At 41.2% G+C, this 117275-nt stretch overlaps 14 protein-coding genes and 2 pseudogenes across 15 annotated transcripts; all 16 read right to left on the reverse strand.

Annotated features, from left to right (window-relative positions):
* Positions 1-300: 300 nt before the first annotated feature.
* On the reverse strand, positions 301-2972 carry LOC115663095 (uncharacterized; annotated as a pseudogene).
* A 1062-nt stretch (positions 2973-4034) lies between these two features.
* LOC115663093 (rust resistance kinase Lr10-like) lies at positions 4035-5397 on the reverse strand (annotated as a pseudogene).
* Positions 5398-9673: 4276 nt separating this feature from the next.
* On the reverse strand, positions 9674-11188 carry LOC115667575 (rust resistance kinase Lr10-like). Its single transcript, XM_056307040.1, has 2 exons — positions 11125-11188; positions 9674-11037 (listed from the first exon to the last, which is right to left on the reverse strand). The coding sequence occupies exons 1-2, from the start codon at positions 11171-11173 to the stop codon at positions 9866-9868; spliced, it is 1221 nt and encodes a 406-aa protein (XP_056163015.1). The 5' UTR covers positions 11174-11188; the 3' UTR covers positions 9674-9865.
* Positions 11189-11609: 421 nt separating this feature from the next.
* On the reverse strand, positions 11610-12701 carry LOC115665632 (uncharacterized). Its single transcript, XM_030587482.2, has one exon. It carries the CDS (start codon positions 12563-12565, stop codon positions 11825-11827), a length of 741 nt encoding a protein of 246 aa, XP_030443342.2. The 5' UTR covers positions 12566-12701; the 3' UTR covers positions 11610-11824.
* Positions 12702-16069: 3368 nt separating this feature from the next.
* LOC115665478 (LEAF RUST 10 DISEASE-RESISTANCE LOCUS RECEPTOR-LIKE PROTEIN KINASE-like 2.5) lies at positions 16070-28667 on the reverse strand. 2 transcript variants are annotated; one of them, XM_056307042.1, is made up of 5 exons: positions 27773-28667; positions 27240-27291; positions 26807-26872; positions 26473-26677; positions 16070-16936 (listed from the first exon to the last, which is right to left on the reverse strand). In XM_056307042.1, the coding sequence occupies exons 1-5, from the start codon at positions 28460-28462 to the stop codon at positions 16807-16809; spliced, it is 1143 nt and encodes a 380-aa protein (XP_056163017.1). In that variant the 5' UTR covers positions 28463-28667; the 3' UTR covers positions 16070-16806. The 2 variants fall into 2 exon arrangements, with proteins under 2 accessions (XP_056163017.1, XP_056163018.1); XM_056307043.1 differs by lacking the exon at positions 16070-16936 and having other exon boundaries at positions 26209-26677; positions 27773-28653.
* Positions 16350-16745, reverse strand: LOC130136739 (rust resistance kinase Lr10-like). Its single transcript, XM_056307001.1, has one exon. It carries the CDS (start codon positions 16743-16745, stop codon positions 16350-16352), a length of 396 nt encoding a protein of 131 aa, XP_056162976.1.
* Positions 16943-18366, reverse strand: LOC130136748 (uncharacterized). The gene is made up of 3 exons (XM_056307047.1): positions 17634-18366; positions 17221-17286; positions 16943-17119 (listed from the first exon to the last, which is right to left on the reverse strand). Exons 1-3 carry the CDS (start codon positions 18011-18013, stop codon positions 17020-17022), a joined length of 546 nt encoding a protein of 181 aa, XP_056163022.1. The 5' UTR covers positions 18014-18366; the 3' UTR covers positions 16943-17019.
* A 9841-nt stretch (positions 28668-38508) lies between the features above and the next one.
* Positions 38509-90212, reverse strand: LOC115665483 (rust resistance kinase Lr10-like). The gene is made up of 3 exons (XM_056307038.1): positions 88840-90212; positions 39960-40028; positions 38509-39829 (listed from the first exon to the last, which is right to left on the reverse strand). The coding sequence occupies exons 1-3, from the start codon at positions 89582-89584 to the stop codon at positions 38640-38642; spliced, it is 2004 nt and encodes a 667-aa protein (XP_056163013.1). The 5' UTR covers positions 89585-90212; the 3' UTR covers positions 38509-38639.
* Positions 45674-48505, reverse strand: LOC115669047 (LEAF RUST 10 DISEASE-RESISTANCE LOCUS RECEPTOR-LIKE PROTEIN KINASE-like 2.7). The gene is made up of 4 exons (XM_056307037.1): positions 47759-48505; positions 47404-47469; positions 47130-47216; positions 45674-47035 (listed from the first exon to the last, which is right to left on the reverse strand). The coding sequence occupies exons 1-4, from the start codon at positions 48492-48494 to the stop codon at positions 45864-45866; spliced, it is 2061 nt and encodes a 686-aa protein (XP_056163012.1). The 5' UTR covers positions 48495-48505; the 3' UTR covers positions 45674-45863.
* On the reverse strand, positions 74341-75267 carry LOC130136749 (uncharacterized). Its single transcript, XM_056307048.1, has 3 exons — positions 75080-75267; positions 74667-74732; positions 74341-74565 (listed from the first exon to the last, which is right to left on the reverse strand). The coding sequence occupies exons 1-3, from the start codon at positions 75252-75254 to the stop codon at positions 74399-74401; spliced, it is 408 nt and encodes a 135-aa protein (XP_056163023.1). The 5' UTR covers positions 75255-75267; the 3' UTR covers positions 74341-74398.
* On the reverse strand, positions 87060-88483 carry LOC115667078 (rust resistance kinase Lr10-like). Its single transcript, XM_030588702.2, has 2 exons — positions 88419-88483; positions 87060-88288 (listed from the first exon to the last, which is right to left on the reverse strand). Exons 1-2 carry the CDS (start codon positions 88444-88446, stop codon positions 87117-87119), a joined length of 1200 nt encoding a protein of 399 aa, XP_030444562.2. The 5' UTR covers positions 88447-88483; the 3' UTR covers positions 87060-87116.
* A 5976-nt stretch (positions 90213-96188) lies between the features above and the next one.
* LOC115663092 (rust resistance kinase Lr10-like) lies at positions 96189-97772 on the reverse strand. Its single transcript, XM_056307041.1, has 2 exons — positions 97613-97772; positions 96189-97512 (listed from the first exon to the last, which is right to left on the reverse strand). The coding sequence occupies exons 1-2, from the start codon at positions 97632-97634 to the stop codon at positions 96320-96322; spliced, it is 1215 nt and encodes a 404-aa protein (XP_056163016.1). The 5' UTR covers positions 97635-97772; the 3' UTR covers positions 96189-96319.
* Positions 97773-97972: 200 nt separating this feature from the next.
* LOC130136747 (uncharacterized) lies at positions 97973-99115 on the reverse strand. Its single transcript, XM_056307046.1, has one exon. It carries the CDS (start codon positions 98869-98871, stop codon positions 98119-98121), a length of 753 nt encoding a protein of 250 aa, XP_056163021.1. The 5' UTR covers positions 98872-99115; the 3' UTR covers positions 97973-98118.
* A 3504-nt stretch (positions 99116-102619) lies between these two features.
* LOC115661482 (rust resistance kinase Lr10-like) lies at positions 102620-103850 on the reverse strand. The gene has a single exon (XM_030583757.2). It carries the CDS (start codon positions 103781-103783, stop codon positions 102620-102622), a length of 1164 nt encoding a protein of 387 aa, XP_030439617.2. The 5' UTR covers positions 103784-103850.
* Positions 103851-104162: 312 nt separating this feature from the next.
* Positions 104163-105383, reverse strand: LOC115661481 (uncharacterized). The gene is made up of 2 exons (XM_030583756.2): positions 104589-105383; positions 104163-104260 (listed from the first exon to the last, which is right to left on the reverse strand). The coding sequence occupies exons 1-2, from the start codon at positions 105340-105342 to the stop codon at positions 104163-104165; spliced, it is 852 nt and encodes a 283-aa protein (XP_030439616.1). The 5' UTR covers positions 105343-105383.
* Positions 105384-114559: 9176 nt separating this feature from the next.
* On the reverse strand, positions 114560-115181 carry LOC115661480 (rust resistance kinase Lr10-like). The gene is made up of 2 exons (XM_056307002.1): positions 114939-115181; positions 114560-114814 (listed from the first exon to the last, which is right to left on the reverse strand). The coding sequence occupies exons 1-2, from the start codon at positions 115179-115181 to the stop codon at positions 114560-114562; spliced, it is 498 nt and encodes a 165-aa protein (XP_056162977.1).
* Positions 115182-117275: the final 2094 nt, after the last annotated feature.

Genomic DNA, 117275 nt, shown 5'->3' on the forward strand with positions numbered 1-117275 from the left:
ATAAAAGTTCTAGATTGAGTCGATTTTGAAGAGTGTTATTTGATGGAACAAAAAAAAGTCCGGACATTTGATTGGAAAATGTGCAAAAGTGTAGGTATGCGGGTATGTGGTGTCATTAACCCAGAAATTAAATCAAATGAAATTATAGGCCTCTCGAACTTAGCAGACACTTTAGACATTGAATATAGAATTGACCTAGCTTAATTTCACATTTTTAGTTACTTCTTCCACGGGCTTCTCGAACATAATGTTCCAACTTTCATCTACATTCTATACTCAAGATATTCAATCCTGCGATGAATTTGTAATGCATCAAAAACTTATCGTGATTCAGACAAAAGATCAGTGCTTACCAATTTGAAAGGGCAGTCCTAGAGTAAATGCAATTACAGGAAGTTTGGAAAAGGTTACCCAGTAATACATCTACTGCTGCTGACCTGAGGGAGAGTATTGGCAAAGAGGGTTATCACTACAGAAGGCCCCAGTCTCTTGTTTGATAAATACGTTGTCCCAGTGACAGGCCCGGTGGAACTGGATAGATGGCAAGCATATGCCTTCAGAAGCTTCTCTCCCGGCCGAATCTCAAACGTAGGTTGAAACACCTTATCCTGTCCACCCGGTGAGCAATTTTGTCCCCTGAGCAAGTCGAGTCGTTGCTGCGTCAGTGATGCTAGGGCTAGTTCTAAGTGTTTCAACACAAGCATAGCACAATTACCAACTAGTCGAGGTCAGGCAAATGTGGAGTTCTTAACATAACAAGAATCAAAGAAGTTACAGGGTTCGTCTCTCCCAAATAAACTAGAGAACGGACAACAAGCCAAAGCCAGGCTTACCCAACTGCTGCAGTGCTTGCTCTTACAGGACAAAGCTACTTTTTCTTCTTTACGGGGAAAAAGATGTTGGGCCAAGAGATGATCATTTATCTAGTCCAAAGTTCCGTCACGCATAGAGCCCAATGGGTCCGGATGGCTTCAGAAAATTATGGTATACAAACCATGTCCTCCGCAGAAGTGCCGTGTTATGCATTTGGCAATTTGTTATAGATGGGAATTGTCATAGGTAGGCAAAAGAATAACTTACTGAAGATAGCACCGCACATTAAAGTTGAAGCTCCTCTAGAAAAAAAAATCATTGAATTTGATCCACTCAACTGCTAATCGGCAGATTAAATGCACAGATTATAAAACAAGCATCTTAGTTCCTAGGTGGCAATTGCAAAAGTCGATGGCTGATCGTTGGAACTGATTTCCAAAACCACAGGACCAGAATGTTATGAGGCCACTATGCTGAACAAACGAAGTCAATTAAGAACAAAGAGCCAAGCTGCTCGGACTGAATGATTACTTCGATAGCATTCACATAGATTGCAGAAACAGAGAAGAAATATATGCAAGCAAGCAATCATCAATCAGATGCGTCTCCACGAATAAATCCAAAATGTTTCTATCTGATTATGCAGACATGTTTAGCGAGACAAAATGCAGAGGAAACTCACGGTGATGCCTAGACATTGTCCGCAAGCACCTCTGCTTTTCACGTAGCATCTTCGAACCTCTTCCCACACCTGTCCATTGCATCGCATATCTTGTTCATCAGACCTGCAAACACCAGCAAAGCGTCGGCCTCATCAATACCATTTTCAAAAGCCTAATCATCGACTACAACACAACTTCAAACTCGAATATATGCCTCGATAGACTCACTCCTGGTGGACAGCGTGGACGTGGACGTACAGGTTCTCACCGCTGCTTTGGCTGAGGTTGATGAAGCCAGAGGCCGAACTGCTCGGGGTGGCATTCAAGTAGCTGGAGTGAAAGCTCGCGGGGCGAGCCTCACCAGCGACCCACGAGAGGGATCTCAATAAGATCACGAGGGAGAACGATAAACGGTTCACTGTGTTTGAGCTCTACAAGCGACCTCACTCAGTACAATGTCAACTGCGTTGCGTGTGTTAAAAGATCACATATTTTCTTCAAGATGTACATAAAGCAAATGTGATTAAGTAAGATGCGAGGATTCTTAATTCAACTTTGAGTGTCATTAAATAAATTATATATATTTTATCGAGAAGAGAGTCACAAAAAAGAAAAAAAAAAGAGAGCTACTAACATTTTCGTATGTCAATCATACATGATGCTACAATTTATTATCTACCAAATCTTTCGTGTGATCATTGACTTTTTTTAACATGAAATGAGCCACACTCATTAGGGAAACATAAAAGGATACCAATTTAGTTTTAAATATTTCAATTTTGCTAATTTAGTTCTAAACCTTTGGGCAAAATTCCAATTTAGTCTTTTCGGACAATTTTCGCTAGAAATAGCTATCGCTGCAGCAAAGTATCACGTAGGATGATCGACGATGACTGAACCGTCACATCAGCAATTTCTGGCGAAAATTGACCGGAATGTCGTTATTGGAATATATCGTGCAAAGGTTTGCATATGGAAACTCTTTGGACTGAATATCTACTTTGATAGCATTCTAATATATTGCAGAAACAGAGAAGAAATATATGCAAGCAAGCATGATCAAACCAGATTCGTCTCCACGAACGAAATCCAAAATGTTTGTATACAGACATGTTTGGCGAGAAAGAAATGCAGAGAAAACTCCCGCCTCTACTTTTCGCGTAGCATCTTCAAATCTCTTCCCACACCAGTTCAGCGCGTTGCATATCTTGTTCATCGGACCTGTAAAAACCAGCAAAGCATCGGCCTCATAAACGCCATTCTTAAAAGCCTAATCATCAACCAGAACATAACTTCAAACGTGAGATACGCCAGGCCAATCTGCAAGAAAGCGGCTCGGCCGGATCGAAGTGTTGGAGAGAGGGGTTGCACCAGCCACCATTGGAGAGGGCAACGTTGGGAGGGCAAAAGTTGGTTGCCGTGACCTTGATGGTCCCCCGAGTCTAGAAGCGACCTCCCTCGTTGCAGCAATAGCGAGGCGATTATTTTTGCATCCATGGACGCGATCTTTCTGTCATTTCGGATTTGGTCCCCTAAACTTTTTGTTATTTCTCTCTCTATCCCAAATTAAGGAACCTGTTATTATGAAGTGTTCTTCGGAATTTGGAGGCCAAAAACAGAGAAATTGTATCTTGCCAAAAAAAAAAAGCAGAGAAATTGTAAATGATGCAACCCACCATTCTACTCTTTTATCTTTGCCCGTTGCTAAAAAAATACAATTGAAATTATATGACTACCGGTCCAATACTCACATGAACTTCGTATAATTATTGGGCTTCGGGTTTAAGCAACACATTCACCACTTAAAAAAAGTCAATCTTAGGATCCGCAAAATTAAATTCACACATTTGTAAAATTTCACATCCATTCTCGAAGTGAGACTTTGTTTGCCCTCGTCCATTTGTATTTCATTCAATTTGATATAAAGAGTGACATACTGGTTAAAAATAATCGCATAAAGCATTTGGAATAGTTAACACGATCCTCAAAACTGAATATGACTCAAAGCTAATTTTAATAAGCATAACATACAACTCGGGCTCGGATAAAATTTCCTCCATATGTAAATAGCTTAGGCAAAGAATCTGAAAAGAAAAACTTTCATGATTCTCAAGTGCACATTTACTACTAATTAATATTAGCAACCTAGTAAAAAGAAATAAAAATTTAATTAACCTCATCAATTACTAAATTTAATTAAGCCACTATCTATTGGGAAGGTAATTGTCTATTACTCCTCCTCCTTTTAACCAAAGTTGTTGTGTACCGTCTCTCCTAAAATTTTTCATCTCTTTCCATATATCAACTTTCAACATTATTCATAGCGGCAATTGGTGTGCCATGAAGTGATGTGTAGATAGTGACCAGTGGAATCACACGAATAGTCACACGAAGCCACGTGTAGAGCAGGATGTGTAGCAGTTGAAATTTGAAGCAAAAACTCCGAGACCAAATCTCACTTCTTGTGACACTATGCTGAACGTGGCCACTAGGTTATTTATTGGATTTGAAAGTCCAAAATTATAATAAATGACATTTTTAATATGATAATACTAAAGATGAATACAATTCTAGTTAAGATTCATAAACATAGCCATAAACATATATAATTTGATAATGGCCAGGAAAGGGAAGCTACACAAAAAGCATTATTGATACCACCCATTTCTAATTGCCCCATATGTCAAGGGATCAAATGGTATCGACACGTGTCTATGCTTGTGTAATGCTAGTACTAATATACTCAAGATGAGAATCTTCATAAGTTATTGTAGTGGTTGATGAAGTGGATATCATTGCCTTTGTCAATCCAAGTTCCATCATCCCTTGTTGACGCTTCAGCTGGATAAAAAAGTGGCCTGGGAGGTATTTGTAGGTCATCTACTTCTCCTTCCAGCAATTCCAAGACTTTGCGCATTGAAGGGCGATTGCTAGGATATAATTCAATGCACCAAAGAGCAACTATTATCATCTTCTTTACAATTCTCCTATACTCCTCGCTAGCTTGTTCCACCAGGGTGTCCAATCCTTCATTAAGTTGGTCATGAATCCATAAAAAAAAGTAAATCTAGTTCAAATGCTCTACGTCTACATCCAGATTCTTCCTTCCATTGGCCATTTCCATCAACAATTTGCCAAAACTATAGACATCGGCTTTGTAAGAGACACCCCTGAGGTCCCTGTAGACTAGCTCAGGAGCCATATATCCTAAAGGTCCTCTTGCGGCAGTCATAAATACGTTGTTGTAGTCCGTGGGATACAATTTAGCAAGGCCAAAGTCAGAAATTTTTGGGTTGAAATCCCCATCGAGAAGAACATTGTGAGGCTTAATATCAAAGTGTAGAATTTGAATGTCGCATCCTCGATGAAGATACTCAATCCCTCTAGCTACTCCGAGAGCAATCTTGTACACTTCCTTGCAATCAAGGGAAGTCCCTTGTCCTCATAAAAAAAGGTGTTTATCCAAGGACCCATTGTGCATGAAATCGTAAACAAGAGCTTGTTTTGAGCCCTCAAAGCAAAAACCAATGAGTCCAACCACATTAACATGGTAAATTCTTTAGATGGTAGCCACTTCGCTGATGAAGTCCTGCCCATTCGCTTTCCCCTTCTTCAAAATCTTCACCGCCACCTCACGGCTGCTCCGAAGTCTTTCTTTGAATACGTAACCATACCCTCTCACGCCTAGTTTGTCCTTGAGGCCACCCGTGATTTTCTTGATATCCGAATAAGAGTACCTTATTGGCAAGAAGTTATTGTTAGATTGCAAAAATTCTTCAACGTTTTGATCCATTGCTAAGTGTCTTCTCCTCCATTTGCGTATTAGCAAAATCATCACGCGTGGGACTCCCAAGTTGAACTTCACAACTATGAATGGCACTGTGAATATGGGGAAAGCGCAAGAAAATTGTGTGTGCGTAAAATTGTTTGCATTTAGAAAAATCAAGTCAATTCATAATGTGAAGGTTGTAGTAATGTTACCGGTGCCATAGTACAAGAGCGTCCCCATATACAAGGTGATAGTGAAGAGGAAAGTGACGAATCCTGCAAAAGAGATTAGATATGCGACAAGTGAAACTTGTAGATTACACCTTTTTCTGCTGGTTTTGCCGGGGTATGACCCGGGCAGAAGAGGAAAGTGACAATAATATTTCCTGCAGAAGAGATTAGACATGTGAAAGCTGTATAGATGATGTGATTGTTTCGAGAAAAATTTCACGATAAATAAAAATACTTTCCGGAAAATTGTTTTTTAGGAAAACAATTTTTCCACTGTATACCTTTTTATGCTGCTTCTACCAGGGTTTGAACCATGGACTTGGGCGTCCCCACCCAACCCTCCTAGCTACTGAGCCGGATGCCTCATTGGCGATCTAAAGGACACTTACTTAGACCAGAATCAAGCAATGAGTATATCGGTTCAATCCACTCAGATTTGTTGGAGGAAATTCAAATTAAATAAATAAACAAATGAATGAAAATGTATTTATTGCTATATGTGAAACATACCACAAGAACATTTAACTAACTAGTTGATCTTAATGGGCATTTTCAAATCACATGGGCTTTGAAAAGATGTACAGATGACTATAGCTCAATTTCACGTGTAGATGAAATTTTGCATGTTTTTAACCAGATATGTCCTCACAATTTTTTTTTATTTGAGAAAACTGAACAAACTCAAAAGTCCTTATCTTTCTTGTCTGTGCACTGAATTTGGTGCTTGTCGCTAATGTAGCACCCAAAATAATCTTTGCAATAAATCTTAGAGGCAATTGGATGCCATGAAAGCTCAAATCCATAAACCATCATATCATGATTTTGCGCATAGGAACGAAGATCGTCGCCATTAGCCCACCATGGTATCATTGCCATAAGCTTTATAGTGCATGCAATTTCCACGTTCGAGACATTCGCATCGATCATGGCATATAATCACCTTTATGTAGTAGAAAAATTCAAAAATTTGACCCCATCAAGGCACGACAAAGCGTCAATGTATAACCGGGAAGCAATGGCCTTCATGCAGTTCATGATCAAAACGGTCTTGGATAACTCTAGACTAAAGGACCAGCATCTGTATGGATGGAAACTGTGGTAGTTGAAGTGCATGATGAAGAGTGAAGAGGAAGAGATGAGCAATTGCCCTTTCGCAGCCCGGCATCAGCAATCGTAATTGTGTAGTTCGTATAGTCGATGTACCATACAGAGTAGTTGCCTGAGAACAAATCGAGAACGGTGCGGTTATCTATGCAGGCTAACTCATAATCAGGGTCGCCATAGTCCTTCGGGTTGCCCTTCAGCCAAAACGGGTAGGTTATGTTTGGGAGCTCCCCGCAGGAGGTGGTGCATTGATTATCGACAGCAATGCTAAACAGCCGATGTAGAAGAAGAAGAAGATATAGAAAAGAGAGTCGATCTTTGAGCATCGGTTATGCAATAGCAGAGAGCACGAATTAAGCAAGTGAGTAGAGTGTTTTAGTGTTGAGATGCAAAAGAAGGAAAGATAAAAGGGAGGAAATAAATTGTACTACTCTGTTTCTTTCTTGAAGCAATGAAGAGAGAAGGAAAAATCTCCGACTTTGGACTCAAATGTGTGGAGGTGAGTGATTTGGGGTGTAGCGACCATCAATAATGGAACGTATGAGAGACAGAAAAGTGCGGGAATGGTCGGCTTGTAAGTGAAAAGCCGATCAACTTACGACATAAGAGCAAGGGGCCAATTTATGCACTGCGCTGCGACGAATCTAAACTTCAATCGACCCCGGCCCGGCCCATTGGATAGGGTTTGGGAAGAAAACAAGCAAAATGCTAAATGCATGAATAATATTTATTGAATCTTGGGTACCGAATGATGTGCACACTCGACATTTCTATAACCTACACCAGATTTTAACACCCGATCCACTTGAACTTTAACTTCTGGTCGGAGACTCGTGTGATGCAACTGGCTTGAATATATATATATTTTTTTCTTTTTTCTTTTTTCTTTTTTCTTTTTTTCATCTTCAAGATGTTACCAAAAATCTCATTAGAATAATATATTTTTTCCATGTTTATTGTTTTTTAATTACTAACCCCAACTTTTCTAATTTTGAATTTTTTTTAGATGTAACGTGATTTGTGCCTTTTCATACGTCCCGGTACAGTTCATGTGCGTTGCATATGTAAAGATCACATGTTGTCTTGAAAATGTAACAAATCAAACGTGACGCCACCCCATTTTCTAATTTAGGGTGCGAGGCAGTTTCTTGGTGATGGAGAGTGCTCCAGCTCACATAGGCCTTCGCAATCGTGGAGTCATCCACACAAGTCTTCTCTAGAAATGTCAAAGTCAAAGTCTTCTTGAAGTGACAGGTCTTGCGGTGTTAATTGGATGTGGAAAATTCTTGGTGCCACAGAATTTCCACGTAAAAGTCTTCTTGAAACTTCCTTATGCGCGAGATGTGTTCCCACACGTACAAAACTCCATGTCAGGGCACTAACAACTCTACTTGACAATTGACGAATTCGACTTTAGAAAGTGAGAGGATGACACCACCGTTACTACTTTAAATGACAGTAACGGTGGCGCCTCCACGATAGGTTTCAGCCCTTAAATTGAAATAGATAAATAAATTAAATGAAGAAAAAAGGAAATAAATATTAAAATATCTTTATATTCAATTGCATATTTGTGTTGGTATTTGTCGCTGCCTCGCGACAAGTATTACCTGATGACAGAACTCCTTTTTATGTATGTAGCAGTGGTTCACATTTGAAAAGGTCCCATCCCATGTCTTCGGGTCGGCCTACTTGCTGTTTCTTTTTTCATTTTGGGATAGAAGCATTGAAAATCCAAAAACTTATTACAAAAGTGCAATTGAGTCTTAAAACTTTCAAAAAATGCAATAAAATTCTAAAATTTATCACAAAAGTATAATTGAGTCCCTAAAATTTTCAAAAAGTGCAATAAAGTCCTAAATTTTTTTCATTTGGCAAAACTAGAGACCGAGCCACTTGTAGGGCATTCATCAAGCTAGCTGGAGTGAAAGCTCGCAGGGTGAGCCTCGCCAGCGAGCCATGTGGCGGCCTGCTGGTTCGTATGATGTCCCTGCGACTTCACCGGCGTCCCCACCATGCACGCGCTGCACCGCGTTGCCTCCGATTCGCCGCCGCCACTCATTGCCTTCTTCTTCGTCTTCATCTTCGTTTGCGTCCCCTTCTCTCACGCAAGTGTCGATTGGGACTACGATTCGAGAAACAATCGCACAAGAAAAAGAGAGTGGAGATGGAATCTAAAAAAGAGGAGAGATCTCGATAAGAAAGAGAGAGAACGATAAACGAGAATCAGAATCAAAATGAGAATGGGATGAACTTTTCTTCTTCTTTCTTTTTTTTTTGCTTATTTTTTAAATTAACGGCTCAATATGTTCGAGTCTAGAAGCGACCTCCCCCGCTAAAGCAAAGAGACAACTAGAAGTGACGCGTACATAGCGAGGCGATTCTTTGCATCCGAGGACGCGGCCTTTCTATTATTTACAAAATGAACTTAAGTGCTCAAATCTAATTTTAATAAGTATAACGTATAATTCAGGCTCGGATAAAATTTCCTCCTGACGTAATTGTTTAGGCAAGGAATCTGAAAAGAAAAAACTTTCATCATTCTCAAGTGCACATGTACTACTAAATAGCCTTAGCAACCTAGTAAAAAGAAATTGAAATATAATTAACCTCATCTATTACTGCTATTAAGGAGAGATTATCTTTTGATGTCTCCCACTACGCTTTAATATACTTTTTAACTAATTTTTTAATGAATGTAGGGGGGGAAAAAAAAAATAAAAATAAAAAAAAAAAAAAAAAAAAAAAAAAAAAAAAAAAAAAAAAAAAAAAAAAAAAAAAAGTCAATAAATGTCGCCACTGTCTATTGGGTGGGTAACAGTCCCGCACTCCCCCTCCTTTAAACCAAAGTTGTCGTTTACCATCTCTCCCAAAAATTTTCACATCTCTCCGTATATTAGTTTTCGACGTCATTCGTAGCGATAATTGGTGTGCCATGAAGTGACGCGTACGTAGCGACCATTGGAGTGACATGAAGCCACGTGTAGCACAAGATGTGTGCCAGTTGGGTTTTGAAGGAAAAACTCCAAGACCAAATCTCACCCCTTGTAACGCTATGCTGGAACTAGGTTTTCTATTGGATTTGAAAGTCCAAATTATAATAAATGACATCTTTAATATGATAATACTAAAGATGAATACAGTTCTAGTTAAGATTCATAAACATAGTCATAAATATATATAATCTGATAATGGCTAGGAAAAGGAAGCTACACATAAAGCATTATCAATACTACCCGTTCCTATTTGCCACACATATCATGGCATCAAATGGTATTGATATGTGTCTATGGTTGTGTAATGATAGTACTAATATGTTCATGAGAATCTACATAAGTTATTGCACTAGTTGATGAAGTGGATCTAGTATCATTGCCTTTGTCAATCCAAGTTCCATCATCCCTTGTTGACACTTCAGCTGGATAAAAGAGTGGCTTGGGAGGTATTTGTAGGTCATCTACTTCTCCTTCCAGCATTTCCAAGACTTTGCGCATTGAAGGGCGTTCACTAGGATTCAATTGAATGCACCAAAGAGCAACTATTATCATCTGCTTTACTATTCTATTATCCTCCTCGCTAACTTGTTCCAGTGGGATGTCTAATCCTTCATTAAGTTGGTCATGAACCCATAAAGGAAAGTAGATTTGGCTCGAATGCTCTGCGTCTGCATCCAGATTCTTCCTTCCACTAGCCATTTCCATCAACAATTTGCCAAAACTGTAGACATCGGCTTTGTAAGAGACGCCTCCGAGGTCCCTGTAGACTAGCTTCGGAGCCATGTATCCCAAGGTTCCTCTAGCGGCAGTCATAGATACGGTGTTGTAGTCCGTGGGATACAATCTTGCGAGCCCAAAGTCAGAAATTTTTGTGTTGAAATCCCTATCGAGAAGAATGTTGTGAGGCTTAATATCAAAGTGTAGAATTTGAATGTCGCATCCTCGATGAAGATACTCAATCCCTCTAGCCACTCCGAGAGCAATCTTGTACACTTCCTTGCAATCAAGAGTAGTCCCTTGTCCTCGTGAAAAAATGTGCTTATCCAAAGACCCATTGTGCATGAAATCGTAAACAAGAGCTTGTTTCGAGCCATCGAAGCAAAAACCAATGAGTCCAACCACATTAACATGGTAAATTCTTCCGATGGTGGCCACTTCGCTGATGAAGTCCTGCCCATTTGCTTTCCCCTTCTTCAAAATTTTCACCGCCACCTCACGGCCGCTCCGAAGTCTTCCTTTGAACACAGAACCGTACCCTCCCTCGCCGAGTTTGTCCTTAAGACCCATGGTGATTTTCTTGATGTCCGAGTAAGAGTACCTTATCGGCAAGAAGTTATTGTTAGATTGCAAAAATTCTTCAACGTTTTGATCCATCGCTAAGTGTATTCTGGTCCATTTGCGTGTCAGCAACATCATCACGCAAGGGGCTCCCAAGATGAATTTCACAACCATGCACGGAAACACTGTATAACCAATTTGTGGGCGTGTTAAATGTTTGCATTTAGAAAAATTAAGTCAATTTCACAATGAGAAGACTGTAGTAATGTTACCGATGCCCAAGAGCAAGAGCATCGCATTGAGGAAACCGTTGGTCCCCATTCCGCAAGAGAGAATATTGAATATGCCACAGGTGGAAACTGAAGAAATTTAAAAGACACTTATTTAGACCGTAATCAAGCAACGAGTATATCGGTTTAATCCACTAACAGATGAATATATAATTTATTTATTGTTATACGAGTAACCAATTTGTGGGTGTGTCAAATGTTTGCGTTTAGAAACACTAACTTGAGTTCACAATGAGAAGATTGTATTAATTTTACCGATGCCATAGTGCGGGATCATTTCAATGAACTGGGCAATATGGAAGAGGAAACGGAAACGGAAACGGAAACTATTATCTGCAAAAAAAGAAAGAATATGTGACAAGTGAAAGCTCAAGAAAATAAAAGACAGTTATTTAGATCATAATCGAGCGATGAGTATATCAAGTCCAATCCACTAGGATTTATTGGCGCAATTCGAATTACTTAAATTAGCAAATGAATAAAAATGTACTCGTTGTTATACTTACAAAATACCACAAGAGCATTTGAGTAACTATTTGATATTAATGGCCATTTTCAAATCACGTGGTGCACTGAAAGGATATACCTATGACCGAGCTCAATTTCACGTTTACATGAAATTTCACAGGTTTTGACCAAATATAATTTCACAATTTTCTTTATGTTGAGAAAACTAAACAAGTCAAAAGTCCTTACCTGTGTTGGCTCCGCAATAAATCTGGTGCTCAGCGTTGATGTCGCACCAAGCACAACCTTTGAAGTACATCTTACAGGCTTTTTCAAGCCATGAAAGCTCAAACCCATAAACCATCTGTTCATGAATTTGCGCATAGGAACGAAGATGGTTGCCATCAACCCACCATGGTATCATTGCCATATGCTCTATAGTGCATCCGGTTTCCACACTTGAGACATTCGCATCCACCATGGCATATAATCGCCTTCTAGTACTTGAAAAATTCGAAAATGCGGCCCCATTGAAGCACGATGAAGCGTTGATATATAATTGAGAATCGACGGCCTTCGTGCAGTTCACGATTAAAATGGTCAGACCATAGTTATGGCATCTAAATGGATGGAAATTGTCTTGGTCGTTGGAGTAGCTGCATGATGAAGAGTGAAGAGGAAGAGACGAGCAATTGCCCTTTCGCAACCTGACATCAGCAACCCTAATCGTGTAGTTGGTATAGTCGATGTACCGTACATAATACTTGCCCGAGTGCAAATCGATAGTAGTGCGGTTGTTTATGCAGGCTAGCTCATAGTTAGGGTCGCCGCAGATTTTCGGGTCGCCCCTCAGTCGAAACGGGGAGCTTATGTTCACAACCTCACCACAAGAGGTGGTGCACCGATTGTTTTCGACGGCGATACTAAAGGACCAAGGTAGAAGAAGAAGAAGAAGAAGGAATTGATCTTTGTGCATAGCTTCTGCAATAGGAGAGAGCACGAATCAACTAAGTAAAATCCGAGTGTTTTTAGTGTTGAGATGTAGAAGAAAGATAGATAAAAATGAGAGGAATGATTTTGGTTGCTGTGTTTCTTTCTTGAAGTAATGACGAGTCTATTTATCCACAGAGAGGGGGAAATATCTCCGACTACTAACAAACTAATCGTGTGGAGGTGAGCGATTTGGGGTGTCGCGACCAACGACTGCGGGACGTATAAGAGACGGAAATGTTTGGGAATGGTCGTCTGAAAAGCCGAAGGCCGGTCAGCTTTCGGGACAATTATGCAATTGCCCTTTGGCCCCGCAGCCGTGCAGCGAGGAGCACAGATTACTGGATCAGAATTCAACAGCGAGAAAAAATATTTCATTAAATCTTGAGTACCATACGATGGGTAAAGTCTACTTTTGGATTATCTTTAGCATATTTTAACACATGATCAACCTGACTTTTATTTCTAGCGGAAGACTCGCGTGATGCAACTAGTTCGGAAATTTTTTTTGTTTTTCCAACTTCAAGATGTTAAAATATCTTATTTAAAATAATAATTTTGCCCTTATTTATTCTTTCTTACTACAAACCTCGACTTTTCTAATTTTAAAATTGTATTTTTGGTTGTGACGTGATTCCTGCATTTCCTTTCGTACCCATACAATGTCATGTGCATTGCACGTGTTAAGGTCATATATTTTCTTGAAGATGTACATATATATCAAATACGATTAAGTTACTAGTATTTAAAAAGTGGGAGAGAGAAATAAAATTGCATTTGGAATTAGAATGGGAAGACTTTACTCTGCGCGCTTTTCTTTTTGTTATCGGGTTTTTCGCAATATGAAACGTCAGCGCAAATGATAATAAAATTTAAGGACATAAAACTAGTGGATAAATTTAATAAATAAATAGTGTCAGAAAATCAATAAAACTTATGGTGGTATATTTATTTCTAATACAGTTAGTACCAATTCCTCTTTCACTATGAAAAACTTTATAGGAAGAATCTTTCACATGCCGTGATCTATTTCAAAGGTTAACAAAATAAGAAAATAAAATTTGTAAAAAGCTATATGACATGATCTAGTACGGAAATAATTATCTTGGCACTTTCCTCAAAACATTAAGACAATATTCTTTTCATGTTGTCAACCTAACTCGATCCGGAATATAGCAATAGGTGGTATTATATTTTGTCGATATATTCATATAAGTATATACATTGAGAAATAATGAGATTTTTGGCAAAATGATTATTATTGATACCGTAAATGATATATTTACAGCTACATATTTGCAAAGAGATATTTGTGATTTTTCTTTATGTCAGAGATTAATTTTTAAAATGAAAAATCAACCCTAAATTTCAGATATACCATCGCCATAAAAATTTCATATTCTCCAAAATAGTTTTACGATATTATTTTATTTGAAAGCGGTATATTTTACAAACCATATAGTTATACAACAAGGTATATTGTAATGATATGTTTTGCAGACCATATTGATGATATTTTCACATAAGAACATCACCAAATTTTTATTTAGAAGATAATATTTATTTAAAAAAGGAATAGTTTATAATAATTAAATTAGAAATAAAGTTACATCATATATAAGACTAACATGTGGGACATCCAAAGGAGTTATTTCAAATTAAGATCCCATCCCCCATAATTATAACTATAGATACTTCTTATCATTGTTGGATTAACGAGGGAAAAAATAAAAAAAAATTACTAACTGAAATAGGAAAATCGATTCAAATTGTACCATAGAAGCATACACTTACTGCCATAAAATGTTTAACCTTGTGTTTTATTTGAGGCATATGAGAATAGGATTTATTGGGAAAGAATTTTGTGCCCATAATGTGTAGATTATTGAAAAAACGGTCCACCTTTTTGCGGGCATAGACATGAATGCGTTGAGACAATAAACTGATTGGTCGGGCATAAGAGAAAAATCCATAGCCAAATACTAATGTAATGATCAAGACATATCGCAATTATTGTTTGAAGGGAGATATGAATATTGAAACCGAAGTAGAGACGATGGCTTTTACATGGTAAATAAACATTAAAAGCGACAAATTCAAACTTGAAGAGTCGTGATGATTCACAAAGTCAAGATCGAAAATTGAGAAATTCCATGGATTCAAAAAAATTTAAATAATAGATATGTAAAACAACTTTGTGTTATCTTCCACGATAATTCTCACTAATTACGTATTCTGAAAGTATTTTGTTAAAAAGCACCTTGAGGCACTTGTTAACACCAAATAAGAATATGTTGTAGAACCCATTGAACTAATTCTTTTTTTATTGGTGATTTTAATATCTCCTATGCTCGTCTGATAATACTGCTATACTCAAGCTATCAAAGTTGAAGCTCTTCCACACAAGTATTCACAGGATTTGACCCACTCAACTGCCATTTGGCGGATTGAATACACAGACTATGAAGTACGTATCTCAGTTCCTAGGTGGTAATTGTAAAAGAAGCCGATGGCTGATCATCTGAACTGATTTCCAAAATCACAGGACCGCAATGTTCTGAGGCCACCATTCTCGTGGGGGCATTTAAGTTGTCACACCCCCAACTCAATAAGAACAGGAGCACAGCCGTCTATCTACTCAAAGGACATAACCTCAAATATAACTATTATCAACCTGCTATCGAAAAATATACATTTATTTATTTGATAAAAGAGTCGTTTGGCCTTCTAATGTGTAGGATGAAGAAAGATGATGTAGAAGCATCTTGGCCGTCTAATATAATTTGCTAACATGGTATCATCTTAACAAGGCACTGTGTCCCAAGTGTACAGGTAATGGCAATTAAACGAAAAAAACGACCCCATCAGCTAATGCCGTTAAGTTTTTTCAATAGAATTACTGGATTGAGTCGATTTTGAAGAGTTAAGTACTTGATTGAATAAATATATTTTGGTATTTTATGGGAAATGTGTAAATATGCGAGGAGAATGGATGGTCTTTGCGCAATTCATAACTACCACGGTCATGGAAAATGTGCAGCTGTTATATCTATTGTAGCTCCCACAACTATATAAGGACCTTCGCTAAAGTTACGATCCGACAAGGGGCAAAGAGGAAGAGACGAGCAATTACACTTTTGCAGTCCGATGTCACGAGTTAGATTGTGGTTTTTATAGTCAATTCATTGCTAGTACTTGCTCGAGAATAAATCTAAAATCGTGTAATTATTTTCACAGGTTAACTCATATTTTTAGTGGCCGCAGCTCCTCGAATCACCTTTTAGACGAAAGGGGTAGCTTATGCATTTACATTAGATAAATTCCCGCATCGATAGTACCCGCGTAAAAGAATAACAAGAACAAGGATGAGATTCTTTAGCATTGCAATGTTTGTTGCATGCACTTGCAAAGGGTTTCAATTAAGAAGAAATTAAATCAAATGAAGTTATTGCACTAATTGATGAAGTGGATAATAGTATCATTGCCTTTGTTAGTTCAAGTTCCACCATCCCTTGTTGACATTTCTGCCGGATAAAAAAGTGGCTTGGGAGTATTTGTAGATCAACTACTTCTCCTTCTAGCATTTCCAGAACTTTGCACATTGAAGGGCAATCACTTGGATTCAATTGAATGCACCAAAAAGCAACTAGTATCATGTCATTACTATTCTCCTATCCTCCTCTCTAACTTGTTTCCACTGGAACATCCAATACTTCATAAAGTTGATCATGAACCCATAAAGAAAAGTAAATCGGGCTTGAATGCTCTGCCTATGCATCTAGATTCTTCCTTCTACTGGCCATTTCCATCGACAATTTCCTAACATTGTGGACATCAGCTTTGTAAGAGATGCCCCTGAGGTTCCTGTAGACTAACTCCGGAGCCATGTATCTCAAGGTTCCTCTCGCAGCAGTTAGAGACACGGTGTTGTAGTCCGTGGGATACAATCTCGCGAGCCCAAAGTCGGAAATTTTTGGGGTGAAATCCCTATCAAGAAGAATGTTGTGATGTTTAATATCAAAGTGTAGAATTTGCATGTCGCAACCTCGATGAAGATACTCAATCCCTCTAGCCACTCCAAGAGCAATCTCGTACACTTCTTTGCAATCAAGAGAAGTCCCTTGTCCTCGTGTAAAGATGTGCTTATCCAAAGACCCATTGCCCATGAAATCATCGACAAGAGCTTGTTTGGAGCCATCAAAGCAAAAACCAATGAGTCCAACCACATTAACATGACGAATTCTTCCGATTGTAGCTTTCACTGATGAAGTCCTGCCCGTCTGAATTCCCCTTCTTTAGAATCTTCACTGTCACCTCACGGCCACTCCGAAGTCTTCCTTTGAACACGGAACCGTCCCTCACCTAGTTTGTCCTTAAGACCGCCCGTCCGAGTAAGAGTATCTTATAGGTAAGAAGTAATTGTTAGATTGCAAAAATTCTTCAACGTTTTGATCCATTGCTAAGTGTCTTCTCCATATCTGTAGGAGCAACATCATCACCAATGGGGCTCCCAAGATGAATTTCACAACCACGAATGGCACTGTATGTTGGGATAAACGCAAGAAAATTGCGGGTGTGTTAAATGCTTGCATTTAGTAACATTACATCAATTTCACAAAGAGAAGATTGTAGTAATGTTACCGATTCCATTTTCCGAGAGCATTTGAATTACCCAGACGATAAACAAGAGGTAACGGTCGATTTTTCCTGCAAGAGATGTAGAGGTTAAATACGTGACAAATGAAAGCTGAAGAAATATAAAAAGATACTTAATTAGACCATAATCAAGCAATGAGTATATCAGGTCCATCCACTAAGATTTGTTGGCAGAATTCAAATTAAATAAATAGACAAATGAATAATTTATTAATATACGCACAAAATACCAAAACAGCATTTAACTAACTACTTGATCTTAACGGCCATTTTCAAATCACGTGGGCTGTGAAAAGATATATAGATGACCGAGCTCAATTTCATGTTTAGATGAAATTTCACAGGAGTCTCACAATTATCTTTTTGTTGAGGAAATTGAACGAATCAAAAGTCCTTACCTTTCTTGGCCTGGCAATAAATTTGGTGCTTGTCGCTGATGTTGCACGTATAACAATCTTTGAACTTCCATCTTACAGGCTTTTTGACGCCATGAAAGCTCAAACCCATAAACCATCTGTTCATGAATTTGCGCATAGGAACGAAGATAATTGCCATCAACCCACCATGGTATCATTGCCATATGCTCAATGGTGCAAGAAGTTTCCACCCACGAGACCTTCGGATCGACCACGGCATATACTCGCCTTCTTGTCCTAGAGAATTCTGAAAATTCGACCCCATCAAGGCATGAGGAAGCGTTAATGTAATATCGAGAATCGACGGACTTTGTACAGTCCACAATTGCCACAATCTTGGATAACTTTGGACCAGTGTACATGTATTTCCCGCATACATATCAAACCGGATTGTAGTTGAAATTGCCGCATGACAAAGAGCGAAGAGGAAGAGACGAGCAATTACCCTTTCGTAGCCCAACATCGATGAGCCATGTACTGTACATAGTACTAGCCCGAGTACAAATCTAGAACGGTAAGATTATTTATGCAAGCTAGTTTATAGTTTGGGTCACTGCAGCCCTTTGGGTCGCCCTTCAACCGAAATGGTTTGTTTATGTTGGGGACCTTGCCGCAAGAGGTGGTGCACTAACTATTTTTGACATCAATGCTAAAAGATGAATGTAGAAGAAGAAGAAGAAGAAGAAATAGAACAAGGGGTTGATCTATGAGCATCGGTTATAGCATAGAGCACGAGTTAATCAAGCAAATCTAGTGTCTAGTGTTGAGATGCAAAAGAAAGATAGATAAATACGAGAGGAATAATTTTAGTGGCTCTGTTTTTTTCTTAAAATAATGAGGAGAGAAGGAAAAAATCTCCGACTACAAACTAATTGTGTGGAAGTGAGTGCTTTGGGGTGTAGCGACAAAAAAAAAGGGACGTATGAGAGAAGCAATAGTGTGGGAATGGTTGGCTGAAAATCAAGGCCGGTCGACGGACGACACAAGCACAAAGGGCCAATTTTTTCACTGCAACGTGATTTATGCCTTTTCATGCGTTCCCAGAACAGTTCATGTGTGTCGCACTTGTTAAAGATCACAAATTTTCTTGAAGATGTAACAAACAAAATGTGATTAAGTATGATTTGAGGATTCTTTATTGAGCTTTGAGTGCTATTAAATAAATGATATGCATTGATACACCGTTGTTCTTATTCTTAGTGACATACATCCATGATTCTAATTTTCCGTGATCAACAATAACACATCTTCTTGAAGATGTACATAAATCAAATGATCCGTATGTCGAAATTTTCTTTATTCAACAATAACATCGGCAATGACAAGAAAAAGATAATAACATTGGCAATCTTGTAGTTATTAGTTTTTCTTAAATGTCCATAAGCAACTCCTTTAAAATAATCCGACAGTCGGAAATTGAATCTTTTGATCCAATAGTCCCGATTACGTATAGGACCAATTTTTCTGTAAAAACGATTTTTACTGGCAATGAAATGGAAAAAATTCAAAACAATCTGGGAAAAGAGTAATGGGAGAGTCAATCATCAACGTAGAGTTATCACTTTGTCTATACATGCTAACGTCCACAAAAATTCTGTGAGTGTTTCTCCCTTTGTTTTTCTCCCTCTTAGGCTAAAAGAGATTTGTGGCAGTGAGTTAGAAATGAAGGGAGAGAGGTTTGGATTTGTTCTCTAGTCTGTTTTAATAGCCGGTGCTGGACAATGCTATAACTACAGAAGATAGCACCGCACATCAAAGTCGAAGCTCCTCTTAGATAAGTAATCACGAGATTGTTGTTTATCGTCTCTCCTAAATTTTGTCATTTCTCTTCATCCGTCATTTTTTTTTCGTATCGACAATTGGCATGAAGTGCATACATAATGACCACCGTAGTGTCGGGAAGTCATGCGTAGTGTGCTAGTTAGTATTTTAAGCAAAGACTGTGAAACCCAGACGCGCTCCTCGCAAGACTATGCTGAAAGTCCTCACTAGATTTTCTAGAGGATCTGAAAATCCAAATTATAATCAATGACATCTTTAATATGAAAATGCAAAAAATGATACAATCATAATTATGATCCATCAAAATAGTCACAAATACATTCAATGTCTTGATGGCCATGAAAAGGAGATGAGCAATTTCCCTTTCGCAGCCCAACATTAGCAATTCTAATTGTGTAGTTGGTATAGTCGATGTACCATACATAGTACTTGCTGAGTACAAATCGAGAATGGTGTGGTTCTTTATTCAAGCTAGCTCATAGTTAGGGTCGTTGCAGACCTTCGGGTTCCCCCTCGGCCAAAATGGGTAGCTTATATTTGCGAACTCGCCGCAAGAGGTGGTGCACTAATTATATTTGACGGCAATGCTAAAAGATCAATGTAGTAGTAGTAGTAGAAGATGAAGAAGAAAATATATAACAAAGAGTCGATGTTTGAGCATCAGCTATGCAATCGCAGAAAGCATGAATTCAGCAAGCAACTCTGAGTGTTTTAGTGTTGAGATGCAAAAGGAGGAAAGACAAAGATGAGAGGAATAACTTCTGTTGCTCTGTTTGAGGAGGTGAGTGATTTGTGGTGTAGCAGCCAACAATGATGGGACGAGACGGAAAAGTGTGGGAATGGTCGGCTGAACAGTCAAAAGCCGGTGAGCGTACGGCACAGGCACAAGCACAAGGGGCCAATTTATGCACTGCGATCGACCTCGGCTCGGGCCGGCCCACCCCAACGCAGCTAGCTCAGAATGAAGCTGGGCCGGGCTAGGATCGGCCCATTGGATAGGGGTTGGGAGAAAAAACAAGCAAAATGCTAAATGCATGAAGAATTTCTAATGAATCTTGTGTACTGAACGATGTGTACACTCGACATTTGTATAACCTTCAGCAGATTTTAACATACGGTTCACTTGACTTTAACTTCTGGCCGGAGACACGCGTGATACATTTGGCTTGAAAATACCTTTTTTAATTTCATCTTGAAGATGTTACCAAAAATCTTAGTAGAATAATAATTTTTCCCATGTTTATTGTTTTTTTAATTACGAACCCCAAGTTTTCTAATTTTGAATTTTTTTTTTAGATGTAACGTGATTTTTGCCTTTTCATATGTCCCGGTACAGTCCATGTGTGTTGCACATGTAAAGACCACATAGTTTCTTGAAAACGTAATAAATCAAATGTGATTAAAAGTATGATTTGAGGATTTTTTTTATTCAAATTTGAATGTTATTAAAAAAATGAAATGCATTGGTAAATCTTTTTTTTTAATTCTTACTGACATACCTCTGTCGTCGTAACACTTCTCCACAGCTCTTAAGCTTAAAGGCCCTATCAGTGAACAATTATCCTCGTATGTCATAATTTTGTTAAACAACAATAACATTGGCAACGACAAGAAAAGAAATAATAACGTCAGCAATCATGTATAGTCATTAGTTTTTCTTAAATGTTCGTAAGTTACAATCTTCTTAAAATAATCCGACGGTTGAAACTTTTTATCTTTTGATCCAATTGTCCCGATTACGTGTTGGACCGATTCCATAAATTAGATTTCTCCCTGGCAATAAAATGAAAAAATTTTAAAAGAGAAATCTGGGAAAAAAGAGTAACGGATAGTCGATCATCAACATATAGTTATCACTTTGTCGATGCATGGTAACGTCCACAAAAAAATCTGTGAGCTTTCTCCCTTGTTTGTTAACCCTCTTTGGCTTAAAGAAATTTGTGGCACTAAGCTAGAAATGAAAGGAGAGAGGTCTGGATTCGTTTTGTAGTCTGTTTTAGTAGTCTGGTGCGGGACTATGCTATGTTATCCATTTGGCAATTTGTCATATACACGAACTGTGACATAAATTGCAAAAAAGAATAACCACGGAAGACAGCACTGCACATCAAAGTTGAGGCTCCCCTTAGATAAATAATTGGCAGATTGAATACACAGATTATGAAGCCATGTATGTTAGTTCCTAGGTGGCGACTGCAAAAGAAGCCGATGACTGATCATTTGAACTGATTCCCAAACAATGTCAATGAAGAGCGTTCAAGAGCGTTCGCTTATATTGCAGAAACAGACAAGAAATATATGCAAGCACGGGTGTCAAGAATCGAACCGAAACCCGAACCAAAACTGAAATCGAGTCGAACCAAACCGAAAATTTTGAATTTTTCGGCTCGGTTTTATTTCGGTTCGGATTATGGGAAAATAAACTGTTTTTTGGCAGATTCAATTCGGATTGGATTGGTTCGGTTCAGGTAACCAATATGAATTCGGTTTTTTATTATGAGTGTCCGTCTCTCTCTTCGTCCTCATCTCCGACTGAGCTTTTTGACTCTTAACAGAGCCACCTCCATTAATTCCTCTCTCTCCTCGGAGCAAAGCTGCAAAATTGCATTACTACTTCTCTCTGTGATTCCTCTTCTCGATGCTCTGTCTCTTCCCTCCCATCAGTTATTAGCCATTTTCTCTCTTCCATAATGGCTCCGTCTCACCTCTTCCTTTTCCATTGGCTTTTGTTTCCGAGTGTCAAGTTGTGGAAGCGGGGACTTACTTCTCTAATTTAACAAATGGAACAGAGAGAGAGAAGGCAGAAGCAGAGTTGCCTCTAGATGGAGCAAGGAAGGGCTCTTGCAACAAAACCACCAACTTCTTCAGTATTTTAAAGAACAATCTCTCTGCCTCTGTCTCTCTATGCAAAGAAGTGCATGGAACCATGTCAAGTTTTCGAGATTCCGAAGCGGCTTTTGGGGAAAGCCGACGTTTGTTGGGTGTGAACTCAGGAACAGAGCCCCCCATGACCCATCGAGCATCCAGATCTGGAGGCTCGACGCCTCCCTGGCCCATCGAGTCTCCAGATCTGGAGGCGTCTCCACCAAATCGAAGGAGACGACGGCAGGCCGAGGTCCTGTGCGGCAGGCGGCCGCGAGGTGGTGCTATTGTAGCGTTGAGTTTCCGTGTGTTGTGGGTGGCCGAAAGAGAGGGGGCCTCCGTTGTTGGTGGTGGCGTGGCGGAGGTGATGTGTCGGGATCTGTGTGCGGTGGTGGGTGGTCAGGACTTTGGAGAAGATTGCTTGACGCCTCCATGGTTCCGTCAATGGGGGACGAAGGGAAGGGGTCGAAGGAAAAACCCATTTCATCCCGCTCGCCAAAATAATGAAGAGAGAAAACCGTAATCCGAACTGAGCCGAACCGATCCGAACCGGATTTTTCGGTTTGAGTCATATTTGGTTTGGAACTCGGTTCAGATCAAAATATATACATCTTTCAATTCGAATTGAACCGAACCGAACCATTGACAACCCTAACAAGCAATCAATCACCAATCAAATATGTATTAACGAATAAATCCAGAATGTTTCTCTCTGTTTACAGAGACATGTTTGGCAAGAAAAAATAAAGAGAAAACTCACGGTGATGCCAGACATTGTCCATGAGCGCCTTTGCTTTTCGCGTAGCATCTTCAAACCTCTTCCCACACCAGTTCAACGCGTCGCATATCTTGTTCATCGGACAAGCAAACACCTGCAAAGCGTTGGCCTCATCAACTCAATTCTTAAAAGCCTAATCATCAACCAGACGTGGACGTGCGGGTTCTCGCCACCACTTTGGTTGAGGTTGACGATGCGAGGGATCGAGCCGCTCACGGGGCGAGCCTAGCTGGAGAACCATGTGGCAGCGTGCTGGTTCGCGGGATGGGGCCGTGGCTCCACCAGCGTCCCCACCGCGCAAGTGCCGCAGTCTTCAATTCGCCTTCGCCACTCATTGCCTTCTTCTTTCTCTTTGGCTCCGTTTATTTCGTGAGAAATAAATGATTTGGAAAATATTTTCCTTAAACTGATTACTTATATTGATTGAAATTATTAGTTAATTGAAAATATTTTTATTGCCGACAACAATTTATGTTTATACATTTTTGTAAACGATGAAAATATTTTTCGTTCATTCATTTTTATAAATAATACAAACGATCATTTTAAAGAAAATGTATTCCAAATCATTTATTTTCCGCGAAACAAACAGAGTTTTCATCTTAGTCTTGGTCTTGTTCTCTCACGCAAGTGTTGATTTGGACTGCTATTCGAGAAACTATCGCACAAAAAAAGGGCGTGGAGATGGAATCTAAGATGAGAAATCTTGATAAGATCACAGCAGGGAACAATAAATAAGAATCGGAATGAGAATGAGAATGTGATTTATGCCTTTTACACGTTTCGGTGCAGTCCATGTGCGTTGCACTTGTTAAGATCACACATTTTCATGAAGATGTAACAATTCAAATGTGATTAAAAGTATGATTTTGAGGATTCTTTATTCTAATGTGTGGGTAATTGTCTTGCACTCCAGCTCCTTTAAACTAGAGGTGGGACATATGCGAGTTGAGTTGGGTTCAGGTAGATCGTAAATGGGCTCAATTCAATTCACCCCTTTAACCTAATTGATCTATTTATTTGCTAAATAATTTAGATGGTCCATGTCTAATTGAACCCAAACCCAATCCAGAAACACCCACGAAACTCGCCTTTTTTTTTTGAACACTAACATAACCCACCTTAAAAGCAAAGAAAAAAGCCCAATATATCTTAAAAAAATAAATAAACGAAAAATTAAAGAAATCTGCAAAAAGCTATTGATTTTTCTTTCTTAAACCACGGGTCACTACTTAGTTAATCGTTGATTTTTCTTTGCAGCAGAGGGTGTGGAGGACGCAGTCAGCAAGGGCCTGGTCCAAGACGGCGCTGAGCCTGAAATCGGAGACGCATAGGCTCCAATTCTCGTCCAAGAGGAGGTTCTCCGGTTTGAGTTCGCGGTAAAAGACACCGCGGGAGTGGCGGTAGCTGACAGCGGAGACGAGTTGCTGGAAGTGGCGACAGCAGAGGTCCACGCTAATCCGCCCCTCGGCGACCTTGGCAAAGAGCTCGCCGCCTTTTGGGAACACCATGACGATGTAGATCTTCGTCCACGGCACTAGCACCTTGAATTGGTGCACGATGCGCGGGTGGTGTAGCCGGTGCATGATGGCAATCTCCCGCTTGACATGTGCCGCTATCTCCCCTTCACCACCTCCGCTTGCTCACCACCTTGATCACCATGCCCCGCCCCTCGTCAACGAACGCCTTCACAAACGTGCCCCGCCCCAGTAACCGCCTGATCTCGTACAGTCGTACTTACCCATCAGATTCCTCGCCGCCGCACGTGAGGGGATAACGCGCTCACGCAGGAGATCAACGAGGGGCGGCATGTCCTACGCGATCCTTAGCGAGATCTTGCAGGTGGACGGCCAGGGACTGGAGAGAGAGCAGAGAGAGTCATTGGGCTTGCAGGTTGAGGTGGGTTGGGTCAGAGATCTTGTACGTCAAGCAGTTAAATGGGCTGCCTTGAGTCATTGAGCCATTTTTTTAAGTGAGTTGGAAATAGATTCATAACATTACCCATTTAAACTGATATGTTTTGTACTTTTCATTTTAGAACCCATTATAACTAGACCCTTCACATCTGAGATGGCCCATACATGACCCATTTCAACAATTTTGAGTTAATAAATGGATTTGAGACCCATTTTGACAGATCTACTTTAAACTGAAGTGGTTGTTTATCATTCCTCTCCATCTGTCATTTTCAATATCATTCATAAAGACCGTAGGAATGCCGTGAAGCCACATGATGTGTGGGATAACTCAACTCCTCGTAATATATGCTGAAAGTCCTCACTAGGTTTTCTTATGGATTCGAATAACTAATGTCATCTTTAATGTGATAATGCTAAAGAAACATATGTAATAATATCCATAAACAAAGTCATAAATATATACAATCCGAAGATAGCCATGAAAGGTGGGCTTCACATAAAACTTTACTAATACAACGTTTCTATTTGCCACATATGTCACGGGATCAAATGGTACTAATATGTCTATATACTTGTGCAGTACTAGTACTAGCATACTCAAGATGAGAATCTCCACAAGTTATTGCACTAGTTGATGAAGTGAATATAGTATCATTGCCTTCGTCAGTCCAAGTTCCATCATCCCTTGTCGACATTTCTGTTGGATAAAACAGTGGCTTGGGAGGTATTTGTAGGTCATCTGCTTCTCTTTCCAACATTTCCAAGACTTTGCGCATCGAAGGGCGTTCGCTAGGATTCAATTGTATGCACCAAAGAGCAACTATTATCATCTTCTTTACTAATTTTCTATCCTGCTCGCTAACTTGTTCCACCGAGACGTCCAATCCTTCACTAAGTTGGTCATGAGCCCATAAAGGAAACTAAGTCTGATTGGAACACTCTACAACTGCGTCCCAATTCTTCCTCCCACTGGCCATTTCCATCAGCAATTTGCCAAAACTATAGACATCAGCTTTGTAAGAGACGCCCCCAAGATTCTTGTAGACCAACTCTGGAGCCATGTACCCTAAGGTTCCTCTTGCGATAGTCAAAGACATGGTATTGTGGTCCGTGGGATACAATCTTGCAAGCCCAAAGTCGAAAACTTTTGGGGTGAAATCCCCATCGAGAAGAATGTTGTGAGGCTTAATATCAAAGTGTAGAATTTGCATGTACACTTTCTTACAATCAAGAGAAATCCCCTCTTTTCGTGAGAAAATGTGCTTATTCAAAGACCCATTGTGCATGAAATCATAGACAAGAGCTTGTTTGGAGCCTTAGAAGCAAAATCCAATGAGTTCAACCACATTAACATGATGAATTCTTCCAATGGTTGCCACTTCTCTAATGAAGTCTTGCCCGTTTGCTTTCCCGTTTTTTTAGGATCTTCACCGTTACATCGCAACCGCTTCTAAGTCTTCCTTTGAACACGTAACCATACCCTCCCTCGCCTAGTTTGTCCTTTAGATCACTCGTGATTTTCTTGATGTCCGAATAAGAGTACCTTATCGGCAAGAAGTTATTGTTAGATTGCAAAAATTCTTCAATGTTTCGATCCATTGCTAAGTGTCTTCTCCTCCATTTGCATATTAGCAACATCATCACGCATGGGGTTCCCAAGATAAATTTCACAACCATGAATGGCACTGTAATTTTGGGGAAGCAGAAAATTGTGGGCACGTTATAATTCTGATAACCAATTTGTGGGCGTGTTAAATGTTTGCATTTGGAAACATTAAATTAATTTCACAATGAGAAGATTGTAGTAATGTTACCGATGCCATATAACGAGATCGTCCCCATAGCCAAGCCGATAATGAGGAGGTAATCGATAATTTTTCCTGCGAAATAGATTAAATATGTGACAAGTGGAAGGTGAAGAAATTTAAAGACACTTATTTAGACCCTAATTGAGCAATGAGTATATCAGTTTAATCCAGTTAGATTTGTTGGCGGAATTAGAACTAAATATATAGACACATGAATTAAAATGTACTTATCATTATCCTTATGAGATACCACATCAGCATTTACCTAACTACTTGATCTTAATGGGAATTTTCAAATCACACGGGCTCTGAAAAAAATATACAGATGACAGAGCTCCATTTCACGTTTAAATGGAATTTCACAGGTTTTGACCAAATATATCCTCACAATTTTCTTTTGTATTTTAAGGAAACTAAACAAACTCAAAAGTCCCTTTACCTTTCTCGTGTCTGCAGTGAATTTGGCCCTTTTTGTTGATGTCGCAATCATAGTAATGTTGGGGCAAAAGGACACTATAAGTGTCATAACTTGTGTACGGAGATCACTTTGGTGCCATAACTTTTTTTCGGATCACTTTGGTGCCAAGTCGGAGGAAAAACGATCACTTAAGTGTCATAAGTTTTTTTTGGATCACTTCAGTGCTAAAATTTTTGAAAAACGATAACTTAAGTGCTAAAATTTTTTAAAAACAATCATTTAAGTGCTAAATTTTTTGAAAAACGATCACTTAAGTGCCAATCTCCGGCGAGCCACGTCAGCTTCAGAAATTAATAAAAAAAATGCCACGTCGGATTTCCGGCGAAAAATTGTGTACGGCACCGGAGTTGGCACTTAAGTGATCGTTTTTAAAAAATTTTAGCACTTAAGTGATCGTTTTTCAAAAATTTTAGCACTAAAGTGATCCAAAAAAAACTTATGGCACCAAAGTGAGCGCCGTACACAAGTTATGGCACTTGTAGTGTTCTTTTGCCGTAATGTTGGCCATAAATCTTGCAAGCAACTGGAAGCCGGGAAAGCTCAAACCCATAAACCATCAGATCATGAATTTGCGCATAGGAACGAAGATTGTTACCATCAACCCAACCTGGTATCATGGCCATAAGCTCTACAGTGCATGAAATTTCCACATACGAGACATTCGCATCGACCATGGCATATACTCGCCTTCTCGTACTAGAGAAATCCAAAAATTTGATCCCATCAAGGCACGAGGAAGCGTCGATGTTAAATCGAGAATCAACAGCCTTAGTGCAGTCCACGATCGCCATGGTCTTGGATAACTTTGGACTTATGCACGTGTATGGCCCACATTCATAGCAATGCGGTTTGTACCGGAAGTTGGGGCACGACAAAGAGCGGAGAGGAAGAGATGAGCAATTGCCCTTTGGTAGCCCGACATCGGCGATCCTAATGGTGAAGTTGGTATAGTCAATGTGCCGTACATAGTACTGGCTCGAGTACAAATCCAAAACAGTGCGATTATTTACACATGCTAGCTCATATTTGTGGTTACCGCAGCTCTTGGGGTCGCCCCTCAGCCAAAACGAGTAGCTTATGTTCGCGACCTTGCTGCAAGAGGTGGTGCACCGATTATTTTCGATGGCGATGCTAAAAGATCGATGTAGAAAAAGGAGGAGGAGGAGGAGTTGATTCTTGTGCATAGTTTATGCGATAGAAGAGAGCACGAAGGAGTCAAGCAAATCTAGTGTTTAGAGTTGAGAAGTAAAAGAAAGATAGATAAAGATGAGAGGAATGCTTCCCGTGGCTCTGTTTCGTTTTTCAAATAATGATGATGAGAGAAGGAAAAATCTCCGACTACATACTAATTGTGTGGAGGTGAGTGATTTGGGGTGTAGCGACCCCAAAATGGGACGTATGAGAGAAGCAAAAGTGCGGGAACGGTGTCATGCCCCGAACCCCCGTCAAGCCCGCGACATCCCGCCTCTGGTCGAACAGTTGCGACGTCCCAAGTTATCGCCGACCTCAACTAAACATCAGAGATTTAATCGCGCAAACGGAAACCATAAAACACCCGGACAAACTTAAACTGGGAGAATTGGGAGAATATACCTTTCCATTTCTTGTTCAACTTGTTCCACCATATATACAATAAAACAAACCTCTGACTACCAGTGCACACTTTACTGAAACTACCAAAATAAAAAAGGAGTCGATGACCTGACGTTCAACCTCAAAAATGGTTCTCATCCAAGGCAAGCTTTCCCACTTCTACAAACACGGTCGTCGTGTGTCTTATCCAGGTCATCCCGTCACCCATCGGAAACTCAGCTACCTCATACTCCGTATGCACTGGTACTCCAAAACGTACTGGTGGCGGTGGTGGAGGGTTCATCGCTCAGGTCGGGGTTCTGAAAATTGTTGGTTTACACAACCATGAGATTATATCTCAGCAAGTACACCCCTAAACCCAACCTAGGCTATCACGTACCTCCAGACAATTACGCAATCACACACATTCACGTACATCAAGTAATCACAAAGCAGGCACATCAATTAATATGGTCAGGCTCAATCATGCGCACACCCGCACTCAATCACAATTACATCAGATGCAAACACGCGCATGTACCATTCTCATCCCACTGTTCCTTCCATCCTCATTCCTCTTTCATATTCCTCGCCAGTGACCCGCGTTGAAGTACACGCCTCAGGCACACTGCGATCATTCACCACATCCGGCCCGCGTACCCGTTCACGCCTCAGGCCCCAATCGCGACCTGAGCATCACACGCCCCAGGCCCGATCCCAACTCAGCCCGCGCCAGATGCGACAGGCCTACATGATTAGAACCCAAGCTTATGATGCCTCGATCCAATCCCGGTCTCACCCGAGCTGATTGTGCCTCGGGCCGATTCTCATACTTGCTTTTTCAAGCCTCAGCCTGTGCCAAATGCAACAGACCTACGTGATCGCTGCCCGAGTTTACGATACTAGGCTCGATCCCATTCTCGTACTATCACACCTTCGCATACTTTCCCACAATCACTTGTCACACCACAACTTCTCCTTACTCATGCACATACTCGATATGCATTTACCACACGCAACTGGCTCAACACACGCGATCCGTGTACGCGTCGAGTCACACGCAGATAGAGTTCACTCAACAATTCACATGGCCAATATCAATAATTAATTCAATCTGGCCCACGCGTGCACCAAACAGACATATGTCCACTATATAAACACACAAATAAGCACTCAATTAAATCAACCCCATCCAGAATAATTCAAACATGCCTAAAACACGTAAATTGCCAATTTTCTCCAACCAAATGGCGTCGGATTAATTCCGATCCTTCACGACACTTTCTCGCCATTAAATAATGGTTCTAAAAATCCAACTTGCGTCCCGAACAAATCATCACAGCCCCGTGAACAGTAATTCGCAGCTTGTGAACAGTAACTCGCAGCTTGTGAACAGTAAATCACAGCTTGTAATTCACCTCAAATTGTCCTCCAAAAATTCCAAAAATAATCCTCAAGGCCCGCCACAACATTCCAATCATAAACCCCAATATTTCGCACCCGCATATTGTCAATTTCACCCCAAATCAAATTATCCGTCGATACCCAATATCCTAAATCGGGATTAGAGTGTGACTTACTAAGTTCTAGACTTAATCTGCTAGAATGGGAAGCGGCGGCACTCTACGGCGACGGCGTACGGCTCATGACGGCGTCCGGCTTGAGCGGTGGCGGCGTGGGGCTTGCTTGGCCGTGGGTCTTGCCTCCACGGTGAGAAAGAGAGGGAGAGAGAAAGAAACGGTGGCTGGTGGTGGTGGCTTGGGGCTGATACGGTGGCTAGGCAGCGGCTTGAGGGCGGTCCGGCTTGCGGCGACGAGCGGCGGCGCCAGCGGTGGAGGGAGGAAAGGCCAAGGAAGCTCACGGTGGGGAGAAGAAAAAAAAACTAAATGGGGGAGGGGTCTCACGGCAAGGAAGAAGGAGAATGGGGAGAAGAAGAAGTGTTCTTGACCTAAATAGTAAATCTTGACCAAAGGTGGAAATGACCATAATACCCTTTTCTCTTATTTTTAATCCAACGGTCCCGATTCGATCTTATCTTGATCCGACGGCCGAGATCGATTCTAGCACAAAAATATCCAAGGGCATACTTGTAATTTCCCAAAAATCCAAGGGTAAAATTGTCCAATCAAAATTTTATGGCAAAATTACCAAAATGCCCTTTACTCTTAAAGCTTGCCCTTTAATAAATCCTAGGGGTATTTTGGTCACTTCCTCCGTTTCTTGTCCAAATCGAATTTTTCCGAAGGATTTGAGCGCACCAAAAATTTGCACGTGTCACGTGCAACGTCGTCCTAACGTTCCGGCGTGACTTCCTAATTTTCCGGTGTCCAATTTGAGCAAAAATTCAATAATTAAATTTTATTAAACGCAACTCGAGCGTTTCTCGAGCTAACGGGCGGCTTGCTGGAGAAATTCGCGAAATCGACTCATGACTGATACTAAATCGAGTCACGTGCAAGTCCATTCGGTGCGTGACGACCTTGGTCGTCATTAAAATCGCGAAGATCAATCACTTGATCCGAGGGGTACGATCGTTCGGTATAATTTCAGAATCATTCGTCAAGTCGTTTCGTGGTCCAACGGAATCACCCGCGATCCACTACTAGGATAATGGCGAACTGACCCCTAACTATCCTTGGATCGGCCAACAGTGGCTCAAAATATCACTTCCGCGATTTAATGGTCAAAGTCCATTCACGATCGAATTTCCTTTAGTAGCGCGAATTTAATTCCCCTATTAGCCTTTCCCTAATGGTTAGCATTCCCAGGCATGATCAGTTCCGGGCGAGAAATTTACTACAAGCACATTTCATAAAACTCAGTTATTTCATAATTTCCAATTGGCGAAAATTTCGGAATGTCACAAACAGTCTGCTGAAAAGTCATAGCAGGTCGACCTACGAGACAAGCACAAAGGGAGACTTTATGCACCGTGACCAATCTAAAGATCTATCGACCTTGAGCAGGCCCGGGCCACCCCGACGCAGCTTCGCAGCAAGCTCAAAGTGAACCTCGGCCAAGCCGCCGAGTCAATTGGAGTTGGGAAGGGGAGCATAGATTAGAAGATCGGAATTCAACTACGAGACGAAGTGGGAACTCGGAAAAAATATTCATTAAATCTTGTGTACTAAATGATAAGTAAAGTCTACATTCGTACGGTCTTCAGCAGATTTTAACAAATTATCACGCATTGTGAACTTGGCGTGTACTTCTAGCGGAAGACTCGCGTGATGCATTTGGTTTGGAAATATTTTGTTTTATTATCCTGAAGATCTTAGAATATCGTACTAAAATAACAAATTTGCCCATGTTCATTCTTTTTTATTACAAACCCCAACTTTTCTAATTTTAAAATTGTATTATCATATGTGACATGATTTATGCCTTTTCGTAATACCCAATACAATGTCACATGAGTTGCACATGTTAAGATCACATATATATTGAAAATGTACACAAACTAAATTGGATTAAGTATGATTTAAGGATTCTCTACTGAACTTTGAGTGTTATTAAATAAATGATATGCATTGGTGAATCTCTTCTTCTTCTTTTTTTCTATTCTTAGCAACATACACCCATGATCTTAACACTCCTTCACAGTTCGTAAACTTAAACGCCTTATCAATGAATAATTATACTCGTATGTCGTAATTTTCCTTAATTAACGCTAACACTGACAACGACAAGAAAAAATATAATAACATTAGCAATCTTGTAGTCATTAGTTTTGCTTAAATGTTGGTAAGTTACTGTCATTTCAAAATAATCCACTGGTCGAAAATTGTCATCTTCTGATTCAATGGTCCAGATAACGTATAGGACCGATTCCATAAATTAGATTTCTCCCTGCCAATACAATGAAAAAAATTTAAAAAAATCTGGGAAAAGAGTAATGGGATAGTCAAAGTCAATCATCAATCAAAAACGTCTATTGACTGTTCTGAGGCCACCATGCTAGACAAATGACGTCAATGAATAAATCCAAAATGTTTCTATCTGATTATACAGACACGTTTACCGAGAATAAATGTAGAGAAAACTCGCCAGACATTGTCCGTGAGCGCCTCTGCGGATCTTCAAACCTCTTCCCACACTGGTTCAACGCGTTTCGCATATCTTGTTCATTGAACCTGCAAACACCAGCAAAGCGTTTCGGCCTGATCAACACCTTTCTTAAAAGCCAAATCATCAACCAGAACATAACTTCCAACGCGTATGCAACTCAATAGACTCACTCCTGCCAGATGGTGCAGAACCATTCACCGGACAGACGTGGATGTACGGCTTCTCACTGCCACTTTGGTCACAGACGACAAAGCTAGAGACCGAACTGCTCGCGGGGACATTCAAGTTGTCACACCCCCAACTCTACAGGAACATGGGCAAAAACACAGCCATCCTTCCATAAGAAAGACGCAATCTTAAACATAATCATTATTAACTAGCTATTGAAATATATACATTTATATATTTGATAAAATAGCTGTCCAGCATGATTTTTGCTGACTTGGCATAATTTTTGCTGAGTAATGAGCCTCCCTCCCCCCCAACTTGGCCGTCTAATGTGTTGGTTGAAGAAAGATGATGTAGAAGCATCTTGGCCGTCTAACAAAGGGCCAAGAGGAAGAGACGGACATTTACACCTTTTGCAGCCCAATGTCACGAGCCAGATTGTGGTTTTTGAATTCAATTTATTCCACATCATACTTACTCAAAAACAAATTTAAATAGTGCGATTATTTCACAAGCTAACTCGTATTTCCAATGACCACAGCTCTCAGATCGCCTATTAGTCAAAATGGGTAACTTATGTCGGTAATGTTGCCACATGAAGTGAATTTTCTGCGGCAACACTACCCCTCGTAAAAGAATGACGAGAACAAGGACAAGTTTTTTTAGCATTGCAATGTTTGTTGCATGCACTTGCAAAGGGTTTCAATTAAGAAAAATGAAATCAAATGACTTTACAGCAAAGGGGCATTTTCAAGTCACGAATTGAATTGGATCAGAAAGCTAGTATGAACAAATGAGCAAAATTTTTGAAGACGATATGGCATCTTGTTAGTTGCCCTATTTGGAATTAAAGTAATGGGTTGGTCCATCTCCCAGGATAGAAGAAGACAAGCGAAGGACTTGTCAACTGATAAGTCAAAGTCGATCAACGTGCGGAGACGAGCAATAGAGAATTGGAAGGAAAAGTTAAAAAAGATCACGCGTTGCGAACCATCCTAGAAAAGCTCGTGGAAGAAAATTTGGGGAAGGTTCAAATCAGGTGTCATCATAATCGACTTTGATGGGTCACAAAATTCAAAGATGCTCGAGCAACAAGCACGTCCATCTTTTCCGGGTCATTCTGAACAGTCACTTTTGTGCTTAATTCATAACTCAAAGTGTACTAATAAAAATGTTAATAAGTTGCCAATAGAAAAAAACGATGATGGATTATGAACTGTTGAAGAGGTTATTTTCCTCCATATCTCCAAGTCAGAATAGGAGATGAGATTGATTAACTCAGACGGACCCTTAGTAGCCAGTACTGGACTATGCTATTGCCGCAGAAGATAGCACCAGCACCGCACATCAAAGTTGAAGTTCCTCTTAGATAAGTAATCACGAGATTTGACCCACTCAACTGCCAATTGGCGGATTGAATACAACAGATTATGAAGCATGTATCTTAGTTCCTCGGTGGTAATTCCAAAAGAAGCCGATGGCTGATCATTCGAACTGATTTCCAAAACCACAAGACCGCAATGTTGTGAGCGCCTCTGCTTTTCACTTAGCATCTTCGAACCTCTTCCCCCACCAGTCCAACGTGTCACATATCTTGTTGATCGAATTGCAAACACCAGCAACACATTGCGTTGGCCTCATCAACACCATTCTTAAAAGCCTAATCATCAACCATAACGCAACTTCCAACGTGAAAATATGCCTCGATAGACTCCCTCCTGCCAGACGACATGGAGGCATTCACCAGAGCGACGTGGACTTACGGGTTCTCGCTGCTACTTTGGTGAGGTTGAGGAAGCCAGAGGCAAAACCGCTGGGGGTGGCATTTAAGCTGTCACACCCACGACTCTATAAGAACAGGATATTGACACGGCCGTCCTTTCACACGAATGACACAACCATATACATAACCATCATCAACTTGCCAGCGAAATATATATATATTTATATATTTGATAAAAGATATGTCTAGCATAATTTTTGCTGACTTGGCATAATTTTTGCTGAGTAATGAGCCCCCCTTCCCCCAACTTGGCTGTCTAATGTGTAGGATGAAGAAAGATGATGTGGAAGCATCTCGGTCATCTAATATAATTTGCTAACGCGGTATCATCTTAATGTCCTAAGTGTACGACTAATGGCAATTTAACGAAAAATCGACCACATCAACTAACACTGTTTTTTTTTAATAGAAGTAATGGATTGAGTCAATTTTGAAGAGTTCTATACTTGATTGAATAATTATATTTTGATATTTGATTGGAAATGTGTAAATATGTGAGGAGAATCGATGGTCTTTGCACAGTTCATGACTACCACGGTCATGGAAAATGTGAAGCTGTTATATCTATCGTAGCTCCCATAATTATATGGGTTCAAACCTTCGCTGAAGTTACAACCTGACAAAGAGCAAAGAGGAAGAGACGAGCAATTACACTTTTGTAGCCCAATATCACTAGCCAGATTTTGGTTTTTGTAGTCAATTCACTGCACGTAGTACTTACTTGAGAATAAATTCAAAATAGTGTGATTATTTTCACAGGCTAGCTCGTATTTCCAATGGCTGCAGCTCCTTGGATCGCCTTTTAGTCAAAATAGGTAGCTTATGTTGATAACATTGCCACATGAGGTGATTTTCCGCAGCGACACTGCCCGCATAAAAGAATAACAAGAATGAGGGCAAGTTTTTTATAGCATTGCAATGTTGTTGCAAGCACTTGCAAAGGGTTTCAATTAAGAAGAAATTAAATCAACTGAAATTACAGGGAAATGGCCATTTTCAAGTCACGAATTGAATTGGATCGGAAAGCTAGTATAAACAGAGGAGCAGGGTTTTTGAAGATGATACAGCCTCTTGTCAGTTGCCCTATTTAGAAAAAAAAAAAGATATAATGGGTTGGTCCATCTCACAAAGACGAATAAATCTCCAACTACGTGTACGTTGTTGTGATGCGAATGACTTGTGGGTAGCCTAACAGATATGATTAACGGAAGATAGAACAAGACAAGTGTCAGACTCGTCAGCTGATAAGTCAAAGTCAATCAACGTGCGGAGAACGAGCGATAGAGAATCGGAAGAAAAAGTTAAAAAAGATCACGCGTTGCGGACCATCCTGGAAAAGCTCGTAGAAGAAAATTTGGGGAAGGTTCAAATCAGGTGTCATCATAATCGACTATGATGGGTCACAAACTTCAAAGGATGCTCCAGCAACAAGTGCGTCCATCTTTTCCTGGGGCAAAAGGACATTATAAGTGCCATAATTTGTGTACGGCGCTCACTTTGGTGCCATAACTTTTTTTCGGATCACTTTGGTGCCAAGTCGGAGGAAAAACGATCACTTTTAAGTATCATAACTTTTTTTTGGATCACTTCAGTGCTAAAATTTTTGAAAAACGATCACTTAAGTGCTAAATTTTTTGAAAAACGATCATTTAAGTGCTAAAATTTTTGAAAAACGATCACTTAAGTGCCAATCTCCGGCGAGACTCCGGCGAGCCACGTCAGCTTCAGAAATTAATAAAAAAAAATGCCACGTCAGATTTCCGGCGAAAAATTGTGTACGGCACCGAAGTTGGCACTTAAGTGATCGTTTTTCAAAAATTTTAGCACTTAAGTGATCGTTTTTCAAAAATTTTAGCACTAAAGTGATCCAAAAGAAAGTTATGGCACTAAAGTGAGCGCCGTACACAAGTTATGACACTTGTAGTGTTCTTTTGCCCTTTTCCTGGTCATTCTGAACACATTCACTCACTTTTGTGCTCAATTCATAACTCGGAGTGTACTTATGAAAATAGTAGCAAGTTACTTGCGAAAAGAAGGATGATGGGCTATGAACTGTCGAAAACAAGTTACTTTCTCCATATCTTTCCTCCCCAGTCAGAATGAGAGACTCGAATGATTAGCTGTTTATTATGATTCGGGAGGTTTCCTTTAGGCCTTGTTTTGTTGTTTGATTCCGGTAAAATTGAATTACTAGAAGAATGAAAATTCTACTCCTAAGCTTTTCATTCAGAAAAAAGGACTATTGTTGGAGCTGGAATATTTCATATGATGGGATTTCTTTGAAATATAATTCAAGGAGTTACCTAACAACCTTTAATTGAATTCCACCTTCATCATAATTATACTCCATCATCGAGTAGTCTAAGTCCATTACTTCTTGCTATCGCTGACTGTGTGAGGAGGGGAAGGTCAACTCAAGTCCCCAACACCCGAGATCCTAAGGCCTCGACTCGAGACCTCCAGAACGGCCTGGAACCCCCAATGCCCAAAATCGAGATCCTAGTGCCTAAGCTTGGCCCAACGAGGATCGAGGACAGGTCGGAGACTCAAGGGTCGAGCACGCGATAGTCAGGCTGAACTGGGGATTCCAGCTCCCAAGCTCGAGACCTCAAGGATTAGACTCTGGTGCCTAGGCCTTGAACAAAAACACGAGGTCTAGAGGCATGTGATTCTAAATTAAAGTGTGAAACAGTCCAAATAACTAAAACTGAGTCCAAATAACTAAAACTGAATACTGATATGTCATATGTGATTACTCGGAATGAGATTTTGTCAATGGATTCTCTATCACTAAAACCTTCTCATGAGGTCCACTCAGCATCAATCGGAAATTCAAAATAGGACATTTGTGTAGGTCTGAAAGATATCAATTATGGATGCTTCTAGGTCCCGTAGGCAAAATAGCGGGAGCTATCCCACTTTTAGCCATAATTTTCCGGAAATTGTCGTAATTAACCTGAAATTTATCATAAAGTTGGTGGCACTTGTAGGTAGTAACTTAACTTTATGAGTTGTAATTTTACCTATAATAGTCGTAACTTGTTTACAATTGTAATTTTATGGGTCGTAATTTACCCGAAATAGCCATAGACAATGAACCTGGAAAGAAAAACTTACATCATTTTTAAGAGCACATTTACCACTTTACCACTAAATAACCTTAGCAACCTAGTAAAAGAAATAAGAATTTAATTAATCCGATCTATTAATGTTTTTAACGGAGAGGTCATCTTTTGATGTCCCGTATTATTCTCTGATTAAATTTTTAAGTGATTTTCGATAAAACAAAAAGTCAACAAAAGTCTCCCCTATTTATTGCATAGGTAAATGTCTCACACTCTCCCTTCTTTACACCGAAGTTGTTGTTTATCATCTCTCCTAAATTTTATCATTTCTCTTCATCTGTCATTTTTATTCGAATCGACAAATGGTGTGCCATGAAGCGACGTGTACATTTTGACCACTGGAGTGCCAGGAAGTCATGTGTAGTGTGGATTGTGTGCTAGTTAGTATTTAAGCAAAAAATCTAAAACCCAAACTCGCTCTTCACAAGACTATGCTAGAATTCATCGCTAGATTTTCTATCCGATCCCAAAGTCCATATAACTAATGACATCATTAATATGAAAATTTTAAAGATGATACAATCGTAAATATGATCCATTAAAATAGTCACAGATACATACAATCTCATGATGGCCATGAAAGGGGAGCTACACACAAAACATCATTAATACGAGCCGATTCTGTTTGCCACAAATGTGAACGGATTAAATGCTATTGGTATTTATCCATGCTTGTGTAATACTAGCATTAGTATGGTCAAGATGAGAAGCTTCATAAGTTGTTGCAATAGTTGAAGTGGATATAGTATCATTGCCTTTGTCGGTCCAAGTTCCATCATCCCTTGTTGACATTTCCGTTGGAAAAAAGAGTGGCTTGGGAGGTACTTGTAGATCATCTGCTTCTCCTTCGAGCATTTCTAAGACTTTATGCATCGAAGGGCGATCACCAGGATTCAACTGTATGCACCAAAGAGCAACTATCATCATCATTTTTACTATTTTCTTATCCTCCTCGCTAACTTCTTCCACCGGAACTTTCGATGCCTCACTAAGTTGGTCATGAACCCATAGAGGAAAGTAAATTTGACTGGAATACTCTGCATCTGCGTCTACATTCTTCCTCCCACTAGCCATTTCCATCAACAATTTACCGAAACTATAGACATCGGCTTTGTAAGAGATGCCCCCAAGGTTCTTGTAGACTAGCTCCGGAGCCATGTATCCCAGGGTTCCTCTTGCGGCAGTTAGAGACACGGTGTTGTGGTCCGGGGAATACAATCTCGCGAGCCCAAAGTCGGAAACTTTTGGGGTTAGATCCTTGTCAAGAAGAATGTTGTGAGGCTTAATATCAAAGTGTAGAATTTGCACATCACATCCTCGATGAAGATACTCGATTCCTCTAGCCACTCCGAGAGCAATCTTGTACACTTCCTTGCAATCGAGAGAAGTCCCCTCTCCTCGTGAGAAAATGTGCTTATCCAAAGACCCATTGTGCATGAAATCGTAGACGAGAGCTTGTTTGGAGCCTTCAAAGCAAAAACCAATGAGTCCAACCACATTAACATGATAAATTCTTCCGATGGTAGCCACTTCGCTGATGAAGTCTTGCCCGTTCGCTTTCCCCTTCTTCAGGATCTTCACCGCAACAACGCGACCGCTTCTGAGTCTTCCTTTGAACACGGAACCATACCCTCCCTCGCCTAATTTGTCCTTAAGACCGCCCGTGATTTTCTTGATGTCCAAGTAAGAGTATCTTATAGGCAAGAAGTTAATGTCAGATTGCAAAAATTCTTCGACATTTTGATCCATTGCTAAGTGTCTTCTCCTCCATTTGCGTACTAGCAACATCATCACGCATGGGGCTCCCAAGATGAATTTCACAACCATGAATGGCACTGTAATTTTGGGGAAGCAAGAAAATTGTGGGCGCGTTATTATTCTGATAACCAATTTGTGGGCGTGTTGAATATTTGCATTTAGAAACATTAAATTAATTTCACAAAGAGAAGATTGTAGTAATGTTACCGATGCCACAGACCAAGATCAACGCTGTAACCCGGCCGATAGCGATGAGGTAGTCGATGATAATTTGTCCTGCAAAAGAGATTAAATATGTGACAAGTGGAAGGTGAAGATATTTAAAAGATACCTATTTACCATAATCAAGCAATTAGTATATTGGTTCAATCCATTAACATTTGTCGGGAATTCGAACTAAATAAATAAACAAATGAATAAAAATGTATTCATTATTATACTTACAAAATAGCACAACAGCATTTATCTAACTACTTGATCTTAATGGCCCTTTTCAAATCAAATGAGCTCTGAAAAGATATACAAATGACCGAGCTCAATTTCACGTTTAGATGAAATTTCACAGCCAAATATATCCTCACAATTTTCTTTTTGTTGAGACAACTGAACAAATCAAAAGTCCTTACCTTTCTTTACTCTGCAATAAATTTGGTGCTCAGTGTCGATGTCGCACCAATAACAATCTTTGAAATGCATCTTACAGGCTTTTTTTTGAAGCCATGTTTGAAGCCATGAAAGCTCAAACTCATAAACCATCTGTTCATGAATTTGCGCATAGGTACGAAGATTATTGCCATCAACCACCCATGGTATTCTTGCCATAAGCTCTATAGTGCATGCAGTTTCTACATAAGAGACATTCGCATTGACCATGGCGTATACTCGCCTTCTTGTACTAGAGAAATTCGAAAATTCAACCCCATCGAAGATCGATGAAGCGTTGATGTAAAACGGAGAATCGACGGCCTTCATGCAGCTCACGATCACCACGGTTGTGACTCTCCCGCATTCATATGGATTCGGTTGGAGCCAAAAGTTGCGGCATGACAAGGAGCGGAGAGGAAGAGACAAGGAACTACCCTTTTGTAGCCCGGCATCAGCAACCCTAATCGTGTAGTTCGTATAGTCGATGTACCGTACAGAGTAGTTGCCCGAGAACAAATCGAGAACGGTGTGGTTATCTATGCAGGCTAACTCATAGTCAGGGTCGCCACAGCCTTTCGGGTCGCCCTTCAGCCGAAACGGGTAGGTTATGTTCCGGAGCTCTCCACAGGAGGTGGTGCACTGATTATGGACGGCAATGCTAAAAGGACGATGTAGAAGAAGAAGAAGAAAAAGAAGAAGAAGATAAAGAAAAGAGAGTCGATCTTTGAGCATCAGTTATGCAATAGCAGAGAGCACGAATTAAGCAAGCGAGTCGAGTGTTTTAGCGTTGAGATGCAAAAGAAGGAAAGATAAAGATGGGAGGAATAAATTGTACTGCTCTGTTTCTTTCTTGAAGCAATGAAGATAGAAGGAAAAATCTCCGACTTTGGTCTCAATTGTGTGGAGGTGAGTGATTTGGGGTGTAGCGACCATCAATAATGGAACGTACGAGAGACGGAAAAGTGTGGGAATGGTCGGCTGAAAAGTGAAAAGCCGATCAACGTATGGCACAAGAACAAGGGGCCAATTTATGCAGCACTGCGATGCGACGAATCTACATGCAAGAAAGAATTTTTATTGAATCTTGGGTACCGAATGATGTGCACACTCGACATTTGTATAACCTCCAGCAGATTTTAACACCCGATCCACTCGAACTTTTACTTCTGGCCGGAGACTCGCGTGATGCAACTGGCTTGAAAATATATATATATATATATATATATATATATATATATATATATATATATATATTTTCATCTCGGAGATGTTACCAAAAATCTCAGTAGAATAATAATTTTTTTCCATGTTATTGTTTTTTAATTACTAACCCCAACTTTTCTAATTTTGAATTTTTTTAGATGTAACGTGATTTGTGCCTTTTCATACGTCCCAGTACAGTTCATGTGCGTTGCATATGTAAAGATCACATATTGTCTTGAAAATGTAACAAACCAAACGTGACGCCACCCCATTTTCTAATTTAGCGTGCGAGGGAGTTTCTTGGTGATGGAGAGTGCTCCAACTCATGTAGCCCTTCGCAATCGTGGAGTCATCCGCACAAGTCTTCTCTAGAAATGTCAAAGTCAAAGTCTTCTTGAAGTGACAGGTCTTGCGGTGTTAATTGGATGTGGAAAATTCTTGGTGCCATAGAATTTCGACGTAAAAGCCTTCTTTGAAACTTCCTTATGCGCACGACGTGTCCCCACACGTACAAAAGTCCATTTGAGGGCACTAACAACTCTACTTGACCATTGACGAATTCGACTTTAGAAAGTGAGAGGATGACACCACCGTGTTGGTATTTGTAAAAAGGAAATAAATATTAAAATATCTTTATATTCAATGTAAAATGAACAGTTTAAACATCTTTGTTACTAGACAAAATAAATGTAGGATTTCTATTGGCAATATCCTTTGACTTTCCTGGATACTTTAATTGCATATTTGTGTTGGTATTTGTCGCTGCCTCCTGACAAGTATTACTTGGGGTGAGTTCGTTTCGCGGAAAATGAGTAATTTGTAAATATTTTTCAAAACAAGATTGCTTATATTGTTTAGAAAAATTAATCAACGGAAAATGTTTTCATTATCGATAACAATCTATGCCTAACTATTTTCGTGAGTGATGAAAAATCTTTCTATTCATTTATTTTTGTAAGCAATACAAGCGATTATTTTTCGAAATTTTTTTCCAAATTACTCATTTTCTGAGAAACGAACGCACCCATTGATGACATAACTCCATTTTATGAATGTAACAGTGGTTCACATTCGAAAAGGTCCCATCCCATGTCTTTGGGCCGGCCTACTTGCTGTTTCTTTTTTCATTTTGGGAGAAGAGCATTGAAAGTCCAAAAAATTATCACGAAAGTGTAATTGAGTCCTAAAACTTTCAAAAAGTGCAATCAAGTCCTAAAATTTATTACGAAAATACAATCAAGTCCTAAATTTTTTAAAAAGTGCAATTAAAGAAATGACTTGATTGGATATTGTTTGCGAGCGCCTCTACTTTTCGCGTATCATCTTTGAACCTCTTCCCACACTGGTTTAACGCGTCACATATCTTGTTCATCAGACCTGCAAACACTAACAAAGCGTTGGCCTCATCAAAACCATTCTTAAAGCCTAATCATCAATCATAACTTCCAACGCGAAATATGCCTCGATAGTCCTCACTCATGCTAGATGACGCGAAAGCATTTAGCGGAGCGACATGGACGCATGGGTTGTTGCTGCCGCTTTGGTTGAGGTTGGCGAAGCTAGAGAACGAGCCGCGTGTAGGGGCATTCGAGCAGCTGGAGTGAAAGCTCGGGGGGTGAGCCTCGCCAGCGAGTCATGTGGCTGCGTGCTGGTTCACGGGATGTGCCCGCGACTCCACCAGCGTCCCCACCACGCACGTGCTACACCGCGTTGCCTTCGATTCACCTCCGCCACTCATTGCCTTCTTCTTCGTCTGCGTCCCTTCTCTCACACAAGTGTCGATTGGGATTGCGATTTGAGAAACAATCGCACAAGAAAAAGAGAGTGGAGATGGAATCTAAAAAAGAGGAGGGATCTCGATAAGAAAGCGTGAGAGAACGATAAACGAGAATCAGAATAAAAATGAGAATGTGATGAACTTTTCTTTTTTTCTTTTTCTTTTTTTTTTTGCTTAATTTTTAAATTAACGGCTCAATATGTTTGAGTCTAGAAGCGACCTCCCTCGCTAAAGCAAAGGGCCCAATTCCCTAAAAAACCCTCAACTTTAGCCTTTGTCCCAATTATATCCCAAACTTTTTGTTGTCTCATAAAAAACCCCAAACTTTCACTTTTGTCCCAAATCTACCCAATTAACTTTTCGTCCAATTTTTTAATATTATTTTTATTTTTTCGAATTTTTTTATTTTTTATTTTGTTTTTTTTTCCTTTCCTTTTCTTTTTTTTTTGTTTCACCTTCAACATCTGGCCGGTCGCCGGTCCGGCGATCGGCCAGGAGGGGGCCGCGAGGTAGGCCCCGCACGGCCGCCGGGCGAGGCTCGGCCCCGCCGGCAACCGGCGAGGCCGAACCTCATCGTTGCCGGGCGAGGTCGACCTCGCCAGTTGCCGGCGGGGCCGAGCCTCGCCAGATCTGGCGAGGGCTCGGCCACACCGGCCGCCGGGCGAGGCTCGGCCTCGCCGGCGTTGGGCGAGGCCGACCTCGCCAATAGCCGGCGGGGCCGAGCCTCGCCGTGGCTAGTGAGTTTCTTCCAACGGTTCGCCTGAATTCGGTGAGGTGCGATCGAGATTCTCCATGGCTAGCTCCGGCGATGGAGAGAACCGCGAGAACCGTCGGACCGCGACGAGCCCGGCGATCCTTCGTCGATAGACGCGTCCTCGGTGGAGTGCGGGCCGAGCTCGAGGGTCTCAAGGGGGACAGCCGAGGAGATTGGGATGGCGGAGAGGCTCGACGAGACGTCTTCGTCGGGGGAGGCGACGGAGATTTGTTGATGCAGCGGAGCGATCGGGAGGATAGGGTTCTGCAGGCGCTCGATATGCATGTGGTTGGGGCCTGCCGCTCGATATGCTAGTTGCCGGTGGGGCCGACCTCGCCAATAACCGGCGGGACCGAGCCTCGCCAGCGGCCGGCGTGGCCGAGCCCTCGCCAGATCTGGCGAGGCTCGGCCCCGTTGGCAACTGGCGAGGTCGGCCTCGCCCAGCAATGGCGAGGTTCAGCCTCGCCAGTTGCCGGCAGGGCCGAGCCTCGCCGTGGCTGGCGAGGCTCGGCCCCGCCGGCTATTGGCGAGGTTGGCCTCGCCCAACGCCGGCGAGGCCGAGCCTCACCAGCGGCCGGCGGGGCCGACCTCGCTGGCCCCCGCCTCTGGCCGGTCGCCGGACCGGCGACCGGCCAGAGGTTGAAGGTGAAACAAAAAAAAAAAGAAAAGGAAAGGAAAAAAAAAAGAAAAGAAAAAATAAAAAAATTCGAAAAAATAAAAAATAATATTAAAAAATTGGACGAAAAAGTTAATGGGGTAGATTTGGGACAAAAGTGAAAGTTTGGGGTTTTTTATGAGACAAAAAAAAGTTTGGGATATAATTGGGACAAAGGCTAAAGTTGAGGGTTTTTTAGGGAATTGGGCCTAAAGCAAAGAGACTACTAGAAGGAAGCAATAGCGAGGTGATTCTTTGCATCCGAGGACTCGACCTTTCTATTATTTACAAAATGAATTTAAGTGCTCAAATCTAATTTTAATAAGTATAACATCAGGCTCGGATAAAATTTCCTCCTGACGTGATAGCTTAGGCAAGGAATCTGAAAAGAAAAAACTTTCACCATTCTCAAGTGCACATTTACTACTAACTGACCTTAGCAACCTAGTAAAAAGAAATTTAAATTTAAATTTAATTAACCTCATCTATTACTGTTATTAAGGGAGAGATTATCTTTTGATGTCTCCCACTATTCTTTAATATAATTTTTAACTAATTTTTTATGGAATAAAAAAGTCAATAAATGTCGCCACTGTCTATTGGGTGGGTAACAGTCTCGCACTCCCCCTCCTTTAAACCAAAGTTGTCGTTTACCATCTCTCCCAAAAATTTTCACATCTCTCCATATATCAGTTTTCGACATTATTCGTAGCGACAATTGGTGTGCCATGAAGTGACGCGTACATAGCGACCACTGAAGTGACATGAAGCCACAAGTAGCACAGGATGTGTGCTAGTTGGGTTTTGAAGGAAAAACTCCAAGACCAAATCTCACCCCTTGTAACGCTACGCTGGAACTAGTTTTATGTTGGATTTGAAAGTCCAAATTATAATAAATGACATCTTTAATATGATAATACTAAAGATAAATACAGTTCTAGTTAAGATTCATAAACACAATCATAAGCATATATAATCTGATAATAGCCAGAAAAGGGGAGCCACACGTAAAGCAGTATCAATACTACCCATTTCTATTTGCCACGTGTCACGGGATTAAATGGTATTGATACGTGTCTATGCTTGTGTAATGCTAGTACTAATATGCTCCTGAGAATCTACATAAGTTATTGCACTAGTTGATGAAGTGGATATAGTATCATAGCCATTGTCAATCCAAGTTCCATCATCCGTTGTTGACACTTCAGCTGGATAAAAGAGTGGCTTGGGAGGTATTTGTAGGTCATCCACTTCTCGTTCCAGCATTTCCAAGACTTTGTGCATCGAAGGGCGTTCGCTAGGATTCAATTGTATGCACCAAAGAGCAACGATTATCATCTTCTTTATTATTCTCCTATCCTCCTCGCTTGCTTCTTTCACAGGGACGTCCAATCCTTCACTAACTTGGTCATGAACCCATAAAGGAAAGTACTTCTGACTCGAACATTCTACAACCTCATCCCAATTCTTCCTCCCACTGGCCATTTCTATCAACAATTTGCCGAAACTATAGACATCGGCTTTGTAAGAGATGCCCCCAAGGTTCTTGTAGACTAGCTCCGGAGCCATGTATCCCAAGGTTCCTCTCGCAGCAGTTATAGACACGGAATTCTGGTTTGTGGGATACAATCTTGCGAGCCCAAAGTCAGAAACTTTTGGAGTGAAATCCATGTCGAGAAGAATGTTGTGAGGCTTAATATCAAAGTGTAGAATTTGCACGTCGCATCCTCGATGTAGATACTCTATCCCTCTAGCTACTCCGAGAGCAATCTCGTACACTTCCTTGCAATCAAGAGAAGTCCCTTGTCCTCGTGAAAAAATGTGCTTATCCAAAGAACCATTTTGCATGAAATTGTAGACAAGAGCTTGTTTTGAGCCCTCGAAGCAAAAACCTATGAGTCCAACCACATTAACATGGTGAATTCTTCCGATGGTAGCCACTTCGCTAATGAAGTCCTGCCCGTTCGCTTTCCCCTTCTTCAAAATTTTCACCGCCACCTCGCGGCCACTCCGAAGTCTTCCTTTGAACACGGAACCATACCCTCCCTCGCCTAGTTTGTCCTTAAGACCCCTGGTGATTTTCTTGATGTCCGAGTAAGAGTACCTTATCGGCAAGAAGTTATTATTAGATTGCAAAAATTCTTCAACGTTCTGATCCATTGCTAAGTGTCTTCTTCTCCATTTGCGTATTAGCAATATCATAACGCAAGGGGCTCCCAAGATGAATTTCACAACCATGCACGGAAACACTGTATTTTCGATAACCAATTTGTGGGTGTGTTAAATGTTTGCATTTAGAAAAATTAAGTCAATTTCACAATGAGAAGACTGTAGTAATGTTACCGATGCCCAAGAGGAAGAGCATCGCATGGAGGAGGTAAACGTTGATCCGTATTCGGCAAGAGAGATTTAATTTGTCACAAATGAGACCTGAAGAAAATTTAAAAGACACTTATTTAGACCATTATCAAGCAATGAGTACATCGGTTCAATCCACTAACAAATGAATAAATAATTTATTTATTGTTATACGAGTAACCAATTTGTGGGTGTGTCAAATGTTTGCATTTAGAAACACTAAAATGATTTCACAATGAGAAGATTGGATTAAATTTACCGATGCCATAGCTCGGGATCATTTCAATGGACTGGACAATATAGGAGAGGTAAGTGACGATGTCATCTGCGAAAGAGATAGAATAATGAGTATATCAAGTTCAATGCGCAATTCGAATTACTTAAATTAGCAAATGAATAAAAATGTACTCATTGTTATACTTACAAAATACCACAAGAGCATTTGAGTAACTATTTGATATTAATGGCCATTTTCAAATCACATGGGGCACTGAAAGGATATACCTATGACCGAGCTCAATTTCACGTTTACATGAAATTTCGCAGGTTTTGACCAAATATAATTTCACAATTTTCTTTTTGTTGAGAAAACTGAACAAATCAAAAGTCCTTACCACTCTTGACTACGCAATAAATATGCTGCTTAGCATTGATGTCGCACAGATGACAATCTTTGAACTGCATCTTACAGGCTTTTTCAAGCCAAGAAAGCTCAAACCCATAAACCATATGTTTATGAATTTGCGCATAGGTACGAAGATGATTGCCACCAACCAATCTTGGTATTATCGCCGTAAGCTGTATAGTGCATGTAGTTTCCACACTTGAGACATTCACATCGACCATGGCATATAATCGCCTTCTAGTACTTGAAAAATTCGAAAATGCGACCCCATCGAAGCACGATGAAGCGTTAATGTATAATTGAGAATCGACGGCCTTCGTGCAGTTCATGATCGAAATGGTCGAACCATAGATCTGGCAGCTAAATGGATGGAAATTGTCTTGGTCATTAGAGTAGAAGCATGACGAAGAGTGAAGAGGAAGAGATGAGCAATTGCCCTTTCGCAACCCGACATCAGCAACCCTAATCGTGTAGTTGGTATAGTCGATGTATCGTACATAGTACTTGCCCGAGTTCAAATCAATAGTGGTGCAGTTGTTTACGCAAGCTAGCTCATACATAGGGTCGCCACAAATCTTCGGATCGCCCCTCAGCCGAAACGGGGAGCTTATGTTCACGACCTCGCCGCAAGAGGTGGTGCACTGACTGTTTTCGACGGCGATACTAAAAGACCAAGGTTGAAGTAGAAGAAGAAGAAGAAGAACAAGGAGTTGATCTTTGTGCATAGCTTCTGCAAGAGGAAGCAAACTCTGAGTGTTTTAGTGTTGAGATGTAGAAGAAAGATAGATAGAAACAAGAGGAATGATTTTGGTTGCTGTGTTTCTTTCTTGAAATAACGATGAGAGTATTTATCCACAGAGAGGGGGAAATATCTCCGACTACTAACAAACTAATCGTGTGGAGGTGAGCGATTTGGGGTGTAGTGACCAACGATAGTGGGACGACACGGAAAAGTCTGGGAATGGTCGGCTGAAAAGCCAAAAGCCAGTCAACTTTCGGGACAATTATGCAGTTGGCCTTTGGCCCGGCGGACGTCCAGCGAGGACCATTGATTGCAAGATCATCAGAACTCAACAGCGAGAAAAAATATTTCATTTAATCTTGAGTACCATATGATGCGTAAAGTCTACATTTGGATAATCTTTAGCATATTTTAACAAATGATCAACCTGACTTTTATTTCCAGCGGAAGACTCGCGTGATGCAAGTAGTTCGGAAAATATTTTGTTTTTCCAACTTCAAGATGTTAAAATATCTTATTTAAAATAATAATTTTGCCCGTGTTTATTCTTTCTTACTACAAACCTTGACTTTTCTAATTTTAAAATTGTATTTTTGGTTGTGACGTGATTCCTACATTTCCTTACGTACCCATACAATGTCATGTGCGTTGCATGTGTTAAGATCGTATATTTTCTTGGAGATGTACATATATCAAATGCGATTAAGTTACTAGTATTTAAAAAGTGGGAAAGAGAAATAGAATTGCATTTGGAATTAGAATTGGAAGACTTTACTTTGCTTTTCTTTTTGTTATCGGGTTTTTCGCAATATGAAATGTCGGCGCAAATGATAATAAAATTTAAGGACATAAAACTAGTGAATCAATCTAACAAATAAATAGTATCAGCAAATCAATAAAATTTATGGTGGTATATTTATTACTAATACAGTTAGTACCAATTCCTCTTTCACTATGAAAAACTTTATAGGAAGAATCTTTCACATGCCGTGATCTATTTCAAAGGTTAAAAAAAAAAGAAAACAAAAATTTGAAAAAGATACATGAAGTGATCTAGTACGGAAATAATTATCTTGGCACTTTTCTTAAAACATTAAGAAAATATTCTTTCATATTGTCAAACTAACTCATTTCGGATTATAGCAATAGGTCGTATTATATTTGTTGATATATTCATATAAGTATATACATTGAGAAAAAAATGAGATTTTTGGAAAAATGATTATTATTGATACCGTATATGATATATTTACAGCTACATATTTGCAAAGAGATATTTGTGATTTTTCTTTATGTCAGAGATTAATTTTTAAAATAAAAAATCAACTCTAAATTTCAGATGTACCATCGCCATAAAAAATTTCATATTCTCCAAAATAGTTTTACGATATTATTTTATTTGAAAGCGATATATTTAACAAACCATATAGTTATACAGTAAGGTATATTGTGATGATATGTTTTGCAGACCATATTGATGATATTTTCACATAAGAACATTACCAATTTTTATGTACAAGATAATATTTATTTAAAAAAAGGAATAGTTTATAATAATTAAATTAGATATAAAGTTTCATCATAAATACTACTAACATGTGTGACATCCAAAGGAGGTATTTCAAATTAAGATCCCATCCCCCATAATTATAACTATAGATACTTCTTATCATTGTGGGATTAACAAGGGAAAAAATAAAAAATAAAATTACTAAATGAAATAGGACAATAGATTCAAATTGTACCATAGAAGCATATACTTACTGCCATAAAATGTTTAACCTTGTGTTTTATTTGAGGCGTATGAGAGTAGGATTTATTGGGAAAGAATTTTATGCTCATAATGTGTAGATTATTGAAGAAATGGTCCACCTATTTGCGGGCATAGACATGAATGCGTTGAGACAATAAACTGATTGGTCGGGCATAAGAGAAAAACTAGCGAAATACTAATGTAATGATCAAGACATATCGCAATTGTTGTTTGAAGTGAGCTATGAATATTGAAACCGAAGTATAGACGATGAATTCACATGGTAAATAAACATTAAAGCGACAAATGCAAACTTGAAGAGTCGTGATGATTCACAAAGTCAAGATCGAAAATTGAGAAATTCCATGGATTAAAAAAAATAAAATTTACAGTCAGGATTCTGAAGGATTGAATGGTTGTCTAATTTGAAGGGGGGAGAGGGAGAGAGAGAATGATACTCGACATTGACTTTTAATAATCGAGAAAGGCAATTTGGAAACATGACAAGTGGAAAAGGTCCTTGTGCTTTTAATAGTAATGTATTGTGTTGTGTTTATATCTATCACTTTATTCAAATAATAAATATGTAAAACAACTTTGTGTTATCTTCCACGATAATTCTGACTAATTACGTATTCCGAAAGGATTTTGTTAAAAAGCACCTTGAGGCACTTGTTAACACCAAATAAGAATATGGCGTAGAACCCATTGAGCTATTTTTTTTTTTTTGTGATTTGAATATCTCCCATGCTCGTCTGATTAGACTGATATACTCAAGCTATTAAAGTTGAAGCTCCACCACACAAGTATTCACGGGATTTGACCCACTCAACTGCTATTTGGCGGATTAAATCCAAAATGTTTCTATCTGATTATACATACATGTTTGGTGAGAAGAAATGTAGAGAAAACTCACGGTGATGCCACACATTGTCCGCAAGCGCCCCTGCTTTTCGCGTAGGATCTTCAAACCTCTTCCCATACTGGTCCAACACGTTCGTATATCTTGTTCATCGTACCTGCAAACACCAGCAGAGCATTTCGGCCTCATCAGCACCATTCTTAAAAGCCTAATTATCAACCAGAACGCAACTTCCAATGCGAAATACACCTCAATACTCACTCCTGCCAGACGGCGCTAAACCATTCACCGGAGCAACATGGATGTACAGGTTCTCAATGCCACTTTGGCTGAGGTTGACGGAGCTAGAGATCGAGCTGCTCGCGGGGGCATTCTAGTTGTCATACCCCCAACTCGACAAGAACAGAGGCACGGCCATCCTTTCACCCAAATGATGTAATCTCAAACATAACCATTATCAATCTGCTATCAAAATATATACATTTATACATTTGATAAAAGAGTCGTTTGACCTTCTAATGTGTAGGATGAAGAAAGAAGAAAGATGATGTGGAAGCATCTTGGCCGTCTAATATAATTTGCTAACGCAGTATCATCTTAACAAGGCACAGTGTCCTAAGTGCACAGGTAAGTTTTTTCAACAAAATGACTGGATTGAGTCGATTTTGAATAGTTAAGTACTTGATTGAATAAATATATTTCGGTATATGATGGGAAATGTGTAAATATCCGAGGAGAATCGATGGTCTTTGCGCAGTTCATAACTACCAAGGTCATGGAAAATGTGCAGCAGTTATATCTATCGTTGCTCCCACGATTATCTAAGGACCGTCGCTGAAGTTACGATCCGACAAAGGGCAGAGAGGACGAGATGGGCAGTTGCACTTTTGCAGTCCAATGTCACCAGTCATATTGCGGTTTTTGTAGTCAATTTACTGCTAGTACTTGCTTGAGAATAAATCTAAAACCGTGTAATTATTTTCTCAGGCTAGCTCATATTTTCGGTGACCGTAGCTTCTCGAATCACCTTTTAGTCGAAAAGGGTAGCTTATTCACTTGCATAAATTAAATTCGCATCGATAGTACCCGCATAAAAGAATAACAAGAACAAGGACAAGATTCTTTTAGCATTGCAATGTTTGTTGCATGCACTTGCAAAGGGTTTCAATTAAGAGGAAATTAAATCAAATGAAGTTACAGGAAATGGGCATTGTCAAGTCACGAATTATATTGGATCGGAAAGCTAATATAAACAAATGGGCAAAATTTTTGAAGACGACATAGCATCTTGTTAGTTGCCCTATTTAGAAAAAGAAAATATAATGGGTTGGTCCACTCACAAGATAGAAGAAGACTAGTGCGGGACTCGTCAACTTGACAAGTCAAAGTCGATCAACGAGCGTAGACGAGCAACAGAGAATCGGAAGAAAAAGTAAAAAAGATCGTGCGTTGCGAACCATCCTGGAAAAGCTCGTGGTAGAAAATTTGGGAAGGTGCAAAACAGGTGTCATCATCGATGATGATATGACGGGTGACCATAAAATTCAAAGATGCTCGAGCAACAAGCACGTCCATCTTTGTAGACCTGTCAAATAGATGAATCAGATCAAGTCGGATAAAAAATGATCTGATCCAAATAGATTCATTTAATCCGTTTTGACCATACATAACCCGACTCATATTGCTAAAATACTTTCGTATTTAACCAAAGCTAAGAAAACGTATTTGACGCTTATATTATGTTGGGTTTTACCATTCTAAACCCATTTATGATCAATTTACTAAATATAACTAATCCATATAATAATTCAACTCATCGTATATGAGTTAAGAAATGGGTCTATGAACTAGTATTTTTCTCCATACCTCCCAAGTCAGAATAAGAGATGAGATTGATTAACTCTTTATTATGATTTGGGAGATTCCCTTGAGGCCTTGTTTAGTTGTTTGATGCCTGTGTGATTGAAATACTAAATGAATGAAAATTCAAATCCTATAATTTTTCATTTAGAAGAAAGGACTATTCGTTGGGCTGAAATATTTCACGTAATATAATTTCTTTAAAACATATGGCATTAATTACCTAGCAACATTTAATTTACACTCCGCCACCACCAAAGTCATGGAGTAGTCGAGTCCATCACCTCTGGCTATCAATTAGTGCGCGAGGAAGGGGAGGTCAACTCGAGTCCCCAACACCTAGACCCATGTCCAGGGCCTTGGCTCAAGACCTTGAGGATGGCCTGGAACCCCCAATGCCCCCAAGGTTCTTGTAGATCGAAGTGTTGGAGAGAGGGGTTGCACCACCAGCCACCATTGTCATTGGAGAGGGCAAAAGTTGGTTGCCGTGACCTTGATGATCCTCGAGTCTAGAAGCGACCTCCCTCGCGCTAAAGCAATAGCGAGGCGAATTTTTGCATCCATGGACACGATCATTCTGTTATTTCGGATTTGGTCCCCTAAACTTTTTGTTATTTCTCTCTGTATCCCAAATTAAGGAACCTGTTATTAAAAAGTATCCTTCGGAATTTCTGGAGGCCAAAAATAGAGAATTGTATCTGCCCAAAAAGAAAAAGAAAAAACAGAGAAATTGTAAATGTGTAAATATGTGAGGAGAATGGATGGTCTTTGCACAATTCATGAATACCATGGTCATGGAAAATGTGCTGCTGTTACGTCTATCGTAGCTCCTAGGGGTGAGCATGGTTCCAGGATAGAACTTGGAACTTGAAAAACTGATCGATGAAAACCTATAGGTTTCAAGTTCCATGGTATGTATGGTAGGTTTCAAGTTTCAGGTTCCAAAAGTTGAGAAACCTATTTCGACGAGTAGGCTCTAGGTTTTAGGCTTGGAACATAGAACCTGAAACCTTAAATCTTAAACAAGTTTTTTGTATTTTTTCTTGGTCTATGTTTTCGCATGATCCTGCGGTGTTCCATGGCATTAGATGATGAGTGTATAATCTGAAATCACTAGTTTGAGCTTTCATTTTATGACTTGTTAATGTTTTATATTCTTAGTATCTCTAAATATAAATTGTGGTCAGTGGATCGTAGTAGCAAGTTGTAGTTATTAACGGTGATGATTTACTACAATTGTTCAATTAATAATACATGTGGAATATGGGTATACCTTGGAACCAATCTTGGAACCTGTGACAAGGTAGGTTCTAGGTTCCAAGTTTCAAAAAATGAGGAACCTGTTCCTATGTGTAGGTTCCAGGTTTCATGTAGAACCCGTACGGAACCTGGACCGTGGAACCTGAAACCGTTCATCCCTTGTAGCTCCCACAATTATATGAGGACCTTCGCTAAAGTTACGATCCAACAAAGGGCAGAGAGGAAGAGACGAACAGTTACACTTTTGTAGTCCGATGTCACAAGTCAGATTATGGTTTTTGTAGTCAATTCACTGCTAGTACTTGCTCGAGAATAAATCTAAAATAGTGTAATTATTTTCATAGGCTAGCTCATATTTTAGTGGCCGTAGTTCCTTGAATCACCTTTTAGTCGAAAAGGGTAGCTTATGCACTTGCACAAGATAAATTCCCGTATCGATAGTACCCGCATAAAAGAATAACAAGAACAAGGACAATATTTTTTAGCGTTGCAATGTTTGTTGCATGCACTTGCAAAGGGTTTCAATTAAGAAGAAATTAAATCAAATGAAGTTACAGGAAAGGGGCATTTTCAAGTCACGAATTCTATTGGATCGGAAAGCTAGTAATAAACAAATGAGCAAAATTTTTGCAGACGATATAGCATCTCGTTAGTTGCCCCTATTGTATTGGGAATCAAAATAATGGGTTGGTCCATCTCACAAGATAGAAGAAGACTAGCGTTGGGACTCGTCAAACTGATAAGTCAAAGTCAGTCAACGTGCGTAGACAAGTGTCACGGGTCGATCGATCTAGCGTTCCCACACCCGTGCGGCCTTAGGAATTTCTCCCCAAGTAAGCCTTTCCACACTCACACTCACAAAAACTTTAGAGAGAGAGACACTAGAGAGAGAAGCTCTCAACTTGTATTGCTTCTTGAAAATGAAAGATGATAAAATGAGGGGGAGGAGACCCCATTATATACAAGTATCTGGCTAACCGTATCCGTAGATCTCTCCCCGATCTCAACGGTCGAGATCGTACTCTCCCAACTACCCCACCTACCGCATTTATTACGGAAGGGTACAATTGCCGTATCGCCCGCCCCCAGGAGTATTCTAGAAGACATCAAGAAAACCCTAGTACTAGAACACTCGGGGCCCGCCTTCTCGTCCAAGGGTCGGTCACGGTCCATCGTCCAGAAAACCTCAGGAATGATCCAATTCTTCGGGCCGTGACATTCTCCCCCACCTATTCGGGCGACGCCCTCGTCGCGTCTTCGGCATGGAAATCATCGATATGTTTCTTGAATTGCCAAAGAGCTTCCTCGGGCTCCCAACTTGCTTCACTCTCCGGAAGACCCTTCCATCGGATCAAGTATTCTCGTTTTGGCGCACGATATCTCTTCCGTGTGACTCGATCCGCCATGATGAAGTCGACGTCTTGATCATAGGAGGTCTTTGCTCCAAGCGGTGCCCGTTGTTACTCCCCTCGATCCGGGTCCTCTTCATCTACACGGAAAGGTTTAAGCATACTCACATGGAATACCGGATGTACCTTAAGCTTTGGTGGAAGTTCCAGTTTGTATGCGACCTTCCCGACTCGATGCAACACTCGGAATGGCCCTTCGTAGCGACGTATAAGCCCTTTATGCACGTCCTTGTATCGGAGCACAAGGTGTAGCTTGGCCAACACCAAGTCCCCGACTTGGAATTCCACGTGCCGTCGCTTCTTATCGACCCGCTTCTTCATGCGCTTCGAGGCCTTGTGTAAACACGTTCGCGCCAAGTCCGCCTGCTCATGCCACTCCTTGGCGAACTTGAAAGCGGACGGGCTACTCCCCTTATAGCCTGTTGCAACCGTACTCGGAGTGAGTGGTTGTTGTCCCGTCGCGATCTCAAACGGACTTTGGTTCGTGGACTCGCTCTTTTGAAGATTGTAAGAGAATTGGGCTACATCAATCAACTTCGCCCAATTCACTTGGGTCGTACTTACATAGTGTCGGAGGTACAACTCCAAGAGTGCATTGACTCGCTCCGTTTGTCCGTCGGTTTGAGGATGCAAGCTCGTGGAGAAGTTGAGATCCGACCCTAATAATTTAAAGAGTTCAGTCCAGAACCTACCCGTGAATCGAGGGTCGCGATCGCTCACGATCGTTTGTAGCACTCCCCAATATTTGACGACGTGCTTCAAGAATAGCTTGGCCGCCTCCTCGGCCGGACAATCTTTCGATGCGGGCACGAACGTCGCGTACTTGGAAAATCGATCCACCACGACCATAAGAGTCCGACACCCTTCGGACTTTGGCAAGTTGACAATGAAGTCCATGGAGACACTCTCCCATGGACACTCCGGGATGGGAAGTGGCTCCAAAAGCCCTGCCGACGACCGTTATTCAAGCTTGTCTTGTTGGCATACAAGACATGTCCGTACATATGCCTCAACGTCGTCGCGCAAGTGAGGCCAAAAGTATCGATCCTCCACAAGCACCATAGTGCGGTGGATCCCCGGATGACCTGCCCACTTGGAATCATGGCACTCTTGTAGGATTTCCTTCCTTAGCTTCCCATGGAGGGGCACGTACAACCGTCGTCCCTTGGTGTAAAGCAAGTCGCCTTCACACCAAAATTGCCGGGTCTTGCCTTCCCGAGCATGGTCGAGGAGTGCCTTGGTGGTTGGATCATGTTTGAGCCCTTCCTTGATCCGCTCGTTCCATGGATTCTCGGGACGAGTTAGGGTCGACGCCAACCTCGCCTTTCGACTAAGAGCGTCGGCCACGGAATTAGCCTTCCCAGGCTTGTACTCGAGCACATAATCGAACTCCGACAGGAAATCTTGCCAACGAGCTTGCTTCGGACTTAACTTCTTTTGGGTTTAGAAGTAGCTCGTGGCCACGTTGTCCGTCCTTACGACGAACCGGGATCCCAAGAGATAATGCCTCCATGTACGAAGGCAATGCACCATCGCGGTCATCTCCTTCTCTTGGACAGTGTATCGTCGTTCGGTATCGTTCAACTTTCTCGACTCGAATGCTACCGGGTGTCCATCCTGCATAAGAACACCACCACTAGCAAAATCGGAAGCATCTGTCTCTACCTCGTAAGGTTTGGCGTGATCGGGTAGCACGAGCACCGGCTCCTCGGTCATGGTTTGCTTCAACCGATCAAACGCCCTTTGGCATTGGGCCGTCCACTCCCACGGTTTCTCCTTCTTCAACATATTCGTGAGTGGCACGGTGATACTCGAATATCCTCGGACGAACCGTCGATAATAGTTGGTAAGGCCAAGGAATGACCTTAGATATGTCACCTTGGTCGGCCCCCAATCTACAATGGCCTTAATCTTGGCCACGTCCACCCCCGACGATGTGTCACAGGAATGGAACTTCCCGTTGTACAAAGGCACATTTCTCCCGCTTGACATATAAGTCATTCTCCCGTAGAACTCGGAAGACTCGTTTGAGATGCTTGATGTGTTCCTCGAGCGTCCGGCTATACACCACGATATCATCAAGATAAACCACTACAAATTGATCTAGGAACAGGTGGAGTACCTTGTTCATGAGTGTGCAAAATGTGGCCGGAGCATTTGTCAAGCCGAATGGCATGACAAGGAACTCGTATGACCCATACCGCGTTACATAAGCGGTCTTTGGCTCGTCCCCTTTTGCAATCCGCACTTGATAGTATCCCGATCGAAGATCAAGCTTGGTGAACTATCGTGCTCCTCCAAGTTGATCGAACAAGTCGGCAATGAGAGGGATCGGGTACTTGTTCTTGATCATCAGCTTATTTAATGCCCAATAGTCGATGCACATCCGGAGTGATCCATCGTGCTTCTTTTGGAATAGAACCGGGGCACCAAACGGAGCCTTCGATGGTCGGATATACCCCGCATCGAGCAACTCCTTGAGTTGTCTTCTTAGTTCCTCCAACTCGGGAGGCGCCATGCGGTACGGTGCCATGGTGGGTGGTCGAGCGTCGGGCACGAGCTCGATTTTATGATCCACCTCCCTTTGAGGCGGAAGCTTCTTTGGGAGTTCGGGGGGCATCACGTCCTTGAAAGAGTCGAGGACTCGGGTTACTTCCGTTGGGACATCACTCCCTTCACCCCTTGGATCCTCAACCTTCAAAGTTGCCAAGAAAGTAGCTTCCCCTTTCCTTGCTCCCTTAGTAACTTGCATTGCCGATATTATCTTTTGGTCACGACCCGACTCTCGGTTGACCGGGATCACACATTGACAACGTGCGTCCAAGATACAAATACAATCGGCAAATGGGACAATAAGAGCATCTATTCTATCAAGGAATCCCAAGCCAATGACAAAGTCATAATCGTCAAGTGGAATTACCTCGATCGTCTCTTTGCTCTTCCATTGTTCGAGTTGGAACTCCACATCCTTAGCCAACCCGTTGGTAGGGACTTCCTTGGAGTTCACCGTCTTGAGCCAACCGGCCCTCTTCTCAACCCGAAGATTGAGTTTCTTCGCGGCTTCTTCCGACATAAATAGATCGGATGCCCCCGTATCGACGAGTGCACTCATCATGGTTTTTCCGATCGTCATGTCCGCGAACATCAAGCCCTTAGGCTTATTTGCCTTTTTGGACTTTATGGAACTTAGGATTCGCAACGAACCGAGTTGCGTCCCCTCTCGTTCCTCATCGTGTGCCTTGACAAGCACCGCTAGCTTGTCTCGAGTTGGGCAATCACGAGCCATGTATGCACCGTCGCACAAGAAACACTTGAAGATACGTCCCTTCTTGTGTTCTCCTCCGCTCGACTCCGTCCTCACCCTTGGAGGGGCCATTGGTAGTTTGCTTCCATCTGGGCGGTGGAATTTGTTACTATCTCCCCTACCAATGCCCTTGTCCCTCGGTTGGGTGTCCGGCTTGCTTACGGGAGTCGATTTGTACTCCACCAAGGCCTCGGCCACGGACATGGTCGTTGAAATGTCTTTCGCGTTGCATCGCTTTAACTCTTGCTTAACCCATGGTTTCAAGCCATCCATGAATTGGTGGTAGGCCTCCGTATCATTCATGGACGGAATTTGGAGTAGCAACTCCGAGAACTTCCGGACATACTCACGGACTCCTCCTTTTTGCTCAAAGCGACGAAGTTCATCTCGAGCTTCTTCCTCCGCATAAGCGGGATAGTATTGTCGTCGGAATTCCTCGACGAACAATTCCCATGTAGTGATCGGTTCACCACTCCGATCGTCACTCCTACGACGCCACCATAAGAATGCATTATCAGACAAGTACATAGCCGAGGTACTTACCCGAATCGCCCCGTCGGTGATCCCCATTGCTAGGAAGTACTGCTCCATGTACCATAGGAAGTTGTCTACGTCCTTGGCCACAGGTGAGCCTTTGAACTCCTTTGGCTTCGGGGCGTCCACTCGTGGACTGGCTTGCACGGTGATCACCCCGTTCACGCGTGCTCCTTCCATTTCTGCGACTTTCGCCTTAAGTTCGGCCATCTCTGCGCGCATAGCCTCCACCAAGGCCTCCAAGGCATCGTCCCGTTGCTGAAGTTCATTGGTGGTGTCGGTCAGGTTGCCCAGCATCTCCCCTCGGAGTTCTCCGAACCCGGATTTGAGCTCCAGCACCTCGGCCTCAAGCTCCCCCGTTCCGGTCTCGCCTCCTTCGATGCGTGCGGACATATCCTCGACCATTCCTTGGACGTCTGCCATGGCGATCTCCACCTTCGCCATGCGGTCTCCAAGTCACCAACCATATCCCTCGAACTTGAGCTAGCACGGTCCTTCTTCGCCTTGGTGCCTTGCTTCTCGGGAGCCCTCCCACGATCATCGCCTCCACCCTTCTCGGTTTGGGACGATACATCGGATCGTGGTTCCGTCGCGCCTTTGCCCATCGTTACTCTGATACCACTTGTCACGGGTCGATCGATCTAGTGTTCCCACACCCGTGCGGCCTTAGGAATTTCTCCCCAAGTAAGCCTTTCCACACTCACACTCACAAGAACTTTAGAGAGAGAAACTCTAGAGAGAGAAGCTCTCAACTTGTATTGCTTCTTGAAAATGAGAGATGATAAAATGAGGGGGAGGAGACCCCATTATATACAAGTATCGGGCTGACCGTATCCGTAGATCTCTCCCCGATCTCAACGGTCAAGATCGTACTCCCCCAACTACCCCACCTACCGCATTTATTACGGAAGGGTACAATTACCGTATCGCCCGCCCCCAGGAGTATTTTAGAAGACATCAAGAAAACCCTAGTACTAGAACACTCGAAGCTCGCCTTCTCGTCCAAGGGTCGATCACGGTCCATCGTCCAGAAAACCTCAGGAACGATCCAATTCTTCAGGCCGTGACACAAGCAACAGAGAATTGGAAGAAAAAGTAAAAAGATCGTGTGTTGCGAACCATCCTGGAAAAGCTCTTGGAAGAAAATTTGGGTAGGTGCAGAACATGTGTGGTCGTCATCGACTTTGATGGGCCACAAAATTCAAAGATGCTCGAGCAACAAGCGCATCCATCCTTTCCGTGTCATTTTCAACACTCCCTTTTGTGCTCAATTAATTACTCCAAATTAGACCCGTCACACGAATGGATCGGCTTAGATACAAAATATCCAACTCAAATAGATTTAATTTAATCTGTTTTGACCAATTTTTATTCAATGCAAATTTAGTAATCCATATATAACCCGACCCATATTACTAAAATACTTTCATGTTTAACCAAAGTTAGGAAAACTCATTTAACACTTACATTATATTGGGTTTTACCATTCTAAACTTATTTATGACATACTTACTAAATATAACTAACCCGTATAACAACTCAACTCATCGTATATGGGTTAAAAAATGGGTCTATGATCCATTTTAACAGATTTACTCCAAGTGTACTAATAAGTAATGACAATGTCGAAGAGGGTATTTTTCTCCATACCTCCCAAGTCAGGATAAGAGATGAAATTGATTTGCTCTTTATTATGATTTGGGAGATTTCCTTAAGGGAATGTTTAGTTTTTTTATTAATATGGAAATGAATTACTCAATGAATGAAAATTCAAATCCTAAAAATTTTCGTTTAGAAGAAAGGACTATTCGTTGGAGCTGAAATATTTCACATAATAAAATTTCTTTAAAACAAATGGCATTGAATTACCTAGCAACCTTTAATTTATACTCCGTCACCACCAAAGTCATGGAATAGTCTAGTCCATCACCTCCTGCTATCACTTAGTGCACGAGAAGGGGGAGGTCAACTCGAGTCCCCAACACCTAGACTCGTGGTCCTAGGGCCTTGATTCAAGACCTCGAGGTCGGCGTGGAACCCCCAATGTCACGCCCCGAACCCATCGGGCGCACGACACCCCGCTATGGTCGTTGAGATACGACGTCCCAGGACTCGTCGCCGACCCTTCATTTTATCTTTTAATTACGCATGCGGAAACGATCACAACAATCTCCTGACAACAACAATAAATAGGGATAGCTAGGAACATAAAACACAACAGTCAAATAACACTATTTTGATTTTCACTTTATTAACCCCTGGGAACATTCTTACAAGCCCACTTCGGGCGCTACCACAAAAAGCCAGCAAAAAGAGTAAAGGCTAGGGTTAATCTACTCCACCAACAAGTCGATCCCAAAAAAAGCTAGCTTCCAGATGCCCTGAACCAAACTGGGTGCAACAACATGCTAGGGGCCTGAAAAGTGGTTAACAACAACAAATGAGACGAAAGTCTCAATAAGTTAACGGCCTAAGCCCCGCTTAGGAGGCCAACTCGCACGGGGGTCCCTAACCAGGCAATACAGCATCAACAGCACATCATTAAACAACCACAGGCATCCTTACCCCGCCTTGGGACACTCGTTGATGAAATGCACATGTCACAAAGTCGAAGCATTTAAAGAGATTTTTCCATGCATTAATGCATCACAGTCGCGCGTGTCTCGATTATAAGGTAAAACCCACTTGGGCACGTCCCATACCATGCCTAGCAGTTTCTACCCCATAATCAAGCACTATGCATCACACGTATCCAGTTATTACGCCCCCTCGGGGCCACTACACATCAAGCGATCTGCAGCAAGATGGCAGTCTACCGGTATAACCGGGCTCCGTCCCGCCCCGTCGGGCACGGCTACGTCAAACGATACACAGAATGACGGCATTCCAATACGGCAACATCAAACGATACACAGTAAGATGGTATCCCGTAAGGAGCATCAAGTCCGGCCTCGGGCCGCGACAAGGCATCCGGGGTATCGGCACTCCAGATAATCCCCAGGCATCCGATAAATCGGGCAACGTCAAGCGATACACAGCGAGACGGCTTCGACGTGTGACCACACGAGCACACAAGCATTCTGGCCAATTATTATCTTCTCAATTAGCCCATGCGTCCATGAATAGTGCTCTCATCGATGTCATACACTAATACCAAGTGGTCACTCATGCAAACATTCAATCAATTCTTGCAAGCTTCGATGCCAAACACGCTTATCAATCACAAAGCATCACTATCATTTCTTGGCATAACAATAAAAATAGTTTAATTCCAAAATCTCATAAGTTTTCCTTGAAAACTTCCGTTCAAAACAATTAGTCATATAATCAATTTAATGCAACATTTCACGACATAATCGTCACCATACAAGCTGGAAATCATAATTTGAGATTCAAGATTTTTCCGAAATAATAATAAATAACTTCGGAAATTAATTATTTAATAATATCCGAAAATAATTTATTTTCTAAAATTCGAAATATTTTCTCGAATCAAAATCATTCCAATCATTTGCTAAAAATGCCAATTTATACGGTAAAATCCAACATTGGCATCACAATTCAGTATTGAAAATCATTCAAAATTCTACTATTTAATTTTCGGAAATTAATTATTTAATAATAAAATATTAATATTTAAATCCGAAAATAATAAAATAATAATTAATTCCGAAAATAATAATTTAATAAAATAAAATAATCGATAACTTATCACCACACGACGATAGCTTATCACGCAATAATCATAGCTTATCGAATAAATAATGATAACCTATCACCTAATTCTAATTAACTAAACATAATCTTAATTAAACGTAATCTAAACTACCCTAAGCAAGTTTAACACCCTAAACACGGGATTATGGGTTAACTTACTTGGCTAACGACGGCGACGATGCGAGGACGACGGCGGCGACGAGGACGGTCCGCGGTGTCCTCCGAATACTCGGCTAGCGGCGAACGGCCGGCGCGGCGAAGAAAGAAGCGGCCGTGGTGGCTGGTTGGGGCTGCTGGGGGCTGATCCCGGGCGTGTAATGGTGACGGTGGTGTCGGCCTAGGTGGCTGGACAGCAGCGTATGCGAGCGACAAGGTGGTGGACGACGCGGCGGGGGACGGGGGACGGGCGATCGGGTGGCTGGCCTAGGCCGGCAGTGATAGGAGCGGCGGTGAGTTTGAAATGGACCAATGCGGGGAAAGGAGGAGTGGTGACGACGGCGGCGCGGCTCGGTTGGGGCAACGGTGGCTGGGCTGGTCACCGGTGAGGCGCAGTCGGCGTCGGTCGGACAGCAAGGGGAAGCAGAAGCCAGAAGCTGCGGCGTCGGGGGAGGAGAAGGGGGGGAGAAGGAAGAAAGAAAAGGGAAGAAAAAGGAAAAGAAAGAAAAGAGAGAGAGAAGAGTAGGTGGGGGTTGGTCAGCGGGGAGTGGGGGTGTCAGACACGCAAAAGGGGGGGACCAGCGGGAAAAGAGGAGAGGAGAGAGAGAGAGAGAGTAGTCAAATCGCAATAATCGTGATTCAACGGCCACGATTCGAATCAAAAAACGATCTAACTATTCTCGATAAATCCTAATTAATAATTTAGGATTTGGCCAAAGGGTATTAATAAAAACACACCGCAAAAGAGATCTACCGGTCCAAATCCGCACCCGGTCAAAAACTCACTTTCCACATATCCCGTGCAATATCGAGGTTAGCCACAATAATATCGACACCGTCCAATTAAATTTGTTCCGGAATTCCGAGAAATTCGACACCAAAGTTTGGGCTCTAAATAACGGCCAAATTCGATCGAATGCGATTCTAGCGAAATCTCAATTTTAAAAACAATAACCGGGAGTGATCAGTTCCCGAGCGAGATTTTACTATAAACACACTGACGAATTACACGTTTTATAAATCCCAAAAATGAGCCGAAATTCGGAATGTCACAACTCTTCCCGCCTTACAAAAATTTCGTCCTCGAAATTTACAATCAATCCCAATTACTCAAACAAATGGGGGTATTACTGTCGCATCAACTCTTCACTTTTCCATGTGGCTCCCTCGGTCCCATGATGTTGCCACACAACTTTGACAAGAGGCATCGTCTTGTTTCTTAATACCTGCTCCTTCCGATCCTCAATTCTCATTGGCTTTTCCACGTACGATACCCTGTCGTCCACGTCAATCTCTTCGTAATTCAAAACGTAGGTCGGATCCGATTCATACTTCCTTAACATAGACACGTGGAATACATTATGTACTTGAGTCAACTTTGGTGGCAAAGCTAGGCGATATGCCAACGTTCCAATTCGCTCCAAGATTTCGAACGGTCCTACATATCTTGGGCTCAACTTGCCTTTCTTGCCAAAGCACGACGTTCCTCGCATTGGTGATACCTTGAGGAACACATGATCTCCGACTTGAAACTCCAATGGTCTACGTCGCCTATCTGCATAACTTTTCTGGCGACTTTGGGCAGTCCTTAGCCTATCGCGTATCACCCTTACTGTATCAGCTATAACTGGTATCAACTCCGATCTTGTCAACTTCCGTTCTCCTACCTCGCCCCAATAGACAAATGTTCCATAAGCCCTTCCATATAAGGCCACAAATGGGGTCATGTTAATACTTTTCTGAAAATAGTTGTTGTAAACGAATTCCACTAGATGTAACTTCTCATCCCAATTACCCTTGAAATCAATCATAGATGTCCGCAACACGTCCTCTAACATTTGAATCACCTGTTCTAACTGTCCATCCGTTTGTGGGTGGAGTGCAGTACTGTACTGAAGTTTTGTTCCTAGAGCCACTTGGAGACTCTTCCAAAAATTTGAGGTGAAACTTAGGTCTCGATCCGATGTAATGGTCAAAGGCACTCCGTGCAGTCGCACTATTTATTTAACATATAAGTCTTTATACTTTTCAAATGTATAGTCCACTTACACAGCCAGAAAATGTGCAAATTTAGGCAATTGATCCACTATTACCCAAATAGAATCGTGATTACTTGACGTTCTTGACAATCCTTGCACAAAATCCAGAATAACAAGCTCTCATCTCCATTTGGGAATTTCTAAAGGCTTTATCATATATATGCTGACTTATGGCATTCGGTTTTCACTTGCTGACACGCCAGGCACTTCGAGACGTGCTTAGCGATATCAACCTTCATTATACTTCATCAATAATGTTGCTGAAGGTTACGATACACTTTCGTACTCCCAAAATGGATACTATATCTTCTCCTATGCGTTTCTGACAAAATCTCATTCGTAAGTCCTTCCTCTTTGGGCACGCGGAGACGTCCATGAAGCCTTACCATTTCATCATCCGGTACTTGAAAATTCCGATCTTTCTACCTTCTGCTACTTCTTTGCAAACCTTTGTAATCTCAAGATTTGATTGCCGCATTATTCTAATCCTTTACATAATCTCCGGTTCAATCCTAAGTGCAGCCATCACACTCGTCAGCTCATTCATATCAGCTTAGACTCCGAATTTCAATTTTTCTTAAGTAAATTCCATTCCCTATTGATCGAATTCGCCACCGTCATTGAAGATTTCCGACTAAGAACATCCGCCAGCATATTCGCTTGCGCTCCAACCAACAATCTACCTGACCTCCAATGTATTGCATCTTTTCATATCCAGCATGATCTGAACTTTCAGAAACCATAAATGAATCTATCAAGATCTCTATCATCTTAATTACGACATAACCTAAGAATACCTCTCCCTCCAATTGGAGATTCACGAAATCCGAATATTAAATCAATGGCTAAAATGCTTCCAATCATAATACTTAGAAAAAGATCAACTTCTTCGAGTTTCGAACTCATTATCTCCCAAGCAATTGACTGTATTTGTCTCCATGGAGTTTGATACCACCTGAGTAAGAACTTGTCTTAGATCACTATTTGAAAGATCGACTCTTAGACATGAGTGACTATCATCTTCTAAATCATCAAAATAAGAGGTTGTCCTCAATTCCACATAACTTAACGTGAATATTATTACTTAATGATCATTACCTAATTGAATAACTTCAACTCCTCAAATCTCCCAAAGGTAAAAACTTACCTATATTCTATTCAATGTTTCCCCAAGTTCTAAACCTCGAGAATCATCATTCAACTTATCACTTCTAATATCACAACTTAAGCATCCATCCATTTTCCTTTAAAGAGGGTACAATCCTTATCCTCTAATTCCACAAAACTGGTTAAAATCAAGTTGGATCCTACAATTATGAGGAACATACCTATCACTTCAACCTATAAATCACAAGTGAATTTACACCACATGTAACAACTCAAGCTTATAACTTCCAAGGTCATTACTTATCATACTAAGTATCTTCATGTGATACATCAAGACTTTGGATATAGATTCTCTTTGTCCAATAGGAGATCGCAGCCTAACTCAATCAATCATAACTTATTTTTCAAAATCATAACTTACTTTCTATAAATCATATCTTGGCCAATTCATCTAGTTCCACAGATAATTAAAACTCCTCCATCTCATTCGAAGACCTTCTTTGCGGATAACATCCAAACATCCAAAAGATCAGTACTCACCATCAGAGTTTAAAATTTAAACTCAATATCTCTAAAATACATCATTGTCTTGATGCAAAATAACCAATACTAGCATCCTTGGTTCCTCCGCCAAAGTGTCAACTACAGTTGCCAAATAGCCTTGGCAACCCTCATCCAACATCCGAGTAACCTTAGGTGACGAAATCAAAGGGATCGATAGTCCTCCTCGATTCCCAACAAACTCGAATCCAATGCTCCCTATAGGCTCAAATTGAATCGTCTTACGATAACAATTTACTGTGGCTCATTGCTTGGTGAGCCAGTCCATCCCAATAATCGCACCGAGGTCAAATATCGTCCAAACAATTAAATCTATGCTGTCTTTATGACCACCAATAGATAACTTACAACTAGCACAACCAACTGCGGACACTACGCTATCCTTTAAAGGGGTAGAAATACTATAGACCACTCTCAGTAATTTCAAATTTAACCCCACTAAGTCCACAAATTGCTTAGCCACAACAAAGGCGTAGATCCAGGATCAAACAAAGCATAAGCAGCATGGTTGTGTAACGAGACTATACCTATAATTATGGCGGGCGAGTCTTTCGCCTCCTTCCTCGTGACAGCATAGACCCTTCCTTGTATTTGGGGTCGGTTCAACTGGTTTGGTGGGACGTTCCTTGCAGGTTGTCCTACCTGCTGCACTGGTCCATGTTCTCCTGCGGCTTGTTGTGGACAGTCTCTTACATGGTGGCCGTGCTGGCTACATCTGAAGCGAGCTCCCGTCTTCACTAAGCACGGGGCTGATCCACGGCTCCTATGATAAAAGCGGCACACACCATTTGGATTGTATGCCGATTTCCTCATACTACCTTTCTCGTTAGGAGGGCTGGGAGACCTATCCCCTGTCATCAGTTTCTTCCCAAACCGATGATTATCCTTGTTTGGCACAAACCATTATCTAGGCGAGGCTGCCCTCTCAGCCAGGTTCCTCTCAATTAACTGTGCCATCTCATACAACTCATCACAATTCTTCAGATTCAGGGGCACCAATTGATCCTTAATCTCGGGTTTCAGCCCATCCCTAAACCTCCTTGCTTTCCAATTCCAAAAAGGAATTAGAAATCATAAACAATTCATTGAAAAACGAGAAATCTAATAACCAAGCACAGGCACATAGTGTTTTCCTAACTTACTATCCCAAAACCCATCGCACCTTATCAGTCCAGGTCTCGACCAAACTTGGATCGAGCTGACCTTGCTCTGATACCAATTCGGACGGGGATGTCACGCCCCGAACCCCACGGACGCACGACACCCCGCTATGGTCGTTGAGATGCGACGTCCCGGGACTTGTCGCCGACCCTTGATTTTATCTTTTAATTACGCATGCGGAAACGATCACAACAATCCCCGGACAACAACAATAAACAGGGATAGCTAGGAACATAAAACACAACAGTCAAATAACACTATTTTGATTTTCACTTTAGTAACCCCTGGGAACATTCTTACAAGCCCACTTCGGGTGCTACCACAAAAAGCCAGCAAAAAGAGTAAAGGCTAGGGTTAATCTACTCCACTAACAAGTCGATCCCAAAAAAAGCCAGCTTCCAGACGCCCTGAACCAAACTGGGTGCAACAACATGCTAGGGGCCTGAAAAGTGATTAACAACAACAAATGAGACGAAAGTCTCAATAAGTTAACGGCCTAAGCCCCGCTTAGGAGGCCAACTCGCACGGGGGTCCCTAACCAGGCAATACAGCATCAACAGCACATCATTAAATAACCACAGGCATCCTTACCCCGCCTTGGGACACTCGTTGATGAAATGCACATGTCACAAAGTCGAAGCATTTAAAGAGATTTTTCCATGCATTAATGCATCACAGTCGCGCGTGTCTCGATTATAAGGCAAAACCCACTTGGGCACGTCCCATACCATGCCTAGCAGTTTTTACCTCATAATCAAGCACTATGAATCACACGTACCCAGTTATTACGCCCCCTCGGGGCCACTACACATCAAGCGATCTGCAGCAAGATGGCAGTCTACCGGTATAACCAGGTTCCGTCCCGCCCCGTCGGGCACGGCTACGTCAAACGATACACAGAATGACGGCATTCCAATACGGCAACATCAAACGATACACAGTAAGATGGTATCGCGTAAGGAGCATCAAGTCCGGCCTCGGGCCGCGACAAGGCATCCGGGGTATCGGCACTCCAGATAATCCCCAGGCATCCGATAAATCGGGCAACGTCAAGCGATACACAGTGAGACGGCTTCGACGTGTGACCACACGAGCACACAAGCATTCCTGCCAATTATTATCTTCTCAATTAGCCCATGCGTCCAAGAATAGTGCTCTCATCGATGTCATACAATAATACCAAGTGGTCACTCATGCAAACATTCAATCAATTCTTGCAAGCTTCGATGCCAAACACGCTTATCAATCACAAAGCATTACTATCATTTCTTGGCATAACAATAAAAATAGTTTAATTCCAAAAATCTCATAAGTTTTCCTTGAAAACTTCCGTTCAAAACAATTAGTCATATAATCAATTTAATGCAACATTTCACGACATAATCGTCACCATACAAGCTGGAAATCATAATTTGAGATTCAAGATTTTTCCGAAATAATAATAAATAACTTCGGAAATTAATTATTTAATAATATCCGAAAATAATTTATTTTCTAAAATTCGAAATATTTTCTCGAATCAAAATCATTCCAATCATTTGCTAAAAATGCCAATTTATACGGTAAAATCCAACATTGGCATCACAATTCGGTATTGAAAATCATTCAAAATTCTACTATTTAATTTTCGGAAATTAATTATTTAATAATAAAATATTAATATTTAAATCCGAAAATAATAAAATAATAATTAATTCCGAAAATAATAATTTAATAAAATAATCGATAACTTATCACCACACGACGATAGCTTATCACGCAATAATCATAGCTTATCGAATAAATAACGATAACCTATCACCTAATTCTAATTAACTAAACATAATCTTAATTAAACTCAATCTAAACTACCCTAAGCAAGTTTAACACCCTAAACACGGGATTAGGGGTTAACTTACTCGGCTAACGACGGCGACGACGCGAGGACGACGGCGGCGACAAGGGCGGTCCGCGGTGTCCTCGGAATGCTCCGGCGAGCGGCGAACGGGCGCGACAAAGAAACGGCCGCCAGGTGGGGCTGCTCCGGCGCAGCCTGGGCTGTTCCGGCGGCTGGGGGGCAACGGCAGACGGCTCGGCCAAGACAGCTGCGAGGGAGTGACGGAGGTGGACGACGCGCGGCGACGGGACCAGCAGGACGGCTGACTGGGTGGCTGGCCAACGCCGGGCAGTGATAGGAGCGGCGGTGAGCCTGCTACGCGCGCGGACAGGGGAAAGGAGGAGTGGTGACGACGGCGGCGCGGCTCGGTCGGGGCGACGGTGGCTGGGCTGGTCGTCGGCGAGGCGCAGTTGGCGTCGGTTGGACAACAAGGGGAAGCAGAAGCCAGAAGCTGCGGCGTCGGGGGAGGAGAAGGGGGGGAGAAGGAAGAAAGAAAAGGGAAGAAAAAGGAAAAGAAAGAAAAGAGAGAGAGAGAAGAGTAGGTGGGGGTTGGTCAGCAGGGAGTGGGGGTGTCAGACACGCAAAAGGGGGGGACCGGCGGGAAAAGAGGGGAGGAGATAGAGAGTAGTCAAATCGCAATAATCGCGATTCAACGGCCACGATTCGAATTAAAAAACGATCTAACGGTTCCCGATAAATCCTAATTAATAATTTAGGATTTGGCCAAAGGGTATTAATAAAAACACACCGCGAGAGAGGTCTACTAGTCCAAATCCGCACCCGGTCAAAAACTCACTTTCCACATATCCCGTGCAATATCGAGGTTGGCCACAATAATATCGACACCATCCAATTAAATTCGTTCCGGAATTCCGAGAAATTCGGCATCAAAGTTTGGGCTCTAAATAACGGCCAAATTCAATCGAATGCGATTCTAGCGAAATCTCAATTTTAAAAACAATAACCGGGAGTGATCAGTTCCCGAGCGAGATTTTACTATAAACACACCGAGGAATTTCACGTTTTATAAATCCCAAAAATTGGCCGAAATTCGGAATGTCACACCCAATGCCCAAAAAATTGAGATCCTGAGGGCAAGACTTGAGACCCTAGTGCCGGAGCTTGGGACACCAAGGATCGAGGATAGGATAGATACTCGAGGGTTGAGCACCATGAGCCGTGTTCAGTTCAAACTAGGGACCCCAACGCCCGAGCCGGGGACCTTACAGGTAGAGTTTGAGACTCTGCTGCCTAGGCCATGAACAAAAACATGAGAAGTCTTGGGGCATAACCAGAGACGCTATTACCTAGAGTTTGACCAAAAGCATGAGGACTAAAGACATGTGATTTTAAAGCTCCGTTTATTTCGCGAAAAATATTACGTTTTTGGAAAATATTTTCCTAGAAGCCATTTTTTAGAAAAATAACAATATTTTCTGGTGTTCGGTTGAAACATGAAAATGAACTGGAAAATATTTTTAGTCGTTTGGTATGGAAAATCCTCATTGCACTCCTTTTAAAAAAATATTATTTTTTTAAATAGATTTTTAATTATTTTATTTTTGAATTTTTTTAATAATTTTTAATTTTTCTTTTTTTCTCTTTTTTTTATTTTCTTTCTTCCCGGCGACCGGTCACAAGCGAGGCTCGGCCTCGCCCAAGGCCAGCGAGCTGCTCAAGCTCACCGACGTTGGGTGAGCCGAGGGCTGAGGTCAACAAGGCGAGTCTCGGCCTCGCTCGAGCTAGCCAGCCTTGGGCGAGTGAGGCCGAGCCTCACCCGTGGGCAGTCACCGTGGGCAGCAACCGGCCAAGGAGGAACAAAATGAAAAACAAAGAAAAGGAAAAGAAAAGAAAAAAAGAATTAAAAATTATTTTAAAAAATAAAAGTAAAATGTGTTTGGTGAAAGAAGATATGGAAAATGTTTTCTGCTTTCTGAAAAGAGGAAAATATTTTCCTCACTTTTGAAGGTGTCTTTTACATTGGTGGAAAATGTTTTCATTGACTAGTTTATTTTCCTTGAACCGAACGGAGCCTAAATTAATGTTCGAAATCAGTGCAAACAACTAAAAATAAATACTATTATTACGTGAAACTTGAGTACTTAGGAATTCTTAGTGGATTCCTTATCACTAAAACCGAATCGGCCTTAAAGTTCTCGTGAAGTTCACCTAGTATCAATCGGAAATACATCCAAAAAGGACATTTGGGTAGATCTGAAAGATATCAACAATGGCGCTTCTAGGTCCGTAGGCAAAAATGCGGCCCGTCCCATTTTTAGCTGTAATTTTCCTGAACATGTCGTAATTTACCTGAAATTATCGTAAGGTCGGTGATACTTGAAGATAATAATTTAACTTTATGGGTCGCTCGTTTACACTTGTGGCCATAATATACCTATAATAACTTTAGAAATGAATCTAAAAAGAAGAACTTATATCATAAGGTCGATGATAATTGTAGATAGCAATTTAACTTTATGAGTTGTAACTCGTTTACACTTGTAATTGTATGGGCCATAATTTACCCATAATAGCCTTAGACAATGAATCTAAAAAAAAAACTTAAATCGTAAGGACGGTGGCACTTGTAGATAGTAATTTAACTTTATGAGTCCTAATTCGTTCACACTTGTAATTTTATGGACCATAATTTACCCGTAATAGCCTTGGACAATGAATCTAGAAAGAACTTATATCATTCCCAAGTGCACATTTACCTCTAAATACCCTAAGCAACCTAGTAAAAGTTAATTAATCTCATCTATTACTTTTATTACGGGAGAGATAATCTTTTGATGTCTCCCACTTTAACTTAATATTTCAAGTAATTTTTTATGGAATGAATAGCCAATAAAGGTCTCCACTAGCTGTTGTATTGGTGAATGTCTCGCACTTCCCCTCCTTTAAATCAAAGTTGTTTATCATCTCTCTCCATCTATTTATTTTTCAGCATTATTCATAGCGACAATTTATGTTCTACGAAGAGAGGTGTACATAGCGACTACTGGATTGTCGTGAAGCCATGCTTAGCGGGGGTTGTGTGCTAGTTGGGTACTGAAGCAAAGACTCCGAAACCCAAATTTGCTCCTTGTAACACTACAATTAAAGTCATCACTAGGTTTTCTATTGAATCCAAAATTCCAAATTATATTAATGACATCTTAATACGATAATGCCAAATATGATAAGATCCGTAATAATAGTCATAAACATATACCATCTGATGATGGCCATGAAAGGGGAACTGTATCACCCGTTTGTATCTGCCACATATTGTCACGGGACCAAATGGTCTCCATATGTCTCTATGCCTGTGTAATACTAATACTAGTATAATCGAGGAGAATCTTCATAAGTTATTGCACTAGTTGATGAAGTGGATATAGTATCATTGCCTTTGTTAGTTCAAGTTCCACCATCCCTTGTTGACATTTCTGCCGGATAAAAAAGTGGTTTGGGAGTATTTGTAGATCATCTACTTCTCCTTCTAGCATTTCCAGAACTTTGCACATTGAAGGGCAATCGCTTGGATTCAATTGAACGCACCAAAAAGCAACTAGTATCATGTCATTACTATTCTCCTATCCTCCTCTCTACCTTGTTTTCACTGGAACATCCAATCCTTCACAAAGTTGGTCATGAACCCATAAAGGAAAGTAAATCGGGCTTGAATGCTTTGTTTATGCATCTAGATTCTTCCTTCTATTGGCCATTTCCATCAACAATTTCCTAACATTGTGGACATCGTCTTTGTAAGAGATGCCCCCGAGGTTCCTGTAGACGAACTCCGGAGCCATGTATACCAAGGTTTCTCTCGCAGTAGTCAAAGACACAGTGTTGTCGTCCGTGGGATACAATCTTGCGAGCCCAAAGTCAGAAATTTTTGGGGTGAAATCCCTATCGAGAAGAATGTTGTGATGTTTAATATCAAAGTGTAGAATTTGCATGTCGCAATCTCAATGAAGATACTCAATCCCTCTAACCACTCCGAGAGTAATCTCGTACACTTCTTTGCAATCAAGAGAAGTCCCTTGTCCTTGTGAAAAGATGTGCCTATCCAAAGACCCATTGCGCGTGAAATCATAGACAAGAGCTTGTTTGGAGCCATCAAAGCAAAAACCAATGAGTCCAACCACATTAACATGATGAATTCTTCCGATTGTAGCTTTCACTGATGAAGTCCTGCCCATCCGAATTCCCCTTCTTTAGAATCTTCACTGCCACCTCCTGGCCGCTCCGGAGTCTTCCTTTGAACATGGAACCGTACCCTCCCTCACCTAGTCTGTCCTTAAGACCACCCGTCCGAGTAAGAGTATCTTATAGGTAAGAAGTTATTGTTAGATTGCAAAAATTCTTCAGCGTTTTGATTTATTGCTAAGTGTCTTCTCCATATGTGTAGGAGCAACATCGTCACCAATGGGGCTCCCAAGATGAATTTCACAACCACGAATGGCACTGTATGTTGGGATAAACGCAAGAAAACTGCGGGTGTGCTAAATGCTTGCATTTAGTAACATTACATCAATTTCACAAAGAGAAGGTTGTAGTAATGTTACCGATTCCATTTTCCGAGAGCATTTGAATTACCCAGACGATAAACAAGAGGTAACGGTCGATTTTCCCTGCAAGAGATGTAGAGGTTAAACACGTGACAAATGAAAGCTGAAGAAATATAAAAAGATACTTAATTAGACCATAATCAAACCATGAGTATATCAGGTCCATCCACTAAGATTTGTTGGCTGAATTCAAATTAAATAAATAGACAAATGAATAATTTATTAATATACGCACAAAATACCAAAACAGCATTTAACTAACTACTTGATCTTAATGGCCATTTTCAAATCACATGGGCTGTGAAAAGATATATAGATGACCGAGCTCAATTTCATGTTTAGATGAAATTTCACAGGAGTCTCACAATTATCTTTTTGTTGAGAAAATTGAACGAATCAAAAGTCCTTACCTTTCTTGGCTTGGCAATAAATTTGGTGCTTGTCGTTGATGTTGCACGTATAACAATCTTTGAACTTCATCTTACAGGCTTTTTGACGCCATGAAAGCTCAAACCCATAAACCATCTGTTCATGAATTTGCGCATAGGAACGAAGATGATTGCCATCAACCCACCATGGTATCATTGCGCTATGCTCAATGGTGGGGAAAATTGTCAAATCAGTCCTAAACCTATTGTATGGCGGCCAATTCAGTCATAAACCTTTTAATTTTGTCAATTTAGTCCTAAACCTTTTAAATTCTTGCCAATTGAGTCCTTCCGGCCAATTTTGGCCGGCCGGCACTGACGTGGCCGCCGGCCGGCGCCTGCCGTCCGGTCAACGCTGACGTGGCCGCCGGTCGGCGCCGGCTATCCTGTCAACGCTGACGTGGCAATTTTTAATTATTTTTTTCAATTTTTTAATCTTTTTTTTCTTTTTCTTCTTTTTTTTTTTTCGCTGTCTCTCCTCCCGGCCGGTCCGACGGCCGCGGCCGGCCAGAGGGGAGGGCCAGCAGGCCTCTAGCGAAGCTCGCCCGCGGCCACCGGCGAGGCGAGCCTCGCCGGCCCCTGGCTGGGCGAGGCGAGGTCGGCCTCGCCTCGCCGTCGCGACCCGGGCGAGGTCGAGCCTCGCCGTCGCACGGGTCGCAACGGCGAGGTCGAGCCTCGCCATCGCCCTCGGGTCACAACGGCGAGGTCGAGCCTCGCCGGACCCAGGGTGACGGCGAGGCGAGGCGAGGTCAAGCCTCACCGTCGCGATCGAGGCGAGGCGAGGCTCGACCTCGCCGTCGTCGCGACCCGGGCGACGGTGAGGCTCGACCTCGCCGTTGCGACCCAGGCGACGGCGAGGCTCGACCTCGCCTCGCCTCGCCCAGCCAGGGGCCGGCGAGGCTCGCCCTCGCCGGTGGCCGGCGGGGCGAGCTTCGCCAGAGGCCTCGCCAACCCTCCCCTCTGGCCGGCCGCCGGACCGGCCAGAGGGGAGACAGCAAAAAAAAAAGAAGAAAAGGAAAAAAAAGATTAAAAAATTGAAAAAAATAATTAAAAATTGCCACGTCAGCGTTGATCGGACGGTCGGCGCCGGCCGGCGGCCACGTCAGCGCCGGCCGGCCAAAATTGACCGGAACGACTCAATTGGCAAGAATTTAAAAGGTTTAGGACTGAATTGGCAAAATTAAAAGGTTTAGGACTGAATTGGCCGCCGTACAATAGGTTTAGGACTGATTTGATAATTTCCCCTTCAATGGTGCAAGAAGTTTCCACCCACGAGACCTTCGGATCGACCACGGCATATACTTGCCTTCTTGTCCTAGAGAATTCTGAAAATTCGACCCCATCAAGGCAAGAGGAAGCGTTAATGTAATATCGAGAATCAACAGACTTCGTACAATCCACAATTGCCACAATCTTGGATAACTGTGGACCCGTGTACATGTTTTTCCCGCATACATATCGAACCGGATCGTAGTTGAAATTGCCGCATGACAAAGAGCGAAGAGGAAGAGACAAGCAATTACCCTTTCGTAGCCCAACATCGGTGAGCCATGTATTGTACATAGTACTGGCCCGAGTACAAATCTAGAGCGATGCGGCTATATATGCAGGCTAGTTTATAGTTTTGGTCGTCGCAGTCCTTTGGGTCGCCTTTCAACCTAAATGGTTTGCTTATGTTGGGGACCTCGCCGCAAGAGCTGGTGCACTAACTATTTTCGACAATGATGCTAAAAGACGAATGTAGAAGAAGAAGAAGAAGAAGAAGAAGAAGAAGAAATAGAACAAGGGGTTGATCTATGAGCATCGGTTATGCAATAGCATAGAGCACGAGTTAATCAAGCAAATCTAGTGTCTAGTGTTGAGATGCAAAAGAAAGATAGATAAATACGAGAGAAATAATTTTAGTGGCTCTGTTTTTTTCTTGAAATAATGAGGAGAGAAGGAAAAAATCTCCGACTACAAACTAATTGTGTGGAAGTGAGTGCTTTGGGGTGTAGCGACCAAAAAAAAAGGGACGTATGAAAGAAGCAATAGTGTGGGAATGGTTGGCTGAAAAGTCAAAGCCGGTCGACGGACGACACAAGCACAAGGGGCCAAGTTATGCACTGCAACGTGATTTATGCCTCTTCATGCGTTCCCAGAACAGTTCATGTGTGTCGCACGTGTTAAAGATCACAAATTTTCTTGAAGATGTAACAAACAAAATGTGATTTAACTATGATTTGAGGATTCTTTATTGAACTTTGAGTGTTATTAAATAAATGATATGCATTGATAAACCTTTGTTCTTATTCGTAGTGACATACATCCATGATTGTAACATCCATTCATAGTTCAAATACTTAAAGGCTCTCTGAGTGAGTAATTATTCTCACATATTGTAATTTTCCATGATCAACAATAACACATCTTCTTGAAGATGTACATAAATCGAATGATCCGTATGTCGAAATTTTCTTTATTCAACAATAACATTGGCAACGATAAGAAAAAGATAATAACATTGGCAATCTTATAGTCATTAGTTTTTCTTAAATGTCCGTAAGCAACTATCCCCTTTAAAATAATCCGACAGTCGGAAATTGAATCTTTTGATCCGATAGTCCCGATTACGTATAGGACCAATTTTTCTGTAAAAAAGATTTTTACTGGCAATGAAATGGAAAAAATTCAAAACAATCTGGGAAAAGAGTAATGGGAGAGTCAATCATCAACGTATAGTTATCACTTTGTCTATACATGCTAAGTTGCTAACGTCCACAAAAATTCTGTGAGTTTTTCTGCCTTTGTTTTTTTCCCTCTTAGGCTAAAAGAGATTTGTGGCAGTGAGTTAGAAATGAAGGGAGAGAGGTTTGGATTCGTTCTCTAGTCTGTTTTAGTAGCCGGCGCTGGACAGTGCTATAACCACAGAAGATAGCACCGCACATCAAAGTCGAAGCTCCTCTTAGATAAGTAATCACGAGATTGTTGTTTATCATCTCTCCTAAATTTTGTCATTTCTCTTCATCCGTCATTTTTATTCGTATCGACAATTGGCATGAAGTGCATACATAACGACCACCGTAGTCTCGGGAAGTCATGCGTAGTGTGCTAGTTAGTATTTTAAGCAAAGACTGCAAAACCCAGACACGCTCCTCGCAAGACTATGCTGAAAGTCATAACTAGATTTTCTAGCGGATCTAAAAGTCCAAATTATAATCAATGACATATTTAATATGAAAATGGAAAAAATGATACAATCACAATTATGATCCATCAAAATAGTCACAAATACATTCAATCTCATGATGGCCATGAAAGGGGAGATGAGCAATTTCCCTTTCTCAGCCCAACATTAGCAATTCTAATTGTGTAGTTGGTATAGTCGATGTACCGTACATAGTACTTGCTGAGTACAAATCGAGAATGGTGCGTTCTTTATTCAGGGTAGCTCATAGTTAGGGTCGTCGCAGACTTTCGGGTCATCTCTAAGTCAAAACGGGTAGCTTATATTCGCGAACTCGCCGCAAGAGGTGGTGCATTAATTATATTTGACGGCAATGCTAAAAGACCAATGTAGGAGTAGTAGAAGAAGAAAATATATAACAAAGAGTCGATCTTTGAGCATCAGTTATGCAATAGCAGAGAGCACGAATTCAGCAAGCAAGTCGAGTGTTTTAGTGTTGAGATGCAAAAGAAGGAAAGATAAAGATGAGAGGAATAACTTGTGTTGCTCTGTTTGAGGTAAGTGATTTGTGGTGTAGCAACCAACAATGATGGGACGAGACGGAAAAGTGTGGGAATGGTCGGCTGAACAGTCAAAAGCCGGTGAACGTACGGCACAGGCACAAGCACAAGGACCCAATTTATGCACTGCAATCGACCTCGGCTCGGCCCGGCCTGGCCCACCCCGACAAAGCTAGCTCAGAATGAATCTGGGCTGGGCCAGGGTCGGCCCATTGGATAGGGGTTGGGAGAAAAACAAGCAACATGCTAAATGCATGAAGAATATTTATTGAATCTTGTGTACCAAATGATGTGTACAATCGACATTTGTGTAACCTTCAGCAGATTTTAACACACGACCCCACTTGACTTTAACTTCTGGCCGGAGACTCGCGTGATACATTTGGCTTGAAAATACCTTTTTTAATTTCATCTTGAAGATGTTACCAAAAATCTTAGTAGAATAATAATTTTTCCCATGTTTATTGTTTTTTAATTACGAACCCCAACTTTTCTAATTTTGAATTTTTTTTAAGATGTAACATGATTTGTGTCTTTTCAAATGTCCCGGTACAGTCCATGTGTGTTGCACATGTAAAGATCACATAGTTTCTTGAAAACGTAATAAATCAAATGTGATTAAAAGTATGATTTGAGGATTTTTTTAATTCAAATTTGAATGTTATTAAATAAATGATATGCATTGGTAAATCTTTTTTTCTTTATTCTTACTGACATACCTCCATGATCGTAACATTTCTCCACGGCTCTTAAACTTAAAGGCCCTATCAATGAACAATTATCCTCGTATGTCATAATTTTGTTAATCAACAATAGCATTGGCAATGACAAGAAAAGAAATAATAACGTCTGCAATCGTGTATAGTCATTAGTTTTTCTTAAATGTTCATAAGTTACAATCTTCTTAAAATAATCCGACGGTCGAAACTTGTTATCTTTCAATCCAATTGTCCCGATTACGTGTAGGACCGATTCCATAAATTAGATTTCTCCCTGGCAATAAAATGAAAAAAATTTTAAAAAAAAATCTGGGAAAAAAGAGTAACGGGATAGTCAATCATCAACATATAGTTATCACTTTGTCGATGCATGGTAACGTCCACAAAAAAATCTGTGAGCTTTCTCCCTTGTGTGTTAACCCTCTTTGGCTTAAAGAAATTTGTGGCGGCAAGTTAGAAATGAAGGGAGAGTGGTCTGGATTCGTTTTGTAGTCTGTTTTAGTAGTCTGGTGCGAGACTATGCTATGTTATCCATTTGGCAATTTGTTATATACACGAACTGTGACATAAATTGCCAAAAGAACAACCACGGAAGACAGCACTGCACATCAAAGTTGAGGCTCCCCTTAGATAAATAATTGGCGGATTGAATACACAGATTGTGAAGCCATGTATGTTAGTTCCTAGGTGGTGACTACAAAAGAAGCCGATGACTGATCATTTGAACTGATTCCCAAACAATGTCAATGAAGAGCGTTCAAGAGTGTTCGCTTAGGGCGCGCATGATAACCATTCTGTTCCAGAATGAGTTCCTGAAACAGAAATAGATTTTTCTATTTCTGGTTCCAGGATGAGTTTCTGAGAAAAGAAACCCGTTTGATAACGACAAAAAAATTTTATTTCTGGAACAGAAATCCGTTTGATAACAACACAAAATTTCTATTTCCTAAAACAAAAACCCGTTTGATAAACAACACAAAATTCTATTTCCAGGAACAAAAATCCATTTTTTTAGAAATGGAATAAAAATAATTAGAAAATCCAAAAAATTCCTAAAAATCTCAAAAAATTCAAAAAATCCAAAAAAATTGAAAAATTCTAGAAAAATTCATCACAATTTCCAAAAAATAAAAAAAATTCAGATTTCTGGAAAATAGGAAATTTGTTGAATTTTTTCAAAAAAAATCAAAAAATCAAAAATTTCAAAACTTCATAGAATGACTTAAAAGACCAGTGGCCACCCACTTTTAGTGAAATTTAAATTTTTTTAGGTGCCCAAAAAAATCAAAAAATCAAAAATTTCAAAACTTCACAGAATAGTTTAGAATACATGTGGCCACCCACTTTGAGTGAAATTTAAATTTTTTAATGTGCCCAAAAAAATTCAAAAACTCAAAAATTTCAAAACTTCACAGAATGGCTTAGAATACCTGTGGCCACCCACTTTGAGTGAAATTTTAATTTTTGGAGGTGAAAAAAAAGCAAAAAATTAAAATTTTCAAAACTTCACAATGACTTAGAATATCTGTGGCCACCCACTTTGAGCGAAATTTAAATATTTTTAGGTGCCGAAAAAAAAATAAAAACATTAAAAGTCAAAAATTTCAAAACTTCACAGAATGACTTAAAATGCCTCTAGCCACCCACTTTGAGCGAAATTTAATTTTTTTTAGGTGCCCAAATGGTATTTTTGATTTTTTTGATTTTTAAATTTTTTTTCCGCACCTAAAGAAAATCAAATTTCACTCAAAGTGGATGGCCACATGTATTCTAAGCCATTCTGTGAAGTTTTGAAATTTTTTATTTTTTCCTTTTTTTTTTATTTTTTTCAGCACCTAAAAAAAATAAAATTTCTCTCATAGTGGGTGGCCACAAGTATTTTAAGCCATTCTGTGAAGTTTTAAAATTTTTACTTTTTTGCTTATTTTTATTTTTTTCCGGAACCTAAAAAAAATAAAATTTCGCTCAAAGTGGGTGGCCACGGGTATTCTAAGCAATTCTGTGAAGTTTTGAATTTTTTTATTTTTTTATTTTTTTCGGCACCTAAAAAAATTTAAATTTCGCTCAAAGTGGATGGCCACATGTATTCTAAGCCATTCTGTGAAGTTTTGAAATTTTTTATTTTTTGCTTTTTTTTATTGTTTTCGGCACCTAAAAAAAATAAAATTTCGCTCAAAGTGGGTGGCCACAGGTATTTTAAGCCATTCTGTGAAGTTTTGAAATTTTTACTTTTTTGCTTATTTTTATTTTTTTTGGCATCAAAAAAATTAAATTTCGCTCAAAATAGGTGGCCACAGGTATTCTAAGCTATTCTGTGAAGTTTTGAAATTTTTTATTTTTTTATTTTTTTCGGGACATAAAAAAATTTAAATTTCTCTCAAAGTGGATGGCCACAACTATTCTAAGCCATTCTATGAAGTTTTGAAATTTTTTATTTTTTGCTTTTTTTTTATTTTTTTCAGCACCTAAAAAAAATAAAATTTCGCTCATAGTGGGTGGCCACAAGTATTTTAAGCCATTCTGTGAAGTTTTGAAATTTTTGCTTTTTTGCTTATTTTTATTTTTTTTCGGCACCTAAAAAAAATTAAATTTCGCTCAAAGTAGGTGGCCACAGGTATTCTAAGCAATTCTGTGAAGTTTTGAAATTTTTTATTTTTTTATTTTTTTCGGCACATAAAAAAATTTAAATTTCTCTCAAAGTGGATGGCCACATGTATTCTAAGCCATTCTGTGAAGTTTTGAAATTTTTTATTTTTTGCTTTTTTTTATTGTTTTCGGCACCTAAAAACAATAAAATTTCGCTCAAAGTGGGTGGCCACAGGTATTTTAAGCCATTCTATTAAGTTTTGAAATTTTTACTTTTTTGCTTATTTTTATTTTTTTTGGCATCAAAAAAATTAAATTTCGCTCAAAGTAGGTGGCCAGAGGTATTCTAAGCCATTTTGTGAAGTTTTGAAATTTTTTATTTTTTTATTTTTTTCGACACATAAAAAAATTAAAATTTCTCTCAAAGTGGATGGCCACAGGTATTCTAAGCCATTCTGTGAAGTTTTGAAATTTTTATTTTTTGCTTTTTTAAAGTTTTTTTGGCACCTAAAAAAAATTAAATTTCGCTCAAATTGGGTGGCCACAGGTATTCTAAGACATTCTGTGAAGTTTTTAAATTTTAGATTTTTTGATTATTTTTTATTTTTTTTGGCATCTAAAAAAAATTAAATTTCGCTCAAAGTGGGTGTCCATAGGTATTCTAAGCCATTTTGCGAAATTTTGAAATTTTGAAATTTTGAAATTTTTTATTTTATTTTTTTCGGCACCTAAAATAATTTAAATTTCGCTCAAAGTGGGTAGCCACAAATTCTAAACCATTCTGTGAAGTTTTGAAAATTTTGATTTTTTGATTTTTTTTTCCCACCTCAAAGATCGTGACTTCCAGATGAACATGTGTTTTGAAGAAAAAGTTCTCTCAGAAATAATTCTCATTTTTGGTCTAGAAATAGAAAACTTACTTTTTTTTTTATTCTGATTTCTGGTTCAGAATCGGTTATGGAACAAAAAGTTCTCCCAGAAATAGAAAAATGATATTGCATTACCAAACGGGTTTCTGTTCCAAAACTGTTTCTGGGAACAAAAAACTAGTTCTGGACAGAACCAGAATGGTTATCATGCGCTATCTTATATTGCGGAAACAGACAAGAAATATATGCAAGCACGGGTGTCAAGAACCGAACCGAAACCCGAACCGAAACTGAAATCGAGCCGAACCAAACCGAAAATTTTGAATTTTTCGGTTCGGTTTTATTTCGGTTCGGGTTACGGGAAAATAAACTGTTTTTTGGCAGATTCAATTCGGATTGGATTGGCTCGGTTCAGGTAACCAATATGAATTCGGTTTTTTATTATGAGTGTCCGTCTCTCTCTTCGTCCTCATCTCCGACCGAGCTTTTTGTCTCTTAATAGAGCCACCTTCATTAATTCCTCTCTCTCCTCAGAGCAAAGCTGCAAAATTGCATTACTACTTCTCTCTGTGATTCCTCTTCTCGATGCTCTCTCTTCCCTCCCATCAGTTATTAGCCATTTTCTCTCTTCCATAATGGCTCCGTCTCGCCTCTTCCTTTTCCATTGGCTTTTGTTTCCGAGTATCAAGTTGTGGAAGCGGGACTTTTACTTCTCTAATTTAACAAATGGAACAGAGAGAGAACGCAGAAGCAGAGTTGCCTCCAGATGGAGCAAGGAAGGGCTCTTGCAACAAAACCACCAACTTGTTCAGTATTTTAAAGAACAATCTCTCCGTCTCTGTCTCTCTATGCAAAGAAGTGCATGAAACCATGTCAAGTTTTCGAGATTCCGAAGCAGCTTTTGGGGAAAGCTTGGGTGTGAACTCAGGAACAGAGCCTCCATGACCCATCGAGCATCCAGATCTGGATACTCGACGCCTCCCTGGCCCATCGAGTCTCCAGATCTGGAGGCGTCTTCACCAAATCGAAGGAGACGACGACACGCCGAGGTCCTGTGCGGCAGGCGGCCGCGAGGTGGTGCTATGTAGCGTTGAGTTTCAGTGTGTTGTGGGTGGCCGAAAGAGAGGAGGCCTCCGTTGTTGGTGGTGGCGGTGGCAGCAGGAGTGGCGTGGCGGAGGTGATGGGTCGGGATCTGTCTGCGGTGGTGGGTGGTTAGGACTTTGGAGAAGATTGCTCGACGCCTCTATGGTTCCGTCAATGGGGGACGAAGGGAAGGGGTCGAAGGACAAACCCATTTCATCCCCCTCGCCAAAATAATAAAGAGAGAAAATCGAAATCCGATCTGAGCCGAACCGATCCGAACCGGATTTTCGGTTCGAGTCATATTCAGTTTGGAACTCGGTCCAGATCAAAATATACACACATCTTAACGGTTCGGTTCGGTTTGGATTTTTTGAAAATCTGAACAGAACCGAACCATTGACACGCCTAAGCAAGCAATCACCAATCAAATATGTATCCACGAATAAATCCGGAATGTTTCTCTCTGTTTACACAGACATGTTTGTCAAGAAAAAATGAAGAGAAAACTCACGGTGATGCCAGACATTGTCCGCGAGCGCCTTTGCTTTTCGCGTAGCATCTTCAAACCTCATCCCACACCGGTTCAACGCGTCGCATATCCTGTTCATCGGACTGGCCAAACACCTACAAAGCGTTGGCCTCATCAACGCAATTCTTAAAAGCCTAATCATCAACCAGACGTGGACGTGCGGGTTCTCACCGCCACTTTTGGTTGAGGTTGACGAAGCGAGGGGCTGAGCCGCTCACGGGGCTAGCCTAGCTGGAGAACCATGTGGCAGCGTGCTGGTTCGCGGGATGGGGCCGTGGCTCCACCAGCGTCCCCACCGCGCAAGTGCCGCAGTCTTCAATTCGCCTTCGCCACTCATTGCCTTCTTCTTTCTCTTTGGCTCCGTTTATTTCGTGGAAAATAAATGATTGGGAAAACATTTTTCTTAAAATGATTACTTGTATCGATTGAAATAATTAGTCAATGGAAAATATTTTTATTACCGATAACAATTTATGTTTATACATTTTTGTAAACGATGAAAATATTTTTCGTTTATTTATTTTTATAAATAATACAAACGATCATTTTAAGGAAAATGTATTCCAAATCATTCATTTTCCGCGAAACAAATTGAGTTTTCATCTTAGTCTTGGTCTTGTTCTCTCACGCAAGTGTTGATTTGGACTGCGATTCGAAAAACTATTGCACAAAAAAAGGGTGTGGAGATGGAATCTAAGAGGAGAAATCTTGATAAGATCACGGCTGGGAACGATAAATAAGAATCGGAATGAGAATGAGAATGTGATTTATGCCTTTTACACGTTTCGGTGCAGTCCATGTGCGTTGCACTTGTTAAGATCACACATTTTCATGAAGATGTAACAATTCAAATGTGATTAAAAGTATGATTTTGAGGATTCTTTATTCTAATGTGTGGGTAATTGTCTTGCACTCCACCTCCTTTAAACTAGAGGTGGGACATATGTGAGTTGAGTTGGGTTCAGGTAGATCACAAATGGGGTCAATTCAATTCACCCCTTTAACCTAATTGATCTATTTATTTGCTAAATAATTTAGATGGTCCATGTCTAATTGAACCCTAACCCAATCCAGAAATATCCACGTAACCCGCCTTTTTTTTTTGAACACTAACATAACCCACCTTAAAAGCAAAGAAAAAAGCCCAATATATCTTAAAAAAATAAATAAACGAAAAATTAAAGAAATCTGCAAAAAGCTATTGATTTTTCTTTCTTAAACCACGGGTCACTACTTAGTTAATCGTTGATTTTTCTTTGCAGCAGAGGGTGTGGAGGACGCAGTCAGCAAGGGCCTGGTCCAAGACGGCGCTGAGCCTGAAATCGGAGACGCATAGGCTCCAATTCTCGTCCAAGAGGAGGTTCTCCGGTTTGAGTTCGCGGTAAAAGACACCGCGGGAGTGGCGGTAGCTGACAGCGGAGACGAGTTGCTGGAAGTGGCGACAGCAGAGGTCCACGCTAATCCGCCCCTCGGCGAACTTGGCAAAGAGCTCGCCGCCTTTTGGGAACACCATGACGATGTAGATCTTCGTCCACGGCACTAGCACCTTGAATTGGTGCACGATGCGCGGGTGGTGTAGCCGGTGCATGATGGCGATCTCCCGCTTGACATGTGCCGCTATCTCCCCTTCACCACCTTCCGCTTGCTCACCACCTTGATCACCATGCCCCGCCCCTCGTCAACGAACGCCTTCACAAACGTGCCCCGCCCCAGTAACCGCCTGATCTTGTGCAGTCGTACTTACCCATCAGATTCCTTGCCGCCGCACGTGAGGGGACAACGCGCTCACGCAGGAGATCAACGAGGGGCGGCATGTCCTACGCGATCCTTAGCGAGATCTTGCAGGTGGACGGCGTGGGACTGGAGAGAGAGCAGAGAGAGTCATTGGGCTTGCAGGTTGAGGTGGGTTGGGTCAGAGATCTTGTACGTCAAGCAGTTAAATGGGCTGCCTTGAGTCATTGAGCCATTTTTTTAAGTGAGTTGGAAATAGATTCATAACATTACCCATTTAAACTGATATGTTTTGTACTTTTCATTTTAGAACCCATTATGACTAGACCCTTCACATTTGAGATGGCCCATACATGACCCATTTCAACAATTCTGGGTTGATAAATGGATTTAAGATCCATTTTGACAGGTCTACTTTAAACTGAAGTGGTTGTTTATCATCTCTCTCCATCTGTCATTTTCAATATCATTCGTAAAGACCGTAGGAATGCCGTGAAGCCACATGATGTGCGGGATAACTCAACTCCTCGTAACATATGCTGAAAGTCCTCACTAGGTTTTCTAATGGATTCGAATAACTAATGTCATCTTTAATGTGATAATGCTAAAGAAACATACGTAATAATATCCACAAACAAAGTCATAAATATAGACAATCCGAAGATAGCCTTACAATCCGAAGATAGCCATGAAAGGCCGGCTACACATAAAACTTTACCAATACAACGTTTCTATTTGCCACGTATGTCACGGGATCAAATGGTAATAATATGTCTCTATACTTGTGCAGTACTAGTACTAGCATACTGAAGATGAGAATCTTCACAAGTTATTGCACTAGTTGATGAAATGAACATAGTATCATTGCCTTCGTCAGTCCAAGTTCCATCATCCCTTGTCGACATTTCTGTTGGATAAAACAGTGGCTTGGGAGGTATTTGTAGGTCATATGCTTCTCTTTCCAACATTTCCAAGACTTTGTGCATCGAAGGGCGTTCGCTAGGATTCAATTGTATGCACCAAAGAGCAACTATTATCATCTTCTTTACTAATTTTCTATCCTCCTCGCTAACTTGTTCCACTGGGATGTCCAATCCTGCACTAAGTTGGTCATGAGCCCATAAAGGAAAGTAAGTATGACCGGAACACTCTACAACTTCGTCCCAATTCTTCCTCCCACTGGCCATTTCCATCAGCAATTTGCCAAAACTGTAGACATCGGCTTTGTAAGAGACACCTCCGAGGTTCCTATAGACCAACTCTGGAGCCATGTATCCAAAAGTACCTCTCGCGGCAGTCATAGATACGGTGTTGTAGTTTGTGGGATACAATTTGGCTAGCCCAAAGTCAGAAATTTTTGGGTTGAAATTCTCATCGAGAAGAATGTTGTGAGGCTTTATATCAAAGTGTAGAATTTGCATGTCACATCCTCGATGAAGATACTCAATCCCTCTAGCCACTCCGAAAGCAATCTTGTACACTTCCTTGCAATCGAGAGAAATACCTTGTCCTCGTGAAAAAATGTGCTTATCCAAAGACCCATTGTGCATGAAATCGTAAACAAGAGCTTGTTTCGAGCCATCGAAGCAAAAACCAATGAGTCCAACCACATTAACATGATAAATTCTTCCGATGGTAGCCACTTCGCTGATGAAGTCCTGCCCGTTTGCTTTCCCTTTCTTCAAAATCTTCACCGCCACCTCACGGCCGCTCCGGAGTCTTCCTTTGAACACAGAACCGTACCCTCCCTCACCTAGCTTGTCTTTAAGATGACCCGTGATTTTCTTAATATCGGAGTAAGAGTACCTTATCGGCAAGAAGTTATTGTTAGATTGCAAAAATTCTTCAACATTTTGATCCATTGCTAAGTGTCTTCTCCTCCATTTGCGTATTAGCAATATCATCACGCATGGGGCTCCCAAGATGCATTTCACAACCATGAACAGCACTGTAATTTTGGGGAAGCAAGAAAATTGTGGGTGCGTTATAATTCTAATAACCAATTTGTGGGCATGTTAAATGTTTTTATTTAGAAACATTAAATTAATTTCACGATGAGAAGATTGTAGTAATGTTACCGATGCCATAGACCGAGATTATCGCCATAGCCTGGACGATTTCAAAGAGGCAATCGACTTCTCCCACAAAAGAGATAGAACATGCGACAAGAGAAAGCTGAAGTTATCTAGAAGACGCTTATTTAGACCAAATTCAAGCAATGAGTATATCGGTTGAATCTACTAAGATTTATTGGCGGAATTCGAATTAAATAAATGATGTATTTACTATTATAAATATGAAATACCACAACAGCATTTACCTAACTACGTACTTGATCTTAATGGGCATTTGCAAATCACATGGGCTCTGAAAAGATATACATATGACTAGAGCTCAATTCCACGTTTAAATGAAATTTCATAAGTTTTGACCAAATATATCCTCACTATATTTTGTTTTTTTTTTTTTAAGGAAATGAACACACTCAAAAGTCCTTACCTTTCTTGAAGCTGCACGGAATTTGGTGCTTGCCGCTGATGTCGCACTCATAATAATGTTTGCAATAAATCTTACAAGCAATTGGAAGCCAGGAAAGCTCAAACCCATAAACCATCAGATCATGAATTTGCGCATAGGAACGAAGATTGTTGCCATCAGCCCACCATGGTATCATTGCCATAAGCTCTACAGTGCATGAAGTTTCCACATACGAGACATTCACATCGACCATGGCATATACTCGCCTTCTCGTACTAGAGGAATTTAAAAATTTGATCCCATCAAGGCATGAGGAAGCCTCGATGTTAAATCGAGAATCAACAACCTTAGTGCAATCCATGATCGCCACAGTCTTGGATAACTTTAGACCCTTGTACGTGTATTGCCCACATTCATACCACCAATCCAGTTTGTACCAGAAGTCGGGGCACGACAAAGAGCGGAGAGGAAGAGACGAGCAATTGCCCTTTTGCAGCCCGACATCGGCGATCCTAATGGTGAAGTTGGTATAGTCAATGTGCCGTACGTAGTACTGGCCCGAGTACAAATCCAAAACAGTGCGGTTATTTACACATGCTAGCTCATATTTGTGGTCGCCGCAGCTCTTGGGGTCGCCCCTCAGCCGAAACGGGCAGCTTATGTTTGTGACCTCGCCACAAGAGATGGTGCACCGATTTTTTTCGATGGCGATGCTAAAAGATCGATGTAGAAAAAGGAGGAGGAGGAGGAGTTGATTCTTGTACATAGTTTATGCAATAGAAGAGAGCACGAAGGAGTCAAGCAAATCTAGTGTTTAGAGTTGAGAAGTAAAAGAACGATAGATAAAGATGAGAGGAATCCTTCCCGTGGCTCTGCTTCGTTTTTTCAAATAATGATGATGAGAGAAGGAAAAATCTCCGACTACATACTAATTGTGTGGAGGTGAGTGATTTGGGGTGTAGCGACCACAAAATGGGACGTATGAGAGAAGCAAAAGTGTGGGAACGGTCTGCTGAAAAGTCATAGCCGGTCGACGTACGAGACAAGCACAAAGGAAGACTTTATGCACCGCGACAAATCTAAAGATCTATCGACCTTGAGCAGGCCCGGGCCACCCCGACGCAGCTTCGCAGCAAGCTCAAAATGAACCTCGGCCAAGCCGCCAAGTAGATTGGAGTTGGTAAGGGGAGCATAGATTAGAAGATCGGAATTCAACTACGAGACGAAGTGGGAAAAATTGCAAAATGCTAAACACAGAAAAATATTCATTAAATCTTGTGTACTAAATAATAAGTAAAGTCTATATTCGTACAATCTTCAGCAAAATTTAACACATTATCACGCATTGTGAACTTGGCGTGTACTTCTAGCCGAAGACTCGCGTGATGCATTTGGTTTGGAAATATTTTGTTTTGTCATCTTGAAGATGTTAGAAAATCGTACTGAAATAACAAATTTGCCCATGTTCATTCTTTTTTATTACAAAACCCAACTTTTCTAATTTTAAAATTGTATTATCATATGTGACATGATTTATGCCTTTTCGTAATACCCAATACAATGTCACGTGAATTGCACATGTTAAGATCACATATTTTTCTTGAAAATGTACACAAACTAAATTGGATTAAGTATGATTTAAGGATTCCCTACTGAACTTTGAGTGTTATTAAATAAATGATATGCATTGGTCAATCTCTTCTCTATTTTTTTTTTCTATTCTTAGCAACATACACCCATGATCTTAACACTCCTTCACAGTTCGTAAACTTAAAGGCCTTATCAATGAATAATTATACTCATCTGTCGTAATTTTCCTTAATTAACGATAACACTGACAACGACAAGAAAAAATATAATAACATTAGCAATCTTGTAGTCATTAGTTTTGCTTAAATATTGGTAAGTTACTGTCATTTCAAAATAATCCACTGGTCGAAAATTGTTATCTTCTGATTCAATGATCCAGATAACGTACAGGACCGATTCCATAAATTAGATTTCTCCCTGCCAATACAATGAAAAAAATTTAAAAAAATCTGGGAAAAGAGTAATGGGATAGTCAAAGTCAATCATCAATCAAATACGTCTATTGACTGTTCTGAGGCCACCATGCTAGACAAATGACGTCAATGAATAAATCCAAAATGTTTCTATCCGATTATACAGACACGTTTACCGAGAAGAAATGTAGAGAAAACTCAAGGTGATGCCAGACATTGTCCGCGAGCGCCTCTGCTTTTCGCGTAGGATCTTCAAACCTAGATGGTGCAGAACCATTCACCGGAGAGACGTGGATGTATGGCTTCTCACCGCCACTTTGGTCACATATGACAAAGCTAGAGACCGAGTTGCTCGCGGGGGCATTCAAGTTGTCACACCCCCAGCTCTACAAGAACATGGGCAAAGACACGGTCATCCTTCCATAAGAAAGACACAACCTTAAACATAATCATTATTAACTAGCTATCGAAATATATACATTTATATATTTGATAAAAGAGCCGTTCAGCATTATTTTTGCTGACTTGGCATAATTTTTGCTGAGTAATGAGCCTCCCTGCCCCCCAACTTGGACGTCTAATGTGTAGTTTGAAGAAAGATGATGTAGAAGCATCTCGGCCGTCTAATAAAGGGCTGAGAGGACGAGACGGACATTTACACCTTTTGCAGCCCAATGTCACGAGCCAGATTGTGGTTTTTGAATTCAATTTATTGCACATAGTACTTTCTCGAAAACAAATTTAAACAGTGCGATTATTTCACAAGCTAGCTTGTATTTCCAATGACCACAGCTCTCGGATCGCCTATTAGTCAAAATGGGTAACTTATGTCGGTAATGTTGCCACATGAAGTGAATTTTCTGCGGCAACACTACCCCGCGTAAAAGAATGACGAGAACAAGGACAAGTTTTTTTAGCATTGCAATGTTTGATGCATGCACTTGCAAAGGGTTTCAATTAAGAAGAAATTAAATCAAATGACTTTACAGCAAAGGGGCATTTTCAAGTCACGAATTGAATTGGATCGGAAAGCTAGTATGAACAAATGAGCAAAATTTTTGAAGACGATATAGCATCTTGTTAGTTGCCCTATTTGGAATCAAAGTAATGGGTTGGTCCATCTCCCAGGATAGAAGAAGACAAGTGAGGGACTTGTCAACTGATAAGTCAAAGTCGGTCAACGTGCGGAGACGAGCAATAGAGAATCGGAAGAAAAAGTTAAAAAAGATCACGCGTTGCGAACCATCCTAGAAAAGCTCGTGGAAGAAAATTTGGGGAAGGTTCAAATCAGGTGTCATCATAATCGACTTTGATGGGTCACAAAATTCAAAGATGCTCGAGCAACAAGCACGTCCATCTTTTCCGGGTCATTCTGAACAGTCACTTTTGTGCTTAATTCATAACTCAAAGTGTACTAATAAAAATGTTAGTAAGTTGCTAATAGAAAGAACGATGATGGATTATGAACTGTTGAAGAGGTTATTTTCCTCCATATCTCCAAGTCAGAATAGGAGATGAGATTGATTAACTCAGACGGAACCTTAGTAGCCAGTATTGGACTATGCTATTGCCACAGAAGATAGCACCAGCACCGCACATCGAAGTTCAAGCTCCTCTTAGATAAGTAATCACGAGATTTGACCCACTCAACTGCCAATTGGCGGATTGAATACAACAGATTATGAAGCATGTATCTTAGTTCCTCGGTGGTAATTCCAAAAGAAGCCGATGGCTGATCATTCGAACTGATTTCCAAAACCACAAGACCGCAATGTTGTGAGCGCCTCTGCTTTTCACTTAGCATCTTCGAACCTCTTCCCCCACCAGTCCAACGTGTCGCATATCTTGTTGATCGAACTTGCAAACACCAGCAACGCATTGCGTTGGCCTCATCAACACCATTCTTAAAAGCCTAATCATCAACCATAACACAACTTCCAACATGAAAATATGCCTCGATAGATTCCCTCCTGCCAGACGACATGGAGGCATTCACCAGGCATTCTCGCTGCTGCTTTGGTGAGGTTGAGGAAGCCAGAGGCAGAATCGCTGGGGGTGGCATTTAAGTTGTCACACCTATGACTCTATAAGAAAAGGGATATTGACACGGCCATCCTTTCATACGAAGGACGCAATCATATGCATAACCACCATCAACCTGCCATCGAAATATATACATTTATATATTTGATAAACGAGTTGTTCAACATAATTTTTGCTGACTTGGCATAATTTTTGCTGAGTATTGAGCCCCCCTCCCCCCAAGTTGGCCGTCTAATGTGTAGGATGAAGAAAGATGATGTGGAAGCATCTCGGTCGTCTAATATAATTTGCTAACGTGGTATCATCTTAATGTCCTAAGTGTAAGACTAATGGCAATTTAGCAAAAAATTGGCCACATCAGCTAACACTGTTTTTTTTTTTAACAGAAGTAATGGATTGAGTCAATTTTGAAGAGTTCTATAGAGTTCTGTACTTGATTGAATAATTATATTTTGGTATTTGATTGGAAATGTGTAAATATGTGAGGAGAATGATGGTCTTTGCACAGTTCATGACTACCACGGTCATGGAAAATGTGGAGCTGTTATATCTATCGTAGCTCCCACAATTATATGGGTTCAAACCTTCGCTGAAGTTACGACCTAACAAAGAGCAGAGAGGAAGAGACGAGCAATTATGCTTTTGTAGCCCAATATCACTAGCCAGATTTTGGTTTTTGTAGTCAATTCACTGCACGTAGTACTTACTTGAGAATAAATTCAAAATAGTGTGATTATTTTCACAGGCTAGCTCATATTTCCGGTGGCTGCAGCTCCTTGGATTGCCTTTTAGTTGAAATAGGTAGCTTACGTTGATAACATTGCCACATGAGGTGATTTTCCGCAGCGACACTGCCGTCATAAAAGAATAACAAGAACGAGGGCAAGTTTTTTATAGCATTGCAATGTTGTTGCAAGCACTTGCAAAGGGTTTCAATTAAGAAGAATTAAATCAACTGAAATTACAGGGAAATGGCCATTTTCAAGTCACGAATTGAATTGGATGGGAAAGCTAGTATAAACAAAGGAGCAAGGTTACCACCGCCCGCAGCGGCTGCGTTGGCTTGCGCTCTAGTCCCCCCACGAAGAGATCAGAGTTCGAACCCCAGCCTAGTCGTTAGGGATTCTTAAGTGTGGCGCCGTGGTGGTGGGTCCTGCGCTAGCGTCACCCCAGGTTTACCCCTCCGGCTGTCGGTCGTGCGGGGGGTTCCTGGGTTATCAAAAAAAAAAAAAAAAAAAAACAAAGGAGCAAGGTTTTTGAAGATGATACAGCCTCTTGTCAGTTGCCCTATTTAGAAAAAAAAAATAGATATAAAGGGTTGGTCCATCTCACAAAGACGAATAAATCTCCAACTCCGTGTACGTTATTGCGAAGCGAATGACTTGTGGGTAGCCTAACAGATATGATTGACGGAAGATAGAACAAGACAAGTGTGGGACTCGTCAGCTGATAAGTCAAAGTTGATCAACGTGCGGAGAACGAGCAATAGAGAATCGGAAGAAAAAGTTAAAAAAGATCACGCGTTGCGAACCATCCTGGAAAAGCTCGTGGAAGAAAATTTGGGGAAGGTTCAAATCAGGTGTCATCATAATCGATTATGATGGGTCACAAAATTCAAAGGATGCTCCAGCAACAAGCGCGTCCGTCTTTTCCTGGTCATTCTGTAACACATTCGCTCACTTTTGTGCTTAATTCATAACTCGGAGTGTACCAATGAAAATAGTAACAAGTTACTTACGAAAAGAAGGATGATGGGCTATGAACTGTCGAAAACAAGTTACTTTCTCCATTCCTTACCTCCCAAGTCAGAATGAGAGACTTGCATTAGCTGTTTATTACGATTTGGGAGGTTTGCTTTAGGCCTTGTTTAGCTGTTTGATTCCGGTAAAATTGAATTACTTGAAGAATAAAAATTCTACTCCTAAGCTTTTCATTCAGAAAAAAAGGACTATTGTTGTAGCTGGAATATTTCATATGATGGGATTTCTTTGAAATATAATAAGGAGTTACCTAACAACCTTTAATTGACTTCCACCTTCATCATAATTATGCTCCATCATCGAATAGTCTTAAGTCCATTACTTCTTGCTATCGCTAACTGTGCGAGGAGGGGAATGTCATCTCAAGTCCCCAACACCCGAGATCCTAAGGCCTCGACTCAAGACCTCCAGGACAGCCTGGAAACCCCAATGCCCGAAATCGAGATCCTAGTGCTTAAGCTTGGCACGACGAGGACTGAGGACGGGACGGAGACTCAAGGGTTGAGCACATGATAGTCGGGATGAACTTGGGATTCCAGCTCCCAAGCCCGAGACCTCAGGGATTAGACTCTGGTGCCTAGGCCTTGAACAAAAACACGAGGCCTAGAGGCATGTGAATCTAAATTAAAGTGTGAAGCAGCCCAAATAACTAAAACTGAATACTGATATGTCATGTATGATTACTCGGAATGAGATTTTGTCAATGGATTCTTTATCACTAAAACCTTCTCATGAGGTCCACTTAGCATCAATCGGAAATTCAAAATAGGACATTTGTGTAGGTCTGAAAGATATCAATTATGGGTGCTTCTAGGTCCCGTAGGCAAAATAGCGGGAGCTATCCCACTTTTAGCCATAATTTCCCGGAACTTGTCGTAATTTACCTGAAATTATCATAAAGTTGGTGGCACTTGTAGGTAGTAACTTAACTTTATGAGTTGTAATTTTACCTATAATAGTCATAACTTGTTTACAATTGTAATTTTATGGGTCGTAATTTACCCGAAATAGCCATAGACAATGAACCTGGAAAGAAAAACTTACATCATTTTTAAGAGCACATTTACCACTTTACCACTAAATAACCTTAGCAACCTAGTAAAAGAAATAAGAATTTAATTAATCCAATCTATTAATGTTTTTAACGGAGAGGTCATCTTTTGATGTCCCATTTTATTCTCTGATTAAATTTTTAAGCGATTTTCGATAAAACAAAAAGTCAACAAAAATCTCCCCTATTTATTGCATAGGTAAATGTCTCACACTCTCCCTTCTTTACACCGAAGTTGTTATTTATCATCTCTCCTAAATTTTATCATTTCTCTTCATCTGTCATTTTTATTCGAATCGACAAATGGTATGCCATGAAGCGACATGTACATTTTGACCACTGGAGTGCCAAGAAGTCATGTAGCGTGGGTTGTGTGCTAGTTAGTATTTAAGCAAAAACTCTGAAACCCAAACTCGCTCCTCACAAGACTATGCTAGAAGTCATCGCTAGATTTTCTATCTGATCTCAAAGTCCATATAACTAATGACATCATTAATATGAAAATGCTAAAGATGATACAATCGTAAATATGATCCATTAAAATAGTCACAGATACATACAATCTCATGATGGCCATGAAAGGGGAGCTACACATAAAACATCATTAATACGAGCCGATTCTGTTTGCCACAAATGTGAACGGATTAAATGCTATTGATATTTATCCATGCTTGTGTAATACTAGTATTAGTATGGTCAAGATGAAAAGCTTCATAAGTTGTTGCAATAGTTGATGAAGTGGATATAGTATCATTGCCTTTGTCGGTCCAAGTTCCATCATTCCTTGTTGACATTTCCGTTGGGTAAAAGAGTGGCTTGGGAGGTACTTGTAGATCATCTGCTTTTCCTTCGAGAATTTCCAAGACTTTACGCATTGACGGGCGATCACTAGGATTCAATTGTATGCACCAAAGAGCAACTATCATCATCTTTTTAACTATTCTCTTATCCTCCTCGCTAACTTCTTCCACTAGAACTTTCGATCCCTCACTAAGTTGATGATGAACCCATAGAGGAAAGTAAATTTGACTAGAATACTCAGCATCAGCCTCTACATTCTTCCTCCCACTGGCCATTTCCATCAACAATTTGCCGAAACTATAGACATCGGCTTTGTAAGAGATGCCCCCAAGGTTCTTGTAGACTAGCTCCGGAGCCATGTATCCCAAGGTTCCTCTCGCGGCAGTTAGAGACACGGTGTTGTGGTCAGGGGAATACAATCTTGCGAGCCCAAAGTCGGAAACTTTTGGAGTTAAATCCCTGTCGAGAAGAATGTTGTGAGGCTTAATATCAAAGTGTAGAATTTGTACGTCGCATCCTCGATGAAAATACTCGATCCCTCTAGCCACTCCGAGAGCAATCTTGTACACTTCCTTGCAATCAAGAGAAGTCCTCTCTCCTCGTGAGAAAATGTGCTTATCCAAAGACCCATTGTGCATGAAATCATAGACCAGAGCTTGTTTGGAGCCTTCGAAGCAAAATCCAAGGAGTCCAACCACATTAACATGATGAATTCTTCCGATGGTAGCCACTTCGCTGATGAAGTCTTGCCCGTTCGCTTTCCCCTTCTTCAGAATCTTGACCGCCACCTCGTGGCCGCTCCTGAGTTTTCCTTTGAATACGGAACCATACCCTCCCTCGCCTAATTTTTCCTTGAGGCCGCCCGTGATTTTCTTGATGTCCGAATAAGAGTACCTTATCGGCAAGAAGTTATTGTTAGATTGCAAAAATTCTTCAACGTTGTGATCCATTGCTAAATGTCTTCTCCTCCATTTGCGTATTAGCAATATCATCACACACATGGCTCCCACGATGAATTTCACCGCTATGAATGGCGCTGTATTTGGGGAAAACGCAAGAGAATTGTGGGTGTGTTAAATCGTTTGCATTTAGAAACATCAAATCAATTCATAATAAGAAGATTGTAGTAATGTTACCGATGCCATAGTACAAGACCATCTCAATACACCAGGCGATACCTAAGAGGACAGCGACGACGATAGTATTTCCTGCAAAAGAGATTAGATATGTGACAAGTGAAAGCTTTAGAGAGAGCGTTCTGCTGGGGATTGAACACCCGACTTGAGCATCCCCACCCCTCCCAACCACTGAGCCGTATGCCTTATCAGCGTTCTAAAATACACTTATTTAGACAACAATCAAGCAATGAGTATTTCAGTTCAATCCACTCAGATTTGTTGGCGTAATTCAAATTAAATAAATAAACAAATGAATGAAAATGTATTTGTTGTTATATGTAAAAAAATACCACAATAGCATTTAACTAACTACTCGATCTTAATGGGCATTTTCAAATCACATGGGCTCTGAAAAGATATACCGATAACTAGAGCTCAATTTCACGTGTCGATGAAATTTTACAGGTTTTTGACCAGATATGTCCTCACAAAGTTCTTTTTTTATCTGAGAAAACTGAACAAACTCAAAAGTTCTTACTTTTGGGTCCACACCGAATTTGGTGCTTGCCGATGATGTCCCAATAACGATGTTTGCAATGCATCTCAGCGACAATTGGAAGCCATGAAAGCTCAAATCCATAAACCATCTGTTCATGGATTTGGGCATAGGAACGAAGATCATCGCCATCAACCCACCCAGGTATCATTGCCATAAGCTCTATAGTGCATGCAGTTTCCACATACGAGACATTCGCATCGACCATGGCGTATAATCGCCTTCTTGTACTAGAAAAATTCGAAAATTTGACCCCATCAAGGCACGACAAAGTGTCAATGTAAAATTGAGAAGCAACAGCCTTTGAGCAGTTCACGATCGAAACGGTCTTGGATAACTCTCGACCATAGAACGTGTAATCCCCGCATTCATATGAATTCGGATGGAGCCAGAAGCTATGGCACGACAAAGAGCGAAGAGGAAGGGACGAGCAATCACCCTTTTGTAGCCCGACATCAGCAACCCAAATCGTGTAGTTGGTATAGTCGATGGAACGTACATAGTACTTGCCCGAGTACAAATCGAGAACGGTGCGGTTATTTATGCAGGCTAGCTCATAATTAGGATCACCGCAAACCGTCGGGTCGCCCTTTAGCCGAAACGGGAAGCTTATGTTGGCAACCTCGCCACAAGAGGTGGTGCACTGATTATTTTCAATGGCAATACTAAAAGACCGAGGTAGAAGTAGAAGAAGAAGGAGGAGGAGCTGATCTTTGTGCATGGCTTATGCAATAGGAGAGAGCACGAATCAACTCAGCAAAATTCAGGGTGTTTAGTGTGGAGATGAGAGGAGCAATGTCCGACTACAAACTTCATTGTGTGGAGGTGAGTGATTTGGGGTGTAGCGACCAACAATAATGGGACGTATGAGATTTGGTAATGGTCGGCTGAAAAGTCAGAGCCGGTGTTCGTTCGAGGCAATAATGCACTGCGAAATTATTATCAAATTCGATTAACGTGCGTAGATGAGCAACCGAAGATCGGACAAAAAGTCAAAAGCTCATGGCTTGCGAACCATCCTGGAAAAGCTCGTAGAAGAGTATCTGGGGAAGGTGCAAACCAGGTGTCATCATCATCGACCATATTGGGTCAAAATTCAAAGAAGCTCCAGCAAAAAGCTCATCCATCTTTTCCGGGTCATTCTGAACACTCGCTTTCCTGCTCAGTTCATATTTAAAGTGGCAAAACACTTTAGTAAGTTATTTAAAGTGTACTAATAAAGGATTTAGTAAGTTATTAACGAAAAGAACGATGACGGGTCATGAACTATCGAAACGGGTATTTTGCTCCACTAAATTGTCGTGGACCCCCGCCTAGTGCTGGTTGTGTGCGAGTTGTGTTTTGAAGCAAAGACTCCGAAACCCGAACTTGCTCCTCTTAACACTATGTTGAAGGTTGTCATTAGCTTTTCCGGCGGATTCGAAAGCCAAAATATAACTAATGAAATCTTTAAACTAATAATGCTAAAGATGATAGAGGCATAATTAACGCCCATAAATATAGTCATATATACAACTAGAAGATGGCCATGATCAGATGTCTTTATACTTGAGTAATACTATTACTAGCATACTCAAAATGAGAATCTTTGTAAGTTATTGCGCTAGTTGATGAAGGGGATATGGTATCTTTGCGTTCGTCAGTCCAAGTTCAGTCATCCCTCGTTGACATTTCTGCTAGATAAAAGAGTGGCTTGGGCATTTTGTCTACACCTCTCCTTCTAGCAGTTTCAAGACTTTGTGCATCGAAGTGCGTTCACAAGGATTCCATTGTATGCACCATCTTCTTTACTATTCTCCTATCCTCCTCGATAACTTCTTCTGCTGGAATGTCCAATCCTTCACTAAGGTGGTCATGAACCCATAAAGGAAAATAAATGACTAGAACACTCTGCAACCACGTCCCCATTCTTCCTCCAATTGGCCAGTTCCATCAACTTTTTGCCGAAACTATAGACAACATCTTTGTAAGAAACGCCCCCTAGGTTCTTATAGCGTCGTGACTTGAAATTTTTCATGCAATCTGAACCTCGAATGAATAAATAATCAAACTTCACTTTAATTGTCCAATGAATAACTAATTTATCATCAATCATACAAATAATTTAACCTCAGCTAATATACATCAAAATCTTCTCTACAAAAACATGTCTCCACTTTCATTGCCCACTTTGATCCAATCCTTACAAGTGATCTTCAGAAGCGTTAATCTAAAAGCCCATGAACTCCGAACTTGAACAATCTGTAAAATATATTGGGGTGAGTATAAGCTTAGTAAATGAACTCTTTAGGTCTAAAATAGGAGATAATCTTACCACTTAACCTGGAAGCACAACAACATCATAACAACCAATGAATAATATCACATATCATTTCGTGGAGCCACTATAATTTAGGAAATCTCAATCCCTCATTTGGTTAGAGTACTACATAAATTGAACTTATTCTTCAATTATTTACATATTCATAATAGAATATTTCGATCACCTTAAGGCATGTATCCTACACGATTCAAGTACTTGCATCTCAGTCCATATATGACATGTTAACCCTTTCAGCTTCTATGAGTACCTAATTAATAATCCAACTGAGATTTCACACATGCCATTCAAAACCCCAGATGAATTATTTATTATGTTTATATCCTAAATTGTTGTTAACTAATATAGAAAATTTTGGATGTCACATATAAACTAGCTCTAGAGCCATGTATCTCAAGGTTACTCTCGCAGCAGTTAGAGGCACGGTGTTGTATTCCGTGGGATACAATCTCGTGAGCGTGAGGTGGGAAACTTTTGGGGTGAAATCTCTGTCGAGAAGAATGTTGCGAGGCTTTATATCAAAGCGTAGAATTTGCACGTCGCATCCTTGACGAAGATATTCGACCCCTTCTAGCCAAAATTACATGTATTTTCCATTCTCGAGAGACTCATCTTTTGACTGCATAACGGGCATGGCCATGTAAACAGCCCATTTGCCATCATTCCGTGTAATCATGACTTGGGAAGTTTGTGACTTATCTGGTGATGTAAGAATACGCACCGAAGATAGCACTGCACATTAAAGTTGAAGCTCCTCTAGAAAAATAATCACGGGATTTGATCCGCTCAACTGCTAATTGGCGGATTAAATGCACCGATTATAAAGCAAGTATCTTAGTTCCTAGGTGGTAATTGCAAAAGAAGCCGATGACTGATCGTTTGAACTGATTTCCAAAACCATAGGACCGGAATGTTGTGAGGCCGCCGTGCTAAACAAACGCAGTAAATTCAGAACAAATAGCCAAACTGCTTGGACTGAATGATTACTCCAAAAGCATTCGCATAGATTGCAGAAACAGAGAAGATATATATACAAGCAAGCAATAGTCAATCAGATTCGTCTCCACGGATAAATCCAAAATGTTTCTATCTGATTTTACAGACTTGTTTAGCGAGACAAAATGTAGAGAAAACTCACAGTGATGCCAGACATTGTCCGCGAGCGCCTCTGCTTTTCGCGTAGCATCTTAGAACCTCTTCCCACACCTGTCCAGCACGTCGAATATCTTGTTCATCGGACCTGCAAACACCAGCAAAGCGTCGGCCTCATCAACACCATTCTCAAAAGCCTAATCATCAACCACAACACAAACTTCAAACTCGAAAATACGCATAGACTCACTCCTGCCAGACGGTGCGGAGGCATTCATCGGAGCGACGTGGACGCACGGGTCCTCGCCGCTGCTTTGCCAGAGGCCGAGCCACTCGGGGTGGCATTCAAATAGCTGGAGGGGAAGCTTGCAGGGCGAGCCTCGCCGGCAATCCAGGTGGCGGCGTGCTGGTTCACGGGATGCGCCCGGGGCTCCACCGGCGTTCCCACCACGCACGTGTCGCTGCTGATTCGCCTTGGCCGCTCATCACCTTCTTCTTCGTCTTCGTCTTCTTCTCTCGCGCAAGTGTCGAGAAACTATAGCGCAAGAAGAAGAGAGTGGAGATGGAATTTAGAAATGAGGAGGGAGATCTCGACAAGATCACGGGGATAAACGATAAACGCGTTCTTTCTGTTATTCCGGATTTTGTCAACTTTAACTTTTTGTTATTTCTCTTTGTATCCCAAAATCAAGGAAACTGTTACCGCAAAGTGCTCTTTGTAATTTTTGGAGGCCAAAAACAGAGAAATTGTAAATGATGCAACTCACCATTCTATTCTTTCTTCTTCGTAAATAGAATGGTCATGTTAGAAATTAAACCCAAACTCGCTTCTCGTAGGACTACCTTAAAAATCGTCACTAGGTTTACTATTCGAACCGATAGTCCAAATTACAATTAATGACAATATTAATATGATAATGCTAAAGATGATACACTCACAGTTAAGATTCAAAAACATAGTTATAAACATATAATGGCCATCAAAAGAACACCTACATCATCAATATGACCCGTTTCTATTTGCCACATATGAGGATCAAATTTTATTAACATGACTCTATACTTGTGTGATACTAGTGCTAGTATGCTCAAATTGATAATCGTCATAAGTTATTTCACTAGTCGATGAAGTGGGTATAGTATCTTTGCCATTGTCAGTCCAAGTTCTATCATCCCTTGTTGACATTTCTGTTGGACAAAACAGTGGCTTGGGAGGAATTTGTAGATCATCTACTTCTCCTTCGAGCATTTCCAAGACTTTGTACATCGAGGGGCGTTCGTTAGGATTCAATTGTATGCACCAAAGAGCAACTATTATCATCTTCTTTATTATTCTCCTATTCTCCTCACTTACTTCTTCCACCGGAACATCCAATCCTTCACTAAGTTGGTCATGAACCCATAAAGGAAAGTAAATCTGACTGGAACACTCTACAATCATGTCCACATTCTTCCTCCCACTGGCCATTTCCATCAACAATTTGCCGAAACTATAGACATCAGCTTTGTAAGAGACGCCCCCAAGGTTCTTGAAGACCAACTCCGGAGCCATGTATCCCAAGGTTCCTCTTGCAGTAGTTAGAGACACGGTATTGTAGTCTGTAGGATACAACCTAGCAAGCCCAAAGTCGGAAACTTTTGGGGTGAAATCCCCGTCGAGAAGGATATTCTGAGGCTTAATATCAAAGTGTAGAATTTGAATGTCACATCCTCGATGAAGATACTCAATCCCTTTAGCCACTCCGAGAGCAATCTTGTACACTTCTTTGCAATCGAGAGAAGTCCGCTCTTCTCGTGAGAAAATGTGCTTATCCAAAGACCCATTGGGCATGAAATTGTAAACAAGAGCTTGTTTCGAGCCCTCAAAGCAGAACCCTATGAGTCCAACCACATTAACATGGTGAATTCTTCCAATGGTAGCCACTTCGCTGATGAAGTCTTGCCCGTTCATTTTTCCCTTCTTCAAAATTTTGACCGCCACCTCACGACCGCTCCGGATTCTTCCTTTAAACACGGAACCGTACCCTCCCTCGCCTAGTTTTTCCTTAAGACCCCTTGTGATTTTCTTGATGTCTGAATAAGAGTACCTTATCGGCAAGAAGTTATTATTAGATTGTAAAAATTCTTCAACGTTTTGATCCATTGCTAAGTGTTTTCCCCTCCATTTGCGTATTAGCAACATCATCATGCATGGGGCTCCCAAGATGAATTTCACAACCATGCACGGAAACACTGTATTTTCGATAACCAATTTGTGGGTGTGTTAAATGTTTGCATTTAGAAATATAAAGTCAATTTTACAATGAGAAGATGTAGTAATGTTACCAATGCCAAAGAGCAAGAGCATCGCATCGAGGTAATGGCTGATCCCTATTACGCAAGAGAGATTGAATTTGTAACAAGTGACAGCTGAAGAAAATTTAAAAGATACTTATTAGTCCATAATCAAGCAATGAGTATATTGATTCAATCCACTAGGATTTGTGGGCGGAATTCGAATTAAATAGATAAAGAAATGAATATATAATGTATTTATTGTTATACGAATAACCAAATTGTGGGTGTGTTAAGTGTTTTCATTTAGAAACACTAACTTGATTTCACAATGAGAAGATTGTATTAATGTTACCGATGCCTCTTCGCATGATCACTTCAATAGATTGGCCGATATCGGTGAGGAAATCGAAGCCACCTTCATCTGCAAAAGATAAAGAATATGTGACAAGTGAAAGCTGAAGAATATAAAAGATACTTATTTAGATCACAATCAAGCAATGAGTAATTGAGTATATCAAGTTCAATCCAATAAGATTTACTGGCGGAATTCGAATTACTTAAATTAATAAATGAATATAAATGTAGTCATTGCTATACTTATAAAATACCACAACGTGGGCATTGGAAGGATATACAGATGACCAAGCTCAAATTCACGTTTAGATGAAATTTCACAGGTTTTTGACCAAATATATCCTCGCAATATATTTTATTTTTTAAGGAAACTGAACTAACTCAAAAATCCTTACCTTTCTTGTTTCTGCACTGAATTTGGTGCTTGTCGTTAATGTCGCACACATTATAATCTTTGCAATAAATCTTACAGGCGATTGGATGCCATGAAAGCTCAAACCCATAAACCATCAGATCATGAATTTGCGCATAGGAACGAAGATTGTCGCCATCAGCCCACCATGGTATCATTGCCATAAGTTCTATAGTGCATGCAGTTTTCACATTCGACACATTTGCATCGACCATGATATATAATCGACTTCTTGTACAAGAAAAAATTGAAAATTCGACCCCATCAAGGCATGACGAAGCGTCAATGTAAAACCGAGAGCCAACGGCCTTCGTACAATTCACAATCGAAACAGTCTTGGATAACTCTCGACTATTGAACGTGTATCCCCCACATCTATACCGATCCGGTTTGTAGCTGAAGTAGCCACACGACAAAGAGCGGAGAGGGAGAGACGAGCGATTGCCCTTTTGCAGCCCGACATCAGCAACCCTAATCGTGTAGTTGGTATAGTCGATATACCGTACATAGTAATTGCCCGAGTACAAATCGAGAACAGTGCGGTTATTTATGCAGGCTAGCTCATAGTTAGGGTCGCCGCAGACATTCGGGTCGCCTCTCAGCCGAAATGGGTAGCTTATGTTGGCGACCTCGCCACAAAAGGTGGTGCACCGATTATTTTCAACGGCAATACTAAAAGACCGAGGTAGAATTAGTAGAAGAAGAAGAAGAAGAAAAAGGAGTTGATCTTTGTGCATAGCTTATGCAATAGGAGAGAGCACTCATCAAATAAGCAAAATCAGAGTGTTTAGTGTTGAGATGAAATAATGAGGAGTGTATTTATCAACAGAGAGAGCGAACAATCTCCGACCACATCTAATTGTGTGGAGGTGAGTGATTTGGGAATATAAAAACCGGGCAACGTGCGAGACAAGCACAAATGGAGACATTTATGCACTGGCGGCGACGAAACTAAAAGATTCAATCGACCTTGGCCGGCCTGCAAGACGAAAGGGGGAAATAAAGAGCAACAGCAAAACGCTAAACGCATAAACAATAATTCCTTAAATCTTGGGAAGCGAATAATACGTGACCTTTACTTGTAGCCGGAGACGCGTTATGCATTTGGTTTGAAAATAATTTGTTTTTTTTTAATCTTGAAGATGTTAAATATATCTTATTAAAACAATAAATTTTTCCCATGTTTATTCTTTTTTTTATTAGAAATCTCGACTTTTATAATTTTCAAATTCTACTTTCGGGTGTAACATGGTCCGTGGCTTCTCTTACATACTGGTACAATGTCATGTGCGCTGCACGTGGTGAGGTCACTTTTTTTTTATTTATGGAAGATGTACATGAATCATATGCGATGAAGTTACAAGCAACTAGAGAGAGAGATGCATTTGAAATCATAATTGGAAGACTCTACTTTCCCTTCTTTGATTTGGTTATCAGATTTTCCACAAAATGAAATATCAATGCAAATGATTATAAAATTAGTAAATCGATCTAACATATAAATAATATTAGTAAATCAATAAAGTTTATGGTGGTATATGAACCCCTTAAGATTGGACTAATTTAATACTCTTGTAAACTAGATTGACAGGTCATGTACTTATTGATGATGAGATTCGCTTGTTCAGCAACTGTTAAATTATGTTTCGAGTTCTAGTCGTTAGTGGAATCCAAACTCACACGCTAAAAGACAATAGGAAGGGCCTCGCTTCTTTGTGTAATATTTATATGGTTATGTGGTAGATCCAAGTCAAAGCAAGCATAGGCTGTTGACTCATTGGACGTGGGCTCCCATATCTGAGCCAAGACGAGACAGAACAAAACAAAAGAGATATAGGGTTTTCTATTCTTTAGCTGCTCTAGGGCACGTTTGGCAACCGACTAAACAGTAATTATTTCTATTTTTTTTGTTCCCAGAATCAGTTTTGGAACAGAAATCCGTTTGATAAATTTTTTATTCCCGGGCACAAATTTACAAAAAATTATTCCCAAAATCAGTTTTGGAACAGAATCAAGAAGCAAAAAAAAGTTACTTCTTAATTTTGAAAACAAGATTTTGAAATGGAAAAGAATTTTTTTTTTTCTTCTTCTTCTTCCTAGCCTGTGGCTGGTCGCCAGCGAGGGCATTGCGGCTCTCGCCAGCAAGGGCGAGGGCTAGACCCTCACCACCTGGGCGAGGGCCGCCCTCACCAGATTTGGCATGGGCGACACCGGCAAGGGCGAAGGTTGGACCCTCGCCACCTGGGTGAGGGCCGCCCTCGCCAGATTCGGCAAGGGTGGCTCGCGGCCTGGGCAAGGGCCGCCTTCGCAGGATCCGGCAAGGGCTGCTCACGGCCTGGGCAAGGGCAACCTTGGATCTGGCGAGGGCGGCCCTCGCCCCGGCCACTAACTGCCCTTGTCAGATCTGGCGACTGCGACGGTGAGGGTCCAGCCCTTGCCAGATGTGGCGAGGGCGGCCCTCGCCTAGGCGGCGACCTCGTCGGAGCCGACAAGGGTGGCCCTCATGACGCCCTCGTCGGCCTTGGCCTGTGGCCGGTCGCCGGCGCCGGCGACTTGGCCATGGCCGAGGAAGGGGAAGAAGAAAAAAAAAAAAGGAAAGAAATATTTAAAAATTTAAAATATTATTAATAAAAAGAAATTTTGTGCAGTTACCAAACGCATTTCTGTTCTTTTTCTATTCCAAGGATAGAAATTTTGAGTAATTACCAAATACCTTCAAATGCTTAGAAATTGTTCCCGAGCACGGAATAAAAGAAAATCATTTCTGAACAGAAATTATTTTCGAAAATAGAATGATTGCCAAACGTACCCCTATTTTTTTTTTTAGTTATAGTCGCCCAGAGGGATACTTCAAAAAAAATCCTAGGTTATCCTATCCTGGTGAGTAGCCGCACAAGAGGAGCAAGAAAGCAGAAGTGGGTCTTCTCTCTCGGCTCTGCTCTTGAAAAATGTAGCCGCACAGTGAAGAGTCCTCAGTGGATGAACAGTGGCCGCACGAAGAACAAGAACAGTGAAGGATGCCATGAGTTCTCTTCAAGAAGTTTAGGCCGCGCACGATGTTCTTCGTTCTCGGCGTTAGAGTAATTAAATGTTTAAACCACACCTTCATCTAACAACTTAAACTTTTAGAATAGTTAGCAATGGTTTCACCAAAATCTCACATGATATCAAAGTAGGAGATCTTGAGTTCAAATCTTCCAGTCCCTATTTGCCTCCCTAATTAAATATGTCAACGCTTAGTACTAGGTAAAAAAACCAGATTAAGCGTGAGGAGAGTGTTAGAATAATTAAATATTAAATCATGCATTCATCTAACAGCTTAAGCTTTTAGAATAGTTGGCAGTGATCCCACCAAAATCTCACACTTGGTTCCACGAATATGAACCCGGAGATTTGTACTGTGAGTAATTTTATCCATATGAGTTGTTTATTTGTATAACACTTGGGGTTTGGGTTGAATTTAGGTTAGAAATGCTCGAGCGTTGTGAGCGATTCTAAACTTAAATTCTCTCGATTATTAATGAATTATTTGCTACTGGCTCTCTCCGTGGATGTAGTGTCACGCCCCGAATCCCGCGGGCGCACGACATCCCGCTACGGTCGTTATAATGCGACGTCCCAGGACCCGTCGCCGACCCTTCATTTTATCCTTTAGTACACATGCGGAAGTGAACACAACAATCCCCGGACAACAATAATAAACAGGGATAGCAGAGGAAAAACCAGACATAACAAAAGCCATTTTAATATTCACTTGATTAACCCCTGGGAACATACTTACAGGCCCACTCCGGGCATTTTCGAAAAAGCCAGCAAAAGACAAAGGTTAGGGTTAATCTACTCCATCCAAAAGATCGGCTTCCAGGCCTAACCCTCAAGGACCAACCAAAAACTGCGGTACTCCAAACCGCATAGGAAGCAACGACAAGCTAAGGTCCTGAAAAAGGTTTAACAATAACAAATGAGATAAAATCTCAATAAGTTAACGGCCTAAGCCCTGCTTAGAAGGCCAACTCGCACGGGGGTCCCTAAACAGGCGAAACGGCAACAACAACATCATTAACAACCACAAGCATCCTCACCTCGCCTTGGTACACACGTTGATGAAATGCATATGTCACATACTCGAAGCATTTAACGAGATTTTCCATGCATTAATGCAACACAGTCGCGCGTGTCTCGATTATAAGGCAAAACCCGCTTGGGCACGTCCCATACCATGCCTAGCAGTTTCTACCCCATAATCAAACACTATGCATCACACGTATTCCAATTATTACGCCCCCTCGGAGCCACCACACATCAAGCGTTACGCAGCAAGATGGCGGTCTACCGGTAAAAATCGGGCTCCGTCCCGCCCCGTCGGGCACGGCTACGTCAAACGATACACAGGATGACGGCATTCCAATACGGCAACATCAAACGATACACAGTAAGATGGTATCCCGTAAGGAGCATCGAGTCCGGCCTCAGGCCGCGACAAGGCATCCGGGGTATCGGTACTCCAGATAATCCCCAGGCATCCGATAAATCGGGCATCGTCAAGCGATACACAGCAAGATGGCTCCAACGTGTGACCACACGAGCACACAAGCATTCCGGCCAATTATTATCTTCTCAATTAGCCCATGCATACATGAATCGTGCTCTCCTCAATGTCATGCAATAATACCAAGTGGCCACACATGCAAGCAGTCAATCAATTCTCACAAGCTTCGATATCAAACACGAATATCAACCACCAAGCATCACTAACATTACTTGGCATAACAGAATAAAATAATTTAATTCCAAAAGTCTCATAAATTTTTCCACAGAAACTTTCGATCAAACAATTTGCCATAAAATCAATTTAATTCGACAATTCGCAGCAAAATCGCCAACATTCAAGCTAGAAATCATAATTTGAAATTATAAAATTTTCGAAATAACAATAAATTAAATTCGGAATTAATTAATTAATAATATCCGAAAATAATTTAATTTTCCAAAATGTCAAAATATTTCCTCGAATCAAAAATCATTCAAATCATTTTCTAAATACGCCAACTTATACGGCGAAAACCAACATTGGCATCACAATTTGACGCTAGAAATTTTCCGAAAATAATAATATTTAATTTCCGAAAATTAATTATTAATAATAAAATATTAATATTTAATACGGAATTAATTTATTAAATAATATAATAATATTTAAATTCCGAAAATAATTTATTTAATAAAATAATCAATAACAATAAAATAACTGATAACTTATCACAATTACACGATAGCTTATCGCAACCCATCAATAGCCTATCAAATAATTACCGATAACCTATCACCTAATCCCACTTAATTTACCATAAACTTAAATCAACTACCCTAAGCAAGTTTAACACCCTAAACACGGGATTAGGGGTTAACTTACTCGGCTAACGCCGGCGACGACGCGAGGACGACGGCGGTGACGAGGGCGGTCCGCGGTGTCCTCGGAATGCTCCGGTGAGCGGCGAACGGGCGTGGCGAGGGGAGACAGCTGCTGTGGTGGCTGGGCGGGGCTGGTTCAAGGGCTGAACGGCGGCTGATGGTGGTGTCCCGGCGGCGGGGACAACGGTGGCGAGCGACGGTGGACGGACGGCGGCTGGGCCGGCGAGCGGCGCGGCTCGCGCTTGGCCGAGACAGGCCAGCGACGGGGCTGAGGACGTGGCCGGTGTGGAGCTGCTCGGCCAGAGGGAAGCCGGGATGGCGGCGGCTCGCGGCAGGAAGGCGGCGTGCGGCGGAGCTGGTCCCGGCGAAGATGGCCGGCGACGCAGTGAGAAGAAGCAAGAAGCAGCAGCAGCAACAAGCAGAAGCCGGCAGAAGCAAGACCAGCGAAGGAGAAGAAGAAGGGAAGAAAAGAAAAGAAAAAGAAGAAAAGAAAAGAAAAGGAAGAAGAGAGGAAATGATGGGGGCTGGTGAGAGTGGGTGGGGTGTCAGACGCATGGGGGGAGACCGGCGTGGAAAAGAAGGGAGGAGAGAGAGAGAGAGAATAGTCAAATCGCGATAATTGCGATCCAACGGCTACGATTCGAATCCAAAAACGATCTAACGGTCCCCGAAAAATCCTAATTAATAATTTAGGATTTGGCCAAAGGGTATTAATAAAAACACACACCGCGAGAGAGGTCTATCAGTCCACATTCGTACCCGGTCAAAAATTTACTTTTCCCATATCCCGGGTAACATCGAGGTTGGCCACAATAATATTGACACCATCCAATTAAATTCGTCCCGAAACCCCGAGAAACTCGACACCAAAGTTTGGGTTCTAAATAACGGTCAAATTCGATCGAGTGCGATTCTAGCGAAATCTCAATTTTAAAAACAATAACCGGGAGTGATCAGTTCCCGGGCGAGATTTTAATATAAGCACACTGACGAATTACACGTTTTATAAATCCCAAAAATGGCTCGAAATTCGGAATGTCACATGTAGGTATCAATACGTCGGATCGAACCACGTAAACTTTGGCCTTCTTATTATTCCTCGTTATTTCTCTGGTGATTTTCGCATTGACTTAATTTGAAAGATCCGGGTTAGGTTCCGCGTTAGTTAAATATTACAACAGCAACAATGATGCATGTCGCGACCGAACTCCCGAGCCCTTTTTAAACAACATGCAAAAAAGGGGGGCTCGCCTGGTACGTGCTAAGTCTAGGTTCGGGACTTAACTCGAGCCCTCCCAAGCCCATACCATATCGCGACTTAGGGTTTAAGTATTTAACATGCAAGTGGTTTATACCAAGGAGTCGCCACTAATCGATTTGGGGTGGGCCGATTAGAAACCCAAATAGGGTGATGGGAGAATCACCCTATTCCTACGAACCAGAGATTAACTGAATTCGGGGACTTGGTTACACTAGTTGGATAACTAATGCCCTTTCTGTACCTTTTACCCTGTTCATTTCAAAACATTTGTCGGCAATTTGGATTGATTTTGTGACCTTTCTCCTAACATGTGAGGTGATCGTCGAGTGCATAATCGAAACGATTAGCAGTCAGGAACACAACAATGCATGCAGCCTAAGGTTCTAACCTTAACTAAGTCAGATGACATTCAAAACACAACAACTCATGCGATTGTATTAAAATCATGCATAATAATACAACGATAATAAAAACTAACATGCAAAATATTACCGCGCAATCCTAGGCTTATCTAATTTAAACATGGTAAATTATGCATAATAATACTACCATAAATTAAACATTAAGATATAACATAATTAAAAAAAAAAGATTTTTTTTATTAATTTTTTTTTTCGAAAAAAAAGAAAAAATAATAATAATAATACAGAAGAAGAAAAAAAAATTAATTTTTTTTAAATTTTTATTTTTTTTAAATTTTTTTAAATAAAATAAAATAATAATATAATATTAACCGGGTCGGGTCGGATCCGACCCGGGTCAACGGATCCGACCCGGGGCGTTGACCTGGGTCAACGAATCCGACCCGGGGCGTTGACCCGGGTCGGATCTGTTAATCCGGGTCGGTCGGAACCGACCCGAGTCAACGGATCCGACCCGGGCGTTGATCGGGTCGGGATCTGTTGATTCGGGTCGAATCCGACCCGAACATACTGCACCGGCGGGGAGGGCGCCGGAGAGGCCAAAATTGGCCGTCCGCCGGCCGACCCAGCGCCGTGCCCCCAAATCGGCTTCTAGGAACACCGCCAAGCCTCGCCGTCCACCTGGGTCGCCGTTTGACCGCCGCTCGCCGGCCGGCGACCGAATTAAAAACCGGTCTCTTTGAGGCATTTTGTCGAACACCGGGCGTGCGCGACCAAAAACAGGAGATTCCGACCTGTTTCGAGGCCCCGCCGTCCTCGGGAAACCTGTTCTTACCTTTAACGATGATGCACGGACGGCGGGGGACGGCGGTATGGGCCGGGACTCGCGCGAAACGGCCGGCGCGGGTCACGGCCAAACCGGGAGCAAAAACAGGGGAGAACAGAGCAGTTCGGGCCGGGGGACGACTCACCGGTCTACGGCGCGTCTGGGAGGCTTCCGACTGGTCGGGGGACGACGGCGACGCTGCTGGTTCTTCTTTTGCTCCGGCGGAACCTCGGTATGCCTTCTTTCTCTCTGATTTCTCTCTCTGTCTCTCTCTCTCTTCCGGTGCTCTGTTTTGGCCGAGAATGACCAACCAGCCGGCGACGTCGGTTCGGTGGATCGTCGGCGACTCTGGCTCGTTTGAGGAACCCCTGCGGCTGTATTCTTCCACCTGCAAACCAAAGATCAAAAAAAAATTTCTCCAATCCTCTCTTTCTCTCCCACGATCTCTCTGTTCTGTTTTTTTTTGTAAAACGGCCGACCCACTCTCTCTCTCTGTGTCGCCGCCGTCGTCTCGGCAGCGGGGATGGGTGGATGAGGCGCGGTGGCTGCCGGAGGCTCCCTGTCTCTCCCGGCTCACGCTCTCACGCTCTCTCTGTATTTTTCTCCAAAAATGGCCGATCGTCTCCCTCTCTCTCTTTCTGTCTTTCATAGCCGACGACGACGAGTCTGGGCCCGGCCGCGTCGGCGTGTGACGATGGCCTGCACCGGCCTACGCCACCCCACGACTTTCGTGGCTATGGCAGGCCGGTGCAGAGCAGGGGGGCCGCTCAATGTGCAGAGACAGAGAGGAGAAGGAGAGAGAGAGAGAAAGAGAGAGATCGGGAAACGGGGGTAGAAGGGACTGGCCTTAATGGCCAGTCCCTGTGGCGTGCTGCCCCGATCCTGCTCTGGCCGGATGGGGACGGGGCGGCCGCGCTCAGCCGCTCGTCGCCTCTGCGTCAGCGACAGAGGAGAACAGGGGGAAGGAGAGCGACGGCTTGGCGAGGGGGAAGAAGGAAGGGAGCTGGGCCGGGCCGGGCCCAGCTCGCGCGGGAAGAAAAAGAAAAAGAAAAGTGGGCCGAGCCCACGCCGGGGGAAAGGAAGAAAAAAGAAAAGGGCCGGGTCGGCCCAGCCCCGACCCGGCCCGACTCGGTTTTTTTTTTTTAAGGATTAATTAAGAAAATATGCTCAAATAGGCCCTATTAATGCAAATATACCTAATTCCTATATGCAATGCATTTAAATAGAAATATTTTTTTGTTTTAGGAATTAAAGAAAATTAATTCCTAAATTTTGTGTAATTAATTTTGGGCAAATCAAAAATAGGTGTCAACAATGCATGATTGTTGTGCGATTCGGCAAAAACATTGTCGAGTCGGCCGTCTAATGCGTATGATGAAGAAAGATGACGTGGAAGCATTTTGGGTCTGTAATGTATATTTATTACCGCGGTATCATCTTGAGAAGGCAGATTGGCATCCTAAGTGTATTTAGAAACATGAAAAGTGGAGAAACACGACACACTTTTTATTAGTATGGTAATTAACATTATATAACACACTTTATTCAAATATGTAAAATAACTTTGTGACATCATCCACGATATTTTGGGCTAATTACTTAAGAAACTTGTTAACACCAAATAAGGATATGTTGAAGAACCCATTGAACTATTTTTTTTAGTGATTTGAATATCTCATATGCTCGTCTAATAATACTACTATACTCAAGCTGCGTATATTGATAAATTATTGCAGTACTTTGAAGGTGATATGGTGTCCATGTGTCCGTCAGCCTCGGTACCAACATGATCCCTAGCAGCTGACGCTTCTGTTGGACAAAAGAATGGCTTGGAAGGCATTTGTAGATTATCTACTTCTTCAGCATTCCAAATACTTTTGTGGTTGAAGGACGATGGATAGGATACAACTGAATGCACCAAAGAGCCACTATTATCCTCTTCTTTAATATCTTCATATTCTCTTCACTAACTTCTTCCACTTGAATGTTCTTTACCACACTTTGATAATTGTAAACCCAGGATGGAAAGTAAATCTGGCTCGAATGCTTTGGTCTGCATCCAGATTCTTCCTTTCATCAGCCATTTCCATCAACTATTTGCCTAAACTGCAGACATCGGCCTTGTAAGAGACGCCCCCGAAGTTATTATAGACCAGCTCTGCAGCCATGCATCCAAAGGCTCCTCTTGCGGCAGTTAGAGGCGCGGTGTTTAGCTCGTCAGGGTACAACTTCACGAGCACAAAGTCCAATACTTTAGGAGTGAAACGCTTGTCGAGAAGGCTATTGTAAGGCTTGAAATCAAAGTGCATAATTTGCATGTTCCCACCCTTAGTGAAGATATTCAATCCCTCTACAATGAAAATTGTAATGAATCGAGAACTTATCATGATTCTGACAAAAGCTCAGTGCTTAACAATTTGAAATGGCAATCCTAGAGTAAATGCAATCACAGGAAGATTGGAAAAAGGTTACCTTGTAATACATCCACTGTTGCTGCCCCGAGGGAGAGTATTGGCAAAGAGGGTTATCACTACAGAAGGCCAGTCTCTTGTTTGACAAATACAGTGTCCCAATGACAGGACCGGTGGAAGTGGATAGATGGCAAGCATATGCCATCAGGAGCTTCTCTCCCGGCAGAATCTCAAAAGTATGTTGAAATACATTATCCTGTCCTCCTTCTGTGAGCACCTTTGTCCCCTGAGCAAGTCGAGCCATTACTGCGTCTGTGATGCTAGGGCTAGTTCTAACCGTTTCAACACAAGCATAGCACAATTACCAATTAGTCAAGGTCAGGCAAGAATTTCGACCCAAAAAAAAAAGGTCAGGCAGGAGTAGAGTTCTTAACATCACAAGAATCAAAGAAGTTACGGACTCTACGTCTACCAAATAAACTAAAGAACGGACAACAAGCCAAAGCCAGGCTTATCCAACTGCTGCAGTGCTTGCTCTAACGGAACAAAGCTAATTTTTCTTCTTTACATGGAAATGATGTAGGGCCAAGAGATGATCATCTTCTAGTCCAATGTTCAGTCACGCAAAGAATCCCAAGGGGTCCTGATAGCCTTAGAAAATGATGGAAAACAAACCATGTCCTCCATAGAACTAACATGTTATGGATTTGGCAATTTGTTGTAGAAAGGAATTGACATAGATTACCAAAAGAATAAGCACCGAAGATAGCACCGTACATTAAAGTTGAAGCTCCTCTAGATACTCACGGGACTTGATCCACTCAACTGCTAATTGGCCGATTAGATGCACATATTATAAAGCAAGTATCTTAGTTCCTAGGTGGTATTGCAAAAGAAGCCGATGGCTGATCGTTTGAAGTCAAACATTTTTCAAAATATGAGTAAGTATAGATGTTTAGATATCCGAAACTCTACGCTTAGGCACGAAAACCCTAACGTTGGTTCCCAAATCTCGGCGTTCAGGACCAAATCTCCGGCGGTCAAGCTCGGGTCTCTCGAGGCTAAGCCTGGGCCCCTAGCACCCATGCCTGGGTCCATTGTGGCCAAGCTTGAACCCCCAGTGCATGTGCCTGAATTCCCCGGCACCTGAGCCCAGGCCCATAAAGGTCATGCTTGGGTCCCGACACTCGAGATCTGGTCCACAAAGGTCGTGCGCGGATTCTTAGCGCTCAAGGTCGGGTCCTTAATTAATGAAATATTTGTTCTTATAAAAATATTTAAAAAGAAATTCATTATTTTTTATTTTAAATAATTTTTTTTCTCGTTTTTTCTTTCTTTTTTTTTCTTTTCTTTTTTTTTCATTTTTCTTCTACCTCGGCTAGCCGAGAATCGTCAGCCTTCATGCAATCTACTATTCCTTAAATATTCTTAAGCTACTATCTTTTCAAAATAATCCACCATTGAAATATTTTTCCTTTTGATCCAACAATCTTGGTTACATTCAAGCTCGGGTACTTAATTAATGAAATGTTCATTCTTATAAAAATATTTGACAAGAAATTCTTTGTCTAATTCGAATTTTTAATCATCTTTTAAATTTGATTTTTTTCTTTTTTCTTTTTTTTTTCTCTTATTCTTTTTTCTTTCCTTTTTCCCTTTCTTTTTCTCTTTCCTTCCCCCTCGGCCACTGGCCGAGAATCAACAACCTTCATGCAATCTACGATTCCTTAAATATTCGTAAGTTACTATCTTTTCAAAATAATCCACGGTTTAAAATTTTTTTCCTTTTGATCCAACTGTCCTGATTACATTCGGGATCGATACTCTAAATTGTTGGCCTAGACCACAGAATTTCCCATTGATTTCTTAACGATATATTTCCAATGAAATTCAAGATTTCTCCCTGGGGATAAAATGAAACAAAATTCAACAATAAAGCTGGGAAAAGATTAATGGAGTAAACTTAACAAAATTTCACCTTTGTCGATACATGCTAACGTTCACAAAAATTCTGTGAGTTTTCTCCCCTTTTGTGTTTTTCCCACTTTGGCTAAATGAGATTTGTGGCAGTCTAAGTTTGAAATGAAGGGAGAGAGGTCTGTCATTCGTTTTCTAGTCTGTTTTTGTAGCCAGTGCTGGACTATGAAGAGTTTTCATCACGAACAATTCAAAAGGGTTGATAGCAAGGAAATCAGTTAACTAGACAACATAGAACAGATCTTTCAAAAAGCGGGACATTACTACATGTGCCTCGATCCGACGAAGCTTAAGTTCGAACCGAACCAGCGGAGACAAACTCTCGTGTTCAATCTGAATCCTTCCGACCCAAGAAAGAAACTCAAACATAAGCAAAATGGGCGATTAATTCACAGCTCATATCCCGCTGGGTAAACCGTGA

This window comes from Syzygium oleosum, unplaced genomic scaffold, assembly GCF_021117445.2.
Source record: "Syzygium oleosum isolate NSW1041296 unplaced genomic scaffold, Sole_v2.1 Sole_v2.49, whole genome shotgun sequence".
NCBI lineage: Eukaryota > Viridiplantae > Streptophyta > Magnoliopsida > Myrtales > Myrtaceae > Syzygium > Syzygium oleosum.

Coding starts and splice junctions, on each gene's coding strand:
- LOC115667575 (XM_056307040.1), bottom strand. CDS start 11,173: ATGGGGACCAACGGTTTCCTCAATGCGATGCTCTTGCTCTTGGGCATC. Junction 11,038..11,124: donor GCTCTTGCTCTTGGGCATCG/GTAACATTACTA, acceptor TTGGTTATACAG/TGTTTCCGTGCATGGTTGTG.
- LOC115665632 (XM_030587482.2), bottom strand. CDS start 12,565: ATGCACAAAGATCAATTCCTTCTTCTTCTTCTTCTTCTACCTTGGTCC.
- LOC130136739 (XM_056307001.1), bottom strand. CDS start 16,745: ATGGGCAATGGGTCTTTGGATAAGCACATCTTTACACGAGGACAAGGG.
- LOC130136748 (XM_056307047.1), bottom strand. CDS start 18,013: ATGTACACTGGTCCAAAGTTATCCAAGATTGTGGCAATTGTGGACTGT. Junction 17,287..17,633: donor TTATTGCCAGGCCAAGAAAG/GTAAGGACTTTT, acceptor CATCTCTTGCAG/GAAAAATCGACCGTTACCTC. Junction 17,120..17,220: donor GCTCTCGGAAAATGGAATCG/GTAACATTACTA, acceptor CCCAACATACAG/TGCCATTCGTGGTTGTGAAA.
- LOC115665478 (XM_056307042.1), bottom strand. CDS start 28,462: ATGCACAAGAATCAACTCCTCCTCCTCCTCCTTTTTCTACATCGATCT. Junction 27,292..27,772: donor AGATTTATGGCCAACATTAC/GGCAAAAGAACA, acceptor CCCCAACATTAC/TATGATTGCGACATCAACAA. Junction 26,873..27,239: donor TCACTGCAGACACGAGAAAG/GTAAAGGGACTT, acceptor TCTATTTCGCAG/GAAAAATTATCGATTACCTC.
- LOC115669047 (XM_056307037.1), bottom strand. CDS start 48,494: ATGCACAAAGATCAACTCCTTGTTCTTCTTCTTCTTCTTCTACTTCAA. Junction 47,217..47,403: donor GATCCCGAGCTATGGCATCG/GTAAATTTAATC, acceptor AATTTTCTTCAG/GTCTCATTTGTGACAAATTA. Junction 47,036..47,129: donor GCTCTTCCTCTTGGGCATCG/GTAACATTACTA, acceptor TCGAAAATACAG/TGTTTCCGTGCATGGTTGTG.
- LOC130136749 (XM_056307048.1), bottom strand. CDS start 75,254: ATGATACCATGGTGGGTTGATGGCAATCATCTTCGTTCCTATGCGCAA. Junction 74,733..75,079: donor TTATTGCCAAGCCAAGAAAG/GTAAGGACTTTT, acceptor CATCTCTTGCAG/GGAAAATCGACCGTTACCTC. Junction 74,566..74,666: donor GCTCTCGGAAAATGGAATCG/GTAACATTACTA, acceptor CCCAACATACAG/TGCCATTCGTGGTTGTGAAA.
- LOC115667078 (XM_030588702.2), bottom strand. CDS start 88,446: ATGGCGATAATCTCGGTCTATGGCATCG. Junction 88,289..88,418: donor AATCTCGGTCTATGGCATCG/GTAACATTACTA, acceptor CCAAAATTACAG/TGCTGTTCATGGTTGTGAAA.
- LOC115665483 (XM_056307038.1), bottom strand. CDS start 89,584: ATGTACAAGAATCAACTCCTCCTCCTCCTCCTTTTTCTACATCGATCT. Junction 40,029..88,839: donor TCCGTGCAGCTTCAAGAAAG/GTAAGGACTTTT, acceptor TCTCTTTTGCAG/GACAAATTATCATCGACTAC. Junction 39,830..39,959: donor GATCTTGGTCTGTGGCATCG/GTAACATTACTA, acceptor CCAAAATTACAG/TGCCATTCATGGTTGTGAAA.
- LOC115663092 (XM_056307041.1), bottom strand. CDS start 97,634: ATGGTCTTGTACTATGGCATCG. Junction 97,513..97,612: donor GGTCTTGTACTATGGCATCG/GTAACATTACTA, acceptor CCCCAAATACAG/CGCCATTCATAGCGGTGAAA.
- LOC130136747 (XM_056307046.1), bottom strand. CDS start 98,871: ATGCACAAAGATCAGCTCCTCCTCCTTCTTCTTCTACTTCTACCTCGG.
- LOC115661482 (XM_030583757.2), bottom strand. CDS start 103,783: ATGGTTGTGAAATTCATCTTGGGAGCCCCATGCATGATGATGTTGCTA.
- LOC115661481 (XM_030583756.2), bottom strand. CDS start 105,342: ATGCACAAAGATCAACTCCTTTTTCTTCTTCTTCTTCTTCTACTAATT. Junction 104,261..104,588: donor TCAGTGCAGAAACAAGAAAG/GTAAGGATTTTT, acceptor TATCTTTTGCAG/ATGAAGGTGGCTTCGATTTC.
- LOC115661480 (XM_056307002.1), bottom strand. CDS start 115,181: ATGGCTCGACTTGCTCAGGGGACAAAGGTGCTCACAGAAGGAGGACAG. Junction 114,815..114,938: donor AACAGTGGATGTATTACAAG/GTAACCTTTTTC, acceptor TTCATTGTAGAG/GGATTGAATATCTTCACTAA.